This window comes from Diospyros lotus, chromosome 7, assembly GCF_014633365.1.
Source record: "Diospyros lotus cultivar Yz01 chromosome 7, ASM1463336v1, whole genome shotgun sequence".
Classification (NCBI taxonomy): Eukaryota; Viridiplantae; Streptophyta; class Magnoliopsida; order Ericales; family Ebenaceae; genus Diospyros; species Diospyros lotus.
The window spans coordinates 30,381,284-30,524,841 of record NC_068344.1 but is presented as its reverse complement, the minus strand read 5'-3'; the positions used below and the strand labels follow the sequence as shown (position 1 = coordinate 30,524,841).

The window sequence follows — 143,558 nt, the reverse complement described above, 5'->3', positions numbered from 1 at the left end:
TTAGAATATTTGAACAACATAATTTATTTTCTTCTTTTTTTGCTAGGAAAACAACATACTTTTCAAACTTATCAGGTAACTTATAGTCAGAGTACAAGGAGAACTTCATTTATTACTCCAATTCCAAAATTGCAAGGTAACACCAGCACTCTCCAGAATGCAAATACTGTGAATCAAGGAAGTTCTCTAGTGGCGATCACCATAAAACGTGTAAGATAGTGTTTTGACATTTAAGTGGAGAACCATCCAATGGAAATTGGAAACATAGTGCTTCGACATTAAACCAGGGAACAGCCTAATGAAAAGAGTCATATTGCCCATCTTGAACAAATTTAAATTTAGAGACAATGGGTCAAAGCTTCAAAACTAATGATACTTGGTACTATAAACCATTAAGCAGGCACTTCTAGACGAAATAAGGAGTGATCAATACAACATCTAACATAAACATGTCATAATACAACAAAACAACACATGAACTAACAGAAAACTTAAGCATGTAAATGTAAGCCTTATTTCATCAATGACTATGCCTCAGCAATCATCTAAACCGTGCAATTGAAGATATTAATTTCAACATCAACTGCAATAACAAACAAATGCATAGTGAACCATTCTATAGGACAGAACCCCACAACCAGAAAAGATTTTAGTTCATCGCCAATATTAATCAACAGGATATTAAATCTTTTAAATACTAAACAAAAATTCATGCTAATATCCGTGATGCGAATTAAAAACAAAAAACCAATTGAGTAAACAAAAATTAATTACCTTCGAAAACTGTGAATTGAGTTGGTCTTGGCGATTATGTTGATTTGTTTCTTGAGATCTGGCATCAAATCTGCCACCAAACTCTCTATTATCTCGACCAGTTTCCCAGGATCTCTCCTCCACAGCAATAGGAAATTGAGCAGCCCGACCACGCCAATCACGGTTATCAGGTTCAGAATAGCGACTCTGAGGTTGAAGTTGGGACTGCAGGAATAAAAAATAAATTGCGGAATAAACTGAGACAGAAAGGAAATTAGAAATTTGGCAACACATCAGAAAACATTCCCTTCCAAAAAAAACCATTGGACCATTTAAGTTAAACACTCAAACTATTGATGCAAGCAAAGATTTAAGACATGATACTAATATCAGTGCAAAACCAACAAATTTAAACAGAAATATCAGAAGCATCAAAATAATTAGAAAAAATTACATTGCTTTCACCACGACCCCAGTTTTGATCTTCAGCAAAAAATTCAGCATCAACTTCTTGTTTGATTTTCAGTATAGCCTCCGGAATGGTACCAACCTATAAAAAGAACAGACAGCATATTAAACAGAGAGAAGGATATGACCATGAAAGCAAAACAGATATCCAAAGAACATATGGAAATAAATAATACATGGTTCTTCACACACAACTAAATGAGAAAAGAAGGAAGAAATAGAGTAGCAAATTTGCCCACCAACAAAATTACACTGCTCTAGCATTTAGCAAGTATATTTCCCACAACTATCCAAGCTAGGATGCAATTACTTATTAAGGAAAAGATTAGGTGAATCAGAAATCCCAAGAGTCATCAAAAGGATTGAGATGTGCAGCAAATATAGCAACATGGTACGCATCATACAAAATAGGGGCTGTCAATTGGTAATCCTTAAAGGAAAATAATATACTACCAAAACAAAAAGTTACCTCCCTAAGTTGTAGGAGCTGGTCCCTGGTGTACTGAACACGCTCATGACTCTCAAACCGGGAATCTCCAGTCTGAGAAGGAAACAATGGGAGTTAGATAGTCAAACCACTCATTAGTTTTCTGAACAAACAGCTATTCAACAACAAAGTATTTTCATTCAATACAAGCACTGGAAAATTATTATGAAGAAATCTGGAATTTCATGTATGAAAATATAGCTGACCAGTGATAAAAACAAAATATCATGACTGATTTCAAAATATTATTGCCATACACAAAAGATAATGAGTATACAGTACAACATTCAACAAGGCTCAATAAAGTCAACAATAATGCATGGAAACTTGACATAAAGCTTTCCCTGAAAACTGATTATGTGCAACAATTTTCCAACTGCAGCCCACAATGTACAAAGTATAAGCAGATGAATGTTCAAGGTATCAGCTCAGGTCACAAAGAAAACCAGAAGATTAGGGTCCATTGCACTTTTGTTTTCAGTTTTTTTATTGTCCTTTTCAAAATTTGGTCAACGCTAACAAAAGACAATGTTTGATTACTAGCGTTTGTTTTCAAAAAAATTCAATTTTAGAAAAAAATTCCAAATTTTGAACACACAGAATTGTCTGTTCACTTTCAATTTTCATTTTCAGTTTCAGTTCATCTCCATTCCCTTCTTCATCTCCTTAATTATCTGCCATGGGAGTCATCAACTATCTCCATCACCCTCTTCATATTCTTCATGGCAGGAACAAAGCAACTGCCATAGGAGCCTACTTCATCTTCTCCTTCTTGAGATCTGGATCTGCCATGGCCGAAGCCATCTCCATCTACTCCTTCATATCCTTCATGGCCAGGGACAAGCGTTTGCCATGGGACCCCATGACTCCTAGATCTCAGATCCAGGCGTTGGCAGTAACTGGGGAGATGCCAGAGGAGTCACCAACAACCTCTGACATCACTGCCAGAAGCTGGCAATGTTAGGGTAAAAGAAAAACAAAAAAGCAAAATACAGGTAGCCTGTTAAGTTCTTATTTTTTTTAAATAGAAACGCTAACAGAACAGTAAAAATTGAAACTAAAAAGAAAACTGAAAGCTCAGCAAATGGGCCCTTATCAAATTTAATAAATGGAACATCTAGTTCATTGGGAGAGACAAATGTCTCAATCATAGCATTTATCACCTTGGCAAAGGCTTTTATAAATGCAAGTACAACAATAAAAAGCATGATTGTATCATTTACCACCAGAAGTATTCCCTGCTAACAATAACAAGAAAAATTAAATAATTTAACATTACACGCATTGGTGAATCAGATCCTCCCACCATTAATATATATCCACCAAATAAGTATTGTCCTTGTAAGAGCAATTTGCAACATGTCATCACAAGCATACAACCCTCTGCTCAGATAAAATCCCTCGGACAGGGATTCAATGTCTGTAGGTTCTTTATGGCCATGCTGATACTCACGGCATGGCCACCTAAAGCAAACAATTTACTTTATGTCCATATTTACAGCAGACACACCCCTCAGATGCCCTGCCAAGAATCAGGACAATGATTCTACAAGTTTCTATCCAAATATCACTTCCAAAACTGTAGCACAAATGATTTTTCTGAGGGCGAAAAAGATCTGAATAAATCATTCTCCCACACAGAATTTTTTTCGTTCCTTTTCTGCGTATTCCTATAGAAATTAACTAATAGGTATAATGCAAATCAGAAACACCTTTCACAAAATTATTGATATCAATACCAGCAATCAGTTCCTCGAAGCAATTCAACGAAAAAAGAGCAAAATACGACCAAAATCCTACATAACATAATCCATGACCTAAATCAAGTTAGAGGACAAAAAGTTGAATCTTATTCTTAAGATACAGGCATAATCAAAAGTTCAAAACATATCTAAACCTAAAAATGAAGCAGATTAACATATAAGCACAACGAACAAATTATTTTCTTTTTTCTTCTCCCTATGTTCGAATTGCAACATCTATTGATATCAGCTTCATGTCTACATCGGACATGAATACACACAAAATACATCAGATAGAAGAAGTGCATGAATCAACAATCACGTAATAGGCAAGGAAACCCTAGATCCGACGGCGGAGTGAGATAATCGACCTTGGAAGATATATGAGAAGGTGCGCCGCCGTGAGGACGCAGCACCGAAAGATCCGAAGAAGGCTCGAAGCGAGGACCAAGAAGTCTGCTGCCTCGGTTGCCTCCGCCGCCTGGTCTCAAGCTCAACACCGTCTGATCAGCCTGCATAACTCAATCGCCGCCGTCCGATGGAATCGCAACACCAATCGCCGCCGTCCGATCAAAACTCCGACCGAAAAAGGTCGATATATTCGTATCTCGTTGTATAGAGAGCAGAAAGAGAGAGGATGAGGATTTGGAGTTTCTCTCTCTTCGCCGAAGGAGAGGGAGAGAGAGATAGAGAGAGGGGATGGTGAAGGGCACGGAGAAGAGAAAAACCCTATTTATTTGGCGGAGCGAATGAAAATTTTTACTGTGTTCCTTTATTTTCTTATTTCCAAATCGATTTGGGTTTCCCTTGCGATAGATGTAGCTGTACTTTTAAATTACGTCGGTGTCCTTTCTTTTTCTGAGATTTCACTTTTCAAATCGACATTATTTTTCTTCTTATGCGGATTTAACCCCATATTTTCCCCAAATTTCAGTTTTGCACTTCAGTATATTCTAGTTCTTCTTCATTTTTTCATTTCAATTTTAAAAATTTACAACCAGATCCTCCATGATTTAGGTCAATTTTCCTGACACTCCAGTGATTTAATTTTGCTGACATGCATTTCCGGCAATAAAAATGATTGAGAGATCTAAATTTAACAAATTCATTTAATGATGCTTTTATTAAATATATATTTATTTATAATATTAATACTAAATACAATTTTTTTACAAAAGAATAAAATATTTGCCAATAGATTGTGTCCATGTAGGGTGCTAGATGAAATGAATTTTACTTTTAAAATACCATGTTTCGGCACAATAAGTACATTTTTTATTTTTATATGTAATTTTATCTTTATAATTACTAAACGTTCATTTAAAAACTTTAGCTAATGATTCGAGCTATTTTTTTTCTCAACAATGAAACTTATCCCATATTGCTTTTATTGCCCATATCGAAAAACTGTTTTACCCTTTGATGTTTTGCCAATTGCCATACCCTATAGTATTTTGAAAATAATCAATTAGTTTTGAGTTCGAATTGTATTTTACTCTTAACCCCCAACTCATTTGTTGATTCTTCAATATTTATTACTTCAAACCTCAATTCGGTTTCACTAAAAGCTTCTTTATAGTCCATATATAGTAATAATTATCATACAAACTCTATTTTTGTTAAAATTTTTATTAATTCCTTTAACAAGGTTATTGCCTATAATAACTTATTCTTTAATGGCCACCTAGTCAAAACCCATAATTATTCACATTGCTTGGAAGTTTATGGCTTCACGTTCCATTTCACTATTTAATATGGGTTTCTTTCATCATTTTTTCATAATATTATTTTATCACTCGAGTATTCAATCTTACAATGTAATATTTGTCAAATTAATATGCCAAATTTCACATGTCCAATGCTATTTAGGTATGAGCGTAGACTTGTAATATTTGTAGACTTTTAGCTATTAAACTTTCAAAGTGTCTAATGCAACATTCCTTCTATTTGCTTAATAATATGATATTTATATCGTTATTTTATTTATGACAACATTGTTTTCATTACTTAGACTTCTTTTTTTTTTTATACTCTATTGAGAGTCACTTTTGTTTTATTTTTCTATATATCTACTAAGATATTTCATATCAACATGTTATCCATTGTCTTAAATAATTGAAAAGGAAAATTATTATTTATAAGACCGATATTCCTCCTAAATATATACTAATTTACTTTCGCATAATTTCAATTGAGTTATTAAATAGGAAATAGAAAAAAAAAAGTATAAGGTAAATTACACAATACACTCTTAGGTTTGTTAAAATTTCAGGAAGCGCCACTTATGTTTTGGAAATTGCGCTAACTATCCTAACATCACATAGAGCAACTTCCTTCTGTAGTTGCAACATGCTCCCCTTCAACTATTTCTTTAGTTATTGTGACAAGTATAAATGTTCATTTAATAATTTTTATTAAAGAACTCTTAAGCATATAATATATGATTAGTCTGTTTTAAGGGCATTTTGGAAATAATGCAAGCATATTCTATTTAAATTAAAATCAATAGAAAAATTTCATGGAATTTCAAGGCTAAATTTTACTCATTCCAAACATTAAGCTCAAGGCTAAATTGCCACCCTTTGAGGAATTAATAACATTTTTTTCATAAATTATTAATTATTTTTCAAAATTTATCAACATTTTATGAATTAAAAGTGTTCCTAATTTTTTAAAATTATAAACACCATAACAGGTGTTTACTTTTAAAAACTATAAATACTTTTTATGTATAGGAAAATTGTTTATAAATTTTAAAGTGTTATTAATTTTTGAATAAATATTTATAATTTTATGAGTGTCGAAACAAAGTGTCAAAAAATAGTACAAAACTAACATCACAGCACGTAAAAAAAGGCAATTTTGAACAATTTCAAAACTTCATATATTGTGGATTGTTTGTAGTTTATAAATTAGTTTTTATTTGACAATTAATATTTTTTTTCACATTTGTAATTGTGTATCAAAATAAAAAATAGAGACCGTGATGCTTTAAGTGGATAGGTATGTGTTTAGCGAGGAAAAAGTCTTGGGTTCAAGTCCTCACATCCGTAGTCTTGCCTTTGTCTAAAACTTATTAGTTTTTGGCATAGTAATCTTAGGATTTAAGGGAGAAGAGTGTGTAATATTATTATCTGATATCTTTAAGAGTTTGAATAAATTTCAGGAATGATTACTATCTATGTAGATTATACAACAACTTTATTTGATCTTTGTGAGGCCCCTATTTGACAAAGGAGTTTGAGAATGCATGACGTTAAAAAATTTTGCATCATGTAATAAAATTCAGTATTTAATCCCACTCTTTTATACTTAACAAAAATAAAGAAATACAACACTATGTTTGCAACAAAATATTTATAAATTTCACCAAAATTTATGTGAAATCGGGTAAATTTTCACAAAAATTGTTTGTAATTTAAATTTAGTATTTGAGGTCTCCATTATTTGTTTTTGGGGTAATTATTGATAGTAATTTTGTTTCAAAATTTGTAGTGATTGAAAATGAGTCTTAATGTATTGACATGTTTTTTTATTCTATTACAATTTGGATGTCAAAAGTTGAATCATTTTGTTTTTCGTATTTATTTAAACAAAAAAATTTAAAATATGTAAATGACATTTTGATAAATGAAAAAGACTCCAAACATTAAATATTATAATTTAATAATTTAGAATAGGAGACGCAGGAGGGGCAAGTTGGGAACCTTCCGCACGCAAATTCACTACTGACTTTCCCTCTCTTTCCGAGCCTCCAAACAAGCGTGCTGGCTGGTTTTTACTTTTTATTTTGCCCTAAAGTTGTTTTCACCGACTACCGGAAGTGGGGTCCGGCAGCCAGAGGCCCATGCCGCAGCGGGGAAAGTCGCCAGAGCCTGAAACTGACGCACACGTGCCGGTTGATTCCGGTCTCAGATCAGATCCCATGTTATTCAACTCTTTTGGCTGAAAACAGGGCTACGCGTTGGACGACGTAGATGTTTGGCTAGTATAAAATTGTGTCGTGGCCAGGTTGGTTCAGTGCCGTGTTTGGATTATCTGGAAAACAATAAACTAATTTACCGAAGATTGCAAGTTAAATCCTTTTGGATATAATTTTTTTATTTTATTTATATTACAGAATATAATATGTTTAATTAATTCATAATTTTATAATTAATTTTAATAACATATACTTATATCTTGTTAATTTAAATTAAAAATTCGTATATTAATTTATTTGTTTAAACTCGTAATCAAGATTTGAGATTATTTTAATTAGGATCTTGTTAAATATTAATCTTTTTTTTTTTTTATTTGAGTAAGTTCTCAACTACGAAGTGTATATTTGGCACTTCCACTCGAGGCACTTGGCTTCGTATAATTATATATGTGGATAATGCATCCGCGTTATGCTAAATTAAAAAATATATTGATGGATTGATTGTACATAGACACTCACAAATTAAGATCTTATCTGTACTCACGCGCGCGGTTCCTAGTGAATTACGTTAAAAACGTTCTCTAAATAAAGTGTCGGTCGAGCTCACGAGGCTCGTCATTTTTGTCTGCCGATTGACATCTAAAGTCAAAAAATGACGCTTGAAATTGAATCGAAAGACCAAAGTTTTATTCCAAGCTCATATTTTCTTGCAACTATCTCATGTCTCTTATACTACCATTTTATCTCATTTTGTACAGAACATCAAAGCAGAGAGCCCAGGCAGCGGCACTCAAGTCTAGTCAACCTCTTCAATCTTAGGCCCGGCACCACCGGAACCGCCGGACACGTCGTCATCCATAGGCATGTCGCCGCCGGCGCCGCCCTGGTACATCTTGGCAATGATCGGGTTGCAGAGCCCTTCCAACTCCTTCAACTTGTCCTCAAACTCATCAACCTCCGCCAGCTGGTTCCCCTCCAGCCACTCCACGGTCTCGTTCACCGCCTTCTCGATCTTCTCCTTGTCCGCCGGGTTCAGCTTTCCGGCGAACTTCTCGTCCTTGACTGTGTTCCTCATGTTGTACGCGTAGTTCTCCAGCGAGTTCTTCGCCTCCACCTTCTTCTTCACCTCCTCGTCCTCCGCCTTGAACTTCTCCGCGTCCTGCACCATTTTCTCGATCTCCTCCTTGCTCAGCCTCCCCTTGTCGTTCGTGATCGTGATCTTGTTCTTCACGCCGGCGGTTTTGTCCTCCGCCGTCACGTTCAGGATTCCGTTCGCGTCGATGTCGAAGCAGACGTTGATCTGCGGCACGCCTCTCGGCGCCGGCGGAATTCCAGTTAGCTCGAACTTTCCGAGCAGATTGTTATCCTTGGTCCTGGCTCTTTCCCCTTCGTAGACCTGAATTAGGACTCCAGGCTGGTTATCCGAATAGGTCGAGAAAATCTGCTCCTTCTTGGTGGGAATGGTAGTGTTTCTCGGAATCAAAACCGTCATGACACCGCCGGCGGTCTCCAGGCCGAGACTTAGCGGAGTCACATCCAGCAGCAACAAGTCCTGCACCTTCTCGTTGCCTTCGCCGCTAAGAATCGCCGCCTGCACGGCGGCGCCGTATGCCACCGCCTCGTCGGGGTTTATGCTCTTGCAGAGCTCCTTCCCGTTGAAGAAATCCTGCAATAGCTGCTGCACTTTGGGAATTCTCGTCGATCCTCCGACTAAAACCACTTCGTGGACCTGGCTCTTGTCGATCTTCGCATCTCTCAGGCACTTCTCCACCGGTTCCATACACCTCCTGAACAAATCCATGTTCAGTTCTTCAAATCTCGCCCTGGTAATTGTCGCATAAAAATCAACTCCTTCATACAGAGAATCGATCTCGATTGTCGTCTGCGTCGTCGACGACAGAGTCCTCTTCGCCCTCTCACAAGCGGTTCTTAATCTCCTCAAAGCTCTAGCGTTTCCGCTAATATCCTTCTTGGTCTTCCTCCTGAATTCTGCAACAAAATGGTTAACGAGGCGGTTATCGAAGTCCTCGCCGCCGAGGTGAGTATCTCCGGCCGTGGCCTTCACTTCGAAAATCCCCTCTTCTATCGTCAGCAGCGAAACATCAAACGTCCCACCGCCGAGATCGAAGATCAACACGTTTTGCTCGCCTTTTCTCGACGCCTTCTTGTCCAGTCCGTAAGCTATAGCCGCGGCCGTCGGCTCATTGATGATTCTCATCACGTTCAGGGCGGCGATGGCGCCTGCATCCTTCGTGGCCTGCCGCTGGGAATCGTTGAAGTAAGCCGGTACTGTGACCACGGCGTTCTTGATGGTTTGGCCTAGGAAAGCCTCCGCGATTTCCCTCATCTTCGTCAAGACCATGCTCGATATCTCTTCAGCGGAGAACTGTTTCTGCTCGCCTTTGTAGGTGACGACAATCATCGGCTTGTCCCCCGGCCCGGGCACGACCTTGAAGGGCCAGAGCTTCATGTCGCCCTGGACCGACGGATCAGAGAATCGCCGGCCGATGAGCCGCTTGGCGTCGAAGACGGTGTTCTGCGGGTTCATCGCCACCTGGTTCTTCGCTGCATCGCCGATTAGCCGCTCGGTGTCAGTAAAAGCAACGTACGATGGAGTCGTTCGATTTCCTTGATCATTAGGTATAATCTCGACTCGATCGTTTTGCCAAACGCCCACACAACTGTACGTTGTGCCGAGGTCGATCCCAATGGCCTTTCCTCCTGTCTTGGCCGCCATTAATGAAGCTCAAAACGCCTCTGTAAACAACAGTATCAGAAAATGTTCTCGTTAACTTTAATAAGTAAAATCTGAGATGGATTGCGTTTGCTTCGTGAGAATAAATAGGTATTCGAGGGAAAATTCGAGAAAATGCAAGAAACTTTGAGATAAAGATGAGCATAAATTGGTATCCGAAGGAGAATTCGAGAAAATGTGAGTATTTGAAAAAGGGAGGGACGCCAGAGAGTTCTGGAGAGATGGTGAGGGTTCTAGAGGCTCGTGAGTAGACTCAATTACAAAAACAGGTCCTCGGTTTTGTTGACTTTACCATAAAGGCTAAATTGTTGGGCGTCGGAGTCGAGGGTACTTTTGGCAATCCGTGATTACCTGTCTTGACTTGGTGGGCCCAGTGGTCTGGCGAGGTGGCAAGCTCCGTGTGTGTGTCTAGTTCTTGGTCGTAATTCTAGAGAATTTCAGATGGTATTATAATTATATATATTATTCTTTATAGGGATATTTTTGTTTTGTAATAAAAATAATAAGAGTTTTAAATATTTATTCTACAATTTAGTTAACTGCTCCTTACTTTTTACGAACTATGAGTTTCTGAATAGAAACCTATTTAATTGTTAAATGCAAGAAATTATTTTATTTAAAATAATTGATAGACTATTTAAAATCTTATATAAAACATTTATGAATTGTCACATAATGAAATAACTTATTGTTATTAATATATATTGTCACGATGTTAACATTTAAATGATTAAGGTGACATCTCGACCCCTCACATTTTACCCGTTGCACATTTAATTAAAGGTTGTTGTGTTTTATTTAGTTTGGACTTTATTTGAAACAAGCAATAGTTGCTTTTCTTTGGGTTTGGTTTCCTTAAAATCTATTTTTAAATTGTTTCACATGTTGTTTGAATTTAAAAATATTACCTTTCAGGATTGTGTTGAATTAATCTAAATTCTAAACCCTAAATTAATTTTTTGTAATCTCATGTAAAAATTATGTGAAATTTTTATAGAGCATGACCCCGTAGCACCGATGAAGATATTATTCGAGATCTTTTGTTACTTTAAATATTTGGAGCAAATGGCACCTAAATTTGGCCAATGTAGGCTCATTAATAACGCTAGCAATAAGGGAAATTCTATTCAGAACCCGAAAATTTACTCTTCAAAACTCACGTTCCATCAAAATTTTTAATAATTTTAATATACCTCTTTTACCCCCACAACCCACTGTCAATCCTCTCCTCCGATCACTTATATATATATATATAGCATAGTCGTGGCCATAGCAACTGCGGCCATGCAACCCAACACACACACTTATATAAATATATATATACACACTCACACACTTATATACACACTCACGCACACTTATATAAATATATATATATATATATACACAAGTTTGATGGTCGCGGCCATGAAAACCTCCGCACCTCGCAGTGCGGGGGTTTCTGCAACCCCCACATCGCGAGGTGCGGAGGTTTTTGAACTCCACGCACCTCGCGGTGCGAGGGTTTTTGAATTCCCCGCACCTCGCGGTGCGGGGATTTCTCAAATCTCCGCGCCGCGAGATGCGGAGAATTAAGCCTTCTCCGACTGCTAGTAGTCGGGAAGGTTGATTTTATTTTTTTTATTTTAATTAAATTTATTTTATAAAAAAATAAAATTAATATAAATAAATAAATTCTAAATATTTGTATTTTAAGTAATTATAAATTAACTAATTTTAAATTTTAAATTATTGTAATTAAGTGTTGAATTTTTAATACTTAAAAACATTTAAAATTAAGCTTGGTGAGCTCAAATGGCAGCAACACAGCCATTGATACCGCCCATCTGCAACAATGCCATTTAGCCAAGCTGCAGCTTGGAACACATATTGATTCATTGGTTTCAACTTGGAGTTCAAGGGAAGAGGAAGAAGAGGACATATCAAAGAGCTTGAGGCACTCTGAGATTGGGAATGAATGCAGGAAAAGTGTTTCAGTATGAATTGATTAAATTGATTAATTTTAAATTTTTTTAAGTATTAAAAATTCAATACTTAATTACAATAATTTAAAATTTAAAATTAGTTAATTTATAATTACTTAAAAAATAAATATTTAGAATTTATTTATTTATATTAATTTTTAATTTTTATTTTATTTTATTATAAAACAAATTTAATTAAAATAAAATCAGCCTTCCCGACTGCTAGCAGTCGGGGAAGACTTAATTCTCAGCACCTCACGGTGCGAAGATTTGAGAAATCCCTGCACCACGAGGTGTGGGGAGTTCAAAAACCCCCGCACCATGAGGTGCGGGGGTTTTCATGGCCGCGGCTACCAAGGCTGCGGCCATGGAACTTGTGCATATATATATTTATATAAGTGTGTGTGAGTGCGTTTATAAGTGTGTGCGAGTGTGTATATATATTTATATAAGTGTGTGTGTTTTAGATTACATGGTCGCGGTTGCTATGATCGCGGCTATGTTGTATATATATATATAAGTGATCAGAAAAGAGGATTGGTGGTGGGTTACGGGGATAAAAGAGATATATTAAAATTATTAAAAATTTAAACGAGACGTGAATTTTGAAGAATAAATTTTCAGATTCTAAATAGAATTTCCCTAGCAATAAACAAGGTTAATGTCGATTGCACTGTTGGGCTCGATGGTTTCTTGTAAAAGTCTCCTATTGACTGCTTAGATAATAGTTTTTAGTTGGCTATTGATTAATTCAATGATGATAGGATTCAGACTTGTCATCATGGTAAAAACATTTATGTTTTTCTTTTCACATGGAGTTGGGCTATGCTTGAGTGTTTGTTGGTACTACTTTGACTATGAAGCCTAAGTCATGTCCTAGGGTTGTCAAGAAACTTTATGATGTCTGAGTTAGACGTGAAATAATTGTATGAAAAATAAAAATTAAATATTATAATTTAAAATATTTTTTTATGAGATATTTTTCTTAAATGACTTAAAGGTCTTAATTTAATCTCACGATTTTTTATAAAAAAAATAAATCTGAATCTAATTCACAATAATTACATGAGAAATAAATTCGAACCTGAAACCAACCTGCTTGCCACTCTTTGCTGATCATTGAGACAATCTTAGGAAATATGATATTTCTTTATTTATAGTAGTTTGGAAACGATCTTTTACTTTGAATTAACTTGTTAAATATCGTCTAATAATAGTGAATGTAAATAAATTTAAAAAGATTAGGATTATCTTTAAGACAATCTTCATAAAATTTAGAAAATTTAATTTATCTCAAATTTATCAAAATTTAGATTAATCCTTAAACTATAGAAAGTAACTATGATTGTGCTTATTACTTAATTTCAGGCAAGACTCATAATCAGATTGGTTACTTCAATCTTAAATAGAATTGGTTGAAACTTAGGCTTGCATAAGACCCCCTATTTAAAAATATTTACGTTTTGCATTTCAAATTTACTCCTACCCTTACTATTTGTGTCGAGACTTGAGGTATTAAACTTGAATACTCTCTCTTGAGTGATTACATCATGCCTAGGGTGGACAATTGATGATCCTACTTGAAATGGTTTCTAATATGTCATCTAAAATATTTTTAAAGCTCTTAGTAGGAGTCATGTCACCAGCGGAGTTTTCTTAAATGTTTTTAATAATTAGTGTATTTTTATAAAAAAAAAATTAACATATTATATATTTTATTATTTAATTAAATATTAAATTTGTTATAATGGGTACTTATTTGAAATCCGTTATTTGTTTAATATATTTAAAATTCATATACATAAAAACATAATTTATTATAAAAAAAATATTTTACCCATGCATTTCTTTAATTCTCTAAACTAATTCAATTCAAACAATATTACCATAATATAGCGTTTGTTAAAGTAAGTAAGATAAGATTGTATCAAGATAAGATTAAAATTATTTGCGAAACAAGATATGAAATGGTTAAAATAAGACGGATAAGTATTCATAAATTTTTATAAAATTATTTATTAAATTTTTTAGAATCAATGAAAAATTATACTTTTTCTTTCCATATATTTGTTAAATACATATGATAAGCACTGGGATAATTTTTTTTTTTTTATAAAAATATCCATATTATCAAATTCATTTAAAAGTGTTTGTTAACATCAATAATAAGTTTATGATTAAAATAGTATTTTATGATTAATGTGAATTATTAAAAAAATAAAAAAATTGTGTTTTATTTTCTAAATCCATATCCAAAATTGGATTCTAAAAAACTTTTAGAAATAATTATTTGTGAAATTATAATAATCATACTTAAATAATTAAAATTTATCAAAACATATTTTCATATTAGATAATTAAAAATTACCAACACATATTTCATATTAGATAATTATTGTTGAACGATGAAGCCAAATGAGAAGAAAGAGACTAGTGTTTGCAAGATTGTGAAGCGAAGTGGAATATGAGATCAATGGTGGTGAAGAAGATCGGAGAATAAGGATTGTCGGATAATGAAGCCAAAGAGAAAATAGACCAATGGTTGTTGGACGATGAAGTAAAAGGGAAAAGGTGAACAACGGTGTTCAAATAGTGAAGGTGGCGAGGAAGATCGATGAGCATAAGTTGTTGAATGATGAAGTCAAGGGTGAATAAGTATACCAACGGTTGCTAGACTATAAAACGAAGGGGAAAAGGAGACCGATGATGATTGGACGGTGAAGGTGGAAAGAAAAATCAGTGAGCAAGGGGAACTTGTGAGAAGAAGATGAATAGATCAAAGGAAAAAAATGAGTGAGACTTTTATATAAGGGACATATGAAAAATTTATGATTATTTATAAAATTTTATATGAATTTATCTGAAGGGAAACAATTTATTTGTAAAAAATTAAATAAGAAGTCATATACTTTTTTTTAAAAAATTATCAAATAAATTTAACAAATACATTAAAAAGTAAAAAATAAAAAATATTTTTCATATTTTTTTTTTATATCTTAATTAACATACATTATTTAAATTATTTAAGGGTGATGTCATCACCAAAACGGGTACCACGGTCATACTCGTGGTCTCCTTTCTCCCAAGCCCATATTAGAATGGATCCAACTTAAATCGGGTCGGCCCGTTATTATTAAACGGTTACTACAGAACCGAAGAGGGAGCGAGCAGAGGCGGAGAGAGAGTGAGAGAGATGGATAAGGTCTTGTGTTGAACATCCAACGAAGCCCGGAGACGACGCCATGGCTGGGCTCACCGCCACCTTCCATGTCAAACCTTTGCAAAGGCCGCGGCCTTTGCTTTCTCTCTCATCCTTATCCGATTCCAAATTCTTTCTACTCCGACTGTGTAATCCTAGCTTCTTCTGCTCCAAGTCCAATTTCTCCGCCCTCAGGACGCCTATCTCCGCTAGGTACGGTGGCGGCGGAGGCTACTCACGGTCCGGCCCCGGTAACTACGGCAGGTCTAGGCAGAGCAACATCGAGGTTGATCAGGCTCTTGATATCTCCGGCATCAGGTAGTCTTAACTCTTAAGGCTCTAAAAAGGGGCGTTCTGATAATATGTGCATTAGGTTTTGGAAAGAAGCAATGTCAATAATGGCTTACTGTTTCTTTGACCTGTAGACTGTTAGGAGGAGTTATTTATTGATTTTTGCTTTGTAACACCTCAAAGACACCATTTGAATTGGAAGTCGGTGGTGCTTTGAAATTTTCGTTGATATAGACAGGACTGGAAGTGTGAAAGTAGTTACTATTTATTGTTTTGAATTCATTATGAACTAGAAATTTGCAGTTGAGGTGTTTTTTAATGTGGTGATTTGAAATAGGTCAAATACGGTGAGGCTGATTGATGAACAGCAGAATATGGTTAGTAGCTATCTTGTTTTCTTTTCGTGTCTTTGTGTTATTTTGTATGAAATTAGGTACTCTATATCAGTTCTTTTATTTTGGCTCGTGGGGTTTTTATTGCAATTGTAGGTGGGAGTGGTGCCTAAAGTCCAGGCTTTTCAAATGGCTGAAGATGCTGAACTTGATCTGGTATGTCCTCTTGGCTCTAGTGAAAAGAAAGTTTTCTTACTAAATCTTTTATGTTTCTTAGATCAGACATAGTTAATCTTGTTGTAGTCCGTGACTTAACACTCCTGTTATAACCTTTCAAGGTACTCCTCTATTCCTGGACTAGAAAATCATATTGCAACTACTTATTATAGTGGACAAATAAAATTGAACAGTAGTTATATTTCGTAATAGTTATTATTTAAATACAATGTATCAGTACCATAGAAGGAAATTAGGCGTTTGTGCAACTATTGCGTGACATAAGGTATAATTTTGGAAGTTCAATTTCTTCAAAGATATGAATGCATGTACTACTTAAATAAGAGTGTATTGTGACATGAAACATATGCTTTGTGTACAAGGTTGTAGCTTTCTCCTTCTTGTTGAGAGTAAATTATGCTGACTTCCTTTGAGGTATATTGAGCAGTGTGCCAATGCCGCCACTTTCTGGAAATTATGCTGACTTTATTTGATCTGAAATTCTTTAAATCATTCGACAATTAACTAAAGAAATAGTTCATTATATAAACAATTTGATTAACTTGATAAAGAGATTAATAAAAGCCAATGAGTAGTCTTTGTCATGGGGCCACATGGCACCGCCTCATGCATCTCTGCTTCTTCTCTCTCCATCCTTTGACTGTGTGACTTAATTATTCAATAGCATTATTGAATGGCAACCTACGACTTCATGATCTTTTCTTTTTTGATAAATGCAACACCGCCATAATCTTACTCTTTCTTTCCCTCTTCTCTTAGTATACATGTAATTTATGTGAAATGGCAAAACAATATCCTCCACCCAAAACCCACAAATACCAAACGACACAACAACAACCACAAGCCTTGATCCCTTTGTCAATTAGCCAAAAAAACAAAAAAAAAAACCAAGCCTTAATCCCACGAATGCCAAAGCTTAACAAAAATAGAATTCATAAAAATTACTACACGAGTCCCATATCATCCCTCTTGATTTTGTAGGTATATATGCATACATGTATAAATAAAAGGTATATACGCATTCATCAAATAAGAAAATGGCCCCTAAATCCTACCAATCATTATTTTTTCAGATTAAAAAATTGAACAACAAACTGCCCAGCAAGAATTGAGTAAACCACAAAGAATAATGAGAAAACAAAGTGATCCAAGTATGTTTGAAGAGGACATCTGAGGTGGCACTCAATGCATGCTTTTGGAAATGATGTATCTTTGTCTGCATATCTCTCTTTGTATCTTCTTTCCATTTTTTGAGGGCTCTTTAGGTGTTTGTTCATGGGTTAGAGGGCATTCTGTCCACGAAGGGAAGTGATGGTTTGGAGGTTAGAGTGGCCCCAGGCAGTGATGGGGTTGGTCTAGTGATAAAGTTATTATGGGTCAATAATGTGTTCTTGGAGATTGGGGTCATGGCCAAAATAATGAAAGATAAAGTAAGGTTGGTGAACAGGGGGAGGTGTCAAACTGTGGGGAGATTGGAGGAGATAGAAAGACCAAATGGAAGAGACATGGGGTGGTTGATTTAGGGCTGGGTGTGTTTCTTGGTAGTTCAAGTAGCAAGGATATGGGATGCATGTGCAAACTTAAACATGGGTAATGACTATTTAAGAATAATAATAACTATTTAAGAATAAATAATAATTCAGACACAAGATATAGCAAAAAAAATATATTTTTATTAGTTATGTTAGAAATATAAGATTTGCATGCCAACATATTGAAAAAATAACACCAAGTCAATATAGCGGTTAAATTTAACATGCAGAAATAAATTGTTGGATCAATCGTGTATGTGACCAAATCAAATTGATCAAGACATGAGTCGATAGAAGATCATCATTTAATACATTACTGCAATATTAAAACACATTATCACCCTGTCTTCATAAAAAAACAAAAACAGAACAGTAAGCATTCCCTTCATTCAAAAACTTCCACCAAGTATCGCATTTCAATATGCCAACTGGTGTGTTTGATATCTATTTTTGTAGCTTGATAGTTGATACCAATTTCCGTGTCTGAGCATAATAGCTACTAGTGTTGGTTGGCACGCTACAAATGGCTTGTGATAGTGGTTGTGGTAGCTATGTTGGGTGTCAGGTGGTGATGGCAATATATATGTCAAAATGAATATATATTTCATCAATGATTTTAGTCGGTGCTTGGAGAACAAAGTAAGGGGGCAAAAGCTGAATTTTTGCCTTTCTGTTAACCCTGACTTGGAATGTCACTTCCAAAACATGAGAACCGTTGTCTCACCTTCTAACAGACCTCAGGAGAGGTTGCCACAAGGGAAAAAGGAAATAAATAGGAAAAAGAAAAAGAAAACTTAAGGGAGGTCAATGCATCATGGCTATTTATTGTATGCTACATATACCAGGCTGACAATAGCCAGGATTTTAGCTTGCCAATTTATGTCTATGAATGCTACTTTTGTGTTTATATTAAGATTAAAGCATTTTGATTTTCTGAATCCCCTTGTTTTTATACAACATGAACGTAGGAAAATCTGTGCATACAGTGCTTGCATGTGTGGTCTGTTTTGATCTTCTTTCTGCTGCACTAGTGCAGGTAATAGTATCACCAGATGCAGATCCTCCAGTTGTCAGAATAATGGATTACAAGTACGATTTGTGTTCATATACCTCTTCTTTCTTTTCTGACTGGTGGATGCATTTTGATGCTTTGGAAATAGTTTTCCAAGATGGCTTGACTTTATTCACTTCAGATATATATACCACTAAACTAGTTTACTTTCCAGATAATTCCTTGTTTCATATTCTGTGAGGAGTTCATGTTATCTTCGTACTGTTATTATGATTTGCTTCTTCTCCTATATGGTGAACCATGCAATCTGGTTAGATGCATGGGGCAGAGGGCTTGGACTACCCCTTTTTCTTCTTGATCAGCCTTTTATTATCTTCATTAGTGAACCATAAACTGCATTTGGTTTAAAGTCATTGAAAACAAATTTATTTGAGGCATGGAGGGCGAGTTGTTTTAAAAATATCTGTTGCCAGGTCAATGGGCTATTTGTATTATGTATATTATTAATCTGTCTTTGATATCTAATTTTACTTGCTGAGTATTTGATATCTAATTTTACTTCTCTTACAGTAAATATAGATATGAACAGCAAAAGAAGAAAAGGGGACAGCAGAAGAAAAGTGCTGGTGAATGTTTCCTCTTTCTGTAGTTGCTGTTTCCTCTGATTCATGCATTAATATTCATTTCGAAAAGCTACTAACAAAGCTGTGCACCTGAATGATAGCCAACAGGATGGATCTAAAGGAGCTCAAGATGGGGTAACTAATCAGTCCTCTACCTCTTGATTTACCTCGTAATATTCTCATTCAAGCATATTGCTGTCCCTAGCCTAGTTGGTTAAAAGAATAGGGCATGAGAAGTGCAATTTTAATGAAAAATTGTCTCACCTTTACCTAATAATTCATTTGTGCTAATGATATCTTGCTCAATTTGAAACTTGGGATATCTGCCTTGGCTGGAAGTGTGTAGATACTATATAAATGTTGGAATTTAGATTACTCCAATGACATACATCTGTAACATCTCTATTACCAACTAAAGTGAATGCACGCAAATTGTTTTGTCAAACTTTATGGTGTGGTTGATGTGGGTGTCGATACAACTGTTGAACCTGATCATCCATTGAGACAGGTCTGGATCCATTATTTTAAGACTTGTTAGCTAGGTTATATTAGGAGCAGCCATGTTATTCCCCACTGGATGGAACTATAAACCTCAATCTTGTCTTCTTACTATTTAGATGTTTTTGTATGTTGTGCGTTCAATCACTTGACCTTAATCACATGAAATAGTGCTCAAATGTACTTAGACCATTGGAATATTGTATTAAAGAATGTGGATTTAACACAAACATATTCAATGAACAAAGTCACACTGGCACGTCTCTCTTTGGCAGTCAATGTGGTTGTCTCTGAGAGATTGGAAGTACTCTCTGTAATATGAAAATACTAACTCCACGTCTTCTCAGTGATTTGGTATACTTCTCTTTAGGTGATCTAGCTTTTTATTTGGGATATTGTGCATTGTGATCTATTTATATCCATCATTGGTTAATTAAAATTTTATCAACTATTTTGAAGTGAACATAAATGTACTAAATAACAAAGCCGTATCCAAGTAGTGACTCAGCTAGACAATCAACTGATTTAGTTTCCAATTATTCTCCAGATCCATAACCATTTTTACTAGCAGACCCGATACAAGAGGGTTTGACACATACCTGTCTTTCTGTGACACTGAACTCTGAGTTCCATCTGAGTTTGCCGGTTGATGCTGAAAATCAGTTTGTGGTTTTTTATTTGTATGACTTATTCTGAGTTTACTGGTTCTTATTTGAAAACCAGTTTTTCACTTTTTATTTGCATGACGTTGATTCTTCTCTCTCTCTCTCTCTCTCAATGCCTTCTTTTTGGAATCTTGATTGCAATACAAATAAAGATGTATTTGAAAATCAAGTCTAGAACTTTTATGCAAAATTTATTTCTGTTTGATTTTTATTTATTTATTATTTAATTTTTTGTTAATTATGTACAGTTACAACATTGACGTGCATGATTATTCTGTACGTTTGAAAGCTGCACGGAAGTTTCTGAATGATGGGGACAAGGTTTTTGAAATTCTTTTAGTGGCAGCATATAACTTTCTGAGATATATATAATATACGGAAGATTAATCTTACTTCATGGTCAATTTCTGCAGGTTAAGGTTATAGTGAACTTGAAGGGCCGTGAGAATGAGTTCAGAAATAATGCTATTGAACTTATCAGGCGTTTCCAGAATGACATTGGGGAGGTATTCATGTTTGCATTATTTTTAAAAATATTTTATGCCTTTATTCTGGGCTTCTCAACAACTTCAGCCGTAAAAAGTAAATACTATATCTGAGTTATGAATTTAATCCAACAAATGTTAAAATGAAATTAAAAGGCCGTACACGTTATGAAGTAAGACCCCCTGGGAAATCCTCTTTGGTGGTGACTCTTAATTATCCCACCACCAGCAAAATTAATAATTTGGGTAGAGCCCATTTGATAGAATTCTCAGTTTTTTTAATTTTTATTCGTTTGTGTTCACCTTTTATTTTCATTTAAAGAAATAAAAACTATACATGTTTTTATTGAATAACTTCAGTTTGTTTTTATTTTTTTATTTTTTGCGTATATTTTCATGTTCTTTCCCCTCCCCCCTTATCATTACTAGGTACTTGCTGCCATTTGAAGGATAGCAACTTGTTCAGTTTTAATTGAAAGTTATTATTTCCCTCTCATGATATTTGAGAATTTCACTAGACTTTTCAGTAATCACAAGAAGTAGGTCTACTCAGCTCTCATGTCATGTTGATTACCTGGTTCATGGAAAACTTCCAAGTTGATAGTTGATACTACTGTCTTTGTGGTGACTTAGTGTGATCTCTGTTAAATGATGTCTACTAGGATTAATATTACATATAAATATATATATATATAAATATCTGATTGTCCATTTAATGGAAAAAAGGGAGGAAATGAAAGCATGCATATGCTGTGACTACGTTAGTAATTTTCTAAAATAGCCTCGAGAATATGTTTCGATGGTACTTCATGCAATTGTGCGACATATCTGGGGTTGCGGGCCAGGGGTGACTGTTCTAATTGCATGTAGTTCTGATTGTAATTTTTTGTGAAAATATTTTATACATGTGATCCTAATTTATTCAGTACAAAATTTGCAGCTGGCAACTGAAGAGAGCAAAAACTTTAGTGTCCGCAATATATTCATAGTTTTGGTACCCAATAAGAATGTTGTACAGAAAGCTCCAGACCCACCAAAGAAAAAGGAAAGGCCAGCAGTGAATGAAGTATCAGCTAGCATCTGAATGCACTCGGGGGGGTTTCGAATGGGTTTTCTCAGGTAAAACAGTTGGCATATCAGACTTTCTAAACCAGAGTTCTGACTCTAATGTAACTTGTACAATAATATCCCTGTTTTGTCTCCGTAACTGCAAACTACTTTATCATCTCTAATTGCAGATAACATGTGATTGCGCCTCGTTGTTGCAGAAATACATTCGCGCCTACCAAAAGTGAAGTAGAGACAAGGTAACTTCTTGCTGGCCCTGGCACACCCAGCAGTTGTTATATTTGATGGCTTCAATTTATGTGCATATGTCCAGGTGTAGCTTCCCAACGCCTAGGTGAGATGAGATGAGATTAGTTCAATATCAAAACATTTGTAATTTACTCAAAATACGACGAGGAGTGCTTGAAATATTGCATTAAGCTTGCTGTCCATGCTTATAGTGAAATGATAATTTGGCCTAGATGATGGATAAGTACCAACTTATGACCCAACAGCTCCTCTATGCGTTGATTTGGAAGTTCTTGTAGCTCATCCCTTGTGTTTCCTCCCATTATTTTCTCTTGTCCTTGAATAAAGTTGTGAAAACAATGGACTGGAAAATCAATCGGACCAGCTTTTTGATTGGGTATGAAGAGTCTATCCAAACCAAAACCTTGAGAGTTCAGTGTTAGAAACGATGGTATGGGATGGGTGAGGGGTAACACGTAAATGGTAGAATGGAAGCTATTTTTGGTCTGATATCATTTCTTTTGGACAGTGATCCTGAAATAATTTATAAAGTAGTAGAGGTCGAAAGTACTTTGGTGGAATTTTGCTGAAAAAAAAAAAAAAAAACCTGTGCTTTGGTATGGAGTAGCTTGCACTTTTGAGAGGTTTGTGGCCGTCTTATGTTACACGAAAACGTGGAAACAGACATTTTTTTTAAAAAATAGACATAAATAGGATCCGAAACGGGAATAAAAAATATTTCAGAAATGTCTTAGAAACGGGAAAATGACTTATATGAGGTGTTTCTGTGCAACATAGGTGGTCACTGGCCAGTTCGACTAGAAAAATTGGGGATTGGTCGGTTGAAGTGAAAACCCAATGAACCTCTTGTCCAATTTGGCTTAGATGAGTTATTTATTTATTTTAGTTTTGGATGTTAGAGAATACAATAATAATTTGAAAAATTTGTAAGGAGTTGATATTGACGATTTACTTTTGGATACCACTAGTAGTTATGTGTTTTGGTGGTTTGAATTTTAATAAATGAGTACAACACAATGAAAACATCTATAATAATGAAATTATGAGGGAATATATATAAATTGTACATTGCAAAGAGGTGGAAGCCATCTCCGTGCACCAACAATTCATCCATATATAGCTGGGAGTCATTTTTCACAACTAAATAACCCTTAACCTTCCCTAAAAGTTGAATGGGAAGCTAATTAGTGAGATCCATGCAAATTAGCAAGTTGGGGTAAAAAGGAAATGACACCTAAACAAAATATGCCACCTTTCTCTGTGATTTTTGTCTTTATCATCATGATGTTTTTCTTCATAAGTGTTTGTTAATCGAGAAAAAAATGGGATATATTTATTAAATTTATTTTATAACCTTAAGAAAAAAAGTTACGTGTCTTTTTATCTAAAATTGTTTAGATAAATTTATCTCTCATCCCTCTAGATAAATTTATTTTGTACTTTATAGATAAAAAAAATAATTTTATATATCTCTTAATGTATTTTAAAAAATTTAAAAAATAATTTAATAAAAATTTTAAAATATTTCACAGATAATTTTATATTTTGGTTTAGAAAATATTTAAAATTTATTTTAATATAATCTTATCTAAAGGCTATTTTAAAAAATTACGTTTGCGCACACTTATTTTTTTAATTTTCTTTTCTATCAAATTTTTATATAAAATGATGTATTATTATTAATTATTAATCATAAATCGATAGAAAAATAAAACATTTGTCAAAGTAGTTTTCAATTTTCGTAGTCACAAAATGTGTCAATGTCACATTTTTCTTCTCATATTTATATAAAATTTGATAAAAAAATGTCATCTTCATCAGAGAGAAAGTGGTATTTTATTGGGAAATAGAAATAGGACCCTTGAATATAAGGCATTCTTTAATGGGTTTTATTCTTTTTTATTAAAAATAAAAACTAAATGTTGTGTTTCAAAATTCCGCAATCCTATCGTGCATTTTAATTAGATGATTTAACACGTTTGAGAGAAAACAAAAATATGCAACATAAAAATATTATTTTATTATTATTTTATTTTTTTGAGAATGAATATTAGTTTACCTATTAAACGAAAAATAGATATGATTATACAATTTAATTTAATGAGAGAAAAAATATTCAATCTGTAATTATCAATTTGATACTGTTATATATATTTTTCGTACCACTTCTTATGGATTAGACTCAATTCAATAGGTCGGCCCAATCGCCTAAAGCTTAATAGGCTCAGCCAAGTTCGTCAGGGCAAACTTATATATTGCTGAAATCTGAAGTCAGATCGCGGAACCAAGCGAGCTCATAGCAAGGCTTCCAACGAGCTCTCAGCGATATACCCAATGAATTTCCAACAGTATTTCTAACTCGTTGGCCTAATCGATTAGCTCACCAGTCAAACTATTCAACTTGCATAATAACACTGCTGCTGAATAACTGGAGGCAGGAACTCACATACTTTATCTGATACAAACCAAATCCCTAGTAATACAAAGTCCTACTCATGATTTTATGGAATTGATAAAGATATCTTGTCTCCACGATGTCATTATTCTACTTTTGTATTTTATGCAACTCTAAACACCCATCGCTATAAATAGGGGTCAAAAACATCATTGTAAGAGAGAACAATGAGAATAACATACTGTTACTTTGTTAGAATATCCAGAGGGCAATTGTGGAGTAGGTATCGTTATGGTCGAACTACATAAAAATTTTCTTATGTTCATTTTATTTCATTCATTTTCCTTACATTTTGAGCTTATACCCTCATTGCGAGCCTACGAATCACAGTCGACTGATTTTGAAAGTCGACAGATATAATATTACAATTTAATTTATTTTATTATGTTTATAAATATAAATATATATTTAAAATCAAATCATATAAACTATTTAGATAAATTTAAAAGCAAAAATAAAATTGATCTGTGGGATTAGAGCATAATATTAATAATATCACATAAGATAGGATCTCAATTATGCTGGTTGATAATGCATATAATTTTTTTTTATTTTTTAACTTGAGTATTAAATTAAAGTCTGTTTAGACCATCTTTGAACTATTAATTGAAGGGATCCATTTTGTGGGACTGTAATATTATTAATAAGTATATTAGTAGCAGTCATAATATCTTATTATATATGAATAAAAATAAATGCCATATATGGCATGGCCATGTCACAAAAAGGCGCACAGAGAGCGCGCCCACGTTAGTCGATGGCTGAAAGCTTACCTTCAAGGCTTAGGCAATGGCTACTCTGCAACTAACGCCGCCACCATTTCCTTATTAATTAGCTCCGACCGCCGCAGCCTAAGATTACTCTGAGCCCCAAGAATTAAAGACCACATTCTCCGACCGCCACCATGGAAGCCAGCGCCGGCCTCGTCGCCGGCTCTCACAACCGCAACGAGCTCGTCGTCATCCATGGCGCCCATGAAGAGCCTAAGCCCATCAAGGATTTGACTGGCCACGTCTGCGAGATCTGCGGCGATCAAATCGGCCTTACGGTCGACGGAGACCTGTTTGTCGCCTGCTACGAGTGTGGTTTCCCGGTGTGCCGGCCGTGCTACGAGTACGAGAGGCGCGAAGGCACCCAACTCTGTCCCAACTGCAAGACCCGATACAAACGCCTCAAAGGTACGTAGCATGCATCTCGTCAAATAACTAGGCCTGACTTGACATTAAGACTTGATGTTATTATTGTTGTTTCTTGGAGGGAGCCCGAGAGTGGCGGGAGACGAGGACGAAGAAGATGTCGACGATATCGAACACGAATTCAAAGTGGACGAGGAGCGGGAAGATCATCAGAGCAAGAACACGCAGCTTGCAGAAGCCATGCTTCACGGCAAGATGAGCTACGGAAGAGGCCCGGAGGACGGCGACCACATCAACGCCCACTGTCCTCCGGTTGTCTCAGGCGGCCGGTCCCGTCCGGTCAGCAAAATCAAGCTCTTTTCTTCTTTTGCTTTGATTTTTGTTCCAATATTAAACCATCAACTTAACAGTCCAACTCCATGAACAGGTAAGTGGCGAGTTTCCATTATCCACAGAGCAAGCTCAAGGAGAACAGGCAATGCCATCTTCTTCTCTGCATAAACGTGTTCATCCATACCCAGTTTCGGATTCCGGTACGTATTCTTTTTGTTGTAACAATAAGAACCCACAATCACTCGAGTATGCACAAAATAGATAATTAATCTCTTATTATTGGATTATATATATATAGGAAGTGGAAGATGGGAAGAAAGGAAAGAGTGGAAGCTTCAGGAAGGCAATCTTGGGGCTGAAGCCGCCGGCTCCGGCGTCCGTGAGGTGGCCACGTACGTTCATTCATGAGCTGCTTATTGCCACCATTAATGCACGCTCTTCGTCTAGCTAGCTAGCTAGGGTTTATGAAGTGTTTCATGAATTGAACTTGGATGAACGATTTGATTGCAGGGTAGATGGGACGAGGCGGCAGCCAATGTCGAGGAAGATTCCGATGGCGTCGAGCAAGATCAACCCTTACCGGATGGTGATAGTGACTCGGCTGGTGGTGCTGTGCTTGTTCCTGCGGTACAGACTGCTGAACCCGGTTCACGACGCCATTGGCCTCTGGCTCATCTCCGTCACCTGTGAGATCTGGTTCGCTTTCTCCTGGATTCTCGACCAGTTCCCCAAATGGTTCCCCATCGATCGCGAAACCTATCTCGATCGACTTTCTCTAAGGTGATAGAACTTATAAAACCCACTTCTCAACTCCTCATATCCTTTTTTTTTTCACTTATTAAAAGTCACAATCGATTTATTCTGCAATACTTTATTAGTCATGATAAAAACTCTTCATTCTTTAAAACTTTTAGCATCTTTGCAAGGTTTGAAATCTCTCTCTCATCATTCTAAACTAAAAGACCAGTTCTCTCAAGTCCTTATACATATATATATATATATCATATGTCAATATCTACATATGCCAATTCAAGGTGTTTATTAGGTTTGTAGCATCTAATATGACAATTATTAATGTGGGGCTATATATATATATCATATATCAATATCTACATATGTCAATTCAAGGTGTTTAATTATTAGGTTTATATAGCATCTAATATGACAATTATTAATGTGGGGCTGAGTTGTGACTACTAACATTTTTGATCGTATAAATAATTAAGCCCACACCCACTTGATCGTATATAATTTTAAGTTGAGTTCTGATATACTTTAAAATACTATAATTAAGTCTTCAATATACTCAAATCCTTTCAAACATTGACGTGAAATTTGGTAATGGATTAATTCTTTATCGTCATGTAATTAATGGATGTGAATTAGCAATGCAGGTTCGAAAGAGAAGGGGAGCCAAACAAGTTAGCACCGGTGGACGTGTTCGTGAGCACAGTGGATCCACTGAAAGAGCCTCCTCTGGTCACCGGAAACACAGTGCTCTCAATCTTGGCAATGGACTACCCAGTCGACAAAATCTCCTGCTACATATCTGACGACGGCGCTTCCTTCATCACCTTCGAAGCTCTATCCGAAACCGCCGAGTTCGCCAGGAAATGGGTACCCTTCTGCAAGAAATTCTCCGTCGAGCCCCGAGCGCCGGAGATGTACTTCTCTCTCAAGATCGATTATCTCAAGGACAAAGTCCACCCCACGTTCGTCAAGGAGCGAAGAGCAATGAAGGTTTAGTCCTTAATCAATAGATTATTCAATATTCATCTATATATGTGTGTGCAGCGTGCGTGTGTGTTTCGAAACCGTTTGGTGATTTCGATTTGTTTAATTTAATTTGCTTGGCAGAGGGAGTACGAAGAATTCAAGGTTAGAATCAATGCAATGGTGGCCAAAGCCACCAAGGTTCCGCCGGAGGGCTGGATCATGCAGGACGGAACTCCGTGGCCGGGGAACAACACCAAGGATCACCCTGGCATGATTCAGGTGTTTCTCGGCCAGAATGGGGGCGTCGACTCTGAAGGAAACGAGCTTCCCCGCCTCGTCTATGTCTCCCGCGAGAAGAGGCCCGGTTTCCAGCATCACAAGAAAGCTGGCGCCATGAACGCGCTGGTAAACTGTGAATATATATATACATATATATATATATATATAGAGAGAGAGAGAGAGAGAGAGAGAGAGAGAGAGAGAGAGAGAGAGAGAGAGAGAGCCTTTCGTATATTATTTGGTTTTATAAACTCAGAAGTACTTTGTAAGTACTGCAGGTTCGGGTGTCTGGGGTGCTGACGAATGCGCCATTCATGCTGAACTTGGACTGCGACCATTACATAAACAACAGCAAGGCTGGAAGAGAGGCGATGTGTTTCTTGATGGATCCAAAGGTTGGGAAAAAGGTGTGCTATGTGCAGTTCCCTCAGAGGTTCGATGGCATCGACCGGCACGATCGCTATGCCAACAGAAACACTGTCTTCTTTGATGTAAAGTCCGTCCCCATGCTAGAATTAACTTCGATGCATCATCCTCGAATAGAGAGAACCGTAGCTTATAGAGGAAGAGGAAGAAATCCTGTATATATCTTGTGCACGTTTGTTCAATAATGTGTGTCTTCTAATGCATGTTTAATGTTGTTAAATGGCAGATTAATATGAAAGGGTTAGATGGAATTCAGGGTCCAGTGTATGTTGGCACAGGATGTGTATTCAGAAGGCAGGCTTTGTATGGATATGAGCCTCCAAAGGGTCCAAAGCGCCCCAAGATGGTCAGCTGTGACTGTTGCCCTTGCTTTGGACGCCGCAAGAAGCAGCAACAGCTTCCAACATATTCTATTAAACGTCCCGTAAATGAAGATTCTGCTGCAAGCGCCCCAGGTCTTTAATTAATTTTTTTTTTTTGGCATCCTTTAATTACAACAATAATTTTCCAAATCTTATAACAAGGTCAAGATATTGAGTACTAATTCCATTACATAGAGTCGACTACATTTGAATTTTAACTCATATCATACCACTTTAAATATATTTTACAAAATTCTTCTTTTGATTTTTTCACACGACTAAAAATCATCGTCTTACTCATGCTTTGCGAATCTTATCTTCAATACAAGCTGAAGAATTTTGAAATTTGTTTGGCGATGGAGCAGGGGCTGATGATGAAGGTGAGAAGCAGCAGTTGATGGGGCAGATGATTGACTATGAGAAGAGGTTTGGACAGTCAGCCATATTTGTGAGCTCCACCCTAATGGTGGAAGGCGGGGTGCCTCCTTCCTCCAGCCCAGTGGCTCTGCTCAAAGAAGCCATTCATGTCATCAGCTGTGGTTATGAAGACAAGACTGAATGGGGCCTTGAGGTACAAGTACAATCTATATATATTCTTACTCGAGACAAAAAAAAAATGAAAAAATTGCATAAAATCTGAATAATAAAAATTTTCTTGGACTGATTTATGCCTCGAGCTTTGCTTTGACTGTTTGCAGTTAGGTTGGATTTACGGCTCAATCACAGAAGACATCCTTACAGGTTTCAAGATGCACTGCCGTGGCTGGAGGTCTATCTACTGTATGCCCAGTAGGGCGGCATTTAAAGGGTCTGCTCCCATCAACCTCTCCGATCGTCTCAACCAGGTGCTCCGATGGGCTCTGGGTTCGGTCGAGATCTTTTTCAGCCACCACAGCCCGGTATGGTACGGCGTCAAGGCTGGGAAGCTCAAATGGCTCGAGCGGATGGCATATATCAACACCACCGTCTACCCCTTCACCTCCATCCCCCTGCTCTTCTACTGCATCCTCCCTGCCATCTGCTTGCTCACAGACAAGTTCATAATGCCAGAGGTAATGCAATGAATTTTTTTCAAAAGTTGAGCACTTGACAGTGATATACTAGTTGCTCAGTGTTTCCATTCATTCTGAATCTAGATAAGTACCTTTGCGAGTCTCTTCTTCATTGGGCTGTTCCTCTCAATCTTTGCCACGGGCATTCTTGAGCTGAGATGGAGTGGAGTGAACATAGAGGAATGGTGGAGAAACGAGCAGTTCTGGGTGATAGGAGGAGTGTCTGCACATCTGTTTGCCGTTGTGCAGGGTCTGCTCAAGATTTTGGCAGGCATAGACACAAACTTCACGGTTACATCCAAGGCAGCCGATGATGAGGAGTTTGGGGAGCTCTACACCTTCAAATGGACCACCCTGCTTATACCTCCAACCACAATCTTGATCATCAACCTTGTTGGGGTTGCGGCTGGAATCTCAAATGCCATAAACAGTGGGTACCAATCATGGGGTCCCCTGTTTGGGAAGCTCTTCTTCTCATTTTGGGTCATTGTCCATCTTTACCCATTCATGAAAGGTCTCATGGGCAGGCAAAACAGGACTCCCACCATCGTTGTTATATGGTCAGTGCTTTTGGCTTCTATCTTCTCCTTGCTCTGGGTCCGTATTGACCCATTTGTGTTAAAAACAAAGGGGCCTGATGCCAAGCAATGTGGAATCAATTGCTGAAACTTTTCCTTTGTTTCTCACGAGAAAATACATGTTTGGTATGCTATGGGTATTGATGTTTATTCACCACAAGATTGAATTTGCAAAAGGAATAAATCCAGAAAGGAGTGTTCTGTTTAGTTGAATTGATTCCAAGTTTTGTATTTTGATCTATTCTGCAACAGAAATTAGCCGAGAACCGAAATTCTCAAGATGGTTCTTTGAAACAATGTAAATTTACTTGACAAGAAAAGAAACAATGTGAAATTTACGGGTAAATAGTATAATGATGAGAATATTTAATATGAAAAAACCAAAAACAAGTCTTAACAAAATATTGATCACCGTGTACCAAAATATTGATAACAATAATGTTGAAGAGGACAGTCATCTCCATCAAAACTGTTTTGACTAAACAAATCCCAAATAACAAAAACGACAGTCGAGGAAAATTTTACAATGAATACTCTGGAAACTGCAGTAAGTTTAAAGCTGAAAAGAATACGTAAAAAAAGCACCTGTTTTTCTGCTGTCAGCCACCTCAAACTGCAATGTAGTGTCAACATATGTACTTAGGCATTGCTTCAACCAAATAATGGAGCAGAACGGCAGAAAGTATAGGAGACACCTCCAGCATACTGGTTCTCATCTCGATGCAAGAAAAAGAATGTGTCTCACAAGGGACAAGTTCCAAGGGTTACTCGTTGAAAAAACATAAACCATAGGTGGTCGGGGTCAATTTGAGATTTGGGTTGAAGTCAAATTCTAATTGGATTCCATTAAGTATTTGTCGACCTCAGGAAACAACACCGTTTTATTCTGGTTGAGAGCCAAGGATAACACAGTTGATGCAAAATCCATTACATGTTTGAATGGGTACATCCCTCCTGGTTACAGGAATCTTAAACTTGGGGTCAATCTGTATAAAATGCAGGAAACCCGTAATCTGCAGGCCGGGAATTTGCCTTACAGCAGCTTTCAATATGCTGGAAGTATAGAAGCCAAATATGAATTTGCATACACTTCAAGTAGCAAGGACAGGCAGAGATCACCTAAATCCGAATTCAAGGAGTGAACAGTTCAATGCCTCCTCTGCTGGCATGATTCGGTCATAGCCTGGTCAGATACAAAACCAAGTCCGCTTGCAGATCTTGAAAAAAATGATTTGAATATGTAAAACCCAGACCCACCGCATACACCTTTACTGGTCAGGAAAATAGAAAATTTTCACCAGTAATCTCCACAAGAGCACGCACCATGTTTGAAATGATGGAACCTGTTAGCATCCCTTACAACAATATCTCTCCTTGTGGCTTTGGACACAAATTTAGTAAAATTATGGCAGTCTAAACAAACTCGAAGATTCTTGATGATTCTGATCTCCGTTCCTGGGTCAGAAACTATTAGCCCAAAAGCAATTGCCAATTTTTCACTATGAATTTTCATCATTATTTCCTTCTCTTCCTCTTCCACATCATGCAATGCTGTAATAGTCTCTGTCTGAAATCCAGCCTCCCTCATCTCTCCCATCAACTTCTCCAGTTTTGAGTAGATTGCCACTGCTTGTGGGTGAGACCGGTCATTGGCTGTAAAGATATGAGGGGTATCATTAATCTCTATCAAAGTACATCCAGGAGTCTTTGCCAAATTTCTCTTCTTAACTACCTGCCTTACTGAAGCAGCCTGAGGATAGTTTTGGCCAGCTGAGTATATGTTGGAAAGGAGGACATAATACCCTACATTCTCTGGGTCTAATTCAAACAACTTGTCAGAAGCCAACTGTGCAAGGTTTGTGTTCTTGTGAATCATGCAAGCACCAAGTAATGCACCCCATACAGCAGGACCCGGCTGACCAGGCATTCTTTTAATAAATTCCAAGGCCTTCTCCAATTTTCCAGCCCGACCAAGAAGGTCAACCACACAGGCATAATGCTCAGCCAAGGGCTGAAGGCCATGATCGTGCATCATAGAATGGAAAATCTCATCTCCTTCACTTACCAAGCCAGCATGACTGCAAGCATACAAGACAGAAAGGAAGGTAACTACAGTTGGGGAAATCCTTAAATCCAACATTTTGTTAAAGAGGTTTAGTGCTTCATGACCATGCCCATGCAGGCCATAACCAAAAATCATAGCATTCCATGTGACCACATTCTTCTCCTCCATGGCATCAAATAACTGCCGTGCTTCTGCAATTCTTCCACACTTCGCATACATGTCAATTAAAGCAGTCGACACATAAATATTGGACTCGAAGCTCTCCTTGTTTATTATATCCTGGACCCACTTCCCTAGACTTAGAGCTCCAAGTTGGGCGCATGCTGATAGGATACTGGTAATTGTGACAGGATTCGGGCGTATTTGAGACACCTGCATTTCCTGGAAAAGTGATATTGCCATTTCTGTATGCCCATTTTGGGCATATCCTGAAATCATGGCATTCCAAGTAGCCAAGCTTTTCTCAGGGGTTTCATCAAAAAGCTGCCTTGCAGATTCAATCTCACACAATCTAATATAAACAGTAGTTAAAGCAGTTGATATCGAAGGATTTGAAACCATACCGGACTTCATACAGAAACCATGAATTGAACGAGTAAGATCCAGACGGCCAAAGGGATAAGACACAGGAATCAGACCTACAACGGTGCTTGAATTCACTCTATCCCCTAAAACAAGCAATTCTTTAAATAACCGGACTGAGGATTCAATCTCATTGTTACAAGAAAAACCAGATATCATTGCATTATAAGATATCAAGTCAGGGCTCTCAATCTGGTCAAACAATGACTGTGCTCTCAAAATTTCCTCGCACTTGGAGTACAGTGAAATTAAACCCGTGAGAATATATTTATGACAATGAAACCCAAACTTCACTGCCAAACATTGAATCATCATCCCCACTCTCAACTCCTGAAGTTCTGCTGCAGCAGGAAGAACTGCAGTCAACGTCGTTGAGTCAAACTGCGATCCCCCAACAACCATATCCTGGAACACCCTCAAGCACTCATTAAAGAAACAATTCTTCACCAGCCCGGAAATCACTGTATTCCACAGAACTGTGTCCGGTTCACGCATTTCATCAAACACCTTATACGCATACCCCACCCACGAGAACCCAAAGTACATATCGACCAGAGCAGACCCGACAAACAAATTCGAACCAAACCCATCAACCACCGAATGAGCATGAACCAAAACGCCGACTCTCTCCGACAAACACGACGCCGCAGACGCCAAGAAAGAGTAGGTAAAGCTATCAGGCTTAAGGGTAGTGTCTCTACGGAGGCGGAGATACAGAGAAAGAGCACTGCGAGGCGAGTTATTGAGGGAGAAGCCTCTGATGAGGACATTGTAGAGGAAGAGATCGGGGTTGGGGAAAGTGGAGCAGAGGAGGCTGGCTTGGTCGATGCTGTTGAGCTCGGAAAGCTTGTGCGTGAGCTTGGTAACCGTTGCGAGGTCGTTGTGGTGGCCGTTGAGGATGATTTGGGCGTGGGTTTGGTTGAGTTGGGAGAGATTGGCGGCCTGGTTGATTAGGCTGAGAAAGTACTTCCACTTGCCAAATGCAGAGGAGCTTCTCGTGGCTCTGCAAATCATCTGTATCCGGGCGGGAAGACAAATCGGTTAACTGCTGAGTTTTATAGGCTTCCAATTGGCCACTCTCATATTTTTTGCGGTGTACTAACACGTTTTTTTATTATTATGTAATTTTTTTATTATTTTAATTATATTTTTAGATATATATATTTTTGACTTAATTTAATTCTTATACATTATTTTTTTTGTAATAATTAAATTTTTTTATTATTTTGATTACATTTTTAAATTTATATTTTTTAATTAATTTAATCTCTATATTTTAATGTGAATTGAATGTAGGGTATATTTTATTATTTTATTTTATTTTTTTTACATATAAAAATATAAAAATTAAATTGATTAGAAAATACTAACTCAAAAATGTTATCAAAACAATAAAAAGCTTAAATTGCCATAAGAATTTTTTTTTTTAAATATGAGGGTTAAATTAATTTAAAAATTAGGTTTAATTGAAATATGGAAAATTTTGAATGATTAGGAAAAAAAACTTAAAAATATAATTAAAAAAATATGAATTGGCCTTCAAATTTTATAACTTAAATAAGTAAAATTCTATATGCAATTACCCTTTTTTCTCTTTCACCCATATTGAAAAATATATAAGAGAAAAAGTTAATTTTACCCTTGTTTGCAGCCACCCATCATCGTCGGCAGCCCAAGCTCCCACTACAACTACCATCAGCTCCCATCTCTCACCTATCATTGCACTTACTTTTCACTCTCTCTCTCTCTCCTGATGATGATGGGCAATGCGGTTGCATATGGGATAATGGGCGACCATGTTCCTTGCGGCTGCCGATGATGATAGGCAATGATGATCAATGCAAGTGGAATGGTTGTGGGAGGAAGCAATGACAACTAAAGAGAGAAAGAGAAGGGAAAATGAGTGTGATAATGGGTGGAATATAGGAGTTGATGGCGGTTGTGTTTGTCGCGGCCACTAGCGATGATTGGTGGTGATGATAGGCGACCGTTGGTGATGATAGCTGGCTGTAAGCAAGGGTAAAAATGATTTTTTTCCTTAAATATTTTTTAATGTAGGTATAAAGAGTAAAAATGATGACTACATATAGAATTTTTTTTTAAATAAACGACAAGTCCAATGGGTCATATAAATCTATAATAATTTTATATAAATTTAAAATATTATTAATTATAATAAAATTACTATATGTATATTGTGTTAATTTATTAATATTATTTTTCAAACTTATTTGGGTATGTTATTTCCCAACATTCAAATTGAATAATATTGTCTTCTGGCTATAGAGGCGTGCGTTGGGTTGTGATTTTCAAAATTTATTTTGGTAGCATTAGTTTCCATTAGAGATTACTAAATTTATTTTAATATTTTAAAAATTATACTTATGTTTCTTTTATTGATCCGAAGAAGTCATAGGATTAAAATATAATTTGTGAAATATTTTAAATTCTATCTCCCTATTTTTTTCATAAGAAATTATATATCTTTGTATTTTACGTATCATGGAATATCATTTTTATATAGTTACATGGGCATCTCTTTGATATTTTAAATATGAGAAAATATTTTTTTTGCAGAAGAAAAAACCAGCAAAGTTCCTTTTCTGTTGCATGTGGAAGACTTCCACTGAGAACAAAGAGGAAACACAAAAAATAAAAAAAGTAAACAATCAGAACTCAAAACTTCAAATGTAGGTGTATGTGTTGGGGGAGAGAGAGATACTGAGAGAGAGTACCTTTAGCTAAACTAATATCAAATGAAGATGTCACACACCCTTCTTGAGATGTCCCTTCTTGCGAAATTTCTATCATTCGATCTCATAAATTTTGATATAAAAAATAAATCTAAGTCTGATTTACAATAATTATGTAAAAAATAAATTCAAACCTAAAAACTCAAACTACTATCACTTCTTACCAATTAGTGAAAGAACTCTTAAGAGATAATGTCAAATACTCTTCTTTTTTTTTAACTCTAAATGGTCATAAAAAGATCATCAGAGAGGTAGCATTGAGAGTGAAAAAAGTCAAACCTGACACTTACTCACACCAAACGATACCCACCTACTTGAATCACCACAATTAAGAGAAGTTTCATTTTAATTCAAAGCCAACTTTAATCTGAACCATTATAACCCGGAAGCCAACATTAACGGCTAAAAAGTGTTTGACAAAGTTTTTAATTTTAATTTTTTATGTTCAATTCTCCTTTTAATTTCAAAACTGAAAACCAAACAAGTTACAGTTTAGGCCTAATTACAATGTTCAATCGTTTCTCTAAAATAATATCCTGAACTTTGCTATGCATTTTCTTTTCCATCGAGTAATTCAAAAATTACATGTAGGACTGGAATTAACAGCTCTTTACTAAATAAAGGAGAAAAGGATTGAAGGAAATAGATATCCCATAATAATTAGGAAAAAGAAAATGAAAAAAAAAAACATCAATATACACTCTCTTGAGGCCTAAGCAGGTACTGTTGTTTGTTGTTGCTAAAGAGGCAAACAGAAGGTTGTTAGCTTAGAACTTGGGCAGTCAAGTAGGTGCTCCGGTCCCCGTCCGGTGGCTGCTGACCATTATTGGTAATTTGTTTTAGTTGTATAAGATGGTTCCTAAGGCTATATTCCTCTACCTGCTTTAAGCCAACAAGAACAGAATTAGACACTGCAGCATAACAAAAGCAGCATGACGTGGAGAAGAATAAACATTAACCAACAAAACTAACTTCTGCATCTCATTGACAATTTGAAATCTTCATAACAAAGTCCTTGAAAAAATAGTTTCCTCAAAGATCATGCCGATACAATCCATACAGATCATCCAGCACTTAATGGGGTAGCTCAGCCGGCAACAGAGGGTTATCGCCTCAACAGAGGTCAAGGGCTAGAACTAGTGCATGCACAATGGTTAACTGCCGGACGATAGCAGATCTGAAGTGCTCATAGAAATTGCATAGGGTGTGGCAGAAAGCAGAAATTTATTGATCTCAAAGACCAGAATTCTTAAATAGGGCAGGGCTGGCATGTCTCAACTATCAACGGCAACCAAATTGGGAAAAGGCATCATGCTTACTATAACACCACTGAACATGTTGCAATATCAACTATTTCAGAAAATCAGATAGGGAGAAGTAATAAAGCTTGGATGCAACACCACTGAACAATAGGAACTGATGGCATCCCATCCAAAAGGATAAATAAACTGACTCTTTTTATTCCTGAAAGGAATATCTCCAAAAGATGCATAAAATATTTTGAGGTCCTGTCATAAATGCCAGGGCCAAATCAATCAACTAATCTGACCTATTTGTACATGGAGTCAGACATGCTTAAACATAGAATACCCCAAATCAGCTATTGCATGCATTTATCTACTTGCACATAGAGATGTCAAAAGGGCCGGCCCGGCCGGGCCCGAGTTGGCCCACTGGCTTTTTAAAAGGGCCGGGCCAGGCCAGCCCGTGGGCTAGAGGGCCGGGCCGGGACCTTAGCCCACAGGGCCTAGTGGTCGGGCCCGACCTTTTTTTTTCTATTTTTTAAATAACTTTTTTTAAAAATAATACATATAATATATACATATATAAATATCAAAATAATACATATATAAAAATCATTTTTTTTCTTTTAAAAATATTTTTCATCTTAATTCTTAAGTTTTAAATATTATTTCATCATTTTATATTTCAAAATTCTATATGCCTTATAAATTTTTTTGTGAATTGATATGAAAAATAATAAATTGATGGTTATTATTTATATATATTGTGAAATTAAATTTTTTAGTATCCAATATCAATAATTATTAAAGAATAACAAAATAAAAAAAAATGAGTAAGGGCCTAAATGATTGGCTCATAAGGGCCTCATGGGCCCGGCCCAAAAGGGCCCAACGGGCCACGGGCCTGGTCGGGCCGTGGGCCCAATTTCTTTGGCCCGGCCCGGGCTGGGCCGGGCCGCCCAGCCCTTTTGACACCTCTACTTGCACATCTATAGGGTTTACGGTGTTAGCTCTTGCTCTTTCTTACCCATTCTTGTCCTTGCTATTTTGTGTGTTCTCTCTCCTTCCTCATCCTAATTTTCAATTTGTGGTGTTGTTTATTTATTTATTTTTCTGAGTGGGCATCTGAGGGAGGGGAATACTATAGGATCTCTCTCTCTCTCTCTCTCATGCAAGCACACACTACAACAAAATTGCAGTATATCATGCTTATCTTAAATTTTCTGCAATTTACATATGGCATTGACTATTTTGCCAAGGGAGTAAGGTGACTGATGCAATTCATAATGTGATAATATGTTTAAACTATCCTAGCCCATGGTTCTCCTTGGCTATAGAATCACTTGGCATGACTTCAAAGTTTTAATCATGTACTGATCTGTAAACAGAATCCCCTAAAATCTTGTGTACTTTATTCTGTGTTTTGTGTTTTTGCATTGTTCTTTATCTTATTTCGAGAGTGGCCTTTGAGCAGGGACAAAAGTTGCTCCATTGCAACAATCTGAGTTAATCTAGCCTCAGGTGGATTGTCTTTTTTCTATTTGTTATCTCATGTTAGACCTTTATCCTTAATTTTTCAGAAAACGCCATCATGACCAGCTGCAACTCAATGACAAGCACATCATAGATACACAATTATGCATATGAAGATACAGCTGGCAATAAAATTCTTGCAGCCTATTCCTAATGATGATTAGCTTATAAGCTTGACATGATTTGTGTTTTTATGCACAGATTCAAATTTACAACCATGTATAATTTTTTAAATACCTGCATAGCTGCTGATGAAGCCAATAATGCTTCACATTCATTCAGCAAGGCTCTCTCCTGTGCTGCCACATCAGCCAGTTCAGACACCAGACAGTTCACCCCCTCCACCTGTAATAGATAAGAGACAGAAGTCAGCATTCAGCAATCAGAATGGTCACTCCGGACACATTTATCTAAGGCGATCGCATACATGAAATCCCAATGAAACCATATATAAATACAAGATTTGGATATGAAACCAGTCATTGCTTGCCCATGTCCAATTGAAAATCAATTTTCATTTGAGAGCATGCACAAGCTTAAGATAGGCACAATGACAAACAATGCAACATGGTTTTATATTGTTTTGTTCTCTTTTTCCTTTTAAATAAACACACAACTCAGCATGACTGAAACATCATAATCTATATACATGTAGTAGAAAATATTACAGAAAAGAAGTGAAAAACCAAAACAATATGCACCCAACAGCAGAAAGCAATATTATTGAGCATTAAATACTTTGAATATTGTAGAGGAAATAGCCACTTGGCTATTAACAAGATTCCGGCATGTGGAGAATGAATCAGCAAATAGCCAAGTTAATTTCATTATCTGTTTCTGCTCCAAAAAAAAAAAATCTAAAATCTGAGCTTGTGGTGAGGATTCAGCTAATTGAAGCAGAGTGGAAAAAAGATGTGGCAGTGGAGGCAGTTACTCGACAAATATCCCTGAGGTCCAAAAAAACTCTGAAGCATCCATGAATACAACAGCCATTGTCGCAAGGCCAATTATGCATGGTTTCAGGCACCCATAACTTCATAGCTTTTAGAAACAACACAACTTTTCAAGAAATTTCTATAAGCTAGTTCACTCATTATGTCCCACAGATCATAATATGTTACCGTATAACTTAAATAGGCCATATGCTTTTGGTCAATAACCTTCTTATTTGTGAAGCAATAGATGAGAGGGAGCAAACCATGACATGTGCACTGGATTGTGAATACAACAAGATGCATACTGAAATAGGAACAAGCAAAAACCTATTATAATTTTGTAATGTAAACGTAAAAAGCACGAATCTCACCCTTGGGAGTATAAAACAAATGGAAAATCCCATTGCCTGCATCATGTCAACAGCTGAGGAAACAGCTGCCTTCATGGTTTCAACATCCACCTGTAATAGTACAAATTTCATAAAATAGTTCAACCATTGCACATTGTAAACTAAAATTTCAAAGATGTTTTGTGGGGACATACCCTTGCACCCCCAGTAACTGGAAGACGAAGAATGCTTGATTGTAGATCCTTAATTGTCTGAGATAAAGAACTAGTATGGTCTCTTTCAATTGAAGCCCACTCCTCAAGGTAGGCCATCTGAAACAGCCAATTTATATGAAATAATTCAGAAAAGTGATATCAGTCTAATATTGCTTGCAAATAGAGAAAGAGATGAAAATTGATGTTCAAATGAAGTGATGTACACAAGATAAAATGCCAAACAGAAGCACTTTGGTTTGCTATTTCTCATGGCACAAAATCTGAAATTCAAGTTCAAGGTAGAATGTGAAGGTCTCCAGGACATAATTCACCCACTACTCATGGTACCAAAATGGTATATTTAACTTAAAACAAGTAATTTGAAAATTTCTCACTAAACCAGTAATCCTGGTGGTGGTTGTCCACAGGTTCACTGATTTGATCCAGTTTAGTTGCTGCATTTAAAAATAAGTATGACTCCCAACAAAATTACTTAACTAAATGACAGCAAAAAGATTTCTCATGACAATTAGGTTAAAGTTTATTATTGCTTTTGTTGAGAGTAAAAATAATAATATAAAAGCTAAAGTTAACCCCTCTATCTATCAGTTTAAGTTTTTAGATGAGATGAAGGTTAACAATTCACTATGGTATCAAAGCGGGCAAAGGTTTTGAGTTTAAACCTCACCACTAAGGAGCTAACCCAACATTTAAATAGTTGGACATGTTTGGACCAGTTATGCAGTGAAGCTTAGCCACAAGGGAGAGAGTGTATTGAGAATAAAAAAAATAATAAAAGAAAGCCAACCCATTTGTCCACTAACATAACTTTAGATGAGATCATGGTTAGCAATGTATCTGTTCTTTTCAGTATTGACCAGATTAAGATTACCATGCCACAAACACTATTTTATTTTATTTTACAGTGGAATCCAATGTTTCTATAATGACGATTTGAGCTTTAATTTCATAAAGGGCATTCAGTGCATGAGGCTCCCTGCATTGCAAGGATCATACATGTAACTCAACCTTCCCTTACTTTTTGGCAAAGAAGATGTTTTCACAACTCAAACCCAAGACATTCCAATATTTCATAGTTTCTCGAAGAAGTGGAAAATGGATGTTGAGCGGCTTAAGATTACTAAGCCACAAACACCATTCCATTTCCTTCTACAATAATACAACAACAACAACAACATATCCAACCGTTATCCCACTATGAATTCTAGACTTCTATGTGGGTTACATCCCAACAGATAGTTTGTCTAGAATTCATATTTGGATCCGACTAGGTTTTACGCTGGCTGTCGGCTACCTAACGCAACCCTTCTCATTTATCCGAGCTTGGGACCGGCAGTGGATAATATCCCCTAGCAGAGTAATGATGAAATGAAGTTTCAACACCATCTTTATATGGAGAAGTTTCATGAGATGGTGGTGAATGAAGAAATGATGCTCTGAGCTTTAATTTCATAGTTCCTTGAAGAAATGGAAAACTAAGGATCTATTAGAGGCACTACTTGACTATGACTGAATTAATCTGTAGATAGTCTAATGTGAATACAAGAAGCAAAGAGACATTTCAAATTTCTCCGCAGACTTGAGCATGCCATATCAGCAGATTTTCCTGCATGTAATGCAAGGAACAAACAAGAAAACGATGACACACACATTTCTTTCAATTTAAGCATCATCACATATTCAATTCCAAAGGTCCTGGACAAGCCAATATACGATTTCTGAATGGATCCATATTGATTACCAGTTTCTTGATCTATGCATTCGTTTGTGGGGGAATCAATAAGGTGCATTCATTTAGCATTAGGAAATAGCAATCTAGAAGATCAATTTTGGTTTCAATACTGTGATTGCCCTGAATTCAATTTTGATTAACCCAATCCAAAGTATGATAACAATAGGAGTTCTATACCTAATTCAAAGTGTTGTTTTCCCTTTGATGATGAAAAACTTTATATCTCTGGCATTTAAAAATGAATTATATTTTATCTTTGGAAATTGAAAATGAAAAATCCAAACAATGCCAAAGGATATATATACTTTCAATGTATGTAAAATCTTTTGTATTTATTTTGAAATCAAATGTGTTAAGAGTGTCAAAATAGTTTCCAAATCATAAACACTCTTTAAAAGAAAAACTGTCGATCATGTTAGTGAAACTATTGATCGTTTTATGTCTTTGAAATTTGGGTTGTAGAATCAAAGCGAAATTATCGACCAGTTTGTTAAAATTGTCAATCATTTTTGGCCTTTCAACAAAAACAATTGACCGTCCTCTTGAACTGTCGACAAGGGAATTTTCAACTCTCTGTTCCTTTCACTTGAGTTCAAAAACAGTCGATCCTCCCTATATAATGTCGACTTATTGTCAAAACAGTCGATCATTTTTCTAAAAAAGTCGATCGTTTGCTCGAAGTTGTGAGTGTGTTTTAGGTTTCTCGAAGAAAACCGTCGACCTGTCTGGTAAGCTGTCGAACATTTCTTCACTGACAATTTTAAACGGCTAGTTTTTGCAAGCATTAAATGACTCCAACAGCCCTTGCAATAGCTAGTGAATTTAATGCTCGGGATAAGCCTATAAATTCCAACCCAAGGATACACTAGAGAGGTTGATCAAGTGATAGAAGCTTACAAATGATATTATTCTTCTCACCAGTGCTTGTACTTTCAATATTTTTCTCAACCAAGACTGTTTATCTTTTGTAATATCTTGTTAAAGACTTGTTGCATATTTTAGAGAGATCTTTGTAACTGAGAGTGTCAACTCTCAAATTATTCTCTGTGTAAATTGTGTTGTATTTTCTAATGGTTGTGCTAGAGGGCCTATTTAGGTATAACTAGGAGGTTGTAAATTACTAGTAATTTTGCTAGAGGGCCTACTTGGTTAAATAGAAGGTTATAGTGGATTTTAAAATCTCTAGTGGGGGCCTATAGTAGTGGAGTAGGCTGGATTAAACCGAACCATTCTACATCTTTTCTCTCTTTTGTTTGCCTTGATTTATATTCTCTTGTTTCTAATTCACTGTTTTGATTTTTTCTTTAAAACCTCCACAAATTTTTAAAATTTATAAACACCCAATTCACCCGCCCTCTTGTGTGTGAGGTGCCATTAGATTACATAGAGCTCGGTGAGCTTAGGATTTTTGGCCTATCCTTTCCTATAAATAGAGCCCTTTATCTGATTTCCAGATTGGTGGCTGAGTGTTAACTGGTGAATCACAGAATGATTTGAGAGTTTAGGTGTATTGGAGGCTTTGGGGTTGAGTGACAGTTTATCTTTGTTTGTAAGCCATTATTCACATAGTGAATTTCTGCTCCACCTTTGCTCAAGGATGCAGGTACAATGTAAAATCACATCAAATCTATGTCTTTGATTTTGATCTTGTGTGTGTTATATATAATTTATTTTTGAGTTTGACTTATTCCCTAACAAGTGGTATGAAAGCTACCTAACATTATGAATGACTTCTATCAAAAAGTTTTGATATGACTCACAAATCTTGTCCTGTTCAGGAAGTTAACAAGGACTGTCTTCTTAATGGACTACTAGTCATGTTAACAAGGACTACTAGTCATGTCAAATCTGTTACCTACACTGACACAATGTCTCCTTTATCTTTGGGGTGATTACTTTGGTTGCATGTGACTTGTTCAGGGAAGAAAAAAGGTGAACCTATTGCATATTTTCACTTGTCACAACTCTGCTCATACCCAAAAATCTCTCTTCAGAACTTTAATCTTCTTCTTCCCTTATGTGCTTCCTTCTTATTTTGAAACCTCTTATACCAAAACCTGTCTTCTTAATGGGAACTCTAATAGAATGACCGCCATTCAGAAAATCCACACCTTGTTTTATGTTAAACACAGTTGATTTTTGTTCTTCTGGAATTATGCCGTGAAACTAACACCACACTTATCAAGGGATTCTCATTGTTCTGGTCAGATACTTTCAGCTGGAAAGGATACAAACACAAGTTTGCAAAACAAGACATTATAACAATCAAATATAGAGAATTCCACAACTCAGGATCTTCCAAAGACTAAAGTTGTCATCATCAATAAGTAGCACTATCTTTTCTAAAAGAAGTCCTAAGACAACATGGAAAGGAGTAGTGTTAGGGATTAATGAATGCTTATGTTAAGCTAATTGAGCTATCACAGAAATGGCAGTTTATCCACTCAACAAGGATATTATCTTTCAGATAGAGTTAGCCTTGTTAAGTTGCCGGCCAAGCCAACTAATCTGAAAAAGGCACTTGTAATGGCAATTCTATACTTGCTAACACTTAGACATCCTCACCATGAATAATATTCTCTTCATAAGAAGGAAATGGATAACATAATGGCACAAAATATCAGAAGGCCATATTTCGGATTTAATAGTTAGCAGGCACTCCATAAAATTCTGCATATATTACTAAGATTGCCATTACCAAATGTTTTCCTCTTCACTTCAGAGTCCATAGGGAATACTCCTATACTGAGATTTTGAGAGAGAGAGAGAACTTGTAATATTGCTCCTCCACATGAGGAGCTTAAAAATTTCTCACCCTATTATATTGCAATGACTACTCTGAACTTTTTCTTCTAATTGTCTAGCAGCTGTTGCCTAATCTCAAACATTATTTATCAAGTTAATTTCTAGTCCAGTTACATATCTTCCTATTTTTTGCTTATGAGAACATAATTAGAATCTTAAAGCCTCTTTGCCAAGAAAAGAAGGCTACATACAAATATAACCCTCATAAGGCGGGAGCATCGCACACTAGGGATATCCTTTCCTTAGAAGATAATTATAAGGACCTTAAACTTTGGTAGTGAAAAGTTAGATGAATGCTTACTTCTCCTTCTCTAAGTAATTGCCTAATGCAGCTTGTGGTTACTGGCTGACTGCATCCTTTCTCTGGCTTAACTGTATTTTCAGCCACAGTACAACCCACATAAAGTTCAACATGTTAAAACAAGAAGGCATGGACACACACTCATTCCCAGCAAAAGCATTCCAATGGATCAATGCAGAAACTTAAATGTTGCCTACCAAATCAATATGATTTATTGAGAATAGACCTTACTTGTTCTTCCAGTACTGCATAGAGCTTCAGCCTCAGCGTCAGCTGCTGGATGACCATCCTCTTCTCATTTACTGAATTATACAACTCTGACATAGTTCTCCACACATTATACAACGCTTTCTGCATCATCGAATCAAAGGTTCAAACCATTAGTGGAGTACCATGAATCTAGAGAACAACCATTCTTCACAAGACAAAGATTAGATTGTAAGTAAAATTGAATACTGCAAGAAAAGGTGCCAAAAATTTAAATCAACGAATATAAAGAGAAGTGAAACACATTCAACAAAAGAAATCAGCAAAGTACTATTTTGGCCTATCTTTTCTGCCATTACCAACACTTGGACAACTAGAAATTCAGAACCTTCATCAATTGTACCATGAGATCTGAACTTCTAAAAGCAAAGGATAAGTGTAGATTACATGACGTGTTAAAAGGGGCAGAGTACAACTTGTCACAAAAACAGAAATCCCTACCTCAGCTATTACTTTCTGTTTGTTTAAAGCAGCATCTGCTCGAGCATTTGTATATCGCCATTGCAAATGTCTATTGTATAGTAACCGGAGCTGGTGGGCATCCTCTATGTGGTTAGCAGCCTTTTTTCCTTTTCTAATGTCGGCAATAAAACTGAGTACAGAAGTCGTACTGCTGGATTGCCTTGTTGGACTGGATGGCCTCATCGGAGTTGGGCTGACACCTCTAGAAGCCGGACTCCAGGGCCTTGTTCGAGATGGACTGACACCTCTAGAAACAGAAGATGATAAACCCGATGCCTTACCTGGCGACGGAAACCTTGATCCATGTGCAGGCAAAGACTGAGATTTAGCAGCAGGAGTCACTAATGCCATTCTCTCTAACGAAAACGAAGAAACAGGCTTGTCTAATCCAGATTCCTGTAGTTTGTTTTCATCCACTGAATGCAATCCAACCTCCATGTATCCACAATCAGAATATGATTCCTGTAGCGCTGCATCACTGGTGGATTTTTTCAAGGGTTTGATCAAGCCATCAGGAAATGACATTCTCCTTGGGGAAGACATCCCAATTCTCGGGGAAGGCATCCCAATTCCTGTATTTGGTAATCTTGAGGTTTTAGCTGTCTTATCAGCTAGATCCATGCCTCTATTTAAAGGATTGGAAGACACCTTTCCACCTGTTCTGCTTGGCCACCGATGCTGGTCTACCAGCCGAGCATGTAAGATATCAACTGGTTTAGAATTTTCAGACTGATCAGTGGCATTTTTTCCTTTAAGAGGAGCTCTCTTTCTCTCTGGCGTAGGCTTTCTTGAAACAAGTGGTGTTTCAGCCTGTTTTTGTGCTACATTTGAAGCTGGCTTCAGAGTGCGATCAGACAGGGCATGAGCAACTGGCTTTTCTTTCTTACTAATAGGGAGAGAAAACGTATCAGACTGGAAGGAAACACTGAGACTACGCATTGTGGAAGGCCATAAAACCTCAGGGTGACGACTGCTAGGTATCTTTCTGGACGCCAGATTCAACTCCATGGATGTATCATGAACTGGGGTGGATGGCCTTCGCGGTGATGATGGTGTAGATGGCCTTCGTGGTGATGATGGTGTAGATGGCCTTCGTGGTGACGATGGCGTAGATGGCCGCTTCCTTTCGGCTGATACAGCTCTCTTGGGCGCCGATTGGGAGGATGTAGTGACTGGTCTGGTGACGTTTGGAGAGGAATAGCGCCTGGAACTAGTAGGCGTTGATGGTGTAGCAGACATATACCTTGAATTAACTTCCCTAGTTCGAGACATGTGGGTGGTTCCATTGCTCTTGTCTGCCAGAACCAATGGTGGTCTTGAGGTATCTGCTGCTGCACGATTCTGGAATGCCTCCAGTGATTCATGTACATCCATCCACACTTGGAGAACCAGACCACATTGATAATACCTCCTTTTATGTAACTAAACAAATTTGACGGGCTCTCATGAATTCCACAAATAATAAATTGAACTAATTGCTCAAAAAGAAAATATACTTCTCTGTTATAAATCTGCAGAAATCACAAGAAAAAGTAAGATACCACAGACAGGGTAAAAGGAAAGAAGAGAAAAGAAACGAGAAGAATAAACCCACGAGCAAAAAGTAAAGACTATCAAAAGAAGACTACCCAGATCTGCGTAAGAATGAATTTTGAGAATTGCAATGAACTTGTACAAATGGGTGTTCTTTTAACATCAAATAAACCCCAAATCTGAGCAGATCAGACTCAGCATAGAGACACTAGGGAATGATGACTATCTACTTCTATGAATTGCAGACAGGCAGGATGAGGACTCGACTGTGTACTAACAATCATCCTACAGGTTGAATAACAAATTGCAAGGACAGAAAGAAGGGCTAAATTACCCCCTCCCTTAAAAATCGGGGAGAGCAGAGAAAGTGAAATGGGGTTTCGGACTGTGTTTTGTGAGATAAGAGGGACACTTTTGCCTTTTTGTTTTGGTCCTGCTGTTGCCCGTCTCACAGCAGTGTCATGGTTGGCACTCACACCCTCTGGTCTGTTTCTTCTTCCTACTACCGAACTCCTTTACATGAAAAAGAATTGAATGAAGTGATACCCAACAAAAGGTGAATCATCTAAAACTCGTTTCTGGGATAATATCACAAAGTTATCTGGGGATCAACTGTCTTTACTGAGATAAATCACAGTTATTCCTGCGACAATTTTTGGATTAATCAATGAATAAATAAACTAAATTATTGGGCATTTTGTTTGTTTCCGCATTTCTTTATCTTCATTAAATGTGAAGATTTGCGGTTCAAATGTTTATAAAATTTTGGCGTTGTGGACACAGACGTGGAGGACCACGTGCTGGAGAAGATCATTGTTCATCCCCATAAATTTTCACTAATACATACCCAATACATCTGTGCTTATAAAAAAATAATTTGTTGACATCGTTACACACAGTTCTTCGTATAAACAACTCTTTTTGTTTTTTACTATTTGCAAATTTTCTACAGATTTAGGAGCAGTAATCGATGCTAATGTTGTTCTTATGCACAATAGATGAATTGATGTCCGTATCTGACAGGTTTTGTCCTTAATTTTCAGGACAATCAATGTAAAATCTCGATACAGAAGCTTCAAAAATTAGATTAAAGAATATTTTAAATAGAGAAGTCATTCCAATTCAACCTCTGCGAAATTTCGTGGATTCCTCAAACGCACTAAAAATGAAACCAAAACCACCGGCAACCAAATTCAAAGAATTCAATTTACTCCTCCTTCCCATAAAAATTCATAGAACAGTAAAGACCTACGAAGGAAACAGAAACAAAACGAAGTAGGTAACATATATATTCCGATCCAAAACTATTGCAAAAATAAATCAATCTGGAGGAGTCTTCGTCCGATTACGGTGCCCTATGAAATCATTGCAAGAAACGATCAAATTCAGAACAATCCGCAAACATTCACATGCACATACACAGACACACACACATCTCTAATTCAAGCCGTCCGAAATGAATCTAACCGGAGAATCGGAGATCGCCGGGGAAGCGGTCGGAGAAGAGGCTTCCAGGCGAGAAAACGTAGCTGAATTTTCTAATTGCAGGAATCGGAATTCAAAACCGAGTGAACTGCTCAGGAAATTTATATAAATATGTGTCGCTGTGTGTGTAAATAATTATGATTAATTAAATTTATTTAAGAACATATTTATGCGAAGCCCCGAGAGTGAGAGGTGACGGTTTCCGTTTGAAAGGGCAACGAAAGGCGGCGATTGGCGATTGCTAAGACGACCCCATTTTCGCGCCACCTACCTACCTACGGAGATTAGCTTATCCTTCGACTCATTTCTTTTTTTTTTTCTTATTTTCTGAAGAGAACTCGTCTTTATCTTTTAATGGCATGTTAACTAAAATCATTCAATATGAGCCATAATTCACAAATTATTTAAAGATTTAATGAGAGAATCCATAATTAACTTTAGGTTTTGCATTTTGCATTTGAAATGAAGACTCTTAATAGAATTGGCATTCGAAAGAGATGGTCTGCCATCCGTGATTGAATTTTGAATGGTTTAATTCAATGCATTGATGGTTTATAATTTAAGATATCGTTTGTTAAAATGAGTAAGATAAAATTATATCAAGACAATTTATTTATAAGGTTTAAAATAACTTATCTGAAGGAGGGAGAGATAAATTTATCTAAAAACTCTAAGATAAAACGTCATATGAGTTCTTTTCAGATAGATTTAACAAACACAATTGAAATTACTTTTGTCTGAAATACTTTTCATATTCTACTTTTTCTAGTCTATATCTTAGTTAACAAATACCACATAACAAAAAACATACTTAATTATCTACCATTTTAAGCTCTAAAGCACGAAAGCGACCCGAAGACACTATTTCAGCATTTCCTAACCATTTCTTTTTTTAAAAACGAAAAAAAGACCCAAAATATTTTTCGAACCATTTTTGTAATTTGCAAAATGTTATGGGGTCGTTTTTCAAATTACATAAAATATCCAAAAACACATTTTTCAACAATAAGAGACGATAGAGAAGGAAGATGTAGTGGCAGTTGGCAGCGAGAGGTGAGACGAGGGCGAGAGAGAAACGTGGTTTCTTGGATAGAAAAATATAAATATATCATTTATATTATATATTATATCATTTATTTGATATATGTATATATATGTATAGATTGTTGAAAAAGAAAAAGAATATGATATATATATATGTTAAATAATATATTTATAAAATATATATCTAATATATATGTATATTATCTAATCATGAAATAATATATTTATAAAATTATATTTGTAAATTTTTTTATATTTTTTTAATTTACATTTTATTTCGCATTTCTACTTTTTATTTTTTTAAATATCATTTATTTTAAGTATTAGAAAATGAATAAATCTATTATTTTATACAATGAGGATTAACTTAGATATGCCAACATAATCTTAAATTATCAAACATTTAAGCTTTCATGTTGTCACAGCTATTGCAAATGGAATGTCATATAAGTCTATAAAATTTAACTCTTTTTTTTTAAGTGTAGTAGTTGTTTTTGAACTTTTCAGATAAATTTATCTTTATTTTATTCGAATAAATTATCTTGAACTTTACAAATAAGTTATCTTAATACAATCTTATCTTCAGGGGTAGAGCCAAGATTTTAATTCAGTGGGAGCGAATTTAAATTCAAAAAATATAATTTTAAAAATAAGATAATAGTATTATTATTATTAAAATAAAAAAAATATATAATTGTTTGTAAATGTTTAAGAAAATTACCTTGATTATTTAAATTTTTAGACTTTTCATGATCACGAAAGGCTAGTTCCTGTTATAAAAGAAGTCAAATACAATCAATTAATGCATTAAGATAATTCGATAATCACACAATATTTGTTCTAATTATCTTAAGAAAATTGTTTCAATATTTTGCTCTTGATTCATTAAGATTTCACATTTGTTTTAAGCTTAATTGTGTGCACTATTAGTATCTATAACATAAACTTAAAGTTTATCTTCTTTTTTTTTAAATTACTGAACCTTTATTTCACAAAAGAATCATAATTTCCTTGTTCCTCATTATTTGTTTTAAAAAGACAACAGTATAAGCAAAATGTGATATATTTGCTTATACTATATTCCAACCAATTACCAAATTCATTAAACAAAACTAAAATAAATCGTTTTGATTTCAAGACTGACACAGACCTCTTTGCAAGTATACTCTTCTAATTTGATATCGAAAATTAATATTGTAATCCATTATTGTAGTTCTTATCCCGAGATCCATAAGAAGTTGTGTAACATCAATTTGCTAAATACTTGCTTTGTTAATTTATTCATTTTTTTCGATGTAAATTTCCTCTATACTTTTTTCTTTACTTCACAATTTTCTTCAATACTTAGTTTTATTTACATCATCATTGTAAAAAAATAAAATTAATAGTAAATTGTAAAAAATGCTATAATGGTTACTATTAGGCCATTATATACTTATTTTTTTATTTTTATTAGTAAAATATAATATAATATTTTTATTTCTAATAATATATAATTATAAAAAAAATAAATATAAAATGTGGCTCTCCCTCTTATCTTACTCATTTTAATAAATATTATTTAAATATAAAATGTGATAAAAAAATATAGTTATATCTATATATACAAAAATAATATCAAAATATAGAGATACAGCACGTAAGGAACCTACCTCTCATAGACTCGCTTTTAAAGAAGCATTAATTAGTAATTGGTGCAAGTTAAAGATGAATTATGACTTATACATAATCAAAGAGTTTGGGAAATTGATTATGTTCTCTAAACCCAATTATGTTTTGTATATCTTAGTTAAATTTTAACATTTAACATTAAATATTTATTAAACCAATAAAAAAATGACACGTGGTTTTCACCTCACTAGATTTATGAATCTAGTGATTCAATAAATAAAGGGTTAGTTATTTTCCTCCATGAGATTCTTTATAAATAAAACAGAACAAATACATCACCTCATATTTAAGGCAAAATGAACAATATATGTTATATATGTGATATCATTTGTTAACTTGCTTATAAGGTTGACTCTAGAGATGGCAAACGGGCCGGTCGGCCCGGCCCGCCACCGGCCAAGCGGGCCGGGCGCCCGCTTAAAAACAGGCCAACAGATTGCTGGCCCTAGCCCGGCCCTACACGGGCCCGTAGGCCAAACAGGGCGAAGGCGAGGGTGAGGGCGAGGGCGAGGTGAGGGTGAGGGCGAGGGCGAGGCAAAGGGTGAGAGCGAGAGGCGAGGCTGAGGGGGGGGTTTTGGCCGATTAGCGGGCCGGGCCAAATCGGCCCAGCCTTAAATGGGCCAGCAAAATGCTGGCCCTAGCCCAGTCTCGGGCCGGGCCCATTTTGCCATCTCTAGCTGACTCTAATAGCAATTTTTATATGCTTTTTATTATATTATAAATAATTCATTTTCTATTATGCTCTAACAACATTTTTTATTATCCTTTATTTGACTTTATATTTTATTTATTTATTAATAAATTTTAATTTTATTTATTTTATCTTACACAAATCAATAATCAAATACACAAAATAATTAAATACAAGTATACACAAATTTAATAATTAAATACATAAATCAATAATTAAATGCATAAAATAATCAGATACACACATACATAAAATTAATAATCAAATACTCACATATACAAAATTAATAATTAAATATATAATATCACTGATCCAATACAAAAAAAAAAAAATTGATTAATCACAAACCCAATTGGTTTTGTTGCAGCTGAAAAAGACGTTGTCGCCGTCGGTTCTGCTAGTCGTTGCTGCTCGTCGTCACCGAATCTGGTGTCTACCACTCATCCATCGTCGCTGCTGTTGATTTCAGCATTGATAACCGTTGAAGGGGAAGAAAGAGTTCTTCTAAAAGGTCAGACAAGTTGACAGACAAGCTTACAGAATAGGGGCTAAAATATTAAAATATCATCACTCACATTGCATTGAAAAAAGTGTAATGCAATGTGGGCGAGAGTATTTTAATCTTTTAGCCCTCATTCTATAAGTCTGTCTGACAATTTGTTTGACTCTCAAAAATTTTTCGAGGAAGAATTGTCAGGGAGGGCTGGCAAGATTTTGATGGTCAAGTGTGGCGAGACTTTTCAATTTTGTCAAATTTTTTATGAATGAAAATGACTTTAGCGAGCTTCCTTGGAGCTGAATTTTTTACTTTAACTCTATATAAATAGCTTTGGCGAGGATAATGACTAGGTGTTGGAGTCTGCTTGAGAGTAATTCATCCTCAATTAAAAGTATATGTACATATATGTGAATTTTAAAATATCATCATCGTGAGGATGGCCTTTGGGGTGGTGGCATGGACAACATCTCCATCTTGAAAATGAAAACTCAATTGATTTTTTTGAATTATTAGACTTTTGGCCAATTTAGAAAGCAATATTTACTTTCAATATACATACGTATGTGTATTTATATAGGAAAATGATGCTTCAATTGCAAGTTAGCTCACCATCAATACATGTTGCCACGAAAGGTGGGGATACCATTAAAGGACCATTGGATGGTCCCAAAGCCTTTAAAATTGAACCCATGATTACGGTTACGGCTGGAGCCCCACGAAAATGACTACTTATTAAGGCCGAAAGAAACCCCCTCCTCACTAAAGTGGCTTTCCAGACAGAAGGAACAATCCCATTTCATAATCAATTTTGAGAGGAGTGTTCCCAATTGACAGCCATTTTTGTGTTTTTATGCATTATTACTGTTATACGTTGTTGTATGGATATAATAATAAATTATTTTAAATAAAAACATCGTCGTTAAGTCACTTAAACTTGTAAAAATAAAAAAATAATTAGAAGACGTAGGGAAATTTTCGCGCAAACACTCTGATACTTAACTCAGACACTGACGACGATATAAACTGTATTAAAACTAATATTAGCGATGCCGTATCTTTTCAAGAATGAGTGTCTGTTTGTTTATAAAGAAATATAAAATGATGTAAAGTGTAACATAATTAAGATTTTTGTAAATAACACTTATCTTGATTAATTCTAATTTGGCTCAAATTATAATTGTTATAAATGACATATATCTTTATAAATGATATTTATCTTGACCTTTTTAAAGATAAAATTCTTTATGGATGATTATTTATTTTAATATCCTGAAATCTTTTTAGAATTAAATTTTTTTATGAATAATTAATTATCTTTCTAGATAAATTTTTAAATGCTAGAATTATCTTGTTTGTGCGTTTGTGCATGACCTACACATATAAAAAATTTATACCTTTTAATCTAAAAATAAATTTTAAATTTTTAATAGACCTTTATTTATGACATAATAAGATAATAATAATTATTAGCTTAAGTCATACCAGTATTACGGTTTTCATTACTTTATAAGATATTTTATATTAATATATTATATTATATAATCTAATCGTATAAAAGACATTATTATCAAAATACCTTAAATACTGTGCCTGGCTTTGTTGACCAAAGCGGCAAGGTCTTCCATCATCTGATCTGCCGTCCGAAACCAAAGGGCCCTGCCTGCGCTCTGCTCACTCATCGGTTGTTGGTCGACTCTAGAGAGAGTTTCAATTGTTTCAAGGTAAAGTTTCCCAGACTAGGAGTCATTGTCACTCACGTGACACCTTTAATAAATTAAAAAAATTATGTATCATTCTCTCCGAAACTTACATCGAGTCCTCGGATAAATAATATATTAGTGTCAATTTGATGGATTTCGCGTTCGATTCTCATCCTATACAAGAATCAAAAATCCAACATGTGATTTATCTCTCTTCATGTAATTGAGGACATGAATATCGAGAATTACACAAACACGATCATCCTAAGAAATTATACGTTATTGTCTTATTTACTTAATATATTTTTTAATAAAAACGTGATATATAACTAATAACCCATTCATCAGTTATGACTCTTAATATTATTTTAAAATTTTTTCTTCACTTCTGGTAAAACTTAAAACGATAAATAAATATTAACTCATAATAAATTTTGTCATTAGAATTATAATTTAAGTTATGGTAAAAATTATGATAAAAAATATTAATTTATTATCATGTGAATTTTTTGGATAAAGGATTAATGTAAAATCATCAGAATTAATGATTGAGCTGGAAGGCAATGGGTGGTTAAAGGAAAGGATTAATCTAAGGATTGGGAATTGATGGGAACTTAACTTAGGACCATTAACCTCATTTGTTAGGTTATAATGTAATTATCATATAAGGTGAGACTTAGAGATCATGATGATGATGCTAATTTTGTTTGTGATTATCACAAAGATAATTTAATAACAATTAACTTAAATTGAAAAATAAAATAATTATTTTATTTTATCATTATGTTTAGTATGCATAGGAATTGAATATTTACTATATTTTATTGTTATGTTTGGTAGGACTTGATTTGATGAGATAAAATGATAAAAATAATCAATTAACAAGTATGTTCTTTCACATTATAAAAATAATATTTAATTTAAAAAAATATAATTATTCAATATATGTTAAAAAATTATTTTCCCTTTTTGGATAAAAATGGAATAAAAATATTTTTTATTTAATTATAAAAAAATTATTTAATGACAAGTACATAAATAATATTCAACTAACATTTAAAAAATAGCAAATATTAATTCAAAATGTAGTTTTTTACATGTTTAATAGCTAAAAAAATAAATATAATTTTATATAATGACATGTAATTAATAAAAATTGGTTGAATATCAAATATACACGAATAAATTTCAACTAATATAACAAGAATTTGTGACAAGTGGTGGGCAATGACTGACTTATATATGTAGTAATATGTAATTTGAAAAAAAAAACTATGGATAAAATTGTAATTATAACAACCATTCCAAAAAAATGAGAAGTCTTTCCATCCATCTTGTGATAGAAAGCCAATTTGAGAAAATGAATCATTCTATTCATTCATAACAACCGAACAAAATAGAATTTTATTTCTATTTCTATTCTCTTAACCTCTAATTTGTCTAGCTAACTAATTAAATATGATCCTGGTAGCAATGAGGTCTGAAAAAATCACTAATAGGTACAGAAATACCAATTAAACACTTAAATTTGACACTTGATGTGATATTCTGTATTAATATATTATATATTTATATTGATATAACATATAGTATAATAAATTAATAGACAAATATCACTACATATACCAAAATTAAGTGTACAAAATAATATTTTCAAATAAGATATTTCCATGTAAAATTCTAACAATATATGATACTAATAAAATGTACTTTTTTCTTAATCTTATAAATTCTTTTTTTTTAATATATTTTTTTTATTAACCCACCATCACGAACACCCCGCTATTCGACCCTACGATATTAATAGGAGATATAAATCAGAAAACTCAACGGTTAGTTTAATCCCTAACCCCACTACAAATGTGAGGGCGACAAGCAATTTTTAACTTTTAAGATTGCTCTGATTGTTGAACTTCTTCCTGACTAGAACTCGAACACAAAACTTGGGGTCTAAAGAGCATCACCCCAAGAGATTCTTCCTTTGCCAGTAGAGCTATACCTTGGGGCCACACTTTCCTTTCTTCTTCGTCATCTACTTCTTTTAAATTATTTAATAATAATACCATCAACCAAATTTCCACATTTTCTTAAAAAGAAAAACAAATTAAGAGTCTCATACTTTAAAACTTTCCACAATGCCTATCTATGGCCAATCTATCTATTTCTCTCTCCTTCTAAGATATAGTGTTCTTTTGGGAACAATGAATCTATCATCCCTACACATGGAGTTGCTAAATTGTCTTTTCTTTTTCTGTTGGGTATTAATGCCCAACTAAATATTATGTAAAAGGCACTCCAATTCACTTAACCTCATCAACCATTTAAGTTCATTTTTTACCTAAATATCACTCGTTAAAATGAATAAAATAAACTTGTATTAAGATAAAATTAAAATAATTTTTAAATTAAAATATAAAATAGTCAAGATAAGACTATAAAGTATTTTAATATTTTTATTAAACTATTTGTTAAATTTTTTAAAATACACTATAAAACATGTCTCATTTTTTTTTATCTGTGAAGTCCAAAACATGTTTATTTGGAGCGAAGGAGAGAAAAACATATTTAGAAAATGTCAAATAAGAAGTTGCGTGACTTTTTTTTCAAGAATCGTCAGATAAATTTAATAAACACATTAGAAATGACAAAACTCTATAATACTTTTCGTATCTTGTATTTTTTGATTTATATATTGATTAACAAACATTATCCTAATCGGTATAAGAGTTTTGCAAGGCCAATATAATAGAAAAATAATTACTCAGGTCTACAAAAATAACCCATTCCACTATTTCTAGATTTTTCATAATTTTGGGTGAAAAACAGGAAGTTTATTTATAATAAAAGCAATTGATTTATTTTCTTCCCATGCCCTGGGCTCGTGGCCTAAATGGCATCCAATGCCATTTAGATCTGACCTCCAAGCGGCGAGAATACAACATAATGCCAAAAGGCCAACGAGATTCTAGATTTGAATTTTCCATCAAAAAGAATCAATAGGCCACAGCCACATGGCCATTTGTGATTTTGGAACATCATGGCATGTATCGAGCCATCTTGAGGGACATCCTAGAGTGTCCTTTTAGCACAAATTGAAAATGTTTTCGAGTCATGATGAAGCATATGTTGGGGCTGCAATTGGGCATGCATGGGGCATGCCATATGCCATTGATTTCATGCGCATGATTGTGTTAGCTACCTTATGTTCTTGCACATGAGAGCCCATCATTTAGTCTAATTAGTTTTGTGCGTACATGTAATATAGTCCTTCGAGTGTTGCCTTATAATAATAATAATGATGATAAAATGTTGTTTAAAGCAAATAATTGTATATTAATTCCTTAGCTTAGACTAACATATGTTTTTTTTTATGACGGACTGTGCTTTTCACTTTTTCTTTAATTATACCAAGTTAGTATATTTAATTTGTATAGTAGAATAGTGTGTCAGGGTCTTGTCCCAATTTTTAAAAGTAATTGTTATTAAATAAAACTCATTGAAGACTTCACATGTGACTCTAACATCTTTGTCAAATCAATTCCCAAGCTAGCTTGAATTCACATTAATTTTAGTCTCCAATAGAGCTTACAACAATAGTTGGAGACTAACTTACTTGAATCATGTTTTGATACATAAAAATTACTATATTAAAAGTAATTATTGTTAATCGTAACTTACCGTTCATTTTATATATATATTAGGGCCGATTCTAAGGGTAGGCAATCAGGGCAATTGCCTTGGGCCCCCACCAAGACTGGTCCTGGCCTTGTTGGCATGGACCTAGGTGATTTGTAAGCATTTACAAGGGCTCATTTCATATTTTATATATATATATAATATTAAATAATATTAGGGACCTAAGATGTTAGGGTTCATATAAAATTTTACTTAAGACCCCTAACTTCTTAGGGCCGGCCCTGATATATATTACAACCTAATTTCATTTTAATAGTTTGCGAAGAAAGTTTTAGATACATTATTTTGTTTTATATACCCATTAGTCACTTTTAGCAAGTATTTTTTAGTGAAGACCCGTATTATATTAATTAGTCTAGAACCAATCCAAACTTCCTATTGTATATGTACGTGCTAGAAATGTATTCTAATTTAACTTGGGTTAAATTGAGATATGAAAATTCTACCCTCATGGGTGTTAGAGATTAAAAGAAGTAAAGTTCGTTATAATCAAATCTTATATTGATAGTCTACTAAGAATGTCTTAAATATATTATTTAATCCCATAAGCCCATAAATCACCTTTTAACTTGTATTTTTGAATAATGTTACATACGTTATATTCTATCTTCCACCATAAATGTGACCCATAACACACATCCTATTTTATAGGGGGATTCATGTGCATCCATGACACTTCATAAAATTTGTTTCCATCCCAGTTGAAGTAGTATCAAAACGACAAGAAAACTCATCTTCTTGTTCTCGTGAAACAATGTTGTACTTTGTACCAAAATGCTGCTTTTGTCCTATGCTTGTTGCAGCAAGCATTAGACTGCTTTCAATCTTGAGGTCTTATCTCATGGAAACAACTATTTTGAAGCAACTTTAGGTACAGAGAAGGTATCAAGATAAAATAGGCAATTTGATATGGAAGATGAAGATTCTTCCATGGCTTCCCATGTTACAGATAATATGTTCCATTTACACTATTCATTTACAGAGTGATGAACTGAAAACAAAAACAACTCAGGAAAGGAAAAGTGGAAAATAAAAGAGTCAATGAGAGAGCTGAATACATTTCTTTGATTCTCCAGACAGGAAAAGAGAAGAATCGAAAGATCAGAACATCAGAGCCCAACTAGATGTCTTCTTTGATTCTTCAGAGACAGCAGTTTAGATCTAATTTGCTTCTTCACATTCATGCTGCCGTAGCTGGAATGCTAGATGAAAAATTTAAATAGGTTTCAATAATTCGCGAGACCAGCATTTTGAGCCTTGCCCAGAACCGATTCTACGCTTCCTTGGTACAGATTTAGGCTTTTTGCCAGAGAAAAACCAGCATACATGCCATCCACAGCTGCACTAACAATCCCGCCTGCATAACCAGCTCCTTCTCCAACCGGATAGAGTCCTTTCAGTGATGTGCTTTCGTATGTGTCAGGGTTGCGTGGAATCTGGATGGGAGAACTGGTTCTTGTCTGGAGAAAGAAAAAGTTCAATCGTATCTGCTAGATCAAAATTATAATTTGTTGCTATTGGTTTATCATTGGTATGCTTTACCAACTTGAAATGGAGCAAAATAAAATCAAAGTTTCAAGGAACATCTGCTGTAGAATTATTAGTCAGTCAAATGCCACTTTCTGAAATTGAACAAGGCACAAAAATAAGAAACTAAAATATAAAACAACAAAAAAGATCCAGCCAAGGAAAATCACATAAGACAACCAAAAAATAAGATTACCTCCACTCCATGAAGAAGAGCAGTGCTGGAGATAAATCCTGGCAACTGGAAATTGGAAGAAGATAAATACATAAAATCAACAATTCTGAGCATTTAGCATGGGGAGGAAAGAAAACAAACCTCTCTGTCAAACATTGAGATTGAATTTTGCAAAGCTTCCGTTATATAGCTGGGGAACAATTCATGGAGTTTGGCTGCCTTCACACCCAATCGATAACTTGATGGTGGAACAGATGCTCCTACGCAAGATTATTCAACTTAGATAAGCATTAAGAAGCAATGAAATAAAGAAATATTTTACCTGACAATTTGTTCTCAAGAAAATCAGTAACTGTTTGTACAGGCACCACAAAGTTGCCCCCTCCCATGGTTGCTGCTCTTCGCTCAAATTCCCTCTGATGAATGTAAAAAAGTAGCCTTCATATAGTAAAAAATAATTTAAACAAACAACTGTTCATGAAATAGTACATTGCATAATGCAAACAGCATATTGCAGAACTGCTAGCCAAAAGAAAATGTTAAAGTGGATTTACTACATGGGATGAAATGCCATGAGGGAAATTGTGCCTTCATGATTAGATGGACATATTCTCATTTAACATTTTACCTTGCCATTTGTAAGAAAAGAAGAAGAAAAAAAAAAAAAAAGCTTGAAACAAACATAAACATGAATGGAGAAAGCAGAGCTACCTGGAACTCAACTCCTGCCAGTGGTCCATGGAAATTTAGAGCATCAAAATCCTTGGATGATACAGTAACAACTATTGCTGCATTTGCCCACTTAGATGCTCGTCGAGAGAATGACATGCCGTTGATACATAGTTCTGATGGATCTGTACTAGTAAGAACAACCTGCAAAAAGTGTCTTCTTCAGTGAACTCATCCACTTGATCTCTGGGATTATGACTTCTAGCATATCAGTCCACCAAAAAATATATGTCATGATACTTCTAGAAAGAAATAATGCTTGATATTGAAACACAAAAAGTAAATTTTAATCTATAGCCTATATATGCTGGTGCTTACTATTCCTTCAGTTAAGTAATTGACAGAGGAAAATAAGCCCAACTCTAAAAGATCTATATTAGCCAAAACATGCAATTCTAGAGCAAAAGGAAAGGCCCTTTTTGATTTTGCTATTGTTTCCAGTTTTCTACTATTGTGTTTTTGTTTCTAGTTCTCTCTGTGTGGAAAAACACGAAACACCATTCTTTCATGTTTATTGTTTCAGTGTTTTTTCTGTTTCATTTTTTTTTGTTAGGTGTTTTTTCTGTTTCATTTTTGGTTTTCACACAACTAAAGCAAAGGACAGCCCCACTTCCCATCTCCTTCTCTGACGACTTCTTCCGGTTTCCTTTATTGGTTTTACTTTTTCACATAATTAACGGACAAAAAGGGTCTTCACTTCTCATCTCCTTGTTCTTAGATCAATCATCCAAAAAGACGAGAACATAAATGAGGATGCTACCCATAGAATAAAGGCATGATGGTTAAAATATAAAAATGCATCTAGTGCTTTATGAGATAATAAGATTCCATTAAAATTGAAGAGAAAATTTTATAAGATGGTTATAAGACCAGTTTTGTTATATGGCACATAATGTTGGGTAGTAAAGCATCAACATCTGTAAAATATGAGCTTAATGAAGGTGAGGATCCTAAGATAGATGTGCAGTCATACAATAAAAGAAAAAATTAGAAATGAGATTATTTGTATTAATGTCAAAGTGACCCTTATTGAAGAAAAGATGGGCAAGACACAATTAAGATTGTTTGGTTTGTGATATGAAGACCAATAGAGGCTCCTATGAGAAGAGTGGTGGAATGGAATATAGAAGTAGAGGAAGACAAAAAAAGAACAGGTGGGAGACACCTAAGTTTGATATTAATTATATGGGCCTTACCTTAGATAAGAACATAGATAGAAATGAATGGAAAATTAGAATTCATGTAGCTGATCCCACATAATAGGATAAAGGCTTGGTATGATGATGTTGTTATCATTGTTGGTTTTATTATTCATTTTTTGCATAATCAAAGCACAATTGGGCCTTTACTTCTCATCTCCTTTTTTTTAGCTCCTTGCATTCTTCAATAGTCATCAAAACAGTATTCTTTTTATTTCTTTCCCCTTCTTTTTTCTATTTTGTTTCCATTTTGACTGGCAAACCACTGGATGGATGGTTGTTCTTCTTCATTTTCTTTTTACCACTTTCTTTTTCACTGCCAGCACTGGCCAGTGAGGTTGGCTGAACCCAGACCTAGGTTCAGTGAATCCTCACTGCCAGTGGAGAAGAAGATGACGAAAGAAGTAGAAGAAGACAAATGAAAGAAAGGAAGAAAGAGACGAAGAAAAACAACCACCTATTTGGTGGGTTCACCAGTAGGAGACTGAAAGAAGAGCATAATTATTGAAATGTTTTTAGGGAAAGTGTATTTTTGAGAATATAAAAGATTATTTACATATATTATAATCACTTGATAGTTACACAGTTTTTTTTAAACAGCATTTTCTGTTTTTATCTTCAAAATTTTGAAAATAGACAACGCGATCAAATTAAAAGTTCAATTTCTATTTTTTTAACAGAAAACAAAGAAGGGAACAAAAATATTCAAAACACAAACATGAAAACTGGTTACAAAATTAAAAGGGCCCTAACCTATACAAGTGAAATTGATCATATATTAGCAACAACATGCATTTCTGGTGCATTAAGCTCACAACTATTACTAACACAGTGAGGCAAGTAAAATGAAAGAAAAAAATTAGAGTATAGCATAGACACGCTTTTCCCAGGAATGTTGCAAGCACCTAACCTGCCCACCAGGACACATGCAGAAGGAATAACAACTCCGCCTCATAGCTCCCAGATTAAAGGGTGTATCCACATCTTTTCCATTAATATACTTGACAACCTTGTAATCAGCAACTGGTACTTTCCCACGTCCACTGCGGACTTCATCAGCAAATTCAGAGTACTGCAAATTTTTATAAATTTGACTGAATCAGCATGAAACATTAAATAGCAATAAGTGATTCATTAGACAAAAATCTTTTCCGAATCTTAGCAAATGTCCATTCCAGATTAAGAGTGCATTTCTACACAAGTATTTGACAACCTGTACAAATAACTACAGTTTTCAAAAATTAATGTCATCTTAAGCACTTGACTAAACATCTCAGACACAATACAATACAATTATCTTCGAAAAAATGAAAAATCCTTGACTGGACTTGGAGGCAATTTTATATTCATTGACAAATAAGCTGAAAAACAACATATCAAGCCTTAATCCCACTAGATGGGTTGGCTACATGGATTCTAGCTCACCAATCATCTCTATGTATGCCCATATCTTTTGACAAATAAGAAGAACAATTGACTAATTTTGTATTCCAAAACCTCCTCTTGGAAGCTAAAGATACTGCTTATTTTCTTGATTTCTTCTTCCTATTCATAAATTTCTGAGAATACGTGAAAGAATCTGTTCACTTGTCCAGTTGATCTTCCAGGAGCAAAGCAAGTCACTACTGCTTGGCTAGAAATGTTGGAAAGCAATTCTGCTATAACAGTGGTATAGGAAGCTCATAAAAGTTCTAGCTAGTGTAAAACATTGTCAGCAGTTACTAATTATGTTACAACAAAAGCTTTGTATTATTTCAGTACTGCTTATCTGTACTTCAATTGGATGAAGACAACTCCTTGTCTCAATAAATCTAGCTTCAATATTAGCCTACAAGTATATTCAATTCAGAAGTAAAGCTGCACAGGGGAGCATCATTGGTGAAGCAGTGACTCCACCTTTCAGAGTAAACAAAGACTAACATGCTATAGGAGTATGATTTTTCGTAAGAACTGACAGCATAACCTACCTGTATGCTGTTTATTAGGTCTTGAGGATGCTCAATCCGCAAACCAACCTGTTCAGCCATGTAACATGTTACCAAAGGAAAAAAAGTTTTGATAGAAAAGAACAACTACCAAATATCCAGTAAAAACATTAACTTTCGTAACACTAGCCCCTGGACCAAGTGACCCACAAACAAAGCAACAGAAAAAAAAAAAGTCAAATAAAGCATCCAAAATGATTCCCCACCCAAAAAGAGATGATAGTTACGGTTGCTTTAGTGAACTATACTTCTACAAGCCATCTCCCCTTCCTTAGGGCAAAATGGTAGGAGGTGATGGAAGTGTAATACAATAGAGTATGCCAATTAAACTTCCTTGATGAGTTGCCAAGTTAGTTCCCTCTCTCACAGGGTATGGTCTAAAGGCATACCCACACAAAAGAGAAGGAAGAAAAAAAGAAACTAACAAAACCAAAACCTGAATATATATGAAATTAAAAAAAAAAATGCTCTAACGATCAAAGATTATGAAAATGACTTTTACTTCATATTTTTATTTTTAAAATTTTTATTAAGACATTTAATTCTATTTTAAGAATATTCCTCATGTTGAATGCCTGAACATGCATGTCCAAGCCTGCTTGTACCTAAGACTGCAACTCATGGGGTGATCAAGGAGGTGGTATCAATTACATGCATAAACCCATAGCTATCCAATTATTGTACTTAGATGGATACAAATCCACCGGCAATCCCAACTTTATATGTTGACAAACCCACATGAGCAAATATATACAAGAACAACTGTGAACAACCTATGCTCACGGCCTGACAGTATAGAGAAAGAGTTTTGGTGTGGGGGGGAGGAGGTATGGCCACAAAGGAGGTGGTGGAAACTTGATATATACAAGAACAACTGTGAACAACCTATGCTCACGGCCTGACAGTATAGAGAAAGAGTTTTGGTGTGGGGTGGAGGAGGGATGGCCACAAAGGAGGTGGTGGAAACTTGATACAGTTTTCAGCAGAAACGCATGAAAGAAAAATCTTGCATTAATAGAAACTCACAGAAAAATCTTTAGGGGCCAGGTTCAAATCATGAGATTGAAGCATTTGATATATGTCACGGGCAGAATGACCAACTGCAAGCACAACTGCATCACATCCCAGCTTCTTGCTATTAAACTCTAAGTTGGATCTGGAATCAGAAACTTCCACTCCTACCACATTTCCACTCTCTACAAGCAAGTCACCTACCCTTGTTCCAAACATGATATTAACCTAGGCACATCAATGATAGAAAGAAATTAGTAAAGTAGCAAACAAGTATTAGACTAAATTTATCTTAAGAGGCTTCAAACTATGATTTGTTTCAAATATATGACTCACCCCCAGTCCTTTTAAATGTTGCCGGAAGTTGCGCAAGAGCGGAACCAATCTATCTGTTCCTAAATGAGGCTTTCCATCAACTAAGATATTCTTTGGAGCACCAAAATGAACTAATGTCTTCATAACCTGATAATTTAAGTGAAACTCATTAATGGATAATAGCTGCGAACAGAGATCCTATAAGCGATGCTTGTACAATCACCAAAACACACATAAAGTAAATGCTAGTTATAGGTTGAATAAGTGACTCACAGCAAGAACACTGTGACTGTTCTTTCCAATTCTAGTTACTAGCTTTCCGTCACTCCAAGTACCTGCACCACCCTGCCATACATAAGTCCTTAATCCTCAATAGATTAACCAGGTACTATCTACATTCTTTATCATATACAATACAGTCTGTAGTTAAATGTATGTAATATGTATGACTACAGTTAACTTGCAATTTTATGTGAAATGACTGCATAACTAAAACAATAGAAACTAGGTCATGGCTTTAACAATGATTAAGAGAACAAGTTATAACCTCCCCAAAGCAAAAATTGCTTTCAAGTTGTAAAACTCTCCGAACTACCAATGCTCCAATATCACGCCCCCTCCTTTCAACTGCTTGACCTCTTTCTATTAGTGTAACATCTGCACCAAGTTCTGCAAGCACGAGAGAAGCAAACAACCCAGATGGCCCACTACCCACAACTGCTACTTTTGGCTTTTTAGTAGCTGGGTACTTGTATGATTCACTTAATTGAACATGCCCAGCTTCTCTTGAGAAAGCCCCATTGTTCATCCTTCTATAATCACGAACAATGTTAATTATATCTCCAGAAAGTCTCTCATGAGGCATATGTTCTATTAACCCAACCTTGGGTTCCAGTCGGGAAATGAAGTCTGCAGTGCGAGGTTCCAGATCCAAAAGTTTACTAACATCCATGTCTACAATATATACAAATTTGGGCTCCTTAAGCAGCTGAAAAATGTCAGGAAAGCACATTGTTAGTCCATGAGTAACAAGGAATCCAAATTCTTTATATTATTTGTGAAGGCAGTATAGGAAACAAAAATAGCACTTTTTATGATTAACAGAATGAAAGCGGACATCTAATGATTTTCTTTTGAAGCCAAACATTTTAAACATTTTGGGAACTCCATCGTATGGAACATAACCTGTGCGTACAACTAAAAAGTAAAATAAGTAGGTAAATCCATAAATAAGAGAATGAAAGAGCACATAAATTTGAACCCTAATGGACCAGGATTTTCAATGTAGCCAATTAGAATCTTAGATGTGAAGAATGAATATGTATCTACCTATAATTTATAACATTTCTAATAAATTATAATTTATAAAAAATGACCCTTCCTTTTGCAGCTAAACTAATGTGCACGCATTTAAATAAATAGAATCTTAGAAATCAAGGATCAAAATCTACCCATAATTTAAAATACTTCTCATAAAGTATCCAATAAATTACCCTTTCTTCTACTATTCTACCTACACTCAAATCCTTAGTAACATTGAAACAAATAAAACAACTATATATATTCCAATTGGGCTAACCTTCCTTGAATCAAAAGATTTCCGGACAATTGAGAAGGCTTCAGGAGGCAGCATAGAAGCAACCTGGCACAATTTAAGAACTGAATTACATAAAAGAAATTTAAAATCTCTTAAGGAATGTGGTTAATATATACCACAAAATACAACCAAATTCCAGAAATCAAAGAGTCTGTTCGACTGGCAGTGAACTTAGGAAAAGAAAAGAAAGCAACAACCCGAAGTCCACATGCAAATAGTAAAATTTGGTCGTAGCTTAAAAAGCCAACCAAGCAAAACAAAAATCAACATCCAAACCCAGTTTTCCTTTTCCATTTCCAAAGCTTTCTGTAAAACAAACACAGAGAATTACCGGAAATTCAAGAACTTTGGCGATTTCTTCAAGCAAGGCCTCTGAAACGCCAAGAAAATCTTTTCCGGGGTCTCTATGGACACTGACGCCGAGATTGGAAAGCCGCCAAAGCCCTTGGAATTTCTCGGCTTCATCGAGCTGAGTTTGGCGTCTGGAGTTGAGCAGCTTCTTCTTCTCGGATGGGTACTTCAGCTTTCCAGTCCGTTGGGACCTCTTGGCGCATCGGACGGAGAGGCGTTTGGGAGCAGAGAAAGAGGGCGGCTTTGGAATGGAAAATGGGAGTTTTGGGTTGGGATTTGGGAGCGAGAGATGGACGGGGACGAGCTTGGAGGTGGCAGCCATGGCTTAGAGAGTGGTATGGCGGTAATAGTGGTAACACAGAGGGATAAGGATTTTGTAAACAGAGATGGGATAGAAAAGAAAATGGGTTCAGTAAAAGGAAGTCAAGTGGAAATAACGAGAAAAAGTGGATAAATGTGTAATTTACCAAATATATGAATATATACACGCAATGAACTCGCCGGAAAAACCGAGAAACACAGTGAAGAAAAAATAAATAAAAAGGAGAATGAATCTGCCGGCTTGAACAGTGAATAGCAGCAACAACGAGAAATTTTCCGGTGACTGAATTCTTTCCCAATGTTTCTGGTTTTTTCTTCAAATTTAAGCTATAATCTCCCTTTATCCATCCTAAGGACACCCCTAAGATAAGATGGTTTAGGATGGATGATTAAAGCTTGAGAAAGCAAGGGACCAGTTTTTAAGGGAGAAAAGCTACGCCGGAAAACGAGGGCAACTTTCAAGATCATCGCAACGACGAAATTCGAGCCGAAAGAAGGGTAAGGAATATCTAGAGCAGGCACTGTGTGTAGTGCACCATATGGGCATCGAATTGGTTTGTCATGAATATGTATTATTGTTGTAATATTTTAAAATGGATCCATCAATATATGAGATGTTGTGTTTATTGTCAGTTTATTGTGTTATCTTAATTTAAGAAATAATTAATCTACGCTGCCCGACAAATTTATCAAAAGGTTATTGAAAGGCATCAAAAAAATAAAAATACCATCGTCCAAATTATAAATTTGTGAACCCTGCCATTATCTTGCTCGTCTGCTATCTCCCATTTTCATGATGGTCAAGGATACAGTAGTGATCGACGAAATGAAACGAAGGCAATGACAATTAGCGATTGCATTGGCAACCATGAGAATATAAGAGAAATGAGGGAGCAAGCGAACAAGGTAATTGCAAAGTTTGCAAAATTGTAATTTAGGTGAGGGCATTTCTATCTTTTTGGTAGATTTGGTAACCTCTTTGATAAATCAATCGGTTAGTGTAGAAAAACCCTTTAAGAAATAGTAAAGGTTTCCATAAAAAACTTATGGTGTTAGGTGAAAAGAGCTAGCCGAGGCTAGGGATGACAATTGCAACCGAAATCGTGGGAAACCAAACTGGTTAACGCGGTTAAAAATCGTTTGACTTGATAATAGTTTTGTTTGAGGAAAAATCGAACATTGTTTCAATGGATATGGTTTTCACTAAAACCAAACCAAAACCCGAATCGAAACCGAACCGTTATGTGGGTAACCAAACCAAACCAAATCAAACCGAATTGAATATATAAATATATATAAAATATATATTATATATTAGAGGGGCGGTTGCTAAACCCAGCCCAAACCCATCCTAGCCCAGCCCACTTGCAAACTCACCCCACCCCAACCTACTTGCAAACCATTCTCTTCTCTTTCCTATCTCGACCTCGCTCTCTCTTACCCTCGCTGCCTCTCGCTCTCTGCCTCCTCTCTCTTGCTCGTCTGCTCGTGCTCGCTCTCTGTCTTTCTATTGCAGTCTTGCTCTCACTCTCCCTCGCTGGCTCTTTCTTGCTCTCGCTAGGGCTCAGCCCCTCTTTCTCGCGCTCGCCTTCGTTCTTTGCCTTTATTGCTCTCGCTCGCCCTCGTTCTCGGCCCCTCTCTCTCTCGCTCACGCTCGCTCTTTACCTCTCTCTTGGTCTCGCTCTACCTTATCCTGCAAACAACAACAAACCCTTCTCTCTCTTCCCTTTTCTCTTGATCCGTTCTGTTGCTCGCCCTCGACCGCTTGCCCTCGCTCTTGCTTACTACCTATCTCGCTCTCTCTGTAATACAAATACAGTTTTGAGAGCAATAATCGAAACATAAGAAGCGTCGACCAAGGGAGTCGGGAGTCGTAGACCTTCGTTTTTTGAGCATCACACTTGAATTGCCTTATGCAATTTATCTTTGTAAGCCAACAACAAGGTCTCTCCCCCTCTCTTTCTCTCGGCAACTCACAAATTAGGGTTTCTAACTTGATTTATTATTTTGGTCTGATTGATGCACAAATGCCTAAATCTAAATCTAACTTTCATTCTATATTTGTATGTAAATCTGTAATGTTTAAGAATATGTTTGTGTTTACTATTTCTTTCTTTACTCATCTGTTTTGGTTTTCTTTCCCCTTACTGTAGTGAATAGGAAGGTCGAACTTTTTGTTTCCTCCCTCTGCGCTTGCATCAATTTTTTTGATCAAATATTAATATATATTGTGGCTGTGTTTGTATTTGTCACTTAGATTTATAAATAAATTAAATTATTGCAATTTAGGAGACACAGTCAATTTGAAGCCAAAAACATGGGGTTAATGTTAGGATTTTCATCTAATAATTAGATATATGTTTGCATAATGTTATTTAGTTTGTTGGTATGGATTAAACTAAAAAAACCATGGTTAAAGCCGAAATCGAATGGTTTGGTTATGGTTTTTAATTTTTAAAATTAATGGGTTAATGGTTTGGTTTTGGTTTTAGTATTTTAAGTTTGGTTTGGTTATGGTTTTAGCAAAAAATGAAACCAAACCGAACCATTGCCAACCCTAGCTGAGGCTTGACATAAAGGTTGTTTAGCTAATAATTTTTAAAAGTAGTTTATTTTTTTAGTTGTGTAAAGATTACAAATTATGTAGTATTTAATTTGATAATGTATTTAGATAAATGTGTTTTTAACCTATCAATTTTATAATTATTTGCTTAATTTGAAAAAGCTGATAAACTATTAGAATTTGATAAAAATATAAAAATAGATATGTTGTTGAATAATGCAAATAAAATTTATAAAAATACTAATTAATAATAAAAATATTAAATATATTAATTCAACATATATTAAAATATATATATATATATATAGTGAATGGATGAAAAGATGGAGGCGACAACAATGGGTTAGAGGCAATAAGCTAGGGCAATAACGATAGAAGCAGATGGAGGACAGTGCTGAACGATGGTGATGGCGATAGACATGGAAGAGGCAACGATGGAAGTTGGGTCAAGGAAAAAAGTTCTCAAGAACTTATTTGAAAAAGTTAAAGTTATGAGAAGTTTATCCAAATACTATTAAAATTGCTTATAAGGTTGATAGCATTTAAACTCTTAAATATTGTCAAACATATAAAAAAATAAGTTACATGACTTATAAACTAATTCAATAGCTTATGCTCAAACTGGTAAGTCAAACACCTTCATAGTAAAGAAGATTGGAACAACAACTTACTCTAAACGAGTCCCTTCCCATTTTGATATGTCATAAATGTATATATGTTGCACATTATTTATACTTTTGCATCTATAATATGCTTTATTAAGTTGTGTATTCATGTCTATTTATATTCTATTATTTACTCTTTATTTCGTGATCAATATAAGGAGTTGTGATATTTGGCTAACTTGATTAGTTAGTCCGCGCATTGTCAAGATTTTTAGTTTTAAAAATAATTTTAATTTAATTTTCTTATTTTAGAAAATAAAAAATTCCAAATGGTTATTTTGTACGCAAATTTGGGCCGTTTTCATGAGTGTACCCATCAAGATTAATTTTCGTGTAACGAATTTAATTATATAAAAATGTTTAATAAATTGATAAAATTACATTAAATTTTAATTATAATTATTTGATAAAATGTTTAAACTCAATTTACCGTGAAAAGGAGCCCAAATGATTTTGCAGAGAAGCCCTTAGGCTTTCTCGTAACTTCAAATAGCCCCAAACTTAGGCAGCATTTGAGGAGTCTCTGTCCCATCATGGCAGTTGACGCACCCAAATAGTTGCTCCACCGATTCGCCAAACCTTCACCAAAATCAAAAGACCGAAATCGGCCTGCGTTCTCATTCGATTTGTGCTCGTCATCTGTTTGGAGGTGGGATCAATGGGCAATACATCTTCGATGCTCACTCAGTACGACATCGAAGAGGTTCAAGAGCACTGCGATCATACGTGTACGAGCGTGTTGGCGATGTTCTTAGGGTTTTGGGTTTTTGCTTTTAGGCTGATTTGAGGTAATGGGTTTGGTTTGATTTGATTCCTGCAGTTTCTCAGCAGGAGATTGTCTCGCTGTATAAGAGGTTCTGTCAGCTTGATCGGAATGGCTGCGGCTTCATATCTGGCGATGAGTTCCTGTCCGTTCCTGAATTTGCCGTCAATCCTCTCACTCAGGTCTTGAAGTCACTCAGCTCTCTCTCTCCCTCTCTCTCTCTCTCTCTAGACACACACACACACACACACACACACACACGAGATAAGCGTATGGCATACTTTCTGAACGAATCTTGTTTTCAGGACACATAACTTTAAGCCAGAGCTTCAAATTTGAAATCTTTGCACAATCTAACACCACTTCAATAAACATATGATCATGGAAAATATTTCAAGCTTACTCCGTTATGGAAAATAGGTTACTCTTTGGTAGAAGACTAATGTATAACCATGCTTATTGTGAATTAGACTAAAATCAAGGAAAAGGTAAAAAATTCACTATGAATTTGGATTACAGGAAAAATTTTAGCTTACATTTTTGTAATTTCACAGCTGTTGCATTTTGAAGAGATGTGTTGATGAAATTATCAGGTAAGAGTGATTCATGGTGCTGATAATATTTCCTTCTCTATTCCAGAGATTGTTGAGGATGCTGGATGGATTGAATTTTAAAGAATTTGTAGCATTCTTGTCTGCATTCAGTTCTCGGGCAAGCTTCCAACAAAAAGTGGAATGTAATGGTTCTTCCTATTATATAGCTTTCTCGACTTCACATTCTAACATCCAGTATAGTTCTTTTCTTTCCTAAATTTTCTTCTCAAATTGGAGGAGGCTTTGCGAGTGTGTGAAAGCACATAATTTAGTAAACTGGATTTATCCAGGGCCCAAGTGGAGGAGCTGCACTGCCAGAAACTCCAATCATGGAGACTGGACTGTGTTCCTTTTTGAGGCAGAAGATTCATTCTCTTCTATCTCTTAGCCTTTCCACTTCTGAATATCATAATGGTACCTATTTTTCTGTAGTCATCTTCAAGGTTTATGATTCGGATGGCAATGGGAAGGTCGCATTTAATGATATGTTGGATGTTTTACGGGATTTGACTGGACAGTTTATATCTGAACGACAAAGGGAGGTTGGTTCTCTTTCTTGATTATTTTGTTTACATTTCCTTCATATGCAGAGGAATATCTTAAATATAAAATAAAATAAGATTGCATATGGGCATCTTATGCCCATTTGGTAAAAAAATGAAATTATCCTAGGCACATAAAATTCATAAAATTGAAGAGAAGAATACTGGAATGTAAATGCTAGGGGTCTAGTTCTTCCCAAGATCATTCTCTTATAGAAAAAGTAACCTCCAATCCAAGATTTGAGCAATGGTTTTATGTAATAATTTCCTATGACCACAGTTATGATGGAAATTTGTTTCATGTGTTGCTTGTATTCATCTGGAAAATCAAATGGGAACCTTTATCTCATGTCTCCATATACGAATTCATCCTCAAAAACAACTTTTCTTTTCATTATTTAGCTATGGAGCTGGACAATTATGCAGAAAAGTGGGATTTCAGTAACAGTAATTCCATCATTACTTATCAGTGTTTTCCTTCCATATAATAAAGTGCCATTGCTGCTTCAGTTAGCTTAACCGCTTTCCTAGCCTCTCAACTAAAACCGTAAAACATTAAGGCTAATCACCTTTTTAAAATAAATTAAATAATAAAAGATGAATTTTAATTGTTATCATGTTATATGAGGAGTCATGGGTGGAGAGTGGTATTGTAATGCATGGAAAGAAATCATGTCAGACAGATTCATTATCCTTTCAGATCTTGCCATTTCAGAATGCTGTATAATTTGACCAAGGTAGTTGAAAAATGTACCAGTCCTCTTTGCTGCAAAGGCTACACAACATGCTGTATGCAACTTAAAAATGATTCACAAGATGGAACCTGCTGCAACATATTCTAATTCTTGTGTCTATGTGTTTGTACAGCAAGTTCTTCTTCATGTGCTTGAGGAAGCAGGCTACACAAAGGATTCTTTGTTAGTTCCATCTGATTTTGTGAAGGTATTAAGCATAAGTATTTGGCGCAATTTTGGACAACTATTCATTACAATTATAGGGTCAAATATGACATGTAATTTGAACTGGTATTCTCTATTTTTCCTTCACTTATTTTCTTTTAAAGCACATGGTATTTTCTTTTGATTTCTCTTTTGTCATGACCCAAGGGCATAGTAGTAATTAGATAATAGTGGAATTTCTTTAGTTGTATTGTAACAACCTCCAGCTGTATTCACTTGAATAATTGGCAGCCCTATTGGTGCCAAACCTAGCTACTGGATCAGTATATGAGGCTGATCATATCTGATTCAAAAAACAACCAATTATTGAATGAAATCTGATTTTTCACTCTCTCTCAGTTTCCCTCTCTTCCTCAGTTCTGCCTATTCCCCCTCTCTCTGTTTCTGTTCTTCTCTAATTCCCTCCCATTTCTTCTGATCTCTCTCCCCAATTCCTTCCTATTATCTCCTAAACCCTAGGTTGAACCCTAGGAACGTGACATCTTTATCATATTTTATCCAACATTAAATCCTCTTGTGCAGAAGTTACATGTAGCATCATAACAGGCTTTTTCTAAAACATTTCTTTTGTATTAACTGTGTTAATAATATTTAATGTCATACACTCTACTTTTACTAGGGAGTGCTACATTATAACCACTTAGACTATATAATATTAAAGTCTTCACCCAAAAAGCAAACTGAAGTTAATTTTTTTTTTTTTTCTGTAAATAAGAAGTATATTGAACAAACCAGCACAAAAGCATCTACAACAATAACCAGGGCATGCCCTAGCTCACAATGAGAACGAGAAAACAAACTAACAACTAAAACAATCCTCTGAACCAAGGAGGAAAAGAAAACAACTATATATAATAAAAAAACAACTCCAGAGGAAGACTTCCAAATGGAATCATCAAGCAACCAATAACTCCAACACCTGATAGAGATCATTGGCTTGAAATAGCAAGTTAGAGTTGGGACCCAAGAAGAGTGCCTTGTTTTGGCCATCCAAAGTCTATTGTGGCACAGTCGACCCCAGGACACTCACCAGCACCAAACTTGGGGCTAAAGAAATTGTCAAAAAATATGACCTCCCATGGCATAAGCAGGGGACAGTCGCTCAAGGAATTGATGTAGGAGCAAATTGTCAACCCTTGGCACTGCCCCAACCAATGACTAAGGGCACACAAGTGAGATTAGGACCCAAGGAGTGTACTGGCTTTGGTCATCCAAAGATCATTTTAGTAGGCTACTTATATAGGATTCAATTGTGATGAACTCTCCATCTTTTATGCTTGTTATTTTTCTTAGACTAGAACAGAAGGTGAGCCTATCAATAGTAGGTTGCTTCTTTGTGACTAGAAGGTCATAGGTGTTATGGAATAGCCTCTTTGTTAAGTAAAGGTAAGGTTGTGTACAAAAGCAACTCTCCTCTGATTCTTGCAAGGTAGGAGGCCTCATGTACTAGGGGCACCTTTTATTTTTCCTTAAAGCTTTGCCAAGCTAGAAATTCATCTTAATATGATTATAACTCAAGCCAATGTCAAACAAAATTTAGCCTATATCAACATAATGGTGCTTCTAGGTCAGCTTTGATACCACTTGTAAGTTGTAACATCTTGATTCCACCTAAAAGTTCTTGAACAAACTTAGAGGCTTTAGGAACAACACACTCTAAGTAAAAAGGGTGAACGGTGCTTACAATTTCACACATATAACTATGTGAAACAAGACTTTGAAAATAATCCAATAGCTTTCTTGAATTAAATCTGAGAGTAGCAGAAAATATATATACAAACTGCTGCTATATCACTTTCCTAGAAAGTAGGAAAAGATTTGGTACTCTACTCCTAAAAAATAGGGATGACTATCTCCTAAAACTTAGGAGATAAAGAAGATGTAAAATACAAAAGATTATAACAATTATCTACTACTAACAAACATAAATTTAAATAATCTAAAGATAATCTTGGTTTCCAGCAGATATTATCAGCTTCTAGAGTCCTTCTCCACTTATACTTCTAACATAAATTGATCTCATCCAACACTATGTTACATTCTGCCTTTTAAATATAGAAAGTTGTCTCTAAAATCTAGGAATTTAAATTACAAATACAACATCTGATAATGAGAGAAATTTTCTCCTAATTCTTAGGAACAACTGCAGCTTTATCTTCTCCTAATTCTTAGGAACAACTGTAGCTTTATCTTCTCTTAATTCTTAAGAACATTTGTAGCTTTATCTTCTTTTATTCAACTTGATCTTTTTCCTTTTATTTCGGATTTATCCTCTTTCCACCTTGATTTCTTCCTCAACACTCCCCCTCCAGCTGGTGAATAAATATCTTTCATTCCCAGCTTGCCTCTATTAAGCTCAAAACCTTGTTTGTTCATTGCCTTGGCGAGGATATCAACTTCTTGTAGACCTGTAGGAATATACACCAGATTGATACCACTATCTTCAATCTCTTACTTGATGAAATGTCTATCAATTCTCACATGCCTCATTCGGTCATGTTGGATCAGATTGTTTACTATACTGATGGCATTGTTATTAGAATCTTACGATTCACAATTTGAATCGTACAATTCGACTCGATTCATATAGAAATCAAGTTAAATCTATAGGGTGAATCTAAAATCCCTTAGAATCGTACGATTCACGATTCGAATCGTACGATTCGGCTCGATTCATATAGAAATCGAGTTGAATTTATAGGGTGAATCGAAAATCCCTTAAAATCAACTATGAATCGGATGAATCAACCGTGAATCGCATGAATAGCACGATTCGTTCAATTCGTCCAATTTGTGCGATTTCGTCTGCATGTGCACTTTAATCAAATATTCGTTCGATTTGGCTATCTTTGAAAACAAAGAAGATGATGAAAATGATGAAGATGGTGATGCTCTTGAACTTGAAGATGAAGATGATTGATAACTAGTGAAGATTATGGACAATGGAGTTTATTAGTAACCTTATAATTGTAGGTTTTTTTTTTTTTTTTCTAACTTGTTATTTTGAAAGTGGTTTGGTTTGGTGTAATTTGAATTTAAAGCCAACATGAATATACTTTTGTCTTTTGGTATAATTTTAAACTTAGCAAATATATTTAGAAGTTTATTTATCTATTTATATTTAAAAGAATTGATCATAGTGGGCACATTATTTATTTTCTATGGATATATATTATTTATAGTTGAAATTGAGAATGTGTATCGAATCTTACGATTAGATTCAATTCTCAATTCACGATTCATAAAATAAGGATTTCGATTCTCGATTTAACAACTATGACTGATGGTGTCATGACAACACTTCCTATTAGCATTAATTTTAATTTTTTTTATCATGTTGTAATTCATAGCTTATTTTACTGCTTGGATTTACTAGTTATTGCTGTAATTTCTAAAATAGTTGTTAGTAGTTTGTTAGCCAAGGATTGCCACGTGTAAAGGGACTAGAATAGGACAAAATATATTGTTACAGCCGTTGGACAAGAGGGAATCACCTGTGGCAACAACTATCCTACTGAGTATATCACCTTCCAAGTCTCTCTTGGAACGGTAACATTGATGAATAGCAAATTCTGAATTGCTCTCTACTATCTTTCTCTCCTTTCTCTTCTAAATTCTTCTTGTTCTCTCTCTCTCTCTCTCTCTCTCTTCCTTCTCTCTGTTTTCTTCTGCAAACCGATTACATCTTCCTAATTCAACCTAAATTAGGAGTGTGATCCTATTGTCACCTCACTACCATGACAAATGGCACTTGCTATCACAATATAACCTTGTAGGTTTAGTGTTAGGTACCTTAAAGTCTTCCATAAACTTCCCTAGCCATATTATTTCACATATACCTTAAGCTATAGTTCGGTATTCTGCCTCACTACTTCTAGCTACTACACTTTGTTTCTTGTTCTTCCATGTCACAAAATTACCCTATACTTTAGTGCAATACTCAGAGGTTGATTTATTGTCTTCTAAGGAACCTACCCAATTAGCATTCACAAACCCTTGAATTCCTCGGTCTTCATTCTTTCTGAATAAAATACCCTTACCAGGGGTCTCTTTAAGGTATCTTAGGATATGGTAAGCATCATTAAGATGTTTGCTTGTGGGTGAATGCATATATTAACTCACTACACTCACTACATATGTAATATTAGGTCGTGTAAGAGATAAATAAATCAGCCTTCCCACTAACCTTTGGTATCTACTTTTATCTAGTGCTTTTTCTGTCCCATCTTCCTTAACTCTCTAGTTGGATTCCAAGGGTGTGTTGGCTGGCTTATAGCCAAGCTTACCTGTCTCCTTTAGTAGATCCAATGTGTACTTTCTTTAAGAAATGAAAATTCCCTCCTCACTCCTTGTTATGTCCATTCCTAGAAAATACCTTAGTTGTCCAAGGTCTTTAACTTCAAATGCTTACTGCAACCGACCCTTTAGTGCCTTTATTTTTTGCTGATTGTCACTTGTAGTAATAATATCATCCACATAAACTAGTAAAATAGTCTTCAGACCATTAGCAACATGTTTAGTGAACAAAGTATGATCAGAATGCCCCTATTGATACCCTAGCTGGTTTAAGGTTGTACTAAACCTTTTAAACCGCGCCTTAAGGGATTGTTTCAGCTCATGCAATGACTTCTTTAATCTGTAAACCTTTCCTTTTTCTTCAAAATTGAGAGGAATTCTCATATATATCTCTTCTTCTAGGCTTCAATTGAAAAATGCATTTTTAATATCTAACTGATGCAATTCCCAATCTAAATTAGCTGCAAGTGATAATAATACACGTATAGAATTAAGCTTTGAAATTGGTGCAAAAATCTCTTCATAATCTATACCCTCTGTTTGAGTGAAGCCTTGGGCCACTAACCTGGCCTTATATCTCTCAATATTGCCATCAAATTTGTGTTTTACTGGAAGTACCCATTTACTTCCTACCACCTTTTTGTTTTTAGGAAAACTTACCACTTCCCATGTGCCATTTTTTTTTCCAGACCTTCCATTTCCTCCATTACAACCATTTTCCAACTTAGTATTTGTAATGCCTCATTGATATTCCTAGGGATTTGCACTTTATCAACCCTAGCAGTGAATGCCCTGAAATTTGGAGACAATCGTGAATATACCAAATGGTTAGAAATAGGATACACAGTGCATGATCTCACCCCCTTTCTCCAAGCAATTGGAATATCCAAATCATATAATTCAGGCTTTGCATGCTATGTTATGTTCTCCTCCTCAATAGGCACTGCTTCAGGCATTGCCATTCCTGCCCTTTCATCCTCTTTAGGTATCGGATTTTCTTTCAGGGTTAATGAATGTCTTTGCTTTGGTTCAAGAGTCTTTCTTTTAGAGTACACCTGAAGTGGTGGCTGTGGCTGAGGATTTTGATGGGCTCGAATTTGTTGTTCTCCCATTTGATTAGTTACATAATTAGGAATAGGAGTAGAAGAGGTAACTGTAATTGTCTAAAGAAAAATACTAACATCCCTGCCATCTCTACCTTGCTCTGCACTAGGAATCTCCCTCTGCAGAAATGTGGTAGAGTAGTAATAGTGATTCTCAATAAAGGAGACATCACAAGACACAAAAAATTTCTTAGTGTTAGGGCAATAACATTTGTAGCCTTGTTGTGTGGGAGAGTGACCAACAAATACATATTTCAAAGACTTGGGATTTAATTTGGAGTGATAGTGATGAACAAATGTTGTACATCCAAATACTTTTGGGGACAATGAATTGAGCATTCGGGTAAGAAGAGGATAGGAAGCAATGAGAGTGCTCAATGGAGTTTTAAATTTGAGAACCCTAGTGGGAAGTCTATTGATGAGGTAGGCAGCAGTGAAAATGACTTCTCCCCAGTAGGAAGTAGGAACCGAGCTGGTAAATATTAGGGTTCTAGCTGATTCAAGTAAATGCCTATTCTTCCTCTTGACCACTCTATTTTGTTAAGGATTATAGGGACATGTACTCTGATGAATAATGCCATTCTCACTCAAATAGGCTTCAAATTCAGTGGAAAAATATTCCCTTCCATTATTCGATCAAAGGATATGGATTGAGGTTTGAAAAACATTGAGAATCATTTGATGGATTTTTTTGAATACTTTGTAGACTTCAGATTTTTCTTTCAACAAAAATACCCAACACACCTTGGTATGGTCATCTATAAAGGTGACAAACCAATGAATGTTAGTAAGATTTGATATTTTTGTTGGTCCCTATACATCACTATGTACTAGATAGAATGGTTTAATTGGTTGATAAGAATGAATAGGATGTGAAGTTTTTGTTTGTTTGACAAGAATGCATTGCTCACAATTGAAAGACTCATCCCTTTTATTGATAAACAAATGAGGATACAAAAGCTTTAAGTATCTAAAACTTGGAGGCCTAATCGTTTGTGCCATAATTGGATGTTAGAATCTGAGACAGCAGAAGATAAAAAGGAGTTATGTAAATTAAACAAAGTAGGAGTACCAACAACCCCCTTCACATAATATAGGCCTTCTTTTTCCTCAGCATTGCCAATCATCTTCCCCAAAATTAAGTCTTGAAATACACAATAAATTAGATGGAAAATTACTTTACAATTCATGTCTTTGGCAATCTTGCTGATTGACAATAGATTGCATCTCAATTTAGGCACAAATAGGACAGATTTCAAACACAAACCAGCTAGGTATACCGAGCCTTCTCCCTTAGCATAAGAGATGGTACCATATGCCATAGTTACCTTTATAACTCTATCACACTGTTTGTAATTAAACAATCCATGCAAGGATCTAGTCATATGGTCTAAGGCTTCGATATCCACAATCCAATCATTCATATTCAACAATTTAGAGAGATAACACTTAGGAAAATTACCTTGTTTAGCAAGAGAGGCTGTTGGGTTAGGTATTTCCACAGAATCTGATGGTTTTGTAACTCTTGTTTGGTTCAAAACCTGTTGCAACACTTCCTGATCTGAAGTTAGGTAAAATTTGTAACTTTACCTTTTTTAGCATCTACTGCATAGGCTGTTTGTGGCTTCTTTTGACCTTTCCCTTTCTAGTTTGCTGGCCTCCCATCTATTTTCCAGCAGGTTTCTCTGATGTGGTAGGGCTTGTGGCAATAATCACACCATTGTTTTTCTTTCTGAGAATCTCCACGAGTTGGTGCTTCTCTTTGTTTAGAAACAACAAGGGTTGAACCACTTTGGTTGTTAACTACTTTCTTCCGACTCTCTTCTCTGCTTACTTCAGCAAAAGCCTCCCTGATAGATGCAAAAGGTTTGGTTCCTAACAGCTGTCCTACTTTCCCTTTGCCTTTCATAACCAACAAGACTGATTGAGACCACTCCCAAAAATTGGTCCCATTGAGTTTGTGTTGAGTGATTTGAAGGGTATGGTGTTATAGAGAAATAGGGTTAGCAGTTGGAAGTAAAGATCGAGAGGTTGTAGGGAAAATAGTTGAGGCTTCACTGGTTGGCGAGGAACTAGCCATTTTGAAGCTGTTTGTGTGGAGAAAAATAGGTATGCAGTTTACCAGACCTGTGGGTCTGATACCATGAACAAACTTAGAGGCTTTAGGAACAACACTAAGTAAAAAGGGTGAACGATGCTTACAATTTCACACATATAACTATGTTACATGCTGCCTTTTAAATATAGAAAGCTATCTCTAAAATCTAGGAATTTAAATTACAAATACAACATCAGATAAGGAGAGAAATTTTCTCCAAATTTTTCTCCTAATTCTTAAGAACAGCTGTAGCTTTATCTTCTTTTATTCAACCTGATCTTCTTCCTCCTATTTCAGATTTATTCTCTTTCCACCATGATTTCTTCCTCAACAGTTCTAGCTAAAAATTAATTCTTTGGCTCTTGTGACCAAGTAATATATCCAAGAGCTCTTCAGTATGCACTAGGTAATCTGGTTTTACATGCCTTGGTGTTAATGAACGAATTCCTTCTTGAACTCTAGAGAATACAACACTTAAGGTGAATCACATGAAAGGATGTTTACAATCATTATAAATCTCATACATTATTTGAAGTGAGGAGCTAGAAAGGATTTACATCTAGTGATCCATCTAATTTTGATATTACACGAGTGCAAAGAAACTCTCTCCTATTTGTTCTATTAACATGTAAGAAAACCAGTTATTAACATAGGTAGTGGATAAATGTATAGATGTGGATTAAGGTTCAGAAGAATGGAAGACCAGATGTGGCATTTTTAGGTGAAAGAAGGTTGAGGTTCATTGGCATGTGTTGGAAGTGATGAGATGTTGGAATTTTCGAAAAGCTGTGCTGAGTATATATGTACTCTGTGTGAAAGAAGGTTGAGGTTCATTGGCAATTGTTTTAGGTGTTATTTACCCTAGTGTGGCACTCCATTTCCAACCAATGTGGATGTGACAAGTTGGTACAGTGTTAACTAGCCAAGGAAGAACAGATCTTTGATGATAACCTTTTAGTTTCTTAATTTTTTGTAAAGTTTTGATGCACATGGAAATAGTACTTCTAATGGAGATTACTTGATGTGCATGATCTTGCTAAGCTCTTCAAGAGCCGGGCTTTTGTATTCTTTTGTCATGTACTGGATCTCAAAACTGTTTCCAAGAATGGAGAGAATAGTATTTATTGGGATATTTTGCTTGTTTCTGAAATAATTAGAAGCAGGGGCGGATGTAGGGGGGGGGGGGGGGGGTGACTGGCACGGGCTTCAGCCGGTGCCAGCCCCAACTGAACAGTAATTTTACTATATATATATATATATAAATTAATGTTTAGTTGCAGGAAGGGGGGGATGGGCTGATGGTTTTATATATATATATATATATAAACCAGGCAGCCCAGCCCCCCAACTAAACATTGCTTTGCCCTCAACTAAATATTATTATATAAATTTATTTCATTAATTTTTTTAATTTCCAGCCCCTGTGCTCTAAATTCCTGGATCCGCCCCTGATTAGAAGTGTAGTTAGTGAGCAAGCTTTTCAAGCTTGTTGCTGTGGTGACAGAAACTTCTAAAGCCAAGATGAACTAGACTGCTAGGAAATATCTGCTGGACGGGGAATGTTCCCATCGGGTGAAGGAAATATGATTCTCTTTGAACTTTGAAAGCAGAGTTCATAAACTGGTGCAGGTAAGGGCTAATCACTGTGGATCATTTGGTTTATGAAAAAGAACCATAAAAGTTCCATTCTGTTATGCTTACATAGACAATAATCTCCTCAAACCACCCCCCCCCTCCCCCGGGCCCCCCAAAAAACTCCATGTAATATTCATATTGTTTGATCTTCAAACGGACACACATGCACGTGAATGAACATGCAGTATTTTATCTAGAAGAACAATACCGGTGGGTGGGGCAGGGGTAACTATGAGAAGACCTATAATCTTCCTATATGGACATTAGTTAGAAGTTTACAACGCTCAACAATTGGTTCAAAGATGGATTAGCTACATCCAGTAACCAACTATGCAAAAAGTATAGGTGCCGTTTAGTTTTAGAAAACATTTTTAGCTTTCATCTCCACTTTTACTACTAAACATATTCTAACACTTTATGTTTCAAAAAGCTATAGCATTCTTTCTCAGAAAATTTAGAAAACATCAAAAAGGATGTATATATAGTATAAAATTGAAAAATTAGAAAATTGAGTTTTCTATTTTCTATTGGGAGGTTCAATCATTGAATAGAAAATTGAAGTTGGAAAATGGAAAATGTTCTCTGCAACTGAATAGGCCCATAAATTTCTATTTTGAGCTTGACAAGTGAGACTTCTGCCCCTTCATCCTTGTACTTTGTTGTTTTATTATGTCATTGCTAGATAAGAGATTTTCTGTGCTATTGCAACATCATCCATTAGTGATTCATGTAGCATAATTGGTCGACAAAATATCATGTCATTCAGTCCTATTTGTGTGTACCTACTAGTTGAGCCTTATTTTTGAGGATTGCAATGCATGGCACAAGCTATTATCAAACCGTTTCAGGTAGAAGACTTCCGAGTACTGTCTAGAGAATATATGATTAACCACTTGCAATGTGCTGCTAAGGGAACTAGTCGTCTTTTCACTTGTCATTAAATTTGCTGTATTAATTATGACAAGATTGTTATAATTTGTATCAATTCCTAACATGAATGCTCCGTTGAATGTGCGACAACCTTTTCTTTAAATGGCATTTGAACTTCATGGCGCCTTTTATGTTTTTCAATCTTTTGTTTTGTTTGGCTCAATATTGTCTAAGAAATGATCCATGTTATCTTGCAGATTTTGGGCAATTCTGGTTTGGAGATGGAGGTTGAGGTCCCAGTAGATTAAAATGAGGGTAATGATTTGAGTCATGATCTCTACAATATCTAAGCTCCGGAGCACCTGTATTGTTTCTGAATTGATGCCTGTTTACAAAACTTGATCCTGGTTGTGTTTGTAGTTTTCATCCTGCAATTGGGCAAATCCTTATGGCATAGGGCATCTAGTTAACCTAGTGTTCCCTTGTTAGCTAGTGATGTACAGCTTCCGCAGTTGAATTGGAGTGATGGCTGACATTTATTTCATAGCTACATATCACACTGATACTGCTTCTTCTTATGCTATTTTTGTGTTCTAAATTTTCTTTTTATACATATTGCTCCTTTCTAAAGAGAAGATCATGAGCTTGAGTTGCACTTTTCAAAAAGTAACGGGTAAATTTAGGTACAACTACAATTTTCCACTACCCCTTTACAAAGCAGGGAATCCTGAGAATTGAGAACAACCATCTTATGGCTACATATTATGAGAGTGAGTTTTAATAGCAACGATAAAATAAATATCTTAGAGGTGAAAAGTTACTATTTACAATTACTTTAACTTTTTCTTTGTAAAATAAGAGTATAAAAATAACTCTTTTCCTCCCCAAAAAGAGAGACCTAAATCTTCAGTTTGAAATTGAATTAGATGAGATACGTGTCTAGAAAATTGTAGGCAGCCTTGCCCGTGATGTGATGATCAGATTGAGATGGTGCTGGGAAGGCCCATGCTTGCTGGCCCATCCAGGCCAAAAGTCTAGCCGTTGGGGTCTTCTGCCATAATGGCTCTTTCATTTTCAAATTTAAAGTTAATTAAAGAGGCTCCTTAATTATTAATCAGGCCCCACATTTGATGATCGTGGTTGCTTAATGCCTAATGCTTTCGAGAAAGTATAATCTTATCAAGTCATTCTCACGAAAATTTAAAGATCCTCTTTAATTCTTAATTTGGCCTCACAAAATTTATTGATAATTATCTAATACAAATTTTCGCCAAGCGAGGAAATGTGTTTTGAATTTACCATTTAGCCTCCCTTCAATGTAATTTAAATAATATATTTCTAAACTAATTTCAAAATTTAAGTTTAAGAAATGTATTTCAAAATAATTTATCCAAATAAATAATAACACTCATATAGAGCAACGAGTGTGATTTTGTGAATCCATTTTAATAGAGGTGAATGTTAGCCCCCATCAATTTGGGGGTAAAAAAAATCATTGGGAGGCCCCCAAGTTGTTTCTCTCTCTCCCATTCTTTTACTTTTGTCGCTTTTCTCTTGTTATTGTATCCTCCCTCTTTGTTGCTATCTCTTCTTTCGTTGTTTTTTTTTTTTTTTTTTTGCGATAAGGGAAAATGTAGTAGTAGTTGACTAAGTGAGGTGGTGATGAGAAACTTGTTGAAAAAAAAAATAAGAGAAAAAGGAGAAAAGAGAGACGACAACCTCACAAAATTAACTAACGAGATGAAGTTCATCGGGATGCATAATTGCACTTTCATACACACATAAGTTTACTTAATGAATGTGACTTGTAAATTATTATATACACATATACAGATAGTAGGCTTAGTCAATGTATATTAAAAAGTAGTGATTACAAATTTTTATTTTATAAAGAAAATTATAATTATATATTTATATATAGATAACATTCCATTTGCTTTATATATATATCTATTGTTTCATGTGTAGAGTCATTTTTTTTTATTTTTTGTAATAAGGGAAATTACAGAGATAATTGACTAGACGAGATGGTGATGAGAAACTTGTTGAAAAAGAAAAAAAAATGAGAGAAAGATAAGAAGAGAAAGATGATGATCTCGCAAAATTAACTAATGAGGTGATGTTCACTCGAGGTGCACAATTGTGCTCTCACATACACATAAATTTACTTAATGAATTTGACTTTAATGAATGCGACTTGCATAGATAATGAGCTTAGTCAATGTATATTAAAAAAAGAGTGATTACAAGTTTTTATTTAATAAAAAAATTATAATTATATATCTATACATTATATAACATTCCATTTGCATTATATATACAGATATATGTATATCAATCGTTTTAGGTGTAGAGTTCAAAAAAGTCAAAGGTGAATGAAAGCTCCTGGCAAAATCAACTCCTTCCAATGTGGGTGCGTCTTCTCCCAAATGTCACCTTCTTTCCCTTCTTCTCTTCAGATCAAACTTCCTTTCCTTTTGCCAAAAGACAAAGCAACAAACCGTTGCAGAGACATACCCTCGTCCAAGATTTAATTTCTTGTCCGTTTTAGCACTGCTTAAGGAAAGCCCACAAAAAAGAAAACAAAAAAAAAGAAAGAAAGAAAGAAAGAAAAGGGTTGCTATGCTATCTCTTGGAGAAAAAGAGAAAATGATTCGGGTATCATTTGATTTTGGCATTTTACATTTTCCTTTTCCTTTGTTTGGTTGGTGTTCTTCGTCTGAGCATTTGCAGAAAGCATAGTTGCTTCCCTTCTAGGGTTCTTGTTATTTTTTGTGCACTGAAACAGAAAATATTTGGCTGATAGTGGTTGATTCTTGCTTTTTGGACAAATTGTTCAATAGGGTTTTGTTGTCTGGATCAGTTTAGCTCCATCTCTAACTTTTCAGGTAAGGTTCTACATTCTAGTCTGCTTTTTTCAGAGTTTATAGGTCTAATTTTTGTACGTTATTGAATGAAAATCTGTTCATAAATTACTGATCTCTCTCTTACTGCAGATTTTAGTTTTTCTCAATTTTGATATTGGATTTTCAACTGCTGGATCTTCTCAGAGATTTCAAATGTCATGATCTGTAAAGAAGGGAGAAGTATGATTCTCAATCTGGAGATCTTGACTCTATTGATAATTTGATGTGGGCAATCATATACTGAAATCATCTTATTACGGGTTTGTAACATGTTAAGCAGATGATTATACAAAGAAACTCAAAAATTCGGAGGAGAAAGAATGCAGAGAATTTGCGTGTTTCAACGAGATGCTCAAGCCCATAGAATAAAGGTTTGATGTGACATATAAGAGTCTTTATCAATAGGAATATTTGTGAGCTAGAATTCTGACCCATATAGTGGAATCTTGATATGTTGCTGTTGTTGAACTGAAAAATAGGGTCAAAAACAACAATTAAATCGATGGAACTCCTAACTCTGTATGATGCATACAGATTGTAGCTCCATATGCTTAGCCTTCCCTAGCTCCACTCAATTTCACTCGGCTCGGACAATTAGCCTTTTGCCTAGTGATATGACTCCCGAATATTAACACATTTCACATCATATAATCAGTAAATAGCTTGCAGATCACGTCTAACTGTGGCCAATTGCTGCGTGTCATTCAAGATTTTATTAGAAGACATTATTTTTTTTTGGGTTTGGATTTTGAATCTTCATGAAAATGTGAAGTGGGGATGATATTTCTTCTTGTGTGTATCAGTAACTCTTGTTTCTATCTTTCCAGCTTTGGTTGCTTCCACTGCCAAACCGATGACCAATTGCAGAAAGTAGAACTATTTTGGGGAATGTCGGAAAGTGAGATCAGGGATCTAAAAGAAGCACTTTGCGCGCAGCAGCAACTTCTGCAAAAGCTATACAATGAGTTGGAAATGGAAAGAGAAGCCTCGGCTTCAGCAGCTAGTGAAGCTCTGTCAATGATATTACGATTGCAGGGAGAAAAGGCTGTATTGAAGATGGAATCGAATCAATACAAGAGATTGGCAGAAGAAAAGATGTGTCATGCAGAGGAAGCTCTAGAAATTTTTCAAGATCTCATCTACCAGAGGGAAATGGAGGTTGCTTCCTTGGATTACCAAGTTGAGGCTTACCGGTACAAACTACTAAGCTTGGGCTGTGATGATATAGGTGTTTTTGAAACAAAATTTCCTGAGAATTTGCTGCTAAGAAATGAAAACTTAGCTGTAGATACGAGTACTCAACGGATAGAGAGAAGGCGTTCTATGCCGCCTATTCAATTAAAATTCTCGTATCAAAAGAAGGGTGCTCTAGAAAAAGAACTCACTCCAAGCCCAGATGCGTCTTCGAAGATAATGGAGGAAAATATGAAGTATGAACTTGACCCTCAGAGTTCTGTCGAGAAAAAGTTGGACAATTCTGCCGTTCCAGACATTAATACGTATTGGGAACAGATCAGAAAGTTAGATGAACGGGTGAGGGAGATTAAAGGAGTTAAGCCTAGGTCTCCCTCATTAGTTTCAGAGATCAACACAGACTTGTTCTTCGATCCAGCAAAAGGTCCCCCAAGTACTAAATCTACTCAAATTAAACATGCTGAAACCTTGCTAGAAAATGAAGCAACTGCTGATCCGTCTGCTTCTGCAAATGTGTATGATGTATTTGAAGTCCCACAAGCTCCTGAAAATGACAAGGGCTCTGGAGGACAAATGAAGCAAAAGAGCAAATTGGCCTTGGAAGGTAATGAAAGGCCTGGAAGGCCAGGTTCTTTTCCTCAGGAGGCTGTTAAATCATATTTGAAAGATGAAACTCTACGCGTGAGGAAAATTTTTTCTTCCCCCGACAAGAACACATTGGGTGGACCAAGTGAAGGGGCTGCTGTTGATTGCCATTTGGCTCTTGCTCATCCAGGAATTGGAATTGCCAAATCTCACCCCAAGTTTCAACAGCTTAAGAGGTCAGAGATAATGGAGGTTGAGAGTGGTGCTGCCAGACAAGGAACTTCTAACAGTGAAGAACTGAAATTGTTGAAGGAGATACAGCATCAACTCAATTCGATAGAGTCTGAGATAAGGAGTTGGAAAACTAAGAAGTCCCCTCCATCGAATGAGTTGCCCCTAGTTTCTCTCACCGAGGTATGTCTTTTGGCTACTTCCTTTTCTTCTAGCATTCGTCATTCAGGCCCCCATTCCCCACATCTTTCTGTATCCTAGCGGGTGCAAATTTACATATTAGTTCGAACTTCTTTAGGTAATTAATAACAATGTTACGATTATTGTGGACAGGCAATGCTACATTTTTGGCTATGATCCAGCTTTTGAGAAAACCCATACTAACTCAAACAACCGTATATCATTCTTGTCTTTCGTGTGATTTGCCGTGAGCGTGCTGCTACTTATCAAAGCTGCGAAAGTATGTCTGTAAATGATTGTGCCTAGTGTGATATATTGGTTCTCTACTAGGAATGGCAATGGGAAAGAGCCATGCAAGATTGAGTTTTTTGATTTAATTTGAGATTGTATATTTCTGTACATAAAGTAACAGAAGGCCTGTCTTCGTTGAATCTTGTATGTGATTCTTTGTATTTAGAGCTTTTGGTGTCCATAAATGGAGTTTCTCAGTTGAATGATTTCAACTAAATAGCAGACTGCATCTTATTCACCACCCTGCTCGAATTTGAACAGTTTCTTTCTTTCATTTTTTTGTTAATCGAATCTAAACAGTTTATGTTCACAAAGAGAGAGAGAGCAGGAGGAGGAGGTAAAGAAGGTATCTGAAGGTGGCAGATTGCTGAAGCTGTAGGTTCTTATTTTTTCTTTTTTGTTTTTAATTTGATTAAATTTATCTGTAATAACTTAATTAAAGCAGTGTCTAAGAAAAAAAATTAAACCACCTCTAAAAGTATTTTTAAATTATAAGGAGTTTTGGTATAAAAAATCGAAATCATATAAAATTCACATACAATTTATTTAAAAAAAACCACTTTTCACTTAGACACTCATTAATTATGTATCAAACACATGTCAAAAGTAAGAAGCTAATTTGGATTGGTTTTGTGTTGTTTAAAATTTTTTAAATATAATTTGTTTAGTAAATTTTAAGGTTATAGTTTATAATTAAATAGCTTTGGTTGGTAATTTATGTTAGAAATGAATTGAAACCAAGTTATAAACCATAATGTTTGATTAATATAAATATATAATATTTACCTAAAAATATTATTTAAAGCAAAAAAAAAACAAAAATGTTAGTGATATTGTTTTTACCTAAAAAGATTAGGTTAGATTTAAATAAATACAAAGGATGATTTAAAATTTTATATTATTGAAAGGCATATCATATGCACTTGTTCTTATTGAGAAAATCATTGAAGTATAATTGTATTTCTGTGCTTGTTTTGATAATTTTAACATCAGAATTAAATAAAATAAACATTAAATTTAAATATACACCCAAATAATAGTCAATTGAAATGTAGGGAAAACATGGCGGAATGCAACCAAATGCAATAAACTACAAAAATATAGGAAATGAAGATTTTTTGTGCTTCCCTGTCATAATATCTGTAGTGTAGGGTTTAAGAGAGGGGTTTATCTTCTTCTTCTTCTTCTTCTTCGTTTCTCTCTCTCTCTCTCTCTCTCTCTCTCTCTCTATCTATCTAAGTATATGTATATTCTGGTTTTGCAAGTATGGCTTCCATAGCTTCCTTATCGCCGAGCCCCAGGGCTCAACTCCACACTTCATGGGGTTCCAAAAGCCTGAAACCAAAGAGGAAATCCTTAATCTCAGGCCCCAATTGTCAGAAACTCTCTCAAAATCTCCCGATCGCTTCTTCTTCTTCTTCTTCTTCTACTTCTTCTTCTTCTTCTTCTTCCTCTTCTTTCCCTCACAACCTCAGATTGCCGTCGTTGAACCCTTTAGTTTCCACTCACTTGCACCCCTTGCCGGACTCGACGGAAGAGGGTTTGCTCGAAAACCTGGAGGAATTGACCAATTTGCAGCCAAGTCCTAATGGATTTCATCAGATTCATCCTCGAGAATCGATTCGGAGGGTTTTTATACAGGACCCGCCGTGGATTACTTCATTGTTTGTAAAGAATTTGTACAAGAGGGTTAAACATGGGTTAAATTCAGAATTTCGAGAAGTTGACCGAAGGAAGTATAATTTGCTGAGGAGGCGGCAAATTAGGGAAGAGACTGAGGCTTGGGAAAAGATGGTCGAGGAGTACCGGGAGTTTGAGAAGGAAATGTGTGAGAAAAAGTTGGCGCCCAATTTGCCTTATGTGAAGAAGCTGTTTTTGGGTTGGTTTGAGCCTTTGACGGAGGCGATTACCAAGGAGCAGAGGACACAGCGGTCGAAGAAGCAGAAGGCTGCTTTTGCGCCTTATATTGATTCATTGCCTGCTGATAAGATGGCAATTATTGTGATGCATAAGATGATGGCTATGTTGATGGCTGGAAAAGAGGACAGCTCTGTTAGGGTTGTTGAGGCTGCAGTTCAGATTGGTGTGGCAATTGAGCAGGAGGTGAGTCATGAATCGTCCTTACATCATTATGTGAAACAAAAATGGTTGCTTTCTTGTTTTAACTTCATAGACATGAACAAAGGGAAAATAAGTTGGTGAGTGAATTTGAATTACTAGAACATCTTTATCCTTCTAATATGGTGCTACATTTGGGTTTTTTTTTTTTTTTTTTTTTAAGTAATGGAGGTATATCCGGCTGTTCTTTGGAAGGATATGGTCAAGAATGACGAATTGGAATTTGGAAATGCATCATTTAATTCTATCAAACATGGTATATGTTTTGAATTAAAAACTAAAATTAAGCTATTCAAGCCTGTCCAAACCTTTTTTTGCTTATTTATTTCATTTTGTTTTTATTCTATCGGGAAAAGATTTGAATTTAATGTATTGACATGTAAATTAAATGGAGTTTCATCTAGGGAAGATCATATAAACCAGGGCCTTAACACATCAACAGCTCATTTTTAGTGAGCTCAAATAGAAATGTCTTTTTCATTAGATTAAACGTCCTTGTGTGAGAAAATGATTAATTTGAACTTAATAGAACCTGAAATTGTAAATACATTTGATTGTAATATGTTAGTTTCTTTATTTTTTTAAGGAACTGATAATGAAGAATACAGAACCACCTCATGAGGGCTAACAGTGAATTCTGTACCAAAACAGGCCTTAAGTGGCAGTCCTTGTACAATAGAATAAACAAAAAAAAGGGTAGTCTCACTAGGAATTAGCAGGCAAAATAACAATTGTACAAAAACTATACAACAGGGCACATAAGCAAAAGAGCACACGTCCTCAATCGTGGAAACTAGTCTTCTGCTGCAAAACCAAATGCCACAAGTCCTCAGAAGCCCTTGTATTCCTCTCCCTCCCAATCCACCAAAAGCATGACCATTTTATTTCTCCTTCTATTGGCATTGACCATGTTATGGAAAAAAAGAGTATTTTTATTGTCCTCCTTGAAAAAAAATCATCCTCAATTCTTTTCTCCAACAAATTTCCCCTCTGACCAAAAAAGCTGGTTCGCCTCTTCCTTAAAACTGGCTCTCCTACTAAACTTATCCTGTGCAAGCCTGTCAACCTGTCTTCCTTTTCTGTTAAAGAGATTCATTCTTAATCTGATATTCCCCAATGCTTTCTTGTTCCAAGACTTTAGGCATTGTAGTTTATTAGCCAAATGGAAACTTGGAGTACCCTCTACTGCGTAAGTGGACCACCCATCTCTTACATGGTCCAAAAACTGAACAGGGTGTGGTCTTTTCCTTCTTTTCTTTTCTGTTCTTTTTTTTTTTTTTGTGGCTAGTAAATAACACAGACCTTGATATTCAATTCAGTTGTACTGTATGTATAAGGCATTGCCTACTGCACTATATCATAGAGAATGTGGTTTATGTCCTTTTTTCATGTTTTCTCAGGGAAAGAGAGAAAAATATAGAAGCTATAGCATATATACATATACATGATTTTCTGTATGTTTTGGTTGCTTTATAGATTTTTATTTTTTGGTGTAAAAATAGTACAATTAAAACTTAAAAAGGATTCTACAGCTTTCAAACTATTTATAAGAATATTACAAAGTTTTGCAAGTTAGCAACAATGCCAGCTTGGAATAGTTAAGTGACTAGAACTCACTACCATGAGGAGTGAGATCCCATGGTGCTTGCACTTTTGCACTTCAACTGTAGAAAACTATGTACAAGAAATATAGACAGTTAGGCAGTTAGGCAAAATATCGAGGTAGTTTCTTTCACACTAAATATACAGTTAGGCTATTCTTTTTTTCTATGTAACTATCTCCATATGAGCAGTTATCATTTGTAATATAAATGTGTCAAATCCGAAAATAACTAAAGAGTTTTACAATCCGAACTTCTTCATGGTATCAGAGTAGTGAGATGGAGAGTTCAGAGGGAGAGAGAGCAGAAAAAAAAAAAAAAATTGCCATTGTCGGCCATTGCCCATCTCCTTCTTCTTTGTTTGCCATCACCGTAGCTATAGCCGCAACCATCATTGTCGTTGTTGCCCTTAACCACATTCACAACTGTCACCATCAAATGGATAATCGACCATAGTCACGAAGTTGCATCGGAGAAAGTGAAGGGTCGCAGAATGGAGATCGACGGGGAAGACAAAAGGGTTTATAGCACAAAACCCTGGACAACCATTGCCGTTGTCTGAGAGGATAAAATGGCGTAGCACAAAGCCGCACTTTGGCATCGAAGATGGTAGATGTAGGCGGTTGGTCGCAGGCCAAGAGTCGCATTGGTCTTCCTCATAGAGAAGACAAACGGTCACTCACACCAGAGAAGGCGAAGAGGACTACCAAGAAGTCTTATGTCAAGGCATTTGCTGACATCGCCAAATACCCTAAGAGGGTGATTCACAAGGACTTAGCTAAGAGGAGCCAAGAAGTCTCACATCAAGGCATTTGCCGACATTGCCAAATACCCTAAGAGGGTGATTCACAAGGACTCAACCAAGAAGAGCCAAGAAGTCTCATGTCATAAAATTAATCTACTGTAAGTGAAGACACATGAAGTCATAGTAAATTTCATCCTCTATAAGATGCCACAAGAGAATGCCACAAAGGAGAAGTATTCCGACCCTGAAGACATAGCAAGTCGGAGCAAATTTCATCCTCCACAAGATTACATGAGTGAATGCCACAAAGGAGAAGTATTCTGACCTTGAAGACACATCAAATCGGAGTAAATTTCATCCTCCATGAGACGACACAAGAAATCTAGTATGTCACAAATGAGACGTATTCCAACACAAAAGACACTGCATAGGCGTTGTCAAGTAGACCTCTCAGTTACTCAATATCTTAGTCTTCTAATTAGATATTGACAACAACTCAATATGTTCAAAGTGACCTAAATAAACAAACACTTCATAAAGAGAAAAATTGAAGGTGGACAAGAATCTACCCAAGACTTAGTTTGAAGGTGTGAAGATCCAAGGTGCGCTTCCTTAATATTTATAGCCTAGTTTGAGGGGGCATGTAGAAAACCGTGTACAAGAAATATAGATAGTCAAACAAAATATAGAGGTAGTTTCTTTCATACAAAATATATAGTTAGGAAGGTTTTTTTTTTTTCCCCTGTGTGTAATTGTCTCCATATGAGTACTTACCATTTGTAATATGAATTTGTGTCCAATCTGAATAATAGGTAAGGAGTTTTACAGTCCTTACCTATTATTCTAGTATTTTTATAAATAGTTTGGAAAGTTTTAATTTTTTAAATAAGCTTTAGAAATGTAGTATTTTTATAAAAAAAAATTCTGCTTTATAGATGTATCCAGTATTACTTTAGCTGCTGTCATTTAAGATTGGTTTCTTAAAGACTATTGGTTTTTTATTTTTATTTCCCCTGCTTAGTTTCTTAAAGTTCATTCATGTGGTAATAATTAATGCCATATAGATGGAAAGGGAAGCAATAAAATTGGTTGTGGGCTCTCCATCAGATTGAGAGATTCCAATTAAACTGCTAGAGCTGACATATTCAGAATTGTATTGATTAAATAAGTTTGTGTATCTATTCTATTTAGTTCTTCAGATCCTTTGGTATACCACAAATCCTTTTTGTCTTCCTTGTCTTCAACAACTTTCTAATTATTTTCAGTGAGTTAACACATAGTGTAGTGAAAACACTTGTTTGCTTTACTTGATTTTTGCTTAAAAATAACTGATTCCTTAAAGGTTATTCATGTGATAAGGATTAATAACGGAAGACAAGTAAGAGAAGCAGTTGTGCGCTCACTATTGATTGAGAGATTCCAAGTTAAACTGCTAGACTTCACACATTTAGAATGATATTGATTAAATAAGTTTGTGTATATGCTCTACATAGTTATTTCATGTAACCATTATTGTACTCAAATCCAGTTAGCCTTGTTTTTATCATCTGTCTAAATTCTTTTAGTGGGTTCACATATGGTGTAGTGCAAAATCAAGTCTGGTTTGCATTGGATGGTGCCCCGTACACTCTGTTCCATGATTTCCATCAGAATTGACATTCATTGTTAGCTCGTGTATGATTTGTATGTTACACCTATTGCAAGTTGTCCTGAATTAGTGAGTCAGTTTGTTACAGGATTTTCAAGCAATGTGATCTCACTTGTTTTGGGTTAATTATAAATCCATCTACACCATTGTTGTTGTCACATTTAGTGCAGATCAGGATTCATGGTTTCTTGGAGAAAACAAAGATGTACAGGAGAAAGAAGATTGTAGCTCCAACTACTGAACGCTTCAGTAAGGATGCTGAGATACTAAGGAAACGAGTAAAAAATTTAATTAAAAGGAAAAGGTTAATTGAGGTGCAAAAGCTGGTGCAGAACGAAGAAATAAAGCCTTGGGGCCGTGACACACAGGCTAAGGTTTGCAGCCTTAAGTTTTCTTCCTGCTAATATTAATAATTGATGGGTGAATATATTATGTCTATAGTTTTAATTTTCCTAATGTGATGCAGCTGGGTTGCCGTCTGATAGAGTTATTAATGGAAACAGCTTATGTGCAGCGTCCAGTTGACCAGTCAGCAGATTGCCCACCTGATATTCGACCTGCATTTAGGCACCTATTCAGAATTACAAATGACGTTGGGTGAGCATGTTAGTCTGGTTGTGCATCATCAGTTTATCTTCAAAGAACAGGACACCTTCCCTCTTAACGCATTGTTCATGATGCCAATATTTGGACAATTAGATCATTAACCAATTTTTGGTGTGGCAAATTTGTTTTGTTTTTCTCTGGATGCTTGATAGTTCCTATGTTTGTTTATGTGATGCTACTTTTTGGAATGCATCCTAGTAATTTAATTATTTTATTAAAGTTATATGCTACTTTTTAGAATGTATCCTAGCAATTTAAGTATTTTATTAAAGTTATCAAAGTAATATACATAACATAATAGTGCAGGTTCATGGAGGATGGTTTGTGGCATGCTTCTGCTTTATTATATCCTTGCAACATGATGAGTCTGTTCTGTTGTTTGCTCCTTGTAGGCAGAAGATTGTCAAGAGGTATGGAGTTATAGAATGTGATCCTCTAGTCCTCACAGGATTGGATAGAACTGTAAGTTAACATCTCATCTTTTCTGCTTGATTGGTTTCTGTAATATGTATTTGCATCTTAGTCTAAGAAATCTTGTTTGTTTGAATGACAATGATTGCTCGTATACTAAATGATTCCCCTAATGTTGATTTAGATGCACTGTTGTGGAAATATATGTGCCTCTTATAAGTCCTTATTAGTGATCTGTCAGGAGATAGATATCCATGTTGAAATGCACTGGTTCTTTCCTGATATATATTATTTCACATGTTAACCGAGGGAATAAATGTTGACGTGTATTTATTTAACTGATACACATCTTTTGCATCATTATAACTTCCAAATATGCAATAAGAAAAACGAGTGCTTGTTTTTGCCTTTTTTTTTTTTTTTTTCTTTTTCTCTTTTTGACTTCCCACTTTATGTCTAATCTTCCCATTTTTCCTGCATGCAGGCTAGGCATATGATCATTCCTTATGTGCCAATGTTGGTGCCTCCAAAGAAATGGAAAGGGTATGATATGAACTCAACATGTCATGATGTTCACCTGGCTTTTCATGTGGTCTTTTTCAGGGTTGTTAATACACTTATTTGTTATGATAAACTGACTGCCTTTATCTTGACCTCTTTAAAAGTCTATAATGTTGGAAAAAATAGACTGTAATTGTGAAGAAATATTACATTGAACTCAATAAAATGTGGATAGCCCTGCTCTCAGCCAGAATTTACTTGTATTTCTTACAACACTTCTTCCAGGTATGACAAAGGGGGATACCTGTTCTTACCTTCTTATCTTATGCGTACTCATGGATCCAGGCGGCAACAAGAAGCTGTTAAGAGTGCCACAGCAAAACAAATGCAGAAAGTATATGAGGTAAAAATTGAATGTCAAAATGTATCTTTTTTCCCTTTTACTTTTGATATCTGCCTTACAAGTGGGGCAAATCCATAGTTGCCAGCTAGCTTATGTTGCTCAGTTTTCTTGGGAACAGATTGTTTTGCATAATTGACTAGACATTATGATAATCTCTCAGTTGATCTGTGTTGAGATTTTAATGTTTGAACAAGGCTGCAAGTGATATTTTCTATGAGCCAATTAAGATGTTGACTACTTGTTGTGAACAGGATAAGAAGAAACCGAAAGATTTTCTTTTTGATTGAGGATGACACTCTCACTTTTAAGAATTTTATACAATGGGCAAGCTTCTGGCTGTGTAGGTTTCTTGCTTTTTGGTCTTTTACTTCATGTGACTGTGGTGCCCCCATTCAGAAGAGATGGGTAGAAAGCTGGCTTTGTAAAATTTTGTGCTAGGGTCCTGCCTGTAACTTGAACTGCACATTGGAGAAATTTCAGTTGCTTATCATCCTTGGATTATGTTTCAGGAGTTTCTTCAAGAAGTACTGAGAGTTGCTTGTTGTGAATAGTGGCCTTCCTGTTGATAGTTGATATATTTCTTTACTTTATTAATTATTATAGGCTCCCGGTTTGAAGTTTAAACATTGACAATCGACCTTCGAGAGGTTCTGGGGTATATGTTTTCAATTAACTTCCTAGTGATAGATAAGTGTCAAAATGAATGTATATGAACTCAAGATTATCTGAGACATTTAACATGTAGGGCATTTTTTTATCTTTTCAAATAGCAAAAAGATTTCAGTTTGTCCATTTTTGCAGTTCAATTTAAACCATGTGAGTGCAGTGTGTTCACTTTTGAACATAAGAAATCATGTATTTTTCAGCCAAATCATGTCGGATAATGTTTAATTAAACAAATACAATTATAGTACCAAATATGATGGGACAACAATGATACTGCAGAAAGTTGATAAGAAAGAGAAGAGATTAGGAAGAAAGAAGCAAGGAGAAGAGAAAAGCTGAGAGAGAAGAGAAGAGAAGAGAGAAGCTAGGGAGAAGAACATAGCAAAGGGGAAATCATATTATTCAATCATCAAAAGCTGAATTTTCTCAATACATTATGTGCCTGTTATGGTGACTCAAATTCCCTTGGTACGCATTTTGTAATCCATATTTTCTCTTATCTTTCTCTTAATGGCAGAACAAGAAAACCTGAGGAAATACCTACTGGGCCTAAGCCCCACAACGAATAATACCCCCCCCCCCCCCTCCCCACCAAAAAAAAAAAAAAAAAAAAAAGAAGATAGAGCTGCTAGTTTTAAGATTATTTCCTGTCTATTCCATTGACTGAAAAAGTGTGCCTCCAATTTTGCCCATTTTCTGAGTTTTCTCTTCCCTTCATCGCATCTCTTTGTTTGTCATATTTTGCATTTGTTCTAACAGTGCTTTATTTTTACATTATGTGCCTTATAAACATACGTAAAAGATAACAATCTAATCAAAATATAATTCTAATCTTTAAATCAAGTAAAACTCTATTTAATTCCTCAAATATAATTCTATCATCTAAACAACTGTGGTAAATCAATACAAAACAAGATAAGTAATCTCAAAACAAGATAAATAAATCCCTATCAGTAATGTAGGTTTTTTTTTTTGTGCTAATCAGATTGCAGCTTTTAAAGACCTAGCCTTTTTATTCTCTCTTCTTTCTCTCATATATCTTAAGTCTAGTAAATGAACTTTTTCATTCTCTCTTCTTTCTCCCATATATCTTAAGTCTAGGCTGTCTATAAGCACTGCTCTAATGCATTTTGTAAAGAGTTCCCCCTCTTTGTGGTCTCTTGTTTATCTATTGAAGAAAAAAGCATTACATTAGTGTTCTATGATTTGATTTTTTTTTTCCTGGATCACTGTTTATTATCTATATGGTTTTTGTTGGATGCACTAGCTTGAGAATTGTTAAATGATCATAATGTTAGTCCTAAAATCCAGTGAAATCATGATGGTACTTATTTTTGCATAATTTGAATACTTGATATATACCATGTGTGTCACAGTATATCATTATTTGTACTCAAATCACTATTGTAACTTGCTTGTTTAAATAACTGTTATTAGCTGGATAAAAGCATTAGTGTTCCTCTACTGTGTCTAGTTGATTACAAATACATTGATTTCAAATTGCAGGCCCTGGATACTCTGGGAAGTACCAAGTGGAGAATTAACAGAAGAGTTTTGAGTGTGGTGGAGAGTATTTGGGCTGGCGGTGGCGACATTGGTGGTCTTGTTGATCGCGAAGATGTGAGTGCATCTTGAAATATCTCTTTAAAGCAACTCCTCTTCCCATGAAAGTTCTTTGGATGATCTGTGAGAGTGGTCTACCATCAATACCAAGTCCATGGCATGTTTTGAATATGCAGATCATCACTATAGAGCATCTTGACAGTTTTTGTTTATCTGTCATCAAATGGGAAACTGCCAGTAATCTGATTAGAAGATTATATCTCTGAAATTTTCCCATTCAGTAGCTGCCATTTTTCATTGCTATCCAGAACGATTATCCAAAGATTCTCTTCTGCAATTCTTCTGGCCTGTTGTATGGGTCTTACTCCTGGTTGGACTAGTTTTACGGATGGATATGTTAAACTAGCATTCTTCATCTATAGCTCATGTAATCAAGCTTGTGTTATTTATTTACTTGTAGGTTTCCATACCTGAGAGGCCGCACTCAGATGATTTTGCAGACATTAGGAAATGGAAATGGAGTGTGAGGAAGGCCAAAAAAATTAACCAAGAGTTGCATTCTCAACGATGTGATACTGAACTTAAACTTTCTGTAAGTTGTCTTTATATTTGAAGAGTTAAACATCTTATTGTCTTATTATGTTGTACTGCCTCTTGGGGATTAATTCACCTTCCAGGGAAAACATCTTGGGGAATTTTCTCATCAATTTAGTGAAGTCACTGCTTTAGAAGTAGTGTAATTCATATTTACATTTTCCACTGGAAGGCAACTGTAAGTTTTGGGTTACTAGCTAATTTGAACATTAAAAGACTTTTATCAGGCTGCTTTGAGGCTATCTTGGTGGCTTGGTTAACACGTGAGACAGCTTGTTTATATAAATATTCACTTTGCCAGAATCTTGAAGGGACACATTCAGATTGTATGCCTAAGGTTTCATTCCGTAGGAATGAGTTCTAAGAATAAATATTTGAAACAGGTGGCTCGGAAAATGAGAGATGAGGAAGGCTTTTACTATCCCCACAATCTGGATTTCAGGGGTCGTGCTTATCCTATGCATCCACATTTGAATCATCTGAGTTCTGATCTCTGCCGAGGAGTTCTTGAGTTTGCAGAAGGACAACCATTAGGCAAGTCTGGGTTACGTTGGCTGAAGATACACTTGGCAAACCTCTATGCAGGTGGTGTTGAAAAGCTTTCTTATGATGGGCGACTAGCATTTGTGGAAAATCATCTGGATGATGTACTAGATTCAGCAGACAACCCACTTAATGGAAATCAGTGGTGGTTAACTGCTGAAGATCCTTTTCAATGTTTGGCGGCTTGTATTAATCTGTCAGAAGCCTTAAAGAGCTCATCACCATATACTGTCATCTCCCACCTGCCTATTCATCAGGTACAAGTTCTATTGACCCTTAAGGTTCTTAAAAGAAACATTTTTGGGTTATGCGAGCTGAAAAATATTTTAATTAAATTGTTCAGTGATGCTTTATTTTTGAGAAAACATGTTTTAGCAATTAAATATTTGTAGAAGCAAGGCCAATTGTAGCTCAGTTTACTGTAGCCGCTAACAAACTGAGATGTATTACAAAAAACTGAAATATGTGCTAAATATTTTATGCACCGTAGCCTTAGGTTACTGTATCGTCTGAAACTACATTCAAATGCTTTGTTTGAACCTGAGGAGATGCTGCAATTGTCCTCAGGCTTGTTTGTACAAAGAACATAGGTGCAAGTGGGTCTGCTTCCAATTGCTGCCCTCTCCTCAGGTGAAACAATTTCTTTTTGCTAAGATCAATCAAGGTGAAACATTCAATGAACTTAAAGTACAGAACCAGCTAGATGCTCCAAATTCTGCTAGAAATAATTCAAAAAATAATGTCCTTTGGTTGTTGACCTCAATAGTTGATGGAGCATGATCAGAGGCATCCACTTCATGTAGCTGTTAAGTTGTAACTAGGGAAATGCATCAATTTCGGTGGAAGAGTAAATTGAAAAATAGCACACCCTTTAAAATATGAAGCAGAAAGATACAGCAATTTGACCTTTATTTACACCATTTAAGTATGTTGAACAACTTTTTTCTTTTTTTCCATTTGGGAAATTGATGCTTTGGATTCTATTGAGGCTTGGACTCTTCCTTCCCATATCTCTAATGCCACTAGGCAGTTCTCGTGCAGAATTTGTATCCATGAATTTGTGTTTGTAGTTTGTAAATGGAGGAATGGTTTTAATTTGTTTTAATTGCATATCCTGAACTGTGGCATGTTTTAGGGTTTATTTTAGTTAATAGGATTTTCTTTTTTTCCTTACAGCAGGCTAATATTATTTGGTTTCTTCTTTGATCACGTTTCACATTATCTTTTCAGGATGGTTCATGCAATGGCCTACAGCACTATGCAGCCCTGGGAAGAGATGCTGTAAGTTTGCAGTTCAAACATTTTGCTAAATACAATGATCATTCTTGCATACTGCATAGTGGGAGTAAGCCTTCATATGTTGCTGTTGTTGTTGTTATATGATCATCTTTGTGTTGCTTCTTGGTACGCATATGTCCACGTGTTATGTTTATGAGGCCATTGAGATCTAACCTCAGCCTTCATTCATATCTGGTGCCAAATTTTTCTAGTTCATTTATCTTCAGTTACTGTTGATTGCATTGATAATTTTTTTGAATGCATTCATATACTCTGCCATTTGTATGAGGGTTCTGTTTCTACAGATGGAAGCAGCTGCCGTCAACTTGGTTGCTGGAGAGAAACCTGCTGATGTTTACTCTGAAATAGCTGCTAGGTATAACAATATCCATCATGTGTTAAACATCTGATCTGTGAAGCATTTGTTACGGGAAGTTCATATAAATAGCTATTTCTGCAGATACTGTCAAAAATGAAAGATGGTTTCTGTCTTGTGGAAGGACATTAAGGGGAATAAAAGGGGGAAGGAAAAGGACATGGATGAAGAGAGTTTCTAAAGAATGAGGCAAAGAAGGGAGGGGGTTTTAGGAAAAGAGGGAGGGTTACCTTCCCTCCAAAGGATGCCTTATATGGGTATCTTTGGGAAAATTTGATAAATTAGTTACGTTTTTCATTTACTATTTTTTTTTTTTTGGTTTTTGGATGAGTTAATAGACAACCCCTTTCTTACCCTTCCCTTTCCTCCTCCACTGAGCAAATAAAATGGGAAGCATGATTCTTTTTCTATCCCTTTCCTATCAGAGTGCCTCTATTAGAGCTATGATGTGAAATTACTGATTTTCCCTTGTATTATGGTAGCCTATTTTGTAACTAAGTCTTCACTTAAATTTTGATTTCTCCTTGTTCCTTTTCTTTGCCATCCCTGGCTGGTGAACTAGTGAGTTAGATGGCCAGAACCCATATCTGATTGTGCAGCTGGCAAGCCTAGATCTGCCAGCCCATGACTTTCTTAGTCTTCTCCTTCCTCTTCTCTATCTGTCTGATAAACCACTAATTTACTGGCTGAAATCTAGATCTGGTTGCAGAGCCAGTGAACCATACCTATTGAGTCCAGGACTTTCTTTTTCTTGTTCACCATCTATATTCAAGTTCGATTGAACCCTAATTTAGGTTTCAGCAATATCTAGGTTTGATCTGGGTCAGCCTGAACTTAGATCCGTATGAAGAAAAAGAAGAAAGGTAGGGTCAGAAGGTGTGTTTTCATTGCTTATATGGTCTTCTTTTTTTCAAGTTTTCTTGTCATCACAACATAAATATGAAGGTAAATAAACAAATGTTTGCGTGCAAGGTCAAAATTGGTATTTTATCCTCAACATGCTAATATCCACACATTTTTGTTAACTTTTTATGCAGCACATAAATGGCAGGGAATGTCTGATATGTGTGACATTTTCTCTATTAAGAAGGGATGCTCAGTGCTATTTAGGGTGGTTTTGGGAATTTTTTATTTCTTTTATTTACACTAATTGTTTTGATATGTTTTATTGCATGGGAAAACTCTTAAAATAGAAACTTTTATCTGTCAGGGTACATGACATCATGGAAAGGGACAGCAATAAAGATCCTGCAACCAATCCAAGTGCTTTACTAGCCAAACTCTTAATTGGACAGGTTGTTTTCTTCTTCTGTTGGCCTTTGGCTAGATACTTCTGACTTATGATAGTGTTGTCTTTATAGGATTATTAAATCTAGTTAATGACCTTTTAACCATTTTAGCTTTCAGGTGGATAGAAAGCTAGTGAAACAGACAGTGATGACTTCAGTATATGGTGTTACTTACATTGGGGCAAGAGAGCAGATCAGAAGAAGATTACAGGAAAAGGGTCAAATTACTGATGATAGCATGCTTTTTAAAGCATCTTGCTATGCTGCTAAGGTAAGCTTCTACTGACCCGTAAATCTTCTTCATTGTCTTTTTGACAAATTAATTAATTATAATAAACGGTGGTCTCAGATGTCCATGGAAGGCTTAGTAACATAATTGCGTAAGCCCAGAGAATGCATGTGGTCTTAGGCTGAGTAGTACCTAATGTTGGGAGAACATAATTGCTGCTCCAGTGCTCTTGAAATTTTGCTTATTTTACAAAAAACTGGAGAGATATTCTGGTTTTTATTGCTAAAAATTCTTAACAAGTGGCGATGCTGAACCCATTGTTTACCAATATGTTTTGAACTTCTGGTCTGGAAGGGATAGACATTATTGAAATAGGAATTCAGCTCATTTTCCTACTGCTGATATAAGTGGTTGGCCACCCTACCTGACACCTAGGAGGGTCTTAACTAGCTTGTAAACCTTCCCACGCAAAAAGGCTTTGGTAGCAAAGAAATTTTAAGAAAATATAGAGTTAATGAAAAATAAGATTTTATTCTTTGAATTGATTCCTTCATAACATGTCTCCCTTTATTCTTTGAATTGAGCTAGGGCCACTGCATCGGCGCCCGGATGTAGTTACAAATGAACAAAGGTCCCCGCATTTGCTTGGACAGATGTGGGTAAAGAAGCTAGTACAAAATCAAAATCAAAACCAAAATAAAAAACAAAATCAAAATAAAAAACAAAATCAAATTCAAAGTCAAGGCCAAAAACAAAATCATAGATTAAGGATTGGGTCATGGAACATAGAAACATTAACAGGCAAAGTTATGGAAGTGGTAGATGTGATGATTATGAGAAAAATTAATATTATGTGCCTTCAAGAGACGAGATGGGTAGGGAAAAAAACAAAAATTTTATCAAAAATTGGATATAAAATATGGTACACAGGAAATGATCGAGCGAAAAATGGAGTGGGGATTATTATGGATAAAAGCTTAGTAGATGAGGTAGTGGATGTAAAGAGAATAGGAGATAGGATTATTATGGTGAAGGTTAGTGTCATGACCCTAGGATACAACGGTCATTAAGCATGCGGCAATTACTGATTTGTATTTTTTCTTGTATTCATTTAGTTACATTTCTGTTTTAGATGAGAAGTTGTAATACTTTTAGTTACAAATGATAACTGAAAGCACTAACAATGAGAGTAGCTATATAAGCTACCCGAGAGGCTCTTTTGGAGGATATTAAGTAATAATTGATTGAATGCTTTTCTCTCTTCAGTTCTCTCTAAGATTTCTCTCTCGCATCTTTGTGCTCTTCTCTCCCTTCCTCTCTATTCCACTTCTATTCTTGCTGTCTCCCTCCAAGTTCTCTCTCTCTCTCTCCCTAACCAAACCCTAGGGTCATAACATTTGGTATCAGAGCCACCATTCCTCGACGACTTTCTTTATTGATTAATCTCTAACGGATCGATATCTGCTGTCTCGCGGAGGTTGATTCTCGAAATTTGAAGGCTACTACGGAATCCGGTAGCAGCAGGTGAGTTCAGACGATAGATTGCAGAACTGATCAAGGCAGTAGGCGTTTTCGGAAGTGGCGGTGATTTCGACAATCCTCGGCAATAAGTTTGGGAAGAAGCAGCGATTTCCGATGATGCAAGCTGAAGTGGACGGTGATTGGGTGGTGAATCCATTGCGGATCTTAATTGGTGTTGGTTGTGAGTAGATAGCGGCCAGTTGCAAGCTGGAGTTGAACTCGGATGGGGAAGGCGAAGCCGATCAAAGCAATTTCGGCTTGGAATTGAAGACAACGCGGGTTGGGAGAGTTCCGACAGTGATCAACATATTCAGATTGATTTTTGGCAGCCACAAAAACCAATCGTATCCTTAGGAAGACTGCAACAAAGCAGGATCGTGACAACTTAGCTACAACAGATCCGATGGTCCTTGGTAAATCAGTAAGGGTCGGAATTGCAGGCAACGCAAGGCAAGCGACTCTCGGAACAGGTCTAGGTCACTGCATGTGACCGAGGTGGGAAGGAAGGTGCGATTGGAAACGGTCTAGGGGTGAATTTCGGCGATCTGGTGGAATTCCGGCGAGTGGAACGATACTTCTCTGTTATTAATTTCCAACGGTGACTTTCATTTGAGATCTGGAGGCAACTTTGAAGTACTGTAACGGAGCCGATCGTCCCCTAGGCGGTGAGTCAGGCAGCTCTCAAGTGATCTTAGCAGTGATCGAGGCGGAGTAGTTTGCTGAATTTAGATTCCAGTGACTTTAGATTGGCTAAACTTGAAGCTGCTAAGGTTGTGGATTGGAAGCGATCGATTATCAGTAGGTCTTGGCAATTTATCGAAGCAATTTTAGTAACTGAATTCTGGTGAATTTGGAGACCGAACAGATTCAATCAACAGCTGATTAGAACAGGTTGTCTTCTGAATTTGTGGTTTTAGAGTTGCGCAGCGGAAGTGTTGATTTCAGAAGTTGCAGGCAAATTTCCGAAGCTGATTAGGATAGGTTGTCTTCTGAAATTAACCAGAGCCAGCAGGTTGTTTGAAGGGTAATTGATTTGGAGGCCATCAACAGCAACTAAAGGCTGATTCAGATCCAGCCTTTTGGAATCTAAGGTTGCTGAATTTGAGTCGGTCACTCAAGCATGACAAATAGAGGTGGAATTGGTGTTGTTGGAAGCCCTGGATTTAGTAGCAGCAATAATGGAGTTGGTGGTTCTATTCCTAGCATTCTGCCAATTGCTGCAGCGATGGGTAACCGTAGTGCTGTTCCAGGACTTGGAGTGTCTCCAATTCTAGGAAATGTTGGTCCTCGAATAACTAGTTCAATGAGAAATAGGGTAGGTGGAGGAAGCATCAGGAGAAGCATGAGTTCTGGTGGAGGATTATCTATGCTTGGTCTTGCTTCTCGCCTTAATTTAGCTGCCAGCAGTGGCTCTGGAAATTTAAGTATTCAAGGCCCTAACAGACTAATCAGTGGTGTACTTCAACAAGCTTCTTCGTAGGTGATCTCTATACTAAGAAACTCCTATCCAACTGTTGGGGGGCCATTATCTCAGAGCCGTGTCCAGCTAACCAGCCATCCTAGTTCTGCTGGAGGGTCTCAAGGACAATTGGGTTCACTTTGTAAACAAGGCCTTGGAGTTAGCCCCATTGTTCAGCAAAACCAAGAGTTCAGCAATGAAGATTTTCCGGCTTTACCAGGATTCATAGGTGGCAATGCTGATTATGCCATGGACTTGTACCAAAAAGAACAGCTTCATGATAATAGTATATCTATGATGCAGTCTCAGCATTTCTCTATGGGAAGATCTGTTGGATTCAACTCAAGAGGAACTGAGGAAGCTGCGGAAAATGATGTGCAATCATGGGAGAAAAGTTGCACCAACTTCAAGCAAACGCTGGATCGAATGGACGAATTGCTAGTTCGGCTTGCTAAGATGTATCGGGTCAGTATTTCAATTGAAATGGAGGTTAATCGGACTGAGTTTGTGGAGGATCGAGGTGACCAGTTTGGAGAGAAGTTAATGACTGAAGCGATTGACGAATTTCACAAACTTAAACAGGTCGGATCAGTGATGGGAGTATCAGGATAGGTTTGAAGAATTAAGGTCTTTGATGTTGACCTTGCAACCTGCCTTAACGGAGAGATACTTTGTCTCTAATTTTATTAGAGGTCTAAAGGACGAATTGAGATCATTGGTTAAGATGATGATACCTACAACTGTGAAACAAGTGGCTGAGAAAGCAAGGGATCAAGAACAAGCCTTGGAAGCCATATTTAGAAAGAATGAGCTGTAGCCTAACAGATCTACTAAGAGCAACCAACAGATTGAAGGAGTCTCTATAGCTGCAAATCCGATTGAACACGAATCTAAGGAAAACTTGGAGTGGGACCAGCCAATTGTAACAAAAAAATTCAGCAAGGAGGAAAGAATGAGCAAGGATGTCGGTGGGAATCACAGTTCATATGTGCAGGAAGTAAGAGATACTCTAATGAAGGAGACCCCTACTGAAGATGAGGAAGGAACAGATGCTGGGAAGACGGTGGAGGAATTTGTTGTCGAGGAAAACAAGACTCTTGCTGTTGTGCTTGTTCAAATTTTTGGGGGAGAGCAACTGCATGAATTCTGGTTTTGGCTTGCAGAGCAGTTTGAATCCCTCTATACTGTTGGAGATGATACGGTGGAAGGTATGACTAGTCAATTCAAATTAATTTTGATAGCAGCAGGGCATGGGTCGATGGTTGAACTAGGTGTTGCAACAAATCATAGTACTATTATTTTTGGAGAAAAAGAAATGGGAAGGCAAAGGAAAAGGAAACCAAGAGCCAAGTACAAGAAAAGGCGAAGGAGAAACCAAGTAGTGAAGATGGGAATTGGATGAAGTAATTTCTTCTGAGGGGAGGCATGGAGAATCAATGACCAAAATTATTTTGGAGCCTTGCTGTGATTTCTTGGGGACAAGAAATCTTTTAAGGAGAGGGGATTGTCATGACCCTAGGATACAACGGTCATTAAGCATGCGGCAATTACTGATTTGTATTTTTTCTTGTATTCATTTAGTTACATTTCTGTTTTAGATGAGAAGTTGTAATACTTTCAGTTACAAATGATAACTGAAAGCACTAACAATGAGAGTAGCTATATAAGCTACCCGAGAGGCTCTTTTGGAGGATATTAAGTAATAATTGATTGAATGCTTCTCTCTCTTCAGTTCTCTCTAAGATTTCTCTCTCGCATCTTTATGCTCTTCTCTCCCTTCCTCTCTATTCCACTTCTATTCTTGCTGTCTCCCTTCAAGTTCTCTCTCTCCTGAATTCTTCTCAATTTTCCATCTAAACCCTAACCAAACCCTAGGGTCATAACATTTAGTTTAGGAAGAATGACTGAATATCTTTAGTACATATGCACCACAAGCGGGGTTAGGTGAGGAGATAAAAACAAAATTCTGGGAGGATCTAGAAGGACTCATACAAATGATACCAAGAGGAGAGAAAGTGATTATTGGAAGTGACTTAAATGGTCACGTGGGTAGAGACGAAAACGGCTATAGAGAGGTACATGGAGGGTATGGATTCGGGGAAATTAATAATGAGGGTAAGTCTATTCTAGATTTTGCTATGGCATATGGACTCATCATAAACAATACTAGGTTCAAAAAACGAGACGAACACTTAATCACATATAAAAATGTCACATTAAGCACCCAAATAGATTACTTCCTCATGAGACAAGAGGATCGGTTATGTTGTAGGGATTATAAGGTGATACCGGGAGAGTGTTTGACTACTCAACATAGACTTTTAGTACTTGACGTTCAAGTAAGAAATTGGAAGAGAAAAAATCACATAAAACAAAATCCAAGAATCAGGTGGTGGGATTTAAAAGGGGAAAAACAAATAATCTTCAAAGAAAAATTAAGGGTAGAAGGGAATGGAATGGAGAAGGACAGACAAACCAATTGTGGAGAGGAATGGCTAATGCCCTTAGAAGCACGGCAAAGGTAGTCCTTGGAGAGACAAATGGTAGAGCCCCTAACCTTAAGGAGTCTTGGTAGTGGAATGAAGATGTACAATTGAAAATTAAAAATAAGAAAACTTGTTATAAGGCTGGATATCAGTGCAACAATGAAGAAAATCTAAAAAATTATAAAGAAGCAAAAAAGATAGCAAAAAGAGCTGTTAGTGAAGCAAGGTCAAAAGCATATGAGAATCTATATAAACGACTTGATACGAAAGATGGAGAAAGGGATATATATAAATTAGCTAAAACAAGAGAAAGAAAAACAAGGGATTTAAATCAAGTGAAATGCATAAAAGATGAAAATCAAAATGTATTAGTGAATGAGGGAGTGATTAAGGAGAGATGGAAGGAGTATTTCACAAAATTATTCAATGATGGTGGCGACACAAGAGTTAGGTTGGGACATCTTAGTAACTTCGAAGGGAACGTGAGCTATACATTTTATTGACGCATAAGTTCAAATGAAATAAGGCAAGCATTAAAAAAGATGAAAAATCATAAGGCGGTGAGACCGGATAATATACCAATAGAAGCATGGAAATGCATGGGAGAAGAGGGCATCTCCTAGCTAACGAAATTATTTAACGCGATCCTTAAATCAAAAAAGATGCCAGATGAGTGGAGGAAGAGTACTTTGGTTCCTATATACAAAAATAAAGGAGATGTTCAAAACTGTGAAAATTACAGAGGAATTAAATTAATGAGCTATACCATGAAACTCTGGGAGAGAGTAATAGAGCAGAGGCTCAGAAAAGAAACAGAGGTCTCAGAAGATCAATTTGGTTTCATGCCTGGTAGGTCAACAATGAAAGCTATATATCTACTGAGGCACCTAATGGAAAGGTATCGGGACCATCAGAAGGACCTATATATGGTGTTTATAGATGTAGAAAAGGCCTATGATAGGGTCCTTAGAGAAGTTGTAACGACCCTAAAGTGGGTCTAGGTGTTTTAATACTTGACGTCAGTGTTTCGTAATTAGAATGTTGGACTAAATATTTTTATTAATGCTTAATGTTAATTTCCTTGGTGGCATAGAAATAATTTAGATTACATAATTTTATTCTATGGTGCATGGAATCAGAAATTTAAGTGAAAGGGCCTCAATTAAATAGTTAATGAGATGTCTAACCCAAGTAGAAAATTAAGCCTGGTGGGATTGGAATATATGTATATGGGATATATGTGATTTGGGCTTAGGCCCATGGTGAGAAATTATTTGGAAATAATGGGCTTGATGGTGTAATAAGAAAATGGGAAAAAGAAAATAAATTAAGTAGCATTTGTCACTCAAGTCCCTGGATATTTTTTGTTTGTAATATGAAAAGAGGGTTATTTCAGTAAATTCTGGAGCTGGCGTGCAGACCTGTGCGCGCTCCTTTTTCCCAGCAGCCTCTGTGCACAAATATCCTATTTCAGTGCAAGGTGTATCCCTTCTTTTTGAATGCACTGTTCCATTGTTTATTTAGTCCATCTCCGTGCTCTTCTTCTTCTTCACCCTCTCCATCCTATTCCATCACTTCTGTTTGCTACTGCTATTTGCTTCATGTGCGCGGGTGGAACTCTCTCTGATTTCATTCTCAACAGGCAAGTTCTCTTACCCATTTTTATTCCAATGCAACCACGTTATCTTTCAGTGCGAGCTCTCTCTTAGATATATTCTATATTGAAATGCAAGTTTCCTTGATTTGCAAACTGTTGCTTATTGTGTCACCTCGCTGTTAGTGTTTTCCACTGTGTTTATTTTGTTCATAAAGTTCCTAGTTGCTGTGAAGTCCATTTGATGTCTCTCAAGCGGGGTTTGATTCACCCTAATATTTGTTCAGTGAATGGCTTTCCTTCTTACTCAGCTGGGTTTTTGTTTAGCTCGTTGCTCCCTGTTCAGGCATTTATATATGTACATGTTGCATCACTTTTGGAAGCTCTCACCCATAGCTGAATGTAGAGTGTTAAGTCACCATTAAATGATTTCATTAAGGTATTTGGAGCAAACAGCAAAAGCCTCAACTGAAAATATATATAAACTGTTCGCCTATATATATGAGACCCACTTGTAAATACTTATATTCAATATGCGTAACGAGCTGATACCCCCCCCCTAGAGATTTAAAAAGCTTATTAAAGCATGCCCTGCCTAGCTAATCCACAATATATTATGCTTAAATAGTCATTCGAATGCCCCTGTTCTGTTCTGTTCTGTTCTGTTCGGCAAACCCAGTTATATATATATATACACGTTCAACTTCATTGATGTTCTAGCGAGCTCGTTCCAGCTCTTTGCCGCGAGCTCACACCTATAAGCTCCCTGGCCGCTTAATCGCGAGCTCATCTGTCAAGCTCTTGGCCGCGAGCTCTTGCCGCGCGCCTCACCTCAAGCTCGTCCAGCGAGCTCTTGCTCAACCCCTTGACCGCGAGCTCGTTCACCTCATGACCCCGAGCTCGTTCGCTTGTCCTTCCCGCGAGGTCTCTTGAGCTCTCTCCGTAAGCTGCGACCTCAAGACCTCGAGCTGTTCCCGAGCTCGTCCCATATGCCTTGAATGGGAGCTATCATCGCTCACCCTATTTATTTACCCTTAAGTAAATGTTTGCATTTTCCTTAATTTATATTTTACTTTCCTTTACTTTAATACATAAATGTAAATAAGAAAGTACCCCCCATTTGGATTCAATAAAAATATCAAAAAAATCAAAATCCATAAAAATAAAAAGTTAGAATTTTGGTTTTAGTACAAATCCATGAATTTGCAATTTTACCACCATCGAAATACATAGTTTCCGTTTCTTGAAAAATTCATTAAAAATCATTTTTACAACAATAAATGCTAGTAATCAAATTACCGGGAGTTAGTTTTTCAAGATGAAGACATTTTCAAAAAATGTCTATTTGGTCCATTACCTTAGAAAAATTTCAGGATTATGTTTGGTCAGCAATTTCACGTGGTGTGGTCATTTGATTGCATGAAGTCGAATAATGAATTTGAGCTATGAGCATGAATGCAAGTAAATGCATACTATCACTGGTTAAATGAAATCACAACAATCATATGATGGGAATAATAGTTATTAAATTTATAATACACCTCAACTGGTGAATTGAGATTTAATATTAAATAGCATCTCTCAAAGAAGTATTATTGTGTTGTAAATTACATTAAGCATTTTTGTGCCATAAATTACATCTTGAATGTGGTAAACATTATGAAGTAAGATATGTTGAATTTATCTGATGATGGGGAAAATACCCGGTATGGTAAGTGATGTTAACAGCATGAATATTGCAAAATCGGGAATTTAAATACATGTGGTTGGCAAATGCATACATGATGCATACATGTACAGGTTCCATATATATATGTTTTGCGCACCTATTTTGCGTGGAGGGAGAAAGGGTACCCTAGAGCACTTGGCACGGGACGAGGTGGCCATAGCCCGGCAAGTTGGCTCCATATTTATTGTGAGGTTTTGTCTATGTGATACACTTTGGCATGTGTTGATTTATGGCTCGCGAGCCTATGAGACTTGATTTTGATATTACATTTATATGCACATTTGCATAATAGTACATGGTGGCATGATACATTTAACTTGGAATTGATCAAGTCTTAAAATGTGATATTTGTATACATCAGTGATGTTCTGGAGTACTCTCTTTGGTGTCACCTTATTCTTGGTTCATGATCATTGTTTATTACCCTAGAACTTGCTGAGCCTTGTGGCTCACTTGATCTTCTTTGCCATTCCAAGTAAAGGGAAAGCTATTATTGGGGGTGAGTCCAGTGGGACTAAGGCCTGAGGATAGAGGTGTACGGGGACGCGTCCTAACTTGAAGATTCTGTTAGCATTTTGGTGAGACTTGAGATGAAATGAGTTGTTTGTTTAATTGTGGTTGTTCTATATCATTTCTGTGATGACCTCCTTTCGAATATCCTATGCTAGCGGGAATATTCGAGAGTGGGCCCTTACAGAAGTATTATGGAGGGTTTTAGAGAAGAAAGGAGTCCGAATAGCCTATATACAAGCCCTTAAGGACATGCATCACGGTGTAGAGACAAGGGTCAGAACATGCGGAGGGGATACTGAACCGTTTAAAATTACAATAGGACTGCATCAAGGTTCTGCACTAAGTCCATATTTATTTGCTTTAGTAATGGATGAACTCATTAAAGATATTCAGACAGAGGTGCCATGGTGTATGCTATTTGCAGATGACATAGTGTTGGTGGATGAAACAAAAGGAGTGAACACTAACCTTGAGTTGTGGAGAAACAATTTAGAATTTAAGGGATTTAAATTAAGTAAAAAGAATACAGAATATATTAAATGTAAATTTAGTAAGAATGCAAGAGTGGAGGATGTTATAATAAAATTGGAAGACCAAATCTTATAAAGAAAAGACTATTTTCGATATTTGGGATCGGTGATTCAAAAAGATGGAGAAATTCATGAGAATGTCACACATAGAATTAAGGCAGATTGGCTAAAATGGAGAAATGCATCAGGAGTGTTATGTGATGGTAAAATCCTATTAAAACTGAAAGGAAAATTCTATAGGACAGTTATAAGACCAGTCTTGTTGTATGGCTCAGAATGTTGGGTAGTCAAATACCAGTATGAGCAAAAGACGAGCGTAGCGGAGATAAGGATGTTAAGATGGATGTGTGGCAATACAAGAAAAGATAAAATTAGAAATAAAGTTATTCGTAATAAGGTAGAAGTAGTGCCAATCGAGAAGAAGATGAGAGAGACTAGACTAAAATGATTTGGTCATGTGAGAAGGAGATCAAGAGACGCTCATGTGAGGAGAGTTGATGAAATGGAACAATTAGTCAAAAAAAAGAGGTAGAGGCAGATCTAAGAAGATTTTGGGAGAGACATTAAAGTTTGATATGAAGTGTATGGACCTAAATGAAGATATGACAAAAGACAGAAATATATGGAAGTCTAGAATTCATGTAGTCGACCCCACATAGTGGGATAAAGGCTGGATATGTTGTTGTTGTATACTTTTTCTAGAGAACATGGATATGAGTAAACGCTGTGATGAACATTGAATGGTTTGCATGCATTGCAGAAAAGTACTTCCGGAAATGCATTGCATTTATCACCTTTGGTTGGAAGGTGTATGGTGCCTTTTTATGGAAGATTTCTTTTTTATTACTAGGGGTAAGTAGTTCCATTTCCTGCCAAGGGACTGCTCAAGTATTTGTCCATCAATGAGTCATAACTCAACACGAGTCAACGCGGATTCATTGATCACTGTCTTTTAGCATCTTTATGTGAAGCAGATCTGCCGAATTCATCTTGGATGAAGATTCCTCTGTTGTTTACATAGCTTTTTCCCATAATGCTGTTTCAGCTTGCAGCATCTACCACGTGAAAAAGTGAGGATGAGAGTTACTAGGGATCAAAGAATCCCTTATAAAGACCCTCCTCTTGTTTCATTTCGTATGGAGGAAATAGAGGACAAGAAGATAATGTTTCTTGACTTTGTAATCTTTTCCATTTATGTTCAGTGGGGTGGCAGAAGTATATGAGAGAGAGAAACAAATTTGCCCAAAAAACCTGGCTATTGAAAAATGATAGCTTGCATGCCCTGTCCTATACTAGTTTTTTATTGGTTCCTTGATGGGAATCCAATCCATTTGCTCCGATCTCTTCCCGTCCTGTTCCTCACTTTCTTCCCTCTTACCAAACAGACAAAAAGACAGGCTGATTCCTGTATGCTTCATGCAATAGTTTTTTGGTGGAACACTAATATGTGACCCAAAGTATGCCGTCTATACTTTTAGATGGATGTGTGCCATATGGATAGGTGAATTACTGACTGACAAATGCTGTATTGAACTGATTTCAAGACCATGATTTTCCACAACTTCATTTTTTCTTCTATGTTCTGTATTTGCTTAGTTTAAAATGTCATGGTTTGAGGGTAATGGAATTTAATGCTTAGATTTACAAAAATTGGTCAGACTATAATATCTTATATTTTAATCATTCTTCTGATTCTATAATTTTGACTAGGTGACGATGGCTGCCCTTGGAGAGCTATTTGAAGCTGCACGTAGCATAATGGGTTGGCTTGGTGATTGTGCAAAGGTTGGCTTTTGTTTCAAACTTTTGGATTGTTTAATTTTTACTATTGCTGGAGAGATGACTCTTGCACATGCAAATTTTACAGGTTATTGCTTCAGAAAATCAACCTGTGCGGTGGACTACTACTCTAGGTCTTCCTGTTGTGCAACCCTACTTTAAAGCTGAACGGCATGTTGTGAGTTTCAGAGCCTTCTTCGCATTTTTTTTTTTTTTTTAATTTTTGAAATCACATAATGATGAAATCACATATGTGATCCTTAATTGCATGATGGAATCACATGATGTAGTTCCTGATATAGTCTGCAACTTGAGACAGATATGCCTGTAATTGGATGTCAGGATAGGATGAATATTTGATATTAGTGTCAACTTATCACACTGTGATGCTGCAGATAAGAACTTCTCTTCAGGTGTTGGCTTTGCAGCGAGAGGGCAACTTGGTAAATTTGTATTGTCAGCTTTTGATTAAAAACTCCTTTATGTTCAACATTCTTTGTTTTCATAACCTTTGTTATCATGTTGAACACTAGGTCGAAGTCCGGAAACAGAGGACTGCATTTCCCCCAAATTTTGTGCACTCGCTTGATGGTACACACATGATGATGACAGCTATTGGATGCAGGGATGCTGGATTGCGTTTTGCAGGTCAGTAATATTAGGCCTGACAACTGTTCCAAAACCGACTGTTCCCGTTCCGATTCCAGAACCGGAACCGAACTGTCTATAGACGGTTCTGGTTCCGGTTCCAGTTCCCTGAGGGTTTGGTTCTGATTCCCAACGATTTTGGTTCCAGTTCAAACCGATTGAATAAAAAAAAAAAAAGGGTTTGGACTTAATTTATATAAATCAAGTTGCCTACATATTCTTTTGGGGTTTAAAGGAATCAAAACCCTCGTAGTTCACTTACTATTTGAATTTGTAACCCCCTTACCTTAATCGGAATTATTTTCGAAGGTACTGGTTATTGTGTATTGTATTATATATTTTATATTTATTTAATTTATTTTTTAATGGTTTGAACCAGTTTCAATTCCTTATTTGGTTTTCAATCTGCTTAACTTAAACAACCCCCCCCCCCCCCCCCCCCCCCCAATATTCTGAAGTGTTGTTCCATATCTGAAGTTCAGTATTCTCACATTTTTCTGTCCCATCCACTTACATGACGTCATCTGCAAATAGAATACACGACACCTCTACCTGGATATATTTAGTGATTTCCTAAAATAAGTACTGAGAAATTTTGTTGAGGCTTCTCCCTAATATGTAGATTATGAACTACTTTCATGTGTTTGTATGAAATGTTGAATCTATTTTGTATCTATTCCTGCCATGTTCTGCCCTAATTTTGTTTTGAAAGTTGTTATTGGCGTGCCTGCATAATGTTGTGTGAGGCCCCTGCCATAAGTCCAAAGGCTTTGTAAGCTTCTATTGCATTTTTATTGAAGTTCGTTACATATTATTAGCAAAGTGACGTAATATTGGAGAAAAGCAGAGTGAGTATGTGTGCGTGTCTTTAATATGCTTTATTGGCTCTTCCTTGTGCAAGACTGAGGAAGAAGCTTTAGAAATGAGAGATTATATTCATTATCTATTGCTCACATCCCTGTCCATTGAATCTCTTGCAGGAGTGCATGATTCCTTCTGGACGCATGCGTGCGATGTTGATAGGATGAATAGGATCCTCAGAGAAAAGTTTGTGGAGCTGTATAGCTACCCTGTACTTGAAAATGTAAGCATCTTATGCCTAATTAATATTTAGAATTGAGTACCTATGCTCTTCTTAAAAATATTACCACGAGAACCACAAAGTAAATGAGCTCCTAAGGTGTTTTGATCATACCACTGTGCTCTGCTCCTCAAAATGAAGCAGACAGAAGAAGTTACTGGGGGGCACTTAAAAAAAGTCTTATCTTGGATGTCCCCATTGCATGAGGCTCTCGCTTTGCAAGGGTCGGAAGAGTTATTTTTCTTTTTTACAACGTTTACCCTTGTTTTTTTTCCGAAGAGGTTATTTTCACAATTCAAACCCATAACCTATCCATGGCATACGAGTGATCTTACCGTTACTACCAGCTCCCCTCTCAAAAAGTCTCTTCGTTTAGTTCAAGAACTATCTGGGTCAAATGCACACTTGATATGAAAAACTATCTGTGTCAAAAGTACACTTGAAATGAAAAACTTTCAATTTAGTTACTCCCATGCACATATGCTAATACAAATTCTGATCATCCAGTTGCTGGAAAACTTCCAACAATCATATCCAGAGTTGACATTCCCTCCCCTCCCACCTAGAGGTGACTTCGACTTGCAACAAGTTCTCCAGTCTCCATACTTCTTCAACTGACACTCCACATATCTGTAGCATCTTTGCTACTCCAAGCAGACATTTCCACCATTTCAGCCTCCAGAAAATGTATCAAAGGTGGTTTGGCTGAAGTTTGATTTGGGAAATGGGGGTGGAACTCAGAGAACAGTTACAATGGGAAGGCAAAAGCGCGTGTTCGCGGTTGTGTTAGTGAAGGTCGAGAGCAGAATCAGATCCTGTGCCATTTGCTGCCTCTCTGCAGCCCCAAGGAACGACTTGGCCATTCCAGCCATACTTAATACTCAGCCCCAAGGAACGACTTGGCCATTCCAGCCATACTTAATACTGACTCTAAGATTCAGAAGACTTCTGAAGAGGCCTTTCCTGCAGTTGATCGTTAGGGAATTAAATGGTGAGGGGTTTATTCTGTTTCTATACTACTGCTAGTTAGAGTTTTTGGCTGACCAGTTGATTCATTTTTTGTAGCCTCTGTATTTGACTGTATAGTAGTATTTTTCTTCTAACCGAATTCAAAATAGAAGAGGGATGTTGTAGAAGAGGAGATAGATATTGGCCACCTTTGTAATGTCTATAATGGGAAATTAAATTTTGGTTTTACTATTTTTGTTGTTTTTTTTTACAAAAAAAGAAGAAATGATGAGCAAATGGTGTGGTAATAGATAATTTTTAAATTATAATTCTTTGTGATAGGTTATTTATTTGATGGCTGTTCATGTAAAGCAACATCTTTTTATTTTCGTAATTCACTTAGGGTGTGTTTGATAGGGGTGGAAAATGAGGATGAAATTTATTTTTCATCCAAATTTTAGGAAATTTCATCAAACAGATTTTATTTTTCGTGAAATTTGAATTTCATTTTAGATAAAAAAGTGGAGATTTTTCTTGAAATTAAGGAATTGAAATTCTTAGGGGGTGGAGTGAGAATTGAAATTTCATGGAATTGAAATTTCACCCCATTTTCTAACCTTCTATCAAACGCACCCTTAGATCTCAGGTGTTGTCTGATTATGTTTAGATTAACAATATAATTATATTATTAATATAATTATATTGATAATGTAATTATTAAAAAATTAAAATAAAAATCAAATAATCTATTGTGTTTCCATAAAATTAAGCGAATTAAAACAATCAACAAAATGGAATTGATTCTTAGAGATTTGGGTCTATATTTTTGAATCAACCCTTTTGCTATTGTGAGTAGTTTGATAATGATAATGTAATATCATTTTGTATAAGTTAGAATACAATATTTTTCAATCAACCCTTCTTTAAAGAAATTTTGAAAAGAATAAGTCTTGATAAGGCAGATTTTTTTAAAACTAATAAGAGGAGTTTATTGTAAAATACTAGAGTGTTGCAACTCGAAATATTAATTAAAGTAAAATTACATTTACAAGATAAAATGACTCAAACAATATGATGAGATTTGGAATAAAATTTGTCTTTTTCTTATTCCAAAAATAAAAATAATTAATTTAATATTTTTTTCATGATGTAACAATAAGAATTTGCCTCTTAAATTTCTTTTCTTCAACTTCGTCGGTCTATTAACCTCTCTCTCTCATTATGGGTCTTATTCACAATTGTTTACGATAAAAGTTAGCAATTGAACTTCTTCTTTCTAACAGCAAAGACTTGTTCTTTTTTTTTTACTCAATTATTTTTTTACTTAATTTCTCTATAGATAATTGATAATTATCAATTAATATTTAAATACGATCAAGATGAGTCAATCTGATTAGATGACATAAGTTCTCATCCTAAAATATAATATCTCTAAGTGAGATAATTCTAGAATTGGAATTTTGGTTGATCTCCATCTCCTAAACCTTCTCAAATAAAGTTTTCCTATCTATAAATAGAGTGCACTTTTTGTATTGTGAGTGTGCACCTGACTTGAAAGTCCAAGAAAGCTAGTGGCACAACAAATTTTGAAGATTTGATTTTTTTTCTATTAACCTAATATTTTATCTTTGTGATATTTACAAATTATGCATTAGCTAACACTCTCTATTTAACAAGTAAGTTACAAACACCAAAGACACCATCTTTATGTATTTTGAGAAATGTGAAATTGGGGATAATAGTGCACAAATGGGATGTTTCCAATCCGAAAATTGATTGTTTCAAATTATTTAAGTTTTACATGTGCATATACTCGTCTTTCGTATGGATATTATTTTCTTGTCATCTTTTTAACATTTTTTTTTAGGAACACAGTTTATACATATTGTTTAATTTATGATGTTAATATGTGTGATATACTTGAGATGACATTATTATTGAGCAATTAATTAGTGATCTATTTTTAATTTTGTTTCCTAAAGAAACACAATTTCACTATACAATAATCTAGAAGATTATTATACCATTGTGATTCTTGAAGAATCAAAATTTTATCTTGGTTCAAATATTGTAGAAGAATATTTTGGTGTTGCTCTTAAAGAAACACAATTTTTTTTTTATGTTACTTGTTCTTGAAGAATATAATTTATTAGATTGAATATGTTGTTACTCCATAAGTAACACAATTTATTGTGAATATTACATGCTCCTAAAGAGCAAACTTTTATTAGATATAATATTATATGACATTACAATTTCAATATTCCTGAAGAATATTAAACTATTGTTCTTGTAGTAGTAATAGTTCAAAATATCTTATTATTTTCAAATTATATTATACTCTTGAAGTAGCATATATCTTGAAGAATATTTGTTCTTTATATATGATGTATGATCTAATGCTTATCCCTAATGAAAAATATATAACTTATATTTTGTTGACATTAATTATTTTCTTTAATCGATATGATCATATTACATTTAATTACGTTCTTCAAATATTAATTGAATCTTATTTGTTCATTGTAGAGTTATACAAATAGAAAATATCACCAAACATGAGTTTATTGCAATTGACATATCCGGCAAGAACTACACATGTCATGGACTCTTGATGCTGAGATTCATTTGATCTCATTGGGTTTGGGGGAGACAATAAAATAAGGAAACACTCAATCCCAATAAGATTGTGCAAAAGTATTCATTTTTCTTTGTCACTATCTTCATGATGGATTAAAGATCGAGTACCTCACTGTAAAAGATTAATAAGTCTTTTGAAAAAAAAATTTGACCATCAGAGGATCGTGGTTCTTACTAGAACTCGTTATGAATTGATGCATTTGTGCATTCAATATTTCAAAACTATGAGTAAGTACAATTTTGAATTGTTCATAATAACTTTCAAATTAACTCTTTGTGAAGAAAAAAATACTAATTAAGATATGTTAGAAAAGACTTTCTCCACCTTTCACGCCTTGAATGTGCTCCTATAACAACAATATCGTGAGTGTGTGTTTAAAAAGTACTCAAAACTCTAGTTGGATGTAACAAAATAATCAATTGTTGATAAAAAATTATGTGTTACGTCCAACTAGTTTTACAGCATTACCTGAAGAAATTCATTATTATTCAGAATTCATTTGTTTCTGGCAATGAAAACTTTTTAAATCTAATTAATTTTTAAATCATCGTAAAGAAAATAATTTCTAATTTATTTTTTAACTATTGAAGTTTATAAATATTATTTTTTATTGCACTTTTAGAGATACATAGTTTTAATTTTTTTTCCAAATAAATAAATTTTTTATTGAAATTTATAACATTATATTTGTATTTCTAATTTTAAAACTTGTATTTAATAAATAACTAACTCATCAACAATATTTATAACATTATATTTGTACTTCTAATTTTAAAATACAAATGAGAACTAATTAAAATAAAATATTAAGCTTTTTATTTAAAATTATTATAATGTATTTAATAAATAACTACTTAAAAACAATTTTTACAAATAAATTGTATATTCATTTTATTTTTTATATATAATTAATATTTTATTCAAAAAAATTAACATAATAATTTTTTATTTCTAGTTTACACATTTTCTAATGATTTCATGTTTAAAATATCAATAATATATACACAATACACAATAATATATACAAAATATATAACTATATAAATATAAAATAAACAATAATATACATGCAATAAACATAAATAACAGAGAAATTAAAATTAATAGTTAATCATTAAAAAGTAACTAGCAGATATATTAATCAAATAACAGCTAATTATTATAAATTAATAGTTAAGCTAAAAATGATATGTTGCGGTTATTTTATTTGTTTAACATATCAGTCAAAACGAAACAATCTATAACTAACATAAATATTTTTCATCTAAAAAACATTCAAAGATGCAATTAAAAGTTAAAATAACAAAATACTAAAAATATAATGCACAGGAAAAAAAAATACCTTATAAATTTTGGTGATACTTGTATCTTCTAAATGAAGTCTCTACAACAAAAAAAATTATACAAAACTTTGAAAGTGAGGCAAGAAGTGCATAGGGGGAGGGGAGGGGAAGAGAGGGGAGACAAAAAGTGCAGAGGGGGAAGGGGATTTATATAAGGGGGAAAGGGGGCGCAAGTGGAAAGGGGGGAATTCAAAAGGGGGTGCGGGTGTGAAAGGGGGGGGGGGGGGATTCAAATGAGAGTATGGGCAGAATAGAGGAATTCAAATGGGGGAGGGGGATTTAAACTGGGGGCGTGGGTGTTTAGCGACGAGCAACTATTTTGAAATAGCAACAGGCAACTATTTTTAAAAATTAAAAAAATATATATTTCATTTTTTAAAAAAAATCATAAAATATAAATAATATATATAAAAATAATATTTTATACTCAATAATAAACATAAAATAATATATATAAATAATAAACAAAACCCTGAATGTGGAGTATTCTACATTCACGCAATTCACAATGTTCAACAAGCAATCGATATTTCACGATTAAATATGTAATGCTTCTTTGTAGCAGTGATCCTTATATATCATATTAACAATCAAAATATGATAAAACAAAAAAATCTCTATTTTATAGCACTTTTTCCCTATATCTATGAATTACATTAGACCCATAAATGATACATTGGAAGGCTCTTTTAGGTCTTCCAATATCAATAGATTGATTGTTTCGCTCTTGTATCTTTCAAAAAGAAAAAAAATCTCCGAGAGTTATTTTCTAAATTCGAAAGAGAGTACTTGAATTTTCTCAATAATTAAAAAGTGTAACATGCTTGAATCTAAATGGGTTCGTGGTGGTAGAGAAACTAGATTGAAAAAAGAAGGGAATTCTAGTTGTAAGATATCTAATGAAATCATTGCTAAAATTGAGATCTTTTTCAAATAGAAAAATTAATTCATATATGTTAGAGCGGGAGATGCTATGGCACACACCAAGAGGGGGGTGAATTGGTTATTTTAAAAACTTAATTGATAGAACTTGAAAAACTTTTTAATACAGGTTGAAGTTTTAATGATTTAAAACGTGAAGCATATAAAATGACAAATGTGAATCAAGTGAGGAATTAAGGAATGCTTGGAAAGATAAAGATGATTTAAAGAACACAAGCACACAAGAACACCAAGATTTATAGTGGTTCGGCTTAACCCAAGCCTAATCCACTACCTTAGCTCCTCACTAAGGATTTTTTAAACCATCCACTAAAACCCCCTACTTAAACCAAGTAGGTCCTCTAGTCCGAGACTAGGAATTACAAAACCTCCCACTCAAATGGGCCCTCTAGCTATACAAGCTATGAAAACAAGAAATATATAGTTGGAGAGAATCTAAGAGATGAATCTCTTAGTTACAATGTCTCTCAAAAATGATACAAGGCTTAAATGAATGTAAACAAATTAAGATCACAGCCTTGAAGAGAGAAAATTGAAGCACAGTGAATGTAAATAGAAACGAGTGTAAAATGTAAGCTCAATTCAATTCGTTCCCATCCATTTGCCTTCTCTTGATCATCTATGACATGTATATATAAGTGTCCCACGAAGTTGAAGAGAAATATAGCCGTTTGGAGCCGTTGGGATTTGAAAAAATAGCCGTTGGAGCTTTCTGCAAAAAGAAATAATCAACAGAAGAAATATATAGTTGACTATTTTTACAACTAAAGCAAGAAATAGTCGATAGACAAAACGAATAGTCGACAGACACATTCCAATAGTCGACAGATGCTGAGATATGAAGAAATTTTTGAAACTTATGAACAAAAATAGTCGACAGATCAAAAGGCATAGTCGACTATTTTTACTCGATAGTCGACAGATGCTAAAATAGTCGACAGATGCTTAAATAGTCGACAGAACATCAAAAATAGTCGACTATTTTGAAGCATAGTCAACAGAATGATCCTGATAGTCGACTATTCTTTAGAAAAACTTGAATTTTCAATACATCCTTATTCGATTATTTAAAAACTCATTTTGATTATCTTTAAAGCAAGTTGAGATTATCAAAAGTATATTTTGAAACAAATCACTCTCAACAAGCAAGTTTTTCAAATCACTCTCAACCATACTCAATATTTCTTCTATAAGTTTTCATATCTTGCTTCAAAGCTTATATACTAAAAATTCATTTTCTCATTCATATAATCCACATAGTAGAAATTGATTTTCATATAGTCATTTATCAAAAACCATTCATATAGACATTTATCAAAACCATTTCATTTCCAAGAGATATTAGATATCAAAATACCAAGAGATAGTTTTCTAAAATGAATACACTTTCAAAAACATGTTCTAGTTGGTCTTTTGCCTTAGAATTGTTTTGACCAACGATTTCAAGGAGATTCTTTTTAGATCTTAAAACTTGTTTATGCTAATCTCCAAATAATATAAAAGATCATAGATCATTTTAACAAAGCACTTTGAAATTGATTTTAGTTTCCAAACCATATGCTTTGATTGAGAGAAAATAAAAAGACATTTGAAATTTTTCATCATCAAAACTAAACACAAGAGTAAAATATCAATATATAAATAATATCCTAAATAAAAAATAATAAATAAAAAATACTATATAAATTATATATTTATACTAAAGAAACAAATATATATATAAATAATATTTTTAGATTCCAACTTAATGTTAAACTAGAGAAAAAAAAAATGATTCACGATTTTTATGTTAGAGAAATAATTTTGTAAGTAAATCATTCTAAATATTTTGATAGAAAACATCTTCAAAATCTAACAAATTTTGTAAATAACTCTAAGTTTATTTGTACTAATAATTTTTGTACAGATAAACAATAATTGAGTGCCTTCCATGATATCCGAATATGCAAATATATGTTTGTGTTTTATATCTAAATATGTTTTCTTTTCTGTGTCTTATATCTGGATATGTTTTATTTATAGTTGTCTTATATCCGAATATATATATATATATATTGTTTTTGCCTTGTATTCAAATATGACTTTCTTTGTTTGTCTTGTATTCGAAAGTAGACGGAATATTCCGTCATTAATTCAAACAAATATTAATGTTAATTTTAATATTTATTAATTTTATTTCGTTGTTAATTTAAATAGAAATTTTATAAATTATTATATTAAAGGCAAAAAATTCTGTCTATATTTTGATTTTAATTTATAATTTTATTTTTTATTAATTTTAGAACTTAATGATAGAATATTCTGTCACTAATTTTGAATTTAATTCAAATTTTTATAAATTTTACATTTAACTATAATTTTTTTTTTATTAAATGAGATATTAAATTTAATTTAAATATTTTATGACTTTCACATTTTAGCAACGGAATAATTCAGCCACTAAAATTTATAATTTAATTTTTAATTTTTTTCCATAGTTAAAAGATTTAAATTTTCTTTCATTTAGCGACGGAAATATTCCAAATAATTTTAAATTAAGTTTTAATTTTATTTTATTTTAGTGAGGAAATTATTCTATCACTAAAATATTCTAATTTTAATTTAAATTTTTTCTCATTTAGTGATGGATTTATTCCATCACCAAATAATTTTAAATTAAGTTTTAATTTTATTTTCTTTTAGCGAGAAAATTATTCCTTGCTAAATTTTTTTAATTTTAATTTAAATTTTTTTTCTTTTAGCAATGGATTTATTCTGTCGCTAAATAATTTTAAATTAAGTTTTAATTTTATTTTCTTTTGATTATGTCGCTAACATATTTTAATTTAATTTAAAAAAATTCCATTTAGTGATGAAATTATTCCCTTACGAAATAATTTTAAATTACGTTTTAATTTTATTTTCTTTTAGTGATGAAATTATTATGTCTCTAAATTAAAAAAATTAATAAAAATTTAAAATTATATTTTAAAATTAAAATCACGAAATTTATTTAGTGACAGGCGTATCCGTCGCTAAATTAAAAATATATTTAAAAAAATTTAGCGACTAAATAAATTGTCACTAATCCGTCACAAAAATTTAGCGACGACTATTCAGTCGCTAAACTATCGCTAATTAGTGACAAAAAATTTTCGTCACTAAAAAATATTTTTCTTATAGTGGATGTTTCAGTATCAAACATTAAAACTCTAGAGTAAATGTGTATATACTAGTATTTAGGTAGTCATCCTAAATTCTAATTCATAGAGCCTAGCTAAATTGCCTATTTAATATTTAATATCAAATTCTTAAAGTTTTTGAGTTCTGAAATTTAATAAGCAACTTTTGAAAAACTTATAAAGTTGAATATTTATTGAATGATAAGAAAAATCATTCAAGTATTTTAAAGAATATAAAAGTTTATTGAATTCAGTAGTATTTGTTCAAACTGATGCAATTTAATTAATAAAGTAAATAGAATGTTTTTTTTATTTTGAATTTGCAAAATGAAATCTTTTTGTTGAGTAATATATATTGTGCTCAATGTATTTGCATTCTTTTATATGTTTTGTCTTCTTTAGTAAAAAATAAGTTGCTTGATTTATGTGTGTGTATCTGATACTGTATATGTGATTGAATAGTTATTCAAATAATTGTATTTCTATGTAATTTGTCATGTTGTGTGAATAATCTTTCTTTGATCATGAAATGAATATTTTTCAGTTGAGCAGCAATTAGTATACTCAATTTATTATTTTTTGAAAATCTAGTAAAATTCCATTATCTCAATCCATTAGAGCTTTCAATTTAACCAAATGAATGTGTTTGGAAAGTTATTTTAATCAACTTACGGAGCACTTGTGTATTAAATATATTAAATATTTGGGCTTAATGTTTATGTTAAATTATTTATTAAATATTGATCGATATTGATGAGAAAATTGTTTTGATGATGATATTCAAATAAATATATTAAAGATGATTGTTGGTAGAGTTTTAATCAAATAAGGTATAGAATCAATTGAATATATATATATATATCAAAATATTAATTGAGTAAAAATTCTATGTTACTCAGTAAAATATTGATCTAGGCTAGTGAGTCTATGAATTCATCTCTTTAATCGAGTATAAGATCTATTGTAATCGACTAAGCTAATTTTGTATTGCATATATATAATACATTACAAGTTATAATGCATTGAGTGAGTATAAGTTTATACTCAACTAAATATTCTTTCGTAATTGAGTACTTTGTCAAGTCTTTGGTGTAGCAATTGTAATCGAATACTCGAATTTTATAATTGAGTAAAAAGCTAAATATACTCGAGTAAAAGTCAATTTGTAATCAAGTAAATATTAAAATTTTATCGTTTACAATCTTAGTTGTAATTGTGCAATTATTTCAAATTTTTATTGTAGAATTGCAATCGATTACAAATATTTTTATAATTGAGTAAGACTTTAAGTTTAATCGATTACAATTTTAAATCCACTCGAATAAATGCAAAAATTAATCAAGTATTTATTTCTTTGTAATCGAGTAAATATTTTTTTTTTTATAAATGTAATCAAGTAAATGTTGATGTACAATCGAATAAATTTAATTTGTAATCGAGTAATTATCTCATGTCTCTGTCCCAAAAAAATAATTGAGTACAAATATTTTTTACTCGAGTAGTGATAAAAAATACTTAATTACAAACAATTTTTACTCAAATCATGTTGTGCTGAATCTTAAAAATTGAGTCGTTGAAATAGCTGTTAAATTAGTTGTTGCAAGTGCATTTGATCACTGTTTTGACAATTAAGACACATATTTTGCTCTAATTTTTTCTCTCACACATTTAGCATGATATTTGAATATTCTAATTATTTTTTGAAGAAAGAAAAGTTTTTCTATCGATGTCCATCAACAAGTATAAAAGCAAAAAAAGGCTAAAGAAAAAGTAGCATTTCTAATTTTTTCTACTCCAGTCTTAAGGCAAAGAAGCCCACTTAAGCTTTCATTTTCAATTGGCTGTAAAAAGAGTGAGCGTTATCTTAGCTTCCTATTCTTAAATCTATGTTGATTGAGAGAAGTATTATTTTTTTGTGAACTATTTTTTGTAACTTCTCTTTTATCATTTTCACCATTATTTTTTATAATTTTCTGTGGTTATGCTTGATTCCTAAAAATCAAGAGGTTTCATCTAATTATTAAAAAGATAGTGGTTACGCCTCATCTTTTAAAAGACAACATTTTTGTTGAGATTTGAAAAACTATTGTAAGTGGTTTGTAGCTGATCCCATTTTAAAAACTACCAAGTGAGTTGGTTAAAATCCTTGGTGATGAGCCAATGAACTGGAGTAGACTAATTTAGTCGAACTACTATAATATTGTGTGTTACTCTATTTATTTCCTTTTATTTCAACACTTACATTTTACATTATATCTTTATGCTTGTTTTATGAAAGTTGTAAATATATATATATATATATATATAACTCATAGCAAACATATTCAAAACAAATTTAAATTCTACTTTCAGTAAATGTTTTTTTTCAATAATTTTTTTATCAATTTTAATACTCATAGCAACAGTTTTCCAGAACTTTAAAATGATCAATCTTCTTGTATTGAATTTATTTTACACTTATTACATATCATTTTTGACAAGTTTATATTTAAAGCAAGAGTATTTATAATTTGAAAAAGTTCAAACTTTCTTATACAAAAATTCTTTGAAAACAAGAAAAGTCTAAAAACACCCGATTCACCCTCTATTTGGCGTGCAGTATTTTTAACTGTTATTAATAATAATAATAATAATATATATATAGTTACATTAAAAAATTGAAGTGTTTCTTCTGTTTTATATATTTTAAGAAAACTTTGATAACATGTTTTATATTAGTGTGAGAAAGAAGTTGATTTAAAAAATATTATATTGAAGGTCTATTGCAGCTAACATATTATTAAATCTCACAGGTACTCGTTACATTTTTTCAAACATTACGGATAAAGAAAATATTATTTGTATTTCTAGCGTTATATAATATAATAAAAATAATAAAAATATCTTTCACCCAAAATAGAGAGGCATGAAGGGTATTTTAGTCATTGACATGCATGTGTATAGCCTAAGGTGTAACCCTTAATTAATATACAAGTAGTATGATTCTTTGAACAATTTTCTTCAGAGAATCCAAAATATATTGATTACTGTATAATTTTCTTCAAGGAATCCACAATTTACTCCAAATCTGGTCTCATTGCATGGGCTAATAATTGGTTTAAATTATCACTTTTCACCTATCCCTTTGATTCACTTATTGTGCTTTCAGACATTTGAATCCCAATAGTATTTGAGTATCCATCTATTAGGCTAAAATCTATTACTTTTTAAAGTTTATAACTTTTTGAATATTTAATAATTATAGTATCTTAATTAAATTTAAACAATTACGTAGATAACGACTAACCTTAATTAGTCTATAAATTTAAACAATGAAAAAGATGGAATCAATTGATTATTTGGTTGGAAAAAATAAAAAATATAACAGTAAACCTTAATCAGTCTACAAATTTAAACAAAATCCTAATTTTATCGATCTCTAAAGACGTATAAAAGCAAATCAGTTCATAACTTGGGCGAAATTTAATTCATCTTTTATATCATAAAAGCAAATTAATCTCCAATTTATCTTTAAATTGTGAAAGAAAAATAATGTCTAAAGAATTGAATTTTGATTGAATATTCTTTTTCTTTTGTTTTCTTTTTTGAGTAAGTACGAATTTAAATTAAATTTTCAAACGCTCAATTCTATGAATTTTCTTGTTTCTTTCCTTCTGTAAGTACAGTTTTATTAAATTTTTAAACATTAGATTTGTTCTTTTAATTTTAATTAAAAGTTGAATCTTCATTTTATCTTTTTGGATTAGTGCTTATATTTTTTTTTCATTTTTTTTAATTTTTTTCTCTCAAATCATCTGACCCACTTTTTCTTCAAATAAGGGTAAATTTAGTATTTTTATTTATAATTAATTTATAATAATAAAATATGTATGATTATTTGAGATTAATCGAATATATTGTGATTATTTTATTTTTACAATAATATGAAAGAGAGTTTAGTAAATTAAGTAAGGGTGTTTATTGAATTTTATGACATGAAATATCCCTACAAAAACAGAATATCATCTGAAAATCAAAATCCCAATCCCAATCCCAAAGGAATTAATAACCCTTCTCCAGCAAGGTTTCTGTTTCTCCAATCTGCATATAAATATCAACCGACATTTGGATTTTCTTTTAAATCCTACAAAACAATTAAAGCATCCCTTCCTACGCCATTTAGAGTAGTACGCCATTGCGAGAGAGAGAGAGAGTGAGAGAAAGATGAATTATATTCAAGAAATTCATGACGTCCAGGTTCGAGTGTTCAAATGGAACGAAATTCTTGACAACGTAGATGAATTACATAATGGACTTTTCATGTTCAAGATCGCGAACGAGGTGATAGTTGAATTCGACACCGAAGATGGCGAACTTGCAAATCATTTATTTCAGCTTACGGTCAACTACGAGGGTTTCACCAGGTTTCGGCTCCGTGATTTGTCAAGTTCACAATCCACACAGTCTGTCGTTTCAGTAGCCTTGGAAAACACGAGCTGCTTCAACGAACAAACTATGCCACGGCTGAGAGAAGACATCTCCAATCACCTGCTTGGTTGCTTCAAGTTTGATCTCCAAGAAGGCCCTGTAACCAAGAAGCCCATCGTCGTCGTAGTGGTAGACGTTCACCTCTTGAGCCACCAGAACGGTGAAGCCGCAGAAGTTGGGAGCGAAGCTGCTGCTGGTGCGGCTGCGCCTCGTGGGAAATTGTCTGTCGCTGAAGCTCAAGAGATTCGAGAAACTTTGATGGTGCTTATGGAGGAGCCGATCCGTCTTCCGGTGAAGCCCATGACGAGGAAAGAGCCAACTGGGTTTCACGAGGTTGATCCTGCAGTGGAGATGAAGGAATTCGAGGGGGTGGAGGAGGAGGAGGCCGCCTGTGCAGTTTGCTTGGAGAAGATTTCCAAAGGGATGAGGGTTGCAACCACGCCTTGCTCGCATACGTTTCACAGTAACTGCCTCTTCCGGTGGCTGCCACGCGGAAGTTCCTGCCCCTTGTGCCGATGTTCCTGCGCTACAATCATATAGGCCCCATTCACCCTCTGTCTTAGTGTGTAATTTGTTTGTGTTTATTTTGTACTGCTTACGCTACAAAACAATCGTCATCATCATCATCATCATCATCATCATACATATAATGGATTAATTACTTCTTAACAATGAATTAATTAATTAAGGATCGAGTAGGAGTAGTCATTCATTACTTATTTTTAAAGTTTTTCTTTTCTTTTGTAATCAATGAATTGCCTTCTCTTCTCCTGCCATGTATGTTTTATAATTTTGGGTTAAAAATTTATATTCATCGTTTATTTAGAAGCGACAATGTTACAATTATTATCAAACTCGCCCGCCGTCTTTATTATATCTAAAATCAACAAAAAACAAAATGTTCAAAGAGAAAATTTAATATTAGTAAAATATTTATATTAAAAAAAAAAAGAAAAATTAATATAACCAATTTTGTTTTGAATTTTTCTAGTAATGGTTTTGGTTCTATAGAAGCAAAAACAAAATTTCAGGAAAATTATAGTAAATTTTTTTATAATAAAAAATGACATTGTTTTGGGCCAATTGGGTTATATATGTTTTTCGGTTTAATGGTTTAATTTTCATTATTATCCTCAAATTCTACTCTGTCTCTTTGTCTATGTGTGCATAAACTACTAACTCCTCAAACACTTGAGCTAATTAATCAATCAGCAATAGCTTACTGTCCAAGCAACTTATAATTCATGAATTAATTTTTTATCAATGAATTTATCTGTTAAGACAAAAACACAACTCTAATCACCTAATAATCAAATATACAAATTAATAATTAAATATACAAAATAATTTGATATACACATACACAAAATAATTAAATACGCACATATACAAACTCAATAATCAAATACACAAATCAATAACCAAAATATGTAAATACACAATATCATTCATTTAATACACAAATAAATAAAAAATAAAAAAAAATCACAAACCAATCTGGGATAGATGATGAACAACAAGCTGCAACAATAGGTTTACCGCCGGTCGTTCTGCTCCTAGTTGCCGACGATGTTTATGCTCTTTTCTACGACCGCTTTCACTGGTTGTCGCAACTACCAAATTTGGTGGTCGATTTTGTTTTTCGTCACGCCTGCAACTTGTCTTCTCCGAATCTTCTATCGCCACGTCTACACCTTTTCTTCTTCAGCCAATGTTGTCTTCGTCACATCTGGTTAGCTTCTAACATTGATGGCCATTGTGGGGGGAGAAATGGCGAGGATCCTCTTATTTTGGGTTTTGTCAGATATTTAACGAATGATTTTGGCGATGACAAGGTCTGTTGGAGGCATCAAATTAGGGTTGGCTCGTTATATTTGGCTTGATGAGTAGAAATAACAACTAGGAGTGTACAAAAAAATTGACAAACTGTGGAAACTGATCGAACCAAACTGAACAGCACTGTGCGATTTGTTGGGAAGGATGGTTCGGTACGGTTTGAGAAATCCTCAAACCGTGCAGTCTGCGATTTGAGGATTTTTCGGTTCGGTTCAAAACCGAACCGCCTAAGTAGTGTAATAATAAAAAAATTATAAAATACACAAAAGGGTGAAGTTGTGAACCCTAAGACTAAATCTTCCATTCTTCATTCTCTCTACCCAGCCCCCGCTGCACTAGACTGACAACCTCCTTCCCCAACCTTTTTCTTTCAGTCTCTAGTTTCTCCGACATCATCTCGGAGGGTCCAAACAGTCCAAGGAGATCGTCTGTGAGGACTCAAATCGCGCTAACCAGATCGTCTATCATCTCTCGTCTCTTGTCAACGCTTCATTTGAGACGCATTCCATTATGGTGGATCTTGAGAGGTTTGGGGTCTGAGAGGGTCCAAGCAATCCAAGGAGATCGCTTGGGATGCCTTCCAAGGTGGCGGATCTCAAGAGGTTTGGGGTCTTGAATGAGCCTTGAGCTCAATTTCTTAATACCTCTGTTAAAGGTTATATGTTTGTGTGTGATTTTCCATAGTTGCAAGCACAAAGAAGGTGCAAGATCCAAGCTTCCTGCTGCAACGAAGTCTTTGATTGTCGCCATTGTCACAATGAAACCACAATATTTTGATCTTACTTTCGGCTACATTTGTCATCTTTATAGCTCAAACTATTAGGTCCATGGACTTGTTTGTTTGAGAAACTAGAGTGTTTTAGGCAATCACTTAGCTCTCCAAGACATCATTTTTTGAATTGATCTTGCACGTTTGGATCTAAACTATTTAATTATCAATATTTCTTGATGTGGGTATTTGTTATTCTTCCTTTCTTTATGTGATCTATTAGAGCATGTTGAGCAGCCCTGTAATCGACACGAACTCAACTGATACAATATTGAGCAAGTATATGTTTTATTATGGATTTTTTATTTCACTCTTTACATTCTTTTGCTCAATTATTTTTGTTTTAGTTACTGTCTGCAAAACATGACAGAGGTGTGGATTTGGAATTGATGTTTCAAGTTATTTTCTCTGTTTGTGACACAAAGCAGCCGGTATATCCTCGTTAATTAGATATGTGCTTATTACTTTGTTTTTGATCAATAGTGCACCAGACTACACTACAAATTGCGGTACGATCTAGTGCAGTTTTCGCAGACCAAACTAAATTATTCGGTTTGATTTAACGTCAAACTATGCATGTGATTTGGTATATTGAAAATAACCTAAACCACACCATAAACACCTCTAATAGCAACCCTGTTGGAGATAGACTAAATGGTTTAAATTATTACTTTTCACTATCCCTTTGCTTTGATTCACTTATTATGCTTCCGGACATTTGAATCCCAATAGTATTTGAGTATCCATCCATTAGGCTAAAATCTATTACTTTTTAAAGTTTATAACTTTGGATATTTAATTGCTTTGTAGATTTAATTTTAATAGAGAACTTCCTTTGATATTTTTTTATATAAAAAGTTAGATCTATATGCAAAAAAATAATAATAATAATAATTAAAGTATCTTAATTAAATTTAAAAAATTATGCATATATGAAACTTAAAAAAATCGCAACAATTGATTATTTGGTAAGAAAAAAAGAAATATATAACGGGTAACCTTACTCAGTCTATAAATTTAAAAAAAATCTTAATTTTATCGATTTCTAAAGAAATGGAAAAGCAAATCAGTTCATAATTTGAGTGAAATTTAATTGATCTGTTAAATCATAAAAGTAAATTAATCTTCAATTTATCTTTAAATTCTAAAAGCAAAATAATGTCTAAAGAATTAAATTTTCTTTTTTTTCTCAGTAAGTACGAATTTTAATTAAATTTTCAAACGCTCAATTCTATGAATTTTCTTGTTTCTTTGCTTTAGTAAGTACAGTTTTTTATTAAATTTTTAAACGTTAGATTTGTTCTTTTAATTTTAAAAGTTGAATCTTCATTTTATCTTTTTTTGGATTAGTGGTTATATTTTGTTCATTTTTTTTTTTCCTCTCAAAATCATCTCACCCCACTTTTTCTTCACATAAGGGTAAATTTAGTATTTTTATTTATAATAAGAAAATATGTATAATTATTTGAGATTAATTGAATATTGTGATTATTTTATTTTTACAATAATATGAAAGAGAGTTTAGTAAATTAAGTATGGGTGTTTATTGAATTTTATGACATGAAATATCCCTACAAAAACAGAATATATATTATCTGAAAATCAAAATCCCAATCCCAATCCCAATCCAGAATGAATTAATAGCCCTTCTCCAGCAAGGTTTCTGTTTCTCCAATCTGCATAATATAAATATCAACCGACATTTGGATTTCCTTTTAAATCCTACAAAACAATTAAAGCCTTTTCCACCAAGGCTTTGGTTTGGAATTTGGTCCTCCGCGCTTATATATCTCTTATCTTTCATCCTTTCCTACGCCATTTGAGAGTAGTGAGAGAGAGAGAGAGAGAGAGAGAATGAGAATGAGAGAGAAGATGAATTACATTCAAGAAATTCATGACGTCCAGGTTCGAGTGTTCAAATGGAACGAGATTCTTCGAAACATAGATGAATTGCATAACGGCGGACTTTTCATGTTCAGGATCACGAACGAGTTGGCAGTTGAATCCAACGCCAAAGATGGCAAACTTCCAGATCACTTATTTCAGATTGCGGTCAATTACCAGGGTTTCACCAAGTTCCGGCTCCGTGATTTGTCAACTCCAGAATCCACCCAGTTTGTCGTTTCAGTAGCCATGGAAAGCACCAGATGCTTAAACCTAGAAACTATGCTACGGCTGAAAGAAGACATCTCCAATCACCTGCTTGGTTGCTTCAAGTTTGATCTCCAGGAAGGGCACGAAACCAAGAACCCCATCGTCGTCGTAGTGGTAGACGTTCACCTCCTTAGCCACGAGAACGGAGAAGCCGCAGAAGTTGGGAGCGAACCTGCTGCTGCTGCTGCTGAGGCTGCGCCTCGAAGGAAATTGTCTGCCCCTGAAGCTCAAAAGATTCGAAGAACTTTGATGGTGCTTATGAAGGAGCCGATCTGTCTTTGTGTGAAGCCCATGACGAGGAAAGAGCCAACTGGGTTTCACGAGCTTGATCCTGCAGTGGAGATCAAGGAATTCGAGGGCGGGAAGGAGGAGGAGGAGGCCGCCTGTGCAATTTGCTTGCAGAAGATTTCCAAAGGGATGAGGGTTGCAGCCACGCCTTGCTCGCATACGTTTCACAGTAACTGCCTCTTCCAGTGGCTGCCACGCCGAAGTTCCTGCCCCTTGTGCCGTTGTTTCTGCGCTACAATCATATAGGCCCCATTCACCCTCTGTCTTAATGTGTAATTTGCTTGTGTTTGTTTTGTACTGCTTGCGCTACAAAACAATCATAATCATCATCATCATGCATATAATGGATTAATTACTTCTTAACAATGAATTAATTAATTAAGGATCGAGTAGGAGTAGTCATTCATTACCTTTTAAAATTTTTCTTCTAATTCTTTTGTAGAGGAATGTTATGGTGTCTGTGGGCTTGTGGGTCCCACACCCCTCCATGGCCCCACATCCCCTTCCTCTCATTTTGCTTGCATCACCCAATGTGAGCAACAAATCGTTTTTTTTTTTTTTTATAATCCATGAATTGCCTCTCTTCTCCTATCATGTGTTTTGTGATTTTGGGTTAAGTATATATAGTTCTTGCACTTATCTCAAATCTAAGGAGCACCGCATTAATTTTTCTTATTTTTGATTATTTTTATTTTGTTAGTATTTTATTTAACACCATTAGTAATAGAAATTAAGAGTGTTTAGGTGATTTAAGCAAGATATGAAAATTAACTTAACTAAAAAAAAACTACAAAAGGGTAAATGAAAAAAAAAAAAAAAACTACAATGAATATATGAACCAATTTACTTTTCAAGTAGATTATATCAAATAAATTCTTTTGTTCAGATAAACTCATTTATAATTAATAGTAAATAGTTTGATTGTATAAAGCTTGTTGTGTCATTGCTGGCTATAGTTAAAAATAAAATAAAATAAAAAATTGTTTCGTCAAAGATTTAATTTTGTTTATAAAATGAATAAAAACCAATAAGTAGATTTAAAAATTAAATATATTGATTACTGTATAATTTTCTTCAAGGAATCCACAATTTACTCCAAATCTGGTCTCATTGCATGGGCTAAGTGGTTTAAATGTCACCTTTCACCTATCCCTTTTGCTTTGATTCACTTATTATATGCTTCCAGACATTTGAATCCCAATAGTATTTGAGTATCCATCCATGAGGCTAAAATCTATTACTTTTTAAAGTTTATAACTTTGGATATTTAATGTAACACCCCGATAATTTGGGGTAGTAGTTAATAATTATTAATTTTGTATTTGGAGTAATTTTTTATTTATTGGGATTGAATAATTTATTGGATAGTTGATAATTATTAATTATGGCGTATAAGGTGATTATAAAATATTTACGGATTTAAGAGGAATATTAATTTATTTATGTATTAAGGAGTTGGATAAGTAATTATTGGAAATTTAAGGAAAAATAATAGTTTATGTTGTTTTAAGGAAATAGAAAATTAAGGATAATTAATTAAATTATTTGGGAATATTTATGGAAATAAGAAAGGATTAAAATAAATTCATTTGGGCGAATTTCTAAAAATTTGGGATGTAAGTGAAATAATTGGAAATTGGAGTCCGGGGTGTGTGTCAATTTTCGGAAGTAGTGAGGTCTAAGAGTAAATTTCGAAACTTGGCTCGGGATTACTTTAAAATTAATGATGTGCATATATAGAGTGAAGGAGCTGTTAGGTGAGATGGCACGCACGCATGAGGGGATGTTGGAGGTCGCGAGGTTGGGGGAAGAAATGCTGATTTTAATCAGCAGCCCAACCCCAAAACGACGTCGTTTTGGGGCTGGCAGTGTCACTAGCTGGCTGCCACGCGGTAGCTTCTAGTGGCCCATTTCTTTTGCTTTTTCAATAGCTTTCGGCCAAAAAATTTAGCAGCGAGCAGAGGACGAAAAATAGAGAAGAAGGCACGCCAATGGAAAAAAATTTGGGAAAATTCAAGATTAATCTCAATTTAATCGTGGTTTAATTAGCTAAGTAAGTAGAGAAGCATGTATTAATTATTCTGTACAGTTGGAAATTAATTTTGGGTCCGATTTTATTAATTTTGGGAATTTATGTTAATTTACGTGTATTAATTTGGTGGCGTATGGACGTGAAAATGTTGTAATCTACTAAACCAAGGCAAGCTCTCTTCTACCTTTGCAATCCCCTTTCATTTTATGAACCCCACGCCTTTCCTTAATTCCTTTCGATTTCGCATATTAATTATACGAGTTGAAGATTTTTTCAGCATGAATTAATTTATATTAAATATGAGACTCGTTAGGATTTTGTTTGTTGTGTGCCTACGCGGTATTTTGTACTGCCCCCATTTTTTTCAGAATGATGTTGAACCCAACTTGAGAACTAGATTCCTGGATGTGCAGGTTTGATTATGGATTTCTTGGGTATGAGTAGGCTAGAGCTATCAAGTAGTGGGGCAGGGGTCAGCTATTGGGTGACGTTGGAGTAAACTATTGTACAGTCCTAAGTGGACCGTCGGGCATACACTTCTAGTCATTGATCGATGATCGGTGTCGAACACTGCTGATTAACTTTGCCATTATGTGTTTTACTGCATGATTTGATATGTTGTGTTACTGTTCATAGTTTGATATGCACATGGGTTCGGGATGCATGTTAGGGTATTCATTTATTGAGTATGCTTGGACACGGACATTCTAGCGAGGTTAGTTTGCATCTGGCACAAGCATATGCATCGCATGTGGTTTATTATGTGGGTGGAGCATAGCCTGATGTCTGAATGTATGGGCGCCAGTGTATCACCTTGATACTCACTATGCCATTGCATTTTTATGTGCATTGCATGATTACTGACAGTTCACAGGTCTCGGATGGGAAGACTGTTCCAAAAGAGCCTACGGCTCGACTATTCTACAACTCGGGTGTCAGGAGGACCGATGCGAGCATTCGGGTGACGGGAGCACCGACCTGGGACGACGCGCACAGGTTTGTTGGAGGTTTATGTTGCCTTTCAAGGCAGCGGCAGATTGATATGGGACTTGGGTGCCATGTGTCTTGTGTAGGCCCTAAAGACTAATACGTGCTATTATTTACATTTTTATACTGTGTTGGGCGTCTCATGACTTGTGTGTGCTTGGGGATTGGTGTTCTGGGGAGAGTTTACTGAATATGTTCAGTCTACTGCTTTCATTTCCTTATGCTTGCTGAGTCTCTCGACTCACTTTACTTTCCATCATTCCAGGTAATGGCAGCGTGGGTTAAGGGTAATGGAGATAGCATCTAGTGGCAGAGTCGGTATGGTATACAGGTAGTTCCGTCAGTCCCCGTCAACTCTAATGTTTGAGAGGGATTTACCCTATTATTTTTTACTGTGCCAAGTCATTCCTCGTAACTCATGTATGTTGGCACAGGAATTTGTATTCATTTATTTATCATGTGACTGTTGAGTTAGCGATGTACCTGTAGGGCATGTATGTGTATAGTTTAGCTTCCGTTGTTTTAGTTCTTGTATATGCATGCTAAGGTAGTTCATGTCTTGTGTCTCATTCTTTCTTATTCCGTAGGCGCTCCCGTTCAGGTAGTACTCCGAGTGATTGGGATATCCGAGCGGGGGTGCTTACATTTAATTTCTTTGTAAATTTAATTTTGATGGAGAACTTCCTTTGATATTATTTTCCATATAAAAATATAGATCTATACGCCAAAAAAAAATAGTTATAGTATATATCTTAATTAAATTTAAACAATTAGGCATATATCAAACTTTAAAGAGTGGCATCAATTGATGATTCGATAGGAAAAAATGAAAAATGTAACTAGTAACCCTAATCAGCCTATAAAGTTAAACAAAATCCTAATTTTATCGATCTCTAAAGAAGTGCAAAAGCCAATCAGTTTATAATTTAAGCGAAATCCAATTCGTTTTTTAAATCACAAAAGCAAATTAGTCTCCTATTTATCTTTAAATTGTGAAATAAAAATAATGTCTAAAGAATTGAATTTTTTTCTTTTGAGTAAATACGATTTTTAATTGAACTTTCAGGCCTTCAATTCTTTGAATTTTCTTGTTTCTTCTTCCCTTCAGTAAATACAATTTTTGATTGAAATTTCAAACATTATATTTTTTCTTTTAATTTTAAAAGTTTAATCTTCATTTATCTTCTTTGATTAATGGTTATATTTTTTTTCAATTTTTCTTTATTTTTTTTCCTCTCAAATCATCTCACCCCATTTTTATTTAAAATAAGGGTAATTTTAGTATTTTTATTTATAATTCATTTATAATATAAAATATGTATAATTATTTGAGATTAATTGAATATTATGATTAATTTATTTTTACAAGAATATGAAAGAGAGTTTAGTAAATTAAGTATGGGTTTTTATTGGATTTTATGACATGAAATATCCCTACAAAAATAAAATATCATCTGAAAATTAAAATCCAAATCCCAATCCAAATCCCAATCCCAATCCAAAATGAATTAATAACCCTTCTCTAGCAAGCTTTCTGTTTAATTGTCCGATCTGTATATAAATATCACTTTTCCTCCAAATCAACCCTCCATGAATTCAACAACAATTATTCATTCATTTGTTCCAAGAGAGGGAGAGGGAGAGGGAGAGGGAGAGAGAGAGAGAGAGAGCGCCATGCAACGAGTGGACGATCTCAACGTTCGAGTCTTCAGATGGAACGAAAAGCTCCACGTCATATACAATTCCCAAGGATTTTTCTTGTTCCGGATCATGAAGTCCGCGACGAGGAATACTGCTCAAGATTGCCTCCACTCCATGGTGGCTTTCGAACTCCAATCTTTGTCGACTCGAGCCTCCATTGAAGACCTGGTTTCTCAGGCCATCGAGATCGCTCCCCACTTCGCCAAGAACACGAAAGCGAGACTGAAGAAGGATATTCCCCTATGCCTTCTTAGTTGCTTCAAATTCGACCTCCAAAAAGAAGAAGAAGAAGAAGAAGAAGAACCATCCACAAGGAAGCCGTATATCGTAATAGTGTCTGACGTTTACCTTTCCAATGGCAAGACGCTCTCAGCGAAACGGGACTTTCCGGCAGCCTTCGAAACCAATAACAAAGACGGCATTGAGGGATACCATTCAATCGAGTCGGGAGCTAAGAGGAGAAGAACTATGCCGGAGATAATGGCGGCACCGGTCGATTGCGAAAAGGGCGAAGGGAAGTTGGTGTCGACGGCGGAAGTTGAAGTGATTCGTAGTGTGTTGTTGTCGCTTGTACAGAAGCCGTGTCGCTGCGGTCGATTGAAGCCCGTGGTGATGGAGGAACCGTTGGGGCTTAGCGAAGTGGAGGCAGCTGTGGAAGTGAAGCCATTCGACGGCGGTGAAGAGGAGGAGTGTTCGATTTGTTTGCAGGGAATTTTTGCGGGGATGACGGTTGCCGCCACGCCCTGCTCACATTTGTTTCATAAAAACTGCCTCTTCGCCTGGCTGCCGACCACTGGTTCTTGCCCCATGTGCAGAGGTTCCTGTGCTACTTTGATACCCTCCTAATACTCCTCCAACTCCCCGTCGGCAAGTATTCTAAAGGATATATTGGTTAATTTTTTTTATTTGTAAAATTTAAAATAAATTTATCTAAAGAGATAAATTTATTTGAACAATTATATTCAAATTGTAAATATATACTCTTTCTTTGTGTCAAAAACAATCATATTCAAATTATTACGATGATATATTTCATAATGTACTGCATAATGATTATCATTTTAATCATTTGTATTTTATTTATAATCTATAATATTCGATATTTGTCATATACTAATCATTATAATCAAAGCTATTAATCTCTTTATCATAGCTCATTTATATACATGAGTGCCTTCTTTTAATATTTGAGTTTGAAATGAGGTTAAGATTAAGATCAAATCAAACTTGAATTAGTCAATTTTGGAATATTACACCTATTTCTCTTACATGGACTTATCTTTGTATTTTATATAATTTTTTTTAATTTTTCTCCCTAGCTTGAGATATCTTGTATAGGTTTATTGCTTTGCATAATTAATTTTCTATACCCAATCTTGTATGATAGGTAAAATTATTTTAAAATAATTTTACAAAATATATAGTTGTCCTATACTTTAGTCAGAAGAATTGAAAAATAATGATAATCAAGAAGAAGTAGTTAGAATGCACGGGAGCCTATTTATAATACCTTATTATAGGTTAAATATATATATTTTTTATTCACTTTGGAGTCACTACAAGGAAAAGTGGTATTGCCGGCGAAGTTTTCCCGGGGGTTTCGTGAAGTGTCGGGAAAACATTACCATTACCGGCGGTTTTAAAAACCGCCGGTAAAACGTTAAAATTACCGGCGGTTTTTAAAACCGTCGGTAATGGAGTCAACATGACCGGCGGTTTATAAAACCGCCGGTTATAGCATACACATCTCCGGCGGTTTTATAAAACCGCCGGTGATGTTGACCATAACCGGCGGTTTTTAAACCGCCGGTTATGTTTTCCCTTCACCGGCGGTTTTAAAACCGCCGGGGATAGTATCTATATAATCCCCGCGCGCGTTTTTAACCCCTTCGATTTCTTCCAAAATCCCCCCCTGCAAACCCTAACCGGTTCTCTCCTTCGATCACCCTCGCTGCCTCCCTCGATCACCCTCGCTCGCCTCGCCTTCCCTCCCTCGCTCGCCTCGCCTCGCCCTCCCTCGCTCTCTCGCTCGCCTCGCCTCGCCCTCCCTCGCTCGCTCGCCTCGGCTCGCCTTCCCTCGCTCACTCTCAGTCGGCCTCGCCCTCCCTCGCTCACTCTCAGTCGCTATCGCCCTCGGCCTCGCCCTCCCTCGCTCACTCTCAGTCGCTATCGCCCTCGGCCTCGCCCTCCCTCGCTCACTCTCAGGCGCTATCGCCCTCGGCCTCGCCCTCCCTCGCTCACTGATCAGTCGCACATGCAACCAGAGAAGTGGTGATTGGAATTGGGGTAAATTACAGTTCGATTGCTCCGCGATAGTTGTTCTTCCTTGATCAGGTTTGTCTCCAGCTTGTGTATAATGTATCTCTATTGTTTATTTATCTGTCTATACGTATGAATCTTGCGTGTTATCCCAGATCCTCTGTTTCTCCGTTCCAGATCAGTAGCATCATCTATGTTATGATTTGATTGTGCTTTGTGCTTTGATTTTGTTTTACCAGTTAGTGGTGATGCTATGATATGCTTGTGCTTTGTGCTTTGATTTTGTTTTACCAGTTAGTGGTGATGCTATGATATGCTTGTGCTTTGTGCTTTGATTTTGGTTGCATTTATAGGCTAAGTTGGTGTCTGTATTTATAGATGCAATTAGCGATGATGAGCTACCTTGGATGGACACTTGTCCGTGGAGACAGATAGCATATACTGATTTGTTTGGAATGAGTTATAATGGGGATGGGCCGAGCTCAACTCCTATGGGCTTGTCAGATTGACTGAGATTGTGATTATGGTTGGAGCAGACGAAAAGAATCCACACTTGTACATATATAGATTAGGAATTATAGCAAACTCTAATTATAAAGGGAAAAAGAAAAGCCTGAAGTCCAAAATTAAAGCTTAAAACAATTAGGATTAGAAAATTAATTAAAAAAGTAAATTAATTTGGAGTAAAGTTCAATGAGCCTATATTCACGTAAGAGTCCACTTCTAAAACCTCATAATTTCTCATCTTGACTTTGAAATACCTATCAAATAATTTTAAGATATAACATTCAAGACTTTTACCTAAATCTAAAACCAGCTAGAAATGGAAAGATGAATAGAGTGGAGTGGATTGGTTGGCATACTAATGAAATGGACAAATGCATGGAAAAAAGGGATTGGTGATGGGTTCAGCTGCGTTAGCATTCCCATCCCATCCCAACATGTACATATGTATAAAATGACAAATTAAGAGGGGTTTATTTCGCACTGCAAAGCGTGGAATCCAGCAGTTTTTTTTTTTATATTTTTTTAGAGAAAGAGATTTGTCCAATGCAAACCTAAACATGGACAAATTTTACCACCAAATCATAAAAATTAAGTGCACTAATGTAGACATTAGGTGGAAATGTGCATTTTAAAGGCATTTCCAAAACTGGTCAAATGTTCATATAATGTGAAATTAATTAGTTTAGGAATATAAATAGAATACTAAATAAAAAAAAAATAAAAAGTTAAGAGGGATGCATTTATAC

The 143,558-nt window shown here is 35.1% G+C and overlaps 11 protein-coding genes and 1 non-coding gene across 23 annotated transcripts in view; 6 read left to right on the top strand and 6 right to left on the bottom strand.

Annotated features, from left to right (window-relative positions):
• The window catches only part of LOC127806249 (eukaryotic translation initiation factor-like), an 8,844-nt gene extending 4,679 nt beyond the window's left edge, over nt 1–4,165 (bottom strand). Inside the window, exons 1-4 of the mRNA XM_052343427.1 lie at nt 3,822–4,165; nt 1,691–1,762; nt 1,208–1,303; nt 775–978 (exon numbers count right to left, since the gene is read on the bottom strand). Coding sequence (XP_052199387.1) covers nt 775–978; nt 1,208–1,303; nt 1,691–1,762; nt 3,822–3,968 — 519 coding nt within the window. The 5' untranslated portion in view covers nt 3,969–4,165. The remainder of the gene's footprint in view (nt 1–774; nt 979–1,207; nt 1,304–1,690; nt 1,763–3,821) is intronic.
• LOC127807062 (small nucleolar RNA snoR103) lies at nt 3,123–3,227 on the bottom strand. Its single transcript, XR_008024598.1, has one exon. It is a non-coding gene; the product is annotated as a small nucleolar RNA snoR103 (small nucleolar RNA).
• Nucleotides 4,166–8,037: 3,872 nt separating the features above from the next.
• LOC127806544 (heat shock 70 kDa protein) lies at nt 8,038–10,305 on the bottom strand. Its single transcript, XM_052343907.1, has one exon. The coding sequence runs from the start codon at nt 10,107–10,109 to the stop codon at nt 8,169–8,171; it is 1,941 nt and encodes a 646-aa protein (XP_052199867.1). The 5' UTR covers nt 10,110–10,305; the 3' UTR covers nt 8,038–8,168.
• Nucleotides 10,306–15,239: 4,934 nt separating this feature from the next.
• On the top strand, nt 15,240–22,512 carry LOC127806824 (translation initiation factor IF3-4, chloroplastic). 2 transcript variants are annotated; one of them, XM_052344356.1, is made up of 10 exons: nt 15,240–15,608; nt 15,919–15,958; nt 16,070–16,129; nt 18,719–18,771; nt 19,265–19,320; nt 19,419–19,452; nt 20,729–20,801; nt 20,894–20,986; nt 21,906–22,084; nt 22,234–22,512. In XM_052344356.1, exons 1-9 carry the CDS (start codon nt 15,334–15,336, stop codon nt 22,047–22,049), a joined length of 828 nt encoding a protein of 275 aa, XP_052200316.1. In that variant the 5' UTR covers nt 15,240–15,333; the 3' UTR covers nt 22,050–22,084; nt 22,234–22,512. The 2 variants fall into 2 exon arrangements, with proteins under 2 accessions (XP_052200316.1, XP_052200315.1); XM_052344355.1 differs by having other exon boundaries at nt 22,204–22,512.
• Nucleotides 22,513–25,578: 3,066 nt separating this feature from the next.
• On the top strand, nt 25,579–30,707 carry LOC127806673 (cellulose synthase A catalytic subunit 7 [UDP-forming]-like). The gene is made up of 12 exons (XM_052344102.1): nt 25,579–25,915; nt 25,995–26,212; nt 26,301–26,406; nt 26,505–26,598; nt 26,717–26,986; nt 27,601–27,946; nt 28,064–28,327; nt 28,480–28,692; nt 28,854–29,082; nt 29,355–29,560; nt 29,688–30,041; nt 30,126–30,707. Exons 1-12 carry the CDS (start codon nt 25,642–25,644, stop codon nt 30,705–30,707), a joined length of 3,156 nt encoding a protein of 1,051 aa, XP_052200062.1. The 5' UTR covers nt 25,579–25,641.
• Nucleotides 30,527–34,280, bottom strand: LOC127806674 (pentatricopeptide repeat-containing protein At4g30700). Of its 3 annotated transcripts, none has more exons than XM_052344103.1 (2): nt 31,205–34,280; nt 30,527–30,675 (listed from the first exon to the last, which is right to left on the bottom strand). In XM_052344103.1, exon 1 carries the CDS (start codon nt 34,278–34,280, stop codon nt 31,914–31,916), a length of 2,367 nt encoding a protein of 788 aa, XP_052200063.1. In that variant the 3' UTR covers nt 30,527–30,675; nt 31,205–31,913. The 3 variants fall into 3 exon arrangements, with proteins under 3 accessions (XP_052200063.1, XP_052200064.1, XP_052200065.1); XM_052344104.1 differs by lacking the exon at nt 30,527–30,675 and adding an exon at nt 30,726–30,862; XM_052344105.1 differs by lacking the exon at nt 30,527–30,675 and adding an exon at nt 30,728–30,857.
• Nucleotides 34,281–36,537: 2,257 nt separating this feature from the next.
• LOC127806481 (AUGMIN subunit 8-like) lies at nt 36,538–49,028 on the bottom strand. Of its 6 annotated transcripts, XM_052343819.1 has the most exons (8): nt 48,864–49,015; nt 48,524–48,751; nt 45,843–47,374; nt 45,366–45,485; nt 40,276–40,392; nt 40,103–40,192; nt 39,034–39,141; nt 36,538–36,901 (listed from the first exon to the last, which is right to left on the bottom strand). In XM_052343819.1, exons 3-8 carry the CDS (start codon nt 47,235–47,237, stop codon nt 36,782–36,784), a joined length of 1,950 nt encoding a protein of 649 aa, XP_052199779.1. In that variant the 5' UTR covers nt 47,238–47,374; nt 48,524–48,751; nt 48,864–49,015; the 3' UTR covers nt 36,538–36,781. The 6 variants fall into 6 exon arrangements, 5 of the variants coding, with proteins under 5 accessions (XP_052199779.1, XP_052199777.1, XP_052199780.1 ...); XM_052343817.1 differs by lacking the exon at nt 48,524–48,751 and having other exon boundaries at nt 48,864–49,028; XM_052343820.1 differs by lacking the exon at nt 48,524–48,751 and having other exon boundaries at nt 36,538–36,898; nt 48,864–49,028.
• A 10,031-nt stretch (nt 49,029–59,059) lies between these two features.
• LOC127806996 (uncharacterized) lies at nt 59,060–67,936 on the bottom strand. Its single transcript, XM_052344652.1, has 13 exons — nt 67,052–67,936; nt 66,703–66,765; nt 65,671–66,111; nt 65,397–65,468; nt 65,145–65,270; nt 64,824–65,036; nt 63,780–63,827; nt 62,723–62,884; nt 60,596–60,757; nt 60,207–60,300; nt 60,026–60,144; nt 59,906–59,950; nt 59,060–59,642 (listed from the first exon to the last, which is right to left on the bottom strand). Exons 1-13 carry the CDS (start codon nt 67,391–67,393, stop codon nt 59,409–59,411), a joined length of 2,121 nt encoding a protein of 706 aa, XP_052200612.1. The 5' UTR covers nt 67,394–67,936; the 3' UTR covers nt 59,060–59,408.
• Nucleotides 67,937–71,137: 3,201 nt separating this feature from the next.
• Nucleotides 71,138–84,062, top strand: LOC127806917 (uncharacterized). The gene is made up of 6 exons (XM_052344515.1): nt 71,138–71,348; nt 71,441–71,565; nt 72,023–72,119; nt 72,409–72,518; nt 73,386–73,460; nt 83,737–84,062. The coding sequence occupies exons 1-6, from the start codon at nt 71,279–71,281 to the stop codon at nt 83,785–83,787; spliced, it is 528 nt and encodes a 175-aa protein (XP_052200475.1). The 5' UTR covers nt 71,138–71,278; the 3' UTR covers nt 83,788–84,062.
• Nucleotides 84,063–85,825: 1,763 nt separating this feature from the next.
• On the top strand, nt 85,826–89,120 carry LOC127805761 (uncharacterized). 4 transcript variants are annotated; one of them, XM_052342525.1, is made up of 6 exons: nt 85,826–86,137; nt 86,323–86,367; nt 86,476–86,565; nt 86,666–86,756; nt 87,213–88,578; nt 88,729–89,120. In XM_052342525.1, the coding sequence occupies exons 5-6, from the start codon at nt 87,274–87,276 to the stop codon at nt 88,750–88,752; spliced, it is 1,329 nt and encodes a 442-aa protein (XP_052198485.1). In that variant the 5' UTR covers nt 85,826–86,137; nt 86,323–86,367; nt 86,476–86,565; nt 86,666–86,756; nt 87,213–87,273; the 3' UTR covers nt 88,753–89,120. The 4 variants fall into 4 exon arrangements, with proteins under 4 accessions (XP_052198485.1, XP_052198486.1, XP_052198487.1 ...); XM_052342526.1 differs by having other exon boundaries at nt 86,663–86,756; XM_052342527.1 differs by having other exon boundaries at nt 86,286–86,367.
• An 888-nt stretch (nt 89,121–90,008) lies between these two features.
• Nucleotides 90,009–117,974, top strand: LOC127806248 (DNA-directed RNA polymerase 3B, chloroplastic). The gene is made up of 19 exons (XM_052343426.1): nt 90,009–90,969; nt 95,149–95,352; nt 95,445–95,575; nt 95,977–96,046; nt 96,480–96,538; nt 96,782–96,899; nt 99,072–99,185; nt 99,589–99,720; nt 100,106–100,522; nt 101,496–101,546; nt 101,849–101,919; nt 103,130–103,214; nt 103,327–103,479; nt 114,980–115,054; nt 115,137–115,226; nt 115,444–115,491; nt 115,582–115,696; nt 116,677–116,780; nt 117,285–117,974. Exons 1-19 carry the CDS (start codon nt 90,133–90,135, stop codon nt 117,393–117,395), a joined length of 2,985 nt encoding a protein of 994 aa, XP_052199386.1. The 5' UTR covers nt 90,009–90,132; the 3' UTR covers nt 117,396–117,974.
• Nucleotides 117,975–130,015: 12,041 nt separating this feature from the next.
• On the top strand, nt 130,016–130,819 carry LOC127805661 (uncharacterized). Its single transcript, XM_052342415.1, has one exon. The coding sequence runs from the start codon at nt 130,016–130,018 to the stop codon at nt 130,817–130,819; it is 804 nt and encodes a 267-aa protein (XP_052198375.1).
• Nucleotides 130,820–143,558: the final 12,739 nt, after the last annotated feature.

What these genes read in the sequence shown, in the direction of transcription:
- LOC127806824 (XM_052344356.1), top strand. Translation starts at nt 15,334, where the DNA reads ATGGCTGGGCTCACCGCCACCTTCCATGTCAAACCTTTGCAAAGGCCG. An exon ending in TTGATGAACAGCAGAATATG is followed by an intron (nt 15,959 to 16,069) that starts GTTAGTAGCTAT and finishes TTGCAATTGTAG; the next exon opens with GTGGGAGTGGTGCCTAAAGT. An exon ending in ACAGCAGAAGAAAAGTGCTG is followed by an intron (nt 19,321 to 19,418) that starts GTGAATGTTTCC and finishes CCTGAATGATAG; the next exon opens with CCAACAGGATGGATCTAAAG.
- LOC127806674 (XM_052344103.1), bottom strand. Translation starts at nt 34,280, where the DNA reads ATGATTTGCAGAGCCACGAGAAGCTCCTCTGCATTTGGCAAGTGGAAG.
- LOC127806544 (XM_052343907.1), bottom strand. Translation starts at nt 10,109, where the DNA reads ATGGCGGCCAAGACAGGAGGAAAGGCCATTGGGATCGACCTCGGCACA.
- LOC127806481 (XM_052343817.1), bottom strand. Translation starts at nt 47,237, where the DNA reads ATGGATGTACATGAATCACTGGAGGCATTCCAGAATCGTGCAGCAGCA. An exon ending in ATGCAGTACTGGAAGAACAA is followed by an intron (nt 40,393 to 45,365) that starts GTAAGGTCTATT and finishes TGGCTGTTTCAG; the next exon opens with ATGGCCTACCTTGAGGAGTG. An exon ending in CTTCATCAGCAGCTATGCAG is followed by an intron (nt 36,902 to 39,033) that starts GTATTTAAAAAA and finishes GTTGGCTTAAAG; the next exon opens with CAGGTAGAGGAATATAGCCT.
- LOC127806996 (XM_052344652.1), bottom strand. Translation starts at nt 67,393, where the DNA reads ATGGCTGCCACCTCCAAGCTCGTCCCCGTCCATCTCTCGCTCCCAAAT. An exon ending in ACAGTCACAGTGTTCTTGCT is followed by an intron (nt 65,271 to 65,396) that starts GTGAGTCACTTA and finishes TTAAATTATCAG; the next exon opens with GTTATGAAGACATTAGTTCA. An exon ending in TGGCAGGAGTTGAGTTCCAG is followed by an intron (nt 60,301 to 60,595) that starts GTAGCTCTGCTT and finishes TACATTCATCAG; the next exon opens with AGGGAATTTGAGCGAAGAGC.
- LOC127805761 (XM_052342524.1), top strand. Translation starts at nt 87,163, where the DNA reads ATGATATTTCTTCTTGTGTGTATCAGTAACTCTTGTTTCTATCTTTCC. An exon ending in CCCTAGTTTCTCTCACCGAG is followed by an intron (nt 88,579 to 88,728) that starts GTATGTCTTTTG and finishes TATTGTGGACAG; the next exon opens with GCAATGCTACATTTTTGGCT.
- LOC127805661 (XM_052342415.1), top strand. Translation starts at nt 130,016, where the DNA reads ATGAATTATATTCAAGAAATTCATGACGTCCAGGTTCGAGTGTTCAAA.
- LOC127806248 (XM_052343426.1), top strand. Translation starts at nt 90,133, where the DNA reads ATGGCTTCCATAGCTTCCTTATCGCCGAGCCCCAGGGCTCAACTCCAC. An exon ending in CAGCCCTGGGAAGAGATGCT is followed by an intron (nt 101,547 to 101,848) that starts GTAAGTTTGCAG and finishes CTGTTTCTACAG; the next exon opens with ATGGAAGCAGCTGCCGTCAA. An exon ending in CCAAACTCTTAATTGGACAG is followed by an intron (nt 103,215 to 103,326) that starts GTTGTTTTCTTC and finishes TTTAGCTTTCAG; the next exon opens with GTGGATAGAAAGCTAGTGAA.
- LOC127806673 (XM_052344102.1), top strand. Translation starts at nt 25,642, where the DNA reads ATGGAAGCCAGCGCCGGCCTCGTCGCCGGCTCTCACAACCGCAACGAG. An exon ending in CCGATACAAACGCCTCAAAG is followed by an intron (nt 25,916 to 25,994) that starts GTACGTAGCATG and finishes TGTTTCTTGGAG; the next exon opens with GGAGCCCGAGAGTGGCGGGA. An exon ending in GAAACACTGTCTTCTTTGAT is followed by an intron (nt 28,693 to 28,853) that starts GTAAAGTCCGTC and finishes GTTAAATGGCAG; the next exon opens with ATTAATATGAAAGGGTTAGA.
- LOC127806917 (XM_052344515.1), top strand. Translation starts at nt 71,279, where the DNA reads ATGGGCAATACATCTTCGATGCTCACTCAGTACGACATCGAAGAGGTT. An exon ending in CCGTCAATCCTCTCACTCAG is followed by an intron (nt 71,566 to 72,022) that starts GTCTTGAAGTCA and finishes TCTCTATTCCAG; the next exon opens with AGATTGTTGAGGATGCTGGA. An exon ending in CTTCCAACAAAAAGTGGAAT is followed by an intron (nt 72,120 to 72,408) that starts GTAATGGTTCTT and finishes ATTTTTCTGTAG; the next exon opens with TCATCTTCAAGGTTTATGAT.